This window comes from Macaca thibetana, chromosome 3 (assembly GCF_024542745.1).
Source record: "Macaca thibetana thibetana isolate TM-01 chromosome 3, ASM2454274v1, whole genome shotgun sequence".
Classification (NCBI taxonomy): Eukaryota; Metazoa; Chordata; class Mammalia; order Primates; family Cercopithecidae; genus Macaca; species Macaca thibetana.
The window spans coordinates 143,978,657-144,118,269 of NC_065580.1; the positions used below are offsets into that span (position 1 = coordinate 143,978,657).

Genomic DNA, 139,613 nt, shown 5'->3' on the forward strand with positions numbered 1-139,613 from the left:
CAGAGATGGGGTATCGCCATGTTGGCCAGGCTGGTCTCAAATTTCTGACCTCAGGTGATCCACCCCACTAAGCCTCCCACAGTGCTGGGATTACAGGTGTGAGCCATCATGCCTGGCCGTTTTTTCCTCTCTTTATACAGGCAGGGTCCCTCTATGTTGCCCAGGCTGGTTTTGAACTCCCGAGTTCAAGTAATCCTCCTGCTTTGGCTTCCCAAAGTGCTAGGATTGGCCAGGAGCAGTGGCTCATGCCTGTAATCCCAGCACTTTGGGAAGCCGAGGTGGGCGGATCACGAGGTCAGGAGATCGAGACCATCCTGGTTAACACGGTGAAACTCCATCTCTACTAAAAATACAAAAAAATTAGCCAGGCGTGGTGGCAGGTGCATGTAGTCCCAGCTACTGGGGAGGCTGAGGCAGGAGAATGGCGTGAACCTGGGAGGCAGAGCTTGCAGTGAGCCGAGATCGTACCACTGCACTCCAGTCTGGGCGACAGAGCGAGACCCTGTCTCAAGAAAAAAAAAAAAGCCGGGCACAGTGGCTCACGCCTGTAATCCCAGCACTTTGGGAGGCTGAGGCGGGTGGATCACGAGGTCAGGAGATCGAGATCATCCTGGCTAACACAGTGAAACCCCGTCTCTACTAAAGAATACAAAAAATTAGCCGGGCATAGTGGCGAGTGCCTATAGTCCCAGCTGCTCGGGAGGCTGAGGCAGGAGAATGGCGTGAACCCGGGAGGCGGAGCTTGCAGTGAGCGGAGATTGAGTCACTGCACTCCAGCCTGGGGGACAGAGCAAGACTCCGTCTCAAAAAAAAAAAAAAAAAAAAGAGTGCTGGGATTACAAGTGGGAAGTTTTAATTTGCCTTTTCCTAATGTCAAATGATGTTTAGTGTCTTTTCATATCCTTATTTGCTACCTGTATTTCTCCTTTGATAATGTACCAATTCACATATTTTGTCCTTTAGAAAAAATTGTTTTGGCCAGACACAGTGGCTAACACCTGTAATCCCAGCATTTTGGGAGGCCGAGGCTAGCAGATTGCTTGAGCCCAGGAATTCGAAACCTGTCTGGCTAGCATGGTGAAACTCCATCTCTACAATAAATTAAGCGGGTATGGTGGTGCACACCTGTAATCCCTGCTACTCAAGAGGCTGAGATGGGAGAATCACTTGCACCCAGGAGGTCGAGACTGCAGTGAGCCGCGATCTTGCCACTATATTCCAGCCTAGGTCAAGAGTAAAACCCTGTCTCAAAAAATAAAAATAAAATAAAATAAAATAATTTTAAAAAATGTTTTAGGCCGGGCGCGGTGGCTCAAGCCTATAATCCCAGCACTTTGGGAGGCTGAGACAGGCAGATCACGAGGTCAGGAGATCAAGACCATCCTGGCTTACACGGTGAAACCCCGTCTCTACTAAAAAATACAAAAAACTAGCCGGGCGAGGTGGCGCGCGCCTGTAGTCCCAGCTACTCCAGAGGCTGAGGCAGGAGAATGGCGTAAACCTGGGAGGCGGAGCTTGCAGTAAGCTGAGATCCAGCCACTGCACGCCAGCCTGGGCGACAGAGCAAGACCCCGTCTCAAAAAAACAAAACAAAAAAAAGTTTTAATTGTTGAGCTTAAAGAGTTTCTGTGTGTGCATTTTGGAAACAGCTTCAAATTCTTTTCTGTTTGTTTTTAGATACAGAGTCTCACTCTGTTGCCCAGGCTGGAGTGCGCCTGGCCTAGAAATAGGACTTTTAAACAGGTAATTAAGTTAAAATAGGGTCATTAGTGTGGATCCTAATCCAAACTCACTGGTGTCCTTATAAGAAGAGGAAATTTTGAGGGGGGCCAAAGCAGGAGGATCGCTTGAGCCCAGACTGGTCAACATAGCGAGACCCCATCTCTACAAAAAATTTTAAAATTAGCCAGACGTATTGGTGCATGCCTGTAGTCCCAGCTACTCAGGAAGCTGAGGTGGGAGAATTGCTTGAACCCAGGAAGTGGAGGCTGCAGTGAGCCATGATCATGCCACTGCACTCCAGCCTGGGCGACAGAGAGAGGCTCTGTCTCTAAAAAAATAAATACATAAAAATAAGAAGAGGACATTTGGACATGAACACGCACAGAAGGTAGACCATGTGAAGACTCAGCACGAAGGCAGTCATCCACAAGCCAAGGAGTGAGGCCTCAGGAGGAACCAGCCCTGCCAACGCCTTGATTTCAGACTTCCGGTCTCCAGAACCGCAAGAAAATAAATGCCTATTGTTAAAGCCACCCAGGCTGTAGTATTTTGTTAAGGTAGCCCCTGCAAATGAATGCATGGCCACAGTGAAATTTTATCAGAATATGGCTAAAGGGCTCTTCATTCTGGATGTGTTGAGAGCCTGGGTAGGCTTTGGCCAAGGACAGCAAAGGAGGTCAGACAGGGAATGATTGGGAAAACCCAGACACCCGTTTAAAATTGGCTGGCAATCTCGGTCTCTTCCTGCCAAGTTTACCCTGACGCATCCAGCCTCTCTGGACTGAGGAGACAGGGTTCAAACAAAGGATTTTTTTTTTTTTTTGAGTCACAATCTTGCTCTGTCACCCAGGCTGGAGTGCAGTGGTGTGATGATCATGGCTCACTTCAGCCTCGACCACCCGGGCTCAGGCCATCCTCCTGCCTTAGCCTCCCAAGCAGCTGGGACCACAGGTACGTACCACCATGCCTGCCTGATTTTTTATTACTTCTAAAGAAGGGGTGTTGGTATGTTGCTCAGGTTGGTCTCAAACTCCTGGGCTCAAATGATCCTCCCACCTCAGCCTCTCAAAGTACTGGGATTACAGACGTGAGCCACCGCACCTGTTCCCGAAGGATTTTTTTTATTACTTGTAGAGAAGGTTTTGCTATGTTGCTCAGGCTGGTCTCAAACTCCTGGGATCAAGCAATCCTCCCACCTCAGCCTCCCAAAGTTCTGGGATTACAGGTGCCTGCCACCATGCTCAGCTAATTTTCATATTTTTAGTAGAGATGAGGTTTTGCCACATTGGCCAGGCTGGTCTCAAACTCCTGACCTCAGGTGATCCATCCGCATCGGCCTCCCAAAGTGCTGGGATTACAGGCATGAGCCACTGAGCCCAGCCAATGTAACAGCATTTCGAAGGCCGGCTTGATGGTTAGCACTGGGCTATGCTGTAGCTTTCACCAACAACTAGCATAGTGTATTAGTGCCGTTAATACCAGCTACTGTAACAAACAACCTCCAGTCTCAGTGGCTTTACATAATGAAGTTTCATCAATGACCACATCGAAGTCCAGTGTGCTGGCCCATGAGCCCTGGTGTCCGGGGGAGCCTCTCTGAGCCCCGTCACTTCCACCTCGAAGTAAGAACAGCCCATGGGTATGCCTGGCTTCACCTTGTCTTATGTTTACATTCTCTTCTTGTTTCCCCTTCTAATCTCTTTTTTTTTTCAGAGTCTTGCTGTGTTGCCCAGGCTGGAGTGCAGTGGCGCGATCCTGGATCACTGCAACCTCCGCCTCCCAGGTTCCAGAATTCTCCTGCCTCAGCCTCCCAGGTAGGTGAGATTATAGGCGTGCACCACCATGCCCAGCTAATTTTTGTATTTTTAGTAGAGACGGGTTTCACCATGTTGGTCAGGCTGGTCTTGAACTCTCAACCTCAAGTGATCCACCCGCCTCGGCCTCCCAAAGTACTGGGATTACAGGTGTGAGCCACTGCGCCTGGCCCCCCTTCTAATCTCTTTAAAGTTATGTATGTATGTATTTATTTGAGTCAGGGTCTAGCTCTGTTGCCCAGGCTGGAGTGCAGTGACATGATCATGGCTCACTGCAGCTTCAAATTCCTGGGCTCAAGTGATCCTCCCACCTTGGCCTCCTGAGTAGCTGGGACTCAGGAGTGCACCATCAAGGCTGGCTAGTTTTCGTATTTTCTTGTTACCCAGGGTGGACTCGAACTTCTGGCCTCAAGTGATCCTCCCACCTTGGCCTCCCAAAGTGCTAGGATTATAGCCATGAGCCACTGTGCTTTGCCTCTTTAAAGTTATTTTACCTTCTTTTTGTGAGCCTATGTAAGCCATCTGCAGTCCTGCCTAGAATAAGGCAGGCTGATAGAAATCAATGTAGTGGGCCAGGCATAGTGGCGCCTGTAATCCCAGCATTTTGGGATGCTGAGGCAGGAGGATCACTTGAGGCCATGAGTTGGAGACTCGTCTGGGCAACAGAACAAGATCCTGTCTCTAAAATTTAAAATTTAAATTTATATTTAAATTTAAGATTTAAATGTAAATTGATAAATTGACCAGGCATGGTCAGGTATGGTGGCTCACGCTTCTAATCCCAGCACTTTGGGGAGCTGAGGTGGGTGAATCACTTGAGGTCAGGAGTTTGAGACCAGCCTGGCCAACATGGTGAAACCCCGTCTCTACTAAAAGTACAAAAATGAGTCAGGCGTGGTTGCCTGCTCCTGTAGTCCCAACTACTCCAGAGGCTGAGGCAGGAGAATCGATTGAACCCAGGAGACGGAGGTTGCAGTGAGCCAAGATCGCACCACTTTACTCCAGCCAGGGTGACAGAGACTCTGTCTCAAAAAATAAAAATAGAAATAAAATAAATATAAAAAAAAATAGCGGGCGTGGTGACTCACACCTGTAATCCCAGCACTTTGGGAGGCTGAGGTGGGTGGATCTCTTGAGGTCAGGAGTTCAAGACCAGCCTGGCCAACATGGTAAAACCCCATCTCTACTTAAAATACAAAAATTCAGCTGGGCGCGGTGGCTCACGCCTGTAATCCCAGCACTTTGGGAAGCCGAGGCAGGTGGATCACGAGGTCAGGAGATCGAGACCATCCTGGCTAACACAGTGAAACCCCATCTCTACTAAAAATACAAAAAATTAGCCAGGCGTGATGGCGGGCGCCTGTAGTCCCAGCTACTCGGGAGGCTGAGGCAGGAGAATGGCGTGAACCCAGGAGGCGGAGCTTGCAGTGAGCCAAGATCGCACCACTGCACTCCAGCCTGGGCGACAGAGCAAGACTCCGTCTCAAAAAAACAAAAACAAAAACAAAAATTAGCCAGGCGTGGTGGCATGTGCCTGGTATCCCAGCTCCTGGAGAGGCTGAGGCAGGAGAATTGCTTGAACTCAAGAGGCAGAGGTTACAGTGAGCTGAAATCGGGCCATTGCACTCCAGCCTGGGAGAAGAAGCAAGACTCCATCTAAAAAAAAAAAAGAATATAAAAATAAATAAATAAATTTTAAAAAACGTAGTGGACCACGCTTTGAAGTTGCCCTTCCTGTTCCTTCTACCTGCTGCTCTTCCCCTCAACAGTCGTGCTAGCATTAGCTGGGTACGTGAGTGTGTGGGGGTAAGGTGGCCGGAGATTCAGCTTAAAAAGAGCTACCTTTTTGTCCTTTTACCTCCTACACAAACTTAAAAAAAATTATTTTCAGTGTCAAAGTTGGGGATTTTGGAAGGGAAAAAAATGTTGCAAAAGCTTCTGTTTTACACCATAAACCATAGAGTGGAACTGCTTGCACCAGAACTAATTTTTTCATACAGAAGAGCAGTAAAAGTCTGAGCCATGGGCAAAGAGGGGAGACTCAAGAAGGAGGGTAGGCCAGGCACAGTGGCTCCTGCCTGGAATCCCAGCACTTTGGGAGGCCAAGGCAGGTGGATCACCTGAGGTCTGGGGTTTGAGACCAGCCTGGCCAACATGGTGAGACCCTGTCTCTAGTAAAAACAAAAAAATTAGCTGGACGTGGTGGTGTGTGCCTGTAGTCTCAGCTACTTGGGAGGTTGAGGCATGAGAATCGTTTGAACCCAGGAAGCAGAGATCCCGCCATTGCACTCCAGTCTGGGCGACAGAGTGAGACTGTGTCTCAAAAAAAAAAAAAAAAAAAAAGTGGTTAGCAGAGACAGGTTTGCTGTCCCACTGGAACCTCGGTCACAGCAGCCACACTAAGGCCAGTTATGGATATGTAACCACCCAAGGGGTTCACCTCGCCCGCTGCCTAGACAGAGCCGACTTATCAAGATGGGAATTGCAATGGAGAAAGGGTAATTTATGCAGAGCCGGCTGTGCGGAAGACCAGAGTTTTATTATTACTCAAATCAGTCTCCCCGAGCATTCGGGGATCAGAGTTGGTTTTTTCTTTCTTTTCTTTTCTTTTTTTCTTTTTTTTTTTGAGATGGAATCTTGCCCAGGCTGGAGTGCAATGGCACAATCTCGGCTACTGCAACCTCCGCCTCCTAGGTTCAAGTGATTCTCCTGCCTCAGCCTCCCAAGTAGCTGAGATTACATGCACGCACCACCATGCCCAGCTAATTTTTGTATTTTTAGTAGACACAGGGCTTCACCATGTTGGTCAGGCTGGTCTCGAACTCCTGACCTCATGATCCGCCTGCCTCAGCCTCCCAAAGTGCTGAGATTACAGTGTTTGTTTTTGTTTTTGTTTTTGTTTGTTTGTTTTTGTCTGAGACAGAGTCTCGCTTTGTCGCCCAGGCTGGAGAGCAACGGTTGAATCTCAGCTCACTGCAAGCTCCGCTTTCCGGGTTCACGCCATTCTCCTGTTTCAGCCTCCCGAGTAGCTGGGATTACAGGCGCCCGCCACCACGCCCAGCTAATTTTTTGTATTTTTAGTAGAGACAGGGTTTCACGGTGTTAGCCAGGATGGTCTCCATCTCCTGACCTTGTGATTCGCCCACCTTGGCCTCCCAAAGTGCTGGGATCCCAGGTGTGAGCCACAGAGGTTTTACAGATAATTTGGTGGGTAGGGGCTTGTGGGCAGCGCTGATTAGTTAGGTTGGAGATGGAATCATAGGGGGTCGAAGTGAGGTTTTCTTGCTGTCTTCTGTTCCTGGGTGGGATGGCAGAACTGGTGGAGCCGGATTACTCGTCTGGGTGGTGTCAGCTGATCCACCCAGTACAGGGCCTGCGAAATATCTCAGGCACTAAACTTGGGTTTTATAAAAGTGATGTTACCCCCAGGAGCAATCTGGGGAAGTTCAGACTGTTGGAGACAGAGGCTGCACAGCCCCTAAACTGTCATTTCTAATCTTGTAGCTAATTTGTTAGTCCTGCAAAGTCAGACTGGTCCCCAGGAAACAAAGGGATCTTTTCGGGAAAGGGCTGTTTTGTTTAGGGCTGTTTTATCAGTTTTGTTTCAGAGTCAAACCATGAACTGAATTATTTCCCAAAGTTAGTTCAGTCTATGCCCAGGATGAACAAGGACAGCGTGAAGTCAGTTAGGTCTGATTTCTTTCACTGTCATAATTTTCTCAGTTATAATTTTGCAATGATGGTTTCAGAGACACAAAGGAGGATGCATTTGACAACATAACTTTGGGGTCAGCTGTAAGTGCTCCCCCTTGATGGTATAATCTCCTGACAGGCTCTTCTTTCAGCTACACAGATAACAGCCAATTTACTGAGACAACGGTATTGCAGTAAAAAAAGCTAATTTCCGCAAGCCACGTGGAAGGACTGGAGTTTATCACTCAAAGCAGTCTCCTTGAAAATTCAGAGACTAGGGTTTTGGCGAGCAGGGGGCTAGGGAATGGGGAATCCCCATTGTTTGCACTGGGGATGAAATCCTAGGGGGCTGGAGCTATCTTCTTGCACCTCGTCAGTCCCTGGGTGGGATCATGTGACCAGCTGAGCCCTTTTACCAGTCACAGTGGCACCAGCTGGTCCATTACAATACAGGATCTGAAAGATACCTTGAACACCAATCTTAGGTTTTCCAATAGTGATGTTATCTATAGGAGAAATTGGGGAGGTTATAAATCTTATGACCTCTGGAACAATGGCTGGTTATCATTGAAGTAAGCCTACGTTTTAGCAGAGTTCATATTCGTCACATAAGCCTAATCTTTGGTTGTTTATTAGTTTTACAAAGGTGGTTTAGTCCATGAACAAGGAAGGGTTAGTTGTTGGGAAAGGGCTTTTATCATTTTTTTAAAGTTAAACTTAGGGTCGGGCGAGGTGGCTCACACCTGTGATCCCAGCACTTTGGGAGGCTGAGGCGGGCAGATCATGAGGTCAGGAATTCAAGGCCAGCCTGGCCAATATGGTGAAACCCCATCTTTACTAAAAATCCAAAAAAAAAAATTAGCCGGGTGGATGGTGCACACCTGTAGTCCCAGCTACTTGGGAGGCTGAGGCCGGAGAATCACTTGAACCCGGGAGGCAGAGATTGCAGTGAGCTGAGATCACGCCACTGACTCCAGCCTGGGTGACAAAGTGAGACTCCATTTCAAAAAAAAAAAAAGTTAAACTAATGCTGGGTACAGTGGCTCACACCTATAATCCCAGCGCTTTGAGAGGCCGAGGCAGGAGGATCGCTAGAGCCCAGGAGTTCGAGACCAGCCCGAGCAACGTAGAGGTACCCCATCTCTACAAAAATTAAAAAATACCCATGCATGAGGGCACTTCCTACAGTCCCAGCTACTCAGGAGCCTGAGGCTGGAGGATTGCTTGAGGCCAAGAGTTGGAGGCTGCAGTAAGCCATGATCTGGCCACTGCAATCCAGCTTGGGTAACGAAGTGAGACCCAGTCTCAAAAAAAAAAAAAAAAAAAAAAAAAATTAAATGAAATTCCTTCCATAGTTAACTTGGCCAATATCCAGGAATGAACAAGGGCAGCTTGGAGGTTAGAAGTAGGATGGAGTCAGTTAGGTCAGATTTCGCTCACTGTTGTATTTGCAAAGGCAGTTTCAGTCTCCACCCACTCTTGGGAGTATCATCAGAGAGTGACAGTCAGGGTGAGGCATGCCAGCTACTGCAATGAGCAACTCACTGTGTCTGTGTGTGCAGCAACCGCCCAACACTGTGTATTCCAGATGCCTCTCCCTCTGGTCCTCTTGCTTCCAGCTTGTGTTCAGAAACCCTTCTGACACTGCAGTCTCAGAGGGATCCCCCTCCTCCAGACAGCACGGCTTCCAAGGCCTTCCTACCTCATTCTGGAGGCCTCCATCCAATGACATAGCATCTCTAGCCAGCTCTGCAGAGGAGCTGCCCTGGTGGCTTGCTGGGCCAGAGGAGTTATCAGAACCTGGTGGGGGGGCTACAGTGATTACTAGAGCCATTCCCTGGGGACATTTCACAGTCTGTGGGAGGCTCATTCCAGGTTCCTTCCATCGGCCTCACCCTTAGAGCCTCCCTGGGGGATTGCGGTGCATGTCTTCTTTGGCTTTCACGATACCCTCTCTTCCCTGGCTCTCCTCCCACTTCTTTTGCTTTTTTTATTTAAAAAATGTTTTTTTTAAAAGATGCAAAGTCTTGTCCTGTTGCCCAGGCTACAGTGCAGAGGTGCAATAATAGCTCACCGCAGGCTTGACCTCCCAGGCTCAAGTCATCCTCCCACCTCGGTCTCCTGAGTAGCTGGGACTACAGCTATGCACCACCATGCCAGGGTAATTTTAAAATTTTTTTTAGAGATAGGGTCTCGTGCTGGGCCCAGTGGCTCACGCCTGTAATCCCAGCACTTTGGGAGGCCGAGGTGGGCAGATCATGAGGTCAGGAGATTGAGACCATCCTGGCTAACATGGTGAAACCCCGTCTCTACTAAAAATGCAAAAAATTAGCCGGGCGTGGTGGTGGGTGCCTGTAGTCCCGGCTACTCGGGAGGCTGAGGCAGGAGAATGGCGTGAATCCGGGAGGCGGAGCTTGCAGTGAGCCGAGATGGCGCCACTGCACTCCAGCCTGGGCGATAGAGCGAGACTCTGTCTCAAAAAAAAAAAAAAAGAAAGAGAGATAGGGTCTTGCTATGTTGTTCAGGCTGTTCTCAAACTTCTGGCCCCAAGTGATCCTCCAGCCTCAGCCTCCTAAAGTGCTGGGATTACAGGCATGACCCGAAGTACCCAGCCTCGCTCCTACTCCTGTGGACATCCTCCCTTGGCTTTCTTTGTCATCTCCTCTTCTTCTGCTGGTCCCAGGAAGTTGGAGAGCCTCAGCCTCTTCTCTCGTCATATACTATTGCTCTTCCTAAGGAATTGCATCCATTCTGAGTGACCTTGCACAACTGTAACTGCAGCTTTGTGACTAAAATTTCCTTCTCCTTCCTTTGCATACACATTCCCTTGAATCTGCACCCGGAGATGGCTGCCAGGGAGGAATTCTATTAATAGATTTGTCTTTGAGTCTGGGAAATGAAGGACACGCATCAAAAGTTCCTGCCATGCCCCAAGCATCTCATGTTCTCACTCTTGCACCTTCATTCATCCTGGGTTGAATTTTTCTTTCTTTTTTTTTTTTTTTTTTTTGAGATGGAGTCTCACTCTGTCGCCCAGGCTGGAGTGCAGTGGCGTGATCTCTGCTCACTGCAACCTCTGCCTCCCGGGTTCAAGCGATGCTCCTGCCTCACCCTCTCGAGTAGCTGGGACCACAAGCACCCACCACCACACCCGGATAATGTTTTATGTTTTTAGTAGAGACGGGTTTCTCCATGTTGGCCAGGGTGGTCTCGAACTCCGGACCTCAGGTGATCCACCCGCCTTGGCCTCCCAAAGTGCTGAGATTACAGGCATGAGCCACCGTGCCCGGCCCTGGGTTGAATCTTAATTTGAAGAGGTATTTTTGACACATTCCTTGCATCATTCCAGATATCACTTATTAGTGTGTCCACTGATTGATTGCTCACCTGGCCAGCATCCATGTACCTTCCTAGTAGTGCCCACACATCCTTCCAGAATCCAGCCCCTCCCTTGAGCAACTCATGTGCTTTGGGGAAAACTGATCCTCTGCAGCTTCAGCAGGAAGCCTTGTTTTACCCAAGACAAAGGGCACATTCCATTTTCCTGGTGACATCATGGTTCACGGGTGAGTCTATGACCCAAGCCAGCTTAATCACACTGAATGTCAGTACTCCTACTTGGACCTGGAGGGAGACCTCCCCACTGTCCCTTCACTGGATGTGGGTGTGGAAGCACAAAGCCCCAGCTATGGGTGGTGCCCATCCCATCATCAGGAGGAAAGCTGGTCTTCAGACGAAGCCGATCTTCCAGGCAGAATGAGGGACAAAAAGAACATTGGTTCTTGATGATGCCATTGGGCTGCTGGTTCAAGTCATTCCTGAAGCAGCATCATTTCTGGACATTCCAATGGCAGGGACCAAAATGTCTCTTTGGTTGTTTAATCTACTTTGAAGGCTGGGCGTAGTGGCTCACACCTGCAATACCAGCACTTTGGGAGGCTGAGGCAGGTGGATCACCTGAGGTCAGGGGTTCAAGACTAGCCTGGCCAATGTGCCGAAACCCTGACTTTACTAAAAATACAAAAATTAGCTGAGTGTGGTGGCAAGTGCCTGCAGTCTCAGGTACTTGGGAGGTTGAGGCAGGAGAATCACTTGAACCCAGGAGGCAGAGGTTGCAGTGAGCCGAGATCCCACCACAGCACTCCAGCCTTGGCAACAGAGCAAGACTCTGTCTCAAAAAAAAGAAAAGAAAAAAAAAAAAAAAAGAAGGTGCGGGGCAGCAATTACAGTAGCGAAGGCAAAGTGGAAATTTGGGTGTAAATTGTGCACCCATACATTATGCTCCAAGCCAGCTAATAATGACAACTGTGTCCCCACCTACTGGCCACAGGAATTTTTTTGGAGGTGATATCAAGGATGTAGATTTCCTTCTGCTATAAGTTATCGTTTTCTTTTCATTCATTCAGTTGATACATTTTTATTGGGCATCTACATGAGCTAGGTGCTAAAATAGTTGCTACTGATATAACAGTAAGCCAACACAGACCCAGTCCTTTTTTTTTTTTTTTTTTTTTTTTTTGAGACAGGGTCTTGCTCTGTTGCCCAGAAATGCAGTGGCACAATCATGGTTCACTGCAGTCTCAAATTCCTGGGCTCAAGCAATCCTCCTGCCTCTGCCTCCCCAAGTAGCTGAGACTACAGGTGTACACCACACCTAATTTAATACTTTTTTTGTAGTGGTGAGGTCTCATTAGGTTGCTCAGCCTTGTGTTAAACTCCTGGCCTCAAAGGATCCGCCCTCCTCAGCCTCCCAAAGTGTTGGGATTACTGGTATGAGCCACCATGCACAGCTCAAAAATACTTTTATGTTCCTTTCCTTCTTCTTCTTCTTTTTTTTTTTTTTTTTGAGATGGAGTCTCGCTCTGTCTCCCAGGCTGGAGTGCAGTGGCGCGATCTCCGGCTCACTGCAAGCTCCGCCTCCTGGGTTCACACCTTTCTCCTGCCTCAGCCTCACGATTAGCTAGGACTACAGGCGCCCGCCACCCCGCCCGGCTGATTTTTTTTTTTTTTTTTTTTTAGTAGAGTTGGGGTTTCACCATGTTAGCCAGGATGGTCTCCATCTCCTGACCTCGTGATCCGCCCACCTCGGGCTCCCAAAGTGCTGGGATTACAGGCGTGAGCCACCACGCCCGGCCATTCCTTTCTTTCTTCTTAATGTCTCCATGGCAAAATTCCTCATGGCCAATAAATCACTGATTGTAAACAAGCATCATGTGTGATGTGCCTTTTGCAAGCGTAGGTACGAAGTCCTGTATCCCATTTCCAAGGTATAGCATCCATCATTCCCTTGGGAGCAAGAGATCGTGGTGTAAAGCTGGTTGATCCTGTCAACTGATCTCGCAGCAGGTAAAAAACTGATACTGCAGGTCCAGTTTCAGCGGCTGACAGGAGGGTTTAGCAACACTCCAAAGAGGAATTCTTTGCTCCATGCATCACAAGCAATGCAATCCTTTTGATCACACTTGAATTAAATTTTTGGTTTTAAGCTTAAATAGTCTGTTTTCTCCTATGCTATTTATAAAACGCAGGTGCCAAGGTTTGTGCTTGGAGATTTTAAAGAAAAGGCAAAAAAATCAAACACGCCTAGGTTTCAGGAACTGACCAAGTACTGGGAGGTTAATCTTTTTTTTCTTTTTTTGAAACAGGCTGAAGTGCAGTGGTGTGATCCTAACTCACTGCAGCCTTGACCTCCTGGGCTTAAACAATCCTCCCACCTCAGCCTCTCAAGTAGCATGTGCATGCCGGCACACCCGGCTAATTTTTAAATGTTTTGTAGAGACAAGGTCTCCATATGTTGCCTAGACTGTTCCCTAACTCCTGGGCTCAAGCGATCCTCCCACAAGGCCTCCTAAAGTGCTGGAATTATAGGCATGAGCCTTAGTTTTTCAATTCTGGGTCCATAAATTTATGAAGACCTTGGATACAATGTACGCAGGAGAAGGCATCCTGTTGGTAAGGAGTTTCATAAAAAAAGGAAAAGAAAAAGCGTCAAGAAGCTGACATAGGTAGCAACGAGACAGGAAAAGAGAAGAGCTTTAAGGCTAGTGTTTGGAGATCAGACATTTCCCCTCAACGGAGGACAGGCCTGGCTCAGGTCTTCAGAGGCATCAAGAATAGACCCTGGCCTCAGCTGATTCAGAGACGGTCAGAGCAAAGGACACCCCACAGGGCCTTCTCAGGGCTATGTTTGGAAGCAGCTCTTGTTACCCCAAGGCTGCCTAGCATCAAACAGCGTTCCCTTTTATCCTCAAGGTCTGTGGTCAAGTACTTGTCACTGCCCCAGGGGGAAGATATTTAGGGCTGTACAGAGCAAGATGTCCTTGTCATCAGGAGCAAGGACACACGTGGAGCGGAATCTGACTGATGGGTACACATTGCACTTTCTGCCTCTTCTGCAACGGAAGATGCTGAAATTGTTCAGCTAGATCCCAACAGTGTGGGTGGCTGAAAGCAAACTCTGTCCACCACGCAGACACAGTCTGAGAGCACCCTAAGTGTGACTGCCCTGGGCCACCCGGATCCCCCTGCTGGGCTCTGAGCAGGGACATGACCGGGCTCTGTTCAGGCCGCAGGGCAGCGTAGTCCCTGTCACAGCCCCAGTGTTATCGCCCCCACCAGTCCCAGGTCGGTCCTCCTGTAAGTCTGCTGGCAATATTGCTCTAAAATCCCACTTCCACCCCAGTTCAGGGACTCACACCTGTAATCTCAACACTTTGGGAGGCCGAGGTGGGAAGATCACTTGAGCCCAGGAGTTCGAGATCAGCTTGGGCAACATAGTGAAACACCTGTCTCTATTTAAAAAAAAAAAAAAATTAGACGGGTATGGTGGCATGCACCTGTGGTTCCAGCGACTTAGGAAGCGAGGCAGGAGACATTGCTTGAGCCCAGGAGTTGGAGGCTGTAGTGAGCTATGATAAGGCCATTGCACTCCAGCTTGGGCGACAGGGTGAGGCTGTTTCTGAATGAATGAATACATAAGCAAATAAGAAAAAATACAATACAATACAATACAATACAATACAATACAATACAATACAATACAATACAATACAATACAATACAATACAATCGCACTTCCCAGCGGTTACACCTGGCCACAGAGGTCCCCAGGCTGCCTGCGAGGGCGCCGGGGAGGTCACTGTTAGTCCAGCCCTGCAACCGGCAGAGGCCCTCGCACACTTCCGCCGGAAGTCAGCCCCGCAGGGGCGTCGCGCTGATGTCGCTAGCCTGCAGGAAGTCTTGTGTCGCGCCCGGGAGGCGCCGGAGCCCAGCGGCGGGCGGTAAGGCCGCCTCCGCGGGGCTGTGGGAAGCTTGGGCTGTCCCTGGACCGTCAGTCTCCTCCTCTGACCCTCCCTTACCCCTTGTGTGTGGGGCCGCCGTCCCACCGCCACCTCGCCCAAGTCCGGGGCCGCCCCGGTGTCCCCTCAGAGCCTGCTGCACTCCACGTCCCCCTACCAGGGCTCCAGCCCCCAGGGAAAGCTCCGGCCAGGTGTCCTGGATGCGGGTAGCTTCGGGAGGCCCTAATGGGGAGGGGCAGGGAGAGACCTGAGGCTACCGACTTGGCTTATTTCTTCTCAACTAGCTGTTTCTCTCAAAGTCTTTATTATTGTTATATTTTGAGACAGCTTTTCGCTCTTGTTTCCCAGGCTGGACACTGCAATCTCCGCCTCCCAGATTCAAGCAATTCTGCCTCAGCCTCCCGGGTAGCTGGGATTATAGGCATGCGCCATCATGCCTGGCTAATTATTTTGGTATTTAGTAGAGATGGATTTCACCATGTTGGTCAGACTGGTCTCAAACTCCTGACCTCAGGTGTTCCACCCGCCTCGGCCTCCCAAAGTGCTGGGATTACAGGCGTGAGCTACAGCGCCTAGCCTGTTTTATTATTTTTAGAGATGGGGTCCAGCTTTGTGGTGGCCTAGGCTGGAGGGTAGTGGTACCATAACAGCTCACTGCAGCCTTGACCTCCTGGGCTCAAGCGATCCTTCCACCTCAGCCTCCCAAGTAGCTGGGACCACAGGTGCGTGCCACCACGTCCCGCTGATTTTTAAATTTTTATGTAGAGACAGTGGTCTCACTATGTTGCCCAGGCTGGTCTCGAACTCTTAGCCTCAAGCGATCCTCCTGCCTTGGCCTCCCAAAGATTTGGGAGCCGGCCTGAGCAACTTAGTCTGGACCATTTCTCCCAAAGTCTTACCCATTTGTGCTGGGGGTGCTGAAAATCCCCTGCTTCCAAATCCTTTTCCACAACGTATTCTGCCTTTGACTGCTACTCTTGTTTTATTATGTGGGTGTCAAATTGATCTGTCTCTGCAGTCAGATCCAGGCTCCTGGAAGGACAATGTCCGGTAGCTACCAGTCGTGCCAGGCACACACTGCGCCCAAGAGGAGCTGCTGTTTGAATTATCTGTGAATGTTGGTAGGAGGAATGCCAGAGCTGCCAACTGAAAATTATCCAACCAAAAGAAATGTAGGCTGGGCACCCTGAATCACCCGGTGAGAACTGTTGCTGTTTGTTTGCTCTCGCCTATCATGTCATGAATAGTTTCTTGTTTATCTCACTTGGAATTCCAGCCCAGAATCATATCTGCTAAGGTCAAAAGTAACCAGTTCCGGTATCTTTTTGTGAGTGTTTTTTTTTTTGTTTTTGTTTTTGTTTTTGTTTTGTTTTGTTTTGTTTTGAGATGGAGTCTCACTCTGTCGCCCAGACTAGGGGGCAGTGGCCGGATCTCAGCCCACTGCAAGCTCCGCCTCCCGGGTTTACGCCATTCTCCTGCCTCAGCCTCCTGAGTAGCTGGGACTACAGGCGCCGCCACCTCGCCCAGCTAGTTTTTTGTATTTTTTAGTAGAGACGGGGTTTCACCATGTTAGCCAGGATGGTGTCGATCTCCTGACCTCGTGATCCGCCCGTCTCGGCCTCCCAAAGTGCTGGGATTACAGGCTTGAGCCACTGCGCCCGGCTGGTGAGTGTTTTTGAGACAGGGCCTCATGCTGTCGCCCAAGCTTGAAGTCCTGTCCTCAAGCAATCCTCCCACCTCAGTCTCCTGAATATTGGGGACCACAGGCATGCGCAACCACACCTGGCTAATTTTTGTATTTTTTGTAGAGATGGGGGTCTCGCTTTGTTGCCCAGGCTGGTCTTGAACTCCTGGGTTCAAGTGATCCTCCCGCCTCAGCCTTCCAAAGTGCTGGGATTACAGGCATGAGCCACTATGGCCGGCCAATTCCAGTACCTTTTTTTTTCTTTTCTATTTTTTGTTTTTAAACCACTACACTATGGAAAAGAATTCCAGTATCCCTGGGCGCAGTGGCTCACGCCTGTAATCCCAGCACTTTGGGAGGCCGAGGCAGGAGGATCATAAGGTCAGGAGATTGAGACCATCCTGGCCAAATTGGTGAAACCCTGTCTCTACTAAAAATACAAAAATTAGCCGGGTGTGGTGGCATGCACCTGTAATCCCAGCTACTCGGGAGGCTGAGCCAGGAGAATTGCTTGAACCCTGGAGTCGGAGGTTGCAGTGAGCCAGGATCACCACTGCACCCCAGCCTGGTGACAGAACGAGACCCCATCTCAAAAAAAAAAAAAAAAAAAAGAATTCTAGTGTCCAGTGTCTTAGTGTCTTTCTTTCTTTTTTCTTTTTTTTTTTTTTTTGAGACAGAGTCTCACTCTGTCACCCAGGTTAGAGTGCAGTGGCATGATCTCAGCTCACTGCAACCTCTGCCTCCCGGGTTCAAGCGTTCAAGCGATTCTCCTGCCTCAGGCCCCTGAGTAGCTGGGATTACAGACACGTGCCACATGCCCGGTTAATTTTTGTGTTTTTAGTATAGATGGGGGTTTCACCATGTTGGTGGCTGAAACCACCAGGCTGGTCTCAAACTCCTGACCTCATGATCCACCTGCCTTGGCCTCCCAAAGTGTTGGGATTATAGGTGTGAGCCACCATGCTCGGCCACAGTATCCAGTATTTTAACACAGGCCTGTGTGTTGACTCTGGTTCCAGAGGGTGATTCCTGATAGTTGTGGCCAGTGTCTTGGAGGGATGCTTCTTAGGACAGGATGCCTGATTCTGGGTGCAGGGCTCCTGACTGCCTCTAGGAGATGCTTGTTCTCCAGGCATTGTCAGCAGATTCTTTGGGGGGAAATCTTGTATCTTTGTGAATATTTCAGGAAGTAAAAGAATGATTCGTGCCTGGGGGCAAGGAAGGTGGATGCATTTTCTTTCTTAGTTTATTTTGCATTTGCAGGTTGGAGATGCTTCAAAGGCAGGCCACAGTGTTAGAGTGTTAGATTCAAAATTTTTATCTTGGGCCGGTGCAGTGGCTCACGCCTGTACTCCCAGCGCTGTGGGAGTCTGAGGCAGGCGGATCACCTGAGGTCAGGAGTTCGAGACCAGCCTGGCCAACTTGGTGAAACCTCGTCTCTACTGAAAATACAAAAATTAGCCAGGTATGGGGCACATGCCTGTAATCCCACCCTCTAGGGAGGCTGAGGCAGGAGAATTGCTTGAACCCGGGAGGCGGAGGTTGCAGTGAGCCAAGATTGCGCCACTGCACTCCAACCTGGGTAACAAGAGCCAAACTCCGTCTTGAGAAAAAAAAATTTTTTTTTTTTTAATTGAGACAGGGTCTCACTGTGTTGCCCAGGCTGGTCTCAAACTCTTGAGCTCAAGCGATCCGCCCACCTCTGCCTCCCAAAGTGCTGGGATTACAGGCATGGGCCACCACACCTGGCCCAGAATTTTCATCCTGATGGAGGGAGCTCAGGACCATTTGGGAGGCCCCAGTGAGAGGCAGCAGGCCTCTGTTGTGTGTGCCTGAGGAATTCTGTTTTGTTTGTTGGTTTTTCTGGTTTTTGCTTTGAGACATCATTAAAGTCTAGGTGAATTCTGTTTTGGTGGCCATTTGGGAGTTGATTTCTGAGAATGTGTGTCATGGAAGAAATCTCAGTAGCAGATAGTCACACTCTTCCTATTCCTTTGTAGCCCCAGGATGGACTTCCTGATCCTCTTCTTGTTCTACCTGGCTTTTGTGGTAATGGGTCTTGTTCTTATCTGCATCTGCTCGAAAACCCATAGCTTGAAAGGCCTGGCCAGGGGAGGAGCACAGGTAAGGATGATCCTTGGATAGCACTGGAATTTGAATACTGTGCTAGTCTAAGAGACTCACCAGTTTTGCTACAGGACAAAAAGGAGATGCCAGGCTGGGTGCAGTGGCTCACACCTGTAATCCCAGCTACTCAGGAGGCTGAGGCAGGAGGATCCCTTGAGCCAGGAGTTTGAAGTTGCAGTGAGCTATGATCACACCACTGCACTCCAGCCTGGACTACAGAGTGAAACCCTGTCTCAACAACCACAAAAAAGATGCCACTCAACGTCATTGATGGATTTATTTCACTGATGGCAGTTGTGGGACATTCCATAGCCTCTGTCTGTGTGTGTTTTTTGTTCCTGCTGAAAGTCCTCTTGCGGTGGTGCTTTGAGAGAAGAGGTTGCTGTTTTCCTCTGGATTAGATGCCTGTAGATTGGGCATGGATATGAGCAGGGTCCGCCTGGGGTACTTGATGGGTGACTCTGGGGGATGTATGAGCAGAAAGCTCAGCATTGACTGGCCCCCCTCCTTCAGGGATCAAAGTCAGCAAAACGGGACAAGCAGCCTATGGGAAGGCATTGACTTGGGAGGGACCTGGGCCAAGCCCAGTGATCTGGGTGTGGACGCTGGAACCTGGGATTGAACCCAGGCCGGGGAAGTAGCGGCCTTCACATTAACATTCCGCGACCCATTCCCTCTGCTCACCTCACTTTCCCTGAAGACCCTGACAGGTGCCTTCTTCAGAGTCAGACTAGAAATGGAACTGGTGTGAAAGGAAGACCAGTAGAAAGAATTCCCCTCTTTATTCTCTTCTAAATCACTTCTTTACCTGTATACAGAAACCAAACTTCCTCTCACGCAGATTGCCAGCTGTGTGTGGAGTGTCTGATTTGTTTGGGAGTGGAGAAGTGAGAAGTGAAATGGAATCTTTCCCTTTCCTTTTGTTTCAGATATTTTCCTGTGTAATTCCAGAATGTCTTCAGAGAGCCATGCACAGATCGCTTCACTACCTTTTCCATACGAGGTATTTCTATTTCAGAGTTTAAATATTCTCCTCTTTTCTGCTTTGATTATTAATTGTTGAGATCCTCCAGCTTCAGGAAGCTCCTCATGGTTTCCAGCATGGTGAGGGAAAGAAGGCCAGAAAGAATCAAGAGTCCTGAGTTGGGAGCCTCTACTCATAGTTAATCTACCTTTTGAGACGGAGGTTTTAACTTGTCTACTTTTAAATAGTGATATTTAAAGATTGGGAAAATACTGACATGTATTTCTGTTAAATACATGCAGAATGTTTCACAGAGTTTTCTATGTAATTCTTACTACTATCTCAAGCCCAAAGGAAGTGGTTGACCCTTGGTTACTTTCTTTAGTATCATACAATTTCTTCAAGGAGAAGCCCCCACAAACAAGCCGTGTGCCTGTTTTCTTTCAGAAACCACACCTTCATTGTCCTGCACCTGGTCTTGCAAGGGATGGTTTATACTGAGTACACCTGGGAAGTATTTGGCTACTGTCAGGAGCTGGAGTTCTCCTTGTATTACCTTCTTCTGCCCTATCTGCTGCTAGTTGTAAACCTGTTTTCTTTCACCCTGACTTGTGTAACCAATCCTGGTAAGTTGAGGCTCTTAGCATACAGCATGGTGACAGCTCCACTGTCTTACTAATAGTGCTGCAAACAAGGAGAGGCTCCCCCACCCCGAGGACTTTGTAAAAGATTTGATGTGTAGCATTTTCCTTATCTTTCAGTTTGGAGTGTTTTCTAATTTTTTTTCTTCTTCGACCCACGGGTTATTTAGAACCGCTTAAAATTTTTAGTTTATCTTTTTAATACTTTCACTTCATTTTGTCATATATAGAGCACGTGATTGGTATGGTGCTGTTCCTTTTTTTGTTTTTTAAGATGGAGTCATGCTTTGTCGCCCAGGCTGGAGTGCAGTGGTGCAATCTCGGCTTGCTGCAACCTCCGCCTCCCAGGTTCAAGCAATTCTCCTGCCTCAGACTCCCAAGTAGCTGGGACTACAGGTGTGCGCCACCTCGCCTGGCCAATTTTTGTATTTTTAGTACAGATAGGGCTTCACCATGTTGTCCAGGCTGGTCTCAAACTCCTGACCTCGTGATCCACCCACCTCAGCCTCCCAAAGTGCTGGGATTATAGGCCTAAGCCACCGCACTGGCGGAATTGTACACTTTAAATGGGTGAATTAGGTTTGTGAGTTATATCTGAATAAAGCTGTTATTAAAAATGAATTGCACGGCTGGGCGTGGTGGCTCATGCCTGTAATCCCAGCCTCTTTGGGAGGCCTAGGTGGGAGGATCACCTGAGGTCGGGAGTTCCAGACCAGCCTGGCGAAAATGGTGAAACCCCATCTGTATTAACAAAGAAAAAAACAAAAAATTAGCCAGGCGTGCGTTAGCACATCTGTAATCCCAGCTACTACTTGGGAGGCTTATGTGGGAGAATCACCTGAACCCGGGAGTCAGAGGTTGCAGTGAGCCAAGATCCCGCCACTGCACTCCATCCTGGACGACAAACTAAGACTGTCTCAAAAAAAAAAAAAAAAAAAAAAAAGAATTGCTTGATATTAAAGATAGCAGTTTCAGTTGTGTTTTATCAGGACGGGTTTTGTGACCATCCAGTCCACCATATTGCACGAAACTGACATATGTCCTTACTTTTCCCAGGCATTATAACAAAAGCAAATGAATTATTATTTCTTCATGTTTATGAATTTGATGAAGTGATGTTTCCAAAGAACGTGAGGTGCTCTACTTGTGCTTTAAGGAAACCAGCTCGATCCAAGCACTGCAGTGAGTGTGGTTCTCATGACTCCAGCGGCACCCCCAACAGCACATGTGCGGGCTTTGTCTGTGAGGGACTGTTTCCTGAATCTAAAAGAAGAGCCAGTTCACCCCCAGACGTGGTGTGGCCATTACTTGTAGAGTTGAGATAATGGTTTCTTTCAGATGAGTGAGGGTCAGGTCTTGTGTTCCTATGTAGTAGACAGTCCTCATCCCCGGGCATAACAGCCCTTCCCTCACCACATGGGAGGACATGCTCCCCAGAAGGTGTTTCTGTGGATGTTGTGTTTGTGGATTTCAGTCCTACAAAGCCTAGTCTTCTGGGGAGGGCCCAAGATTCTAGACCAGTGCTGTCTAACAAAAATAGAATGTGGCTAGGCGCAGCGGCTCATGCCAGGAATTCCAGTACTTTGGGAGGCAGGCAGATCTCTTGAACCTAGGAGTTCAAGACCAGCCTGGGTACCATGGGGAAACCCCACCTCTACAAAAAATACAAAAGTTGTAGTCCTGGCTTACTCAGGAGGCTGAGGCGGGAGGATCACTTGAGCCCAGGAGATCGAGGCCGCAGTAAGCTATGGTTAAACCACCACACTCCAGCCTCAGCAACACAGCAAGACCCTGTCTCAAAAAAAAAAAAAAAAAAAAAGCCATAAATAGAAACAGTTTTTAAAAATGTTTTTCAAAATGTAACTGTGCTTGGAGACAGTTTTAATCAGTATGTTATTTAACCTAATATATGTAAAATATCATTTTAACATGTAATCAATGTAAAAAATTCTTCATGAGGTAGTTTATATTCTCTTTTTCCTACTAAGCCTTTGAAATCTGGTGTGTATTTTACATTTACAGCACGTCTTGATTTGGACACTAAATTTTCATGTGGAAATACTTGTGTATTTAGATTTAATAAAATGTACAGTTGAAAAAGTAGACTCACAGGTGCAAGTTATATCCATATATTCTTAAAAGTTTTCCAATATCTGAATTTGGTACCAAAAAAATCATTTTCCTTTACCATCCATGTCTACGTTGACATAATGATTCATCTTAATCAGAAGAATTGACTTGACTTTAAAGCAGGAACATCAGTTTTAAAACATGTCTATCCAAGTCAAGTAAATTAACTAACTCTTCTGTTGCCTCCATATTTACACTGAATTCAAAGGAATATTGTAGTAAAAAACAAATGTAAATTTGTCAATATTGACAAAATGTCCTTTCCATTTTTTGGTTTGGTTTTTGAGATAGCGTCTCACTCTGTTAACCCAGGCTGGAGTGCTGTGGTGCGATCATAGCTCACTGTAGCCTTGACCTCCTGTGCTCAAATGATCCTCCCGCCTAGCCTCTGAGTAGCCGGGACCCCAGGTCCATGCCACCACCTCAGATTTTTCTAGTAGCCAGATTGCAAGTGCTCAATACCCACATTTGGCTGGCAGCTCCTGTACTGGACACTGCACTTCCAAAAGCTTAGTTTGGAACTAAGCAGTGCCATTTCCCTCTGATTATACATCCAGTGGTCAGACTGTGAAAATCTCAGCAGGTGTGCGGCGTCCTTGTCTCATCAAGCACCATCCCAGCACATGCCCCCTCGTTTCTGTGCAGGTGTGTGTAACTGGTGTGTGCACCGTTTCGACCATCACTGTGTTTGGGTGAACAACTGCATCGGGGCCTGGAACATCAGGTACTTCCTCATCTACCTCTTGACCTTGACGGCCTCGGCTGCCACCGTCGCCATTGTGAGCACCACTTTTCTGATCCACTTGGTGGTGATGTCGGATCTATACCAGGAGACTTATGTCGATGACCTTGGACACCTCCATGTTATGGACACGGTCTTCCTTATTCAGGTAATTATGCTGTAGGTTTCTGACTTCAAGTTTCAGAATTGCAAAAAGGACATTTATTTTCCCAGTAAAAGCATGAAGTTAGGTGGGGCGCGGTGGCTCACGCCTGTAATCCCAGCACTTTTGGAGGCCGAGGTGGGAGGATCTCATGAGGCCAGGAGTTCAGGACCAGCCTGGGCAACATCCAAATGTCCATCAGCAGATGATTGAATAACTGGTCTCCTGTAGAGACCTTGTCTGTACAAAAAATACAAAAATGAGCCAGGGCCGGTGCAGTGACTCATGCCTGTAATCCTAGCACTTTGAGAGGCCAAGGCAAGCAGATTGCCTGAGCTCAGGAGTTTGAGACCAGCCTGGATAACATGATGAAACCCCATCTCTACTAAAATACAAACAATTAGCTGGGTGTGGTGGCACATGCCCATAGTTCCAGCTACTCGGGAGGCTAAGGCACAAGAATCACTTGAATCTGGGAGGGAGAGGTTGCAGTGAGCCGAGATTGCACCATTGCACCCCAGCCTGGGTGACAGAGCAAGACCTTGTCTCAGAAACTAACAAATGTGAAGTTTTTCCTTTTTCTAAACTGATATAAAATTCACATATTGGGCCAGGCATGGTGGCTCACAGCTGTAATCCCAGCACTTTGAGAGGCCAAGGTGGGCGGATCACCTGAGGTCAGGAGTTCAAGACCAGCCTGGCCAGCGTGGTGAAACCTCGTCTCTACTAAAAATGCAAAAAAGTTAGCTGGGCGTGGTGGCCAGTACCTGTAATCCCAGCTACTCGGGAGGCTGAGGCAGGAGAATCACTTGAACCTGGGAGGCGGAGGTTGCAGTGAGCCGAGATTGCACCACTGTACTCCAGCCTGGCCAACAAGAGTGAAAGAGCGAAACACCATCTCAAAAAAAAAAAAATTCACATATCATAAAATTCACCCTTTAAAGTATACCACAGTGGTATGAGTGTATTCACAGACTTGTGCAACCCTCACCACTGTCTAATTTCAGAACATTTCATCATCTCCATTCCCTCCTGCCCTAGACCCAGGTAATCACTAATCTACTTTCTGTCTTTTGGGTTAGGCCTTTTCTGGACACTTCATGTGAATGGAATTGTGCAATATATGGTCTTTTCCCCTGGCTTCTTTCTTGTGGCACAAGGTTTTCAGGGTTAATTCATGTAGCACGAATCTACTTTATTCCTTTTGTTTGTTTGGGATGGAGTCTCACTCTTATTGCCCAGACTAGAGTGCAATGGTGCGATCTCGGCTCACTGCAACCTCTGCCTCTCGGGTTCAAGCAATTCTCCTGCCTCAGTCTCCTGAATAGCTGGAATTACAGGCACAAGCCACCACACCTGTCTAATTTTTGTATTTTTAGCAGAGAAGAGGTTTTACCATGTTGGCCAGGCTGGTCTTGAACTCCTGACCTTAAGTGATCCACCAACCTCAGCCTCCCAAAATGCTGGGATTATAGGCGTGAGCCTCCACGCCCGGCCATATTTCATTCTTTTTTATGGCTGAATAGTATTCCATTGTATGGATAGACTGAATTTTAATTATTTGTTTATCAGTTGATGGACATTTCGGTGTTTTCACTTTTTGGCTATTTTTAAATAATACTGCTGTGAACATTCATGTACAAGTTTTTTGTGTGGACATGTTTTTGTTTATAAAACATGTTTTATGTTTATGTTTTTATGTTTTATGTTTAAAAACATATGTTTTATGTTTATATTTCTCTTGGGTAAATTCCACCTAGAAGTGGAACTGCTGGGTCATATAGTAACTTTTTTTTTTTTTTTTTTTTGAGACAGAGTCTCACTCTGTCACCTAGGCTGGAGTGCAATGGTACCAGCACAGCTCACTATGACCTGGAACTCCTGGGCTCAAGTGCTGCCACCTTGGCCTCCCAAAGTGCTGGGATTACAGGTGTGAGCCACTGTGACTGGCCCAGAATAACTCTTGATTTGAGGCCTTTATATGATAATGACAGTTAATCTTTTGTTATACTGGTTTTTTGTGGATCTTTTGGATCTTGGGAATGGGGTTTTGGGTTTTTTTGGGTTTTTTGGTATAGAAAAGTTCAGACATTCTTTCTCATCAAATCTCTTTTCTTTGTAACTTCAACTAGAAAGTCTCCTCCATCAGGAGTTTTGTTAAATGTTCTCTTTGCTTGTGACTTTCAAAAATATTAAACTTTCTAAATTCTTCATTTTGCTTATTACAAAAACAAAACTTGAAGCAGCGCAGTTCCTATGGTCATACACCATTTACGGAGTCAGTTTTGTTTTTACCCAAACAAGATCACAGTGTAATCCTTGCATCTTGTCTTTCTCATTAGTCAATATGTTAAATCTTTTCACAATCAGTACATAGAAATTGACATCATTTTTTTTTTTTTTTTTTTTTTTTTTTTTTTTTTTTTTTTTTTTTTTTTTTGAGACGGAGTCTTGCTCTGTAGCCCGGGCTGGAGTGCAGTGGCCGGATCTCAGCTCACTGCAAGCTCCGCCTCCCGGGTTCGCGCCATTCTCCTGCCTCAGCCTCCTGAGACTACAGGCGCCTGCCACCTCGCCCGGCTAAGTTTTTGTATTTTTAGTGGACGGGGTTTCACTGTGTTTGGTCTCGATCTTGACCTGTGATCCGCCCATCGGCCTCCCAAAGTGCTGGGATTACAGGCTTGAGCCACCGCGCCCGGCCAGAAATTGACATCATTTTTAATGGCTCCTTGTTTTCCCATTGTGTGACCATCCCAGAGTTTACCCTTCCTGATGGATGGACAGTTAACTTGTTTCTTGGCTGGGTGCAGTGGCTCACACCTGTAGTCCCAACAATTTGGAAGGCCAAGGCAGGAGGATCACTCAAGGCCAGGGGTTTGAAAGCAGCCTGGGCAACATAGCAAGACCCTGTTTCTATTGATTTTTTTTTTTTTTTTTTTTTTTTTTTTTTTTTTGAGACGGAGTCTCACTCTGTTGCCCAGGCTGGAGTACAGTGGCACTACCTTGGCTCACTGCAAGCTCCACTTCCCGGGTTCATGCCATTCTCCTGCCTCAGCCTCCTGAGTAGCTGGGACTATAGGTGCCCACCACCACCCCCGGCTATTTTTTTGTATTTTTAGTAGAGACGGGGTTTCACCATGTTGGCCAGGGTGGTCTCCATCTCTTGACCTTGTGATCCACCTGCCTCGGCCTCCCAGAGTGCTGGGATTACAGACGTGAGCCACCATACCCAGCCTTTTTATTTTTATTTTTTGAGACGGAGTCTTGCTCTGTTGCCTAGGCTGCAGTGCAGTAGCAAAATCTCAGCTCATTGCAACCTTCACTGCCTGGGTTCAAGCAATTCTTCTGCCTCAGCCTCCTGAGTAGTTGGGATTACAGGCATGTGCCACTACACCCAGCTAATTTTTGTATTTTTAGTAGAGAAGGGTTTCACAATGTTGGCCAGACTGGTCTCGAACTCCTGACCTCAAGTGATCTGCCCACCTCGGCCTCACAAAATGCTGGGATTGTAGGTGTGAGCCACTGTGCCCGGCCCCTGTTTCTATTTATTAAGGAAAAGAAAAAAACTTCGGAAGAGGGGTTGATAAAATCAATGATACAATGAATATCCTTGCACATCTATTTTTGGGGTTGTATTGTTTTAAGAAAGACATTGATCTCTTTTGTCCATCCGGATTTTATTTTGATGAATGAAGTCTGCATTTATTTTATAAATAGCTAACTGGAATAGCACATTTTCCTGAGTAAACTTCCCCTTTTCCTTCAGTGTGAACACTTCCTTCATCCCACAGGAAACTTGTATGTACTGGGATAATTCCTGGGCTGCTTCTCAGTGCTGTTTATGTTCAGTTTGTCACATTTGGACACAGGTAGGTGGGCTGAGGAAGCAGCGCTGGTGGCTGTGGCAGGCCCAGGGTTGGCCGGTTTTCACTCTCTCGGATGTCACAGTCCAGCTGCCTAAATCACTGCCTTTTCTCTGCCCCCAGTACCTCTTCCTGACTTTTCCACGGATTGTCTTCATGCTGGGCTTTGTCGTGGTCCTGAGCTTCCTCCTGGGTGGCTACCTGTGCTTTGCCCTGTACCTGGCGGCCACCAATCAGACTACTAATGAGTGGTACAGAGGTGACTGGGCCTGGTGCCAGCGTTGTCCCCTTGTGGCCTGGCCTCCATCAGCAGAGCCCCAAGTCCACCGGAACATTCACTCCCACGGGCTTCGGAGCAACCTTCAAGAGATCTTTCTACCTGCCTTTCCATGTCATGGGAGGAAGAAACAAGAATGACAAGTGTGTGACTGCCTTTGAGCTGTAGTTCCCATTTATTTACACATGTGGATCCTCGTTTTCCAAGCATGGCTTGTTTGTTTTGATTTCTACTGTGCTTATAAATCACTACCAGTGGGCAAGGGAGAGAGGGGAAAATGGGTGTTGACTGAGGAATCCCCTTGCTTATCTTCTTTTGAAACCGGGCACCTCTGAAGTCTTGGTGTCAAGGGAATCAAGAGAGGACTTCTCAGAGATTCCAGGTGATGCTGAGACCTTGGTGTCTCTAAACTCTGGGCATGTGGACAGGAGGGGCTTGCAGCCGTGTCTCTGACCTGCCGGATATGCAGGAGGGTCTCGACTTGGCGCCTGCACGTTGTGCCTGGCTGTGCTTTCTTTTATGCCCCCCTCTATTCTCCTCTCTCCCCCAGGGGATTTTCATCTCAACAACAGTGTCCTCACCCAGGCCTGCCTTCTGGCCAGTACGGGCTTGTACACCAGGCACATTCCTGCATGCGAGGCCTCCGGCCTGCCCTCCTCTGTCCACATTCAAGCCCTTTCTGACTAGTTTAAATATTGTGAAAGTGAACTGCCACCTATTTCAGAGGAGAGATGACTGCCAGAAATGAGGTCTTGGTGCGGAAGGTCTTTGGAGTGGGAGGGCTCTCAAGTGCAGGTGGCAGGTGTTCTGCACCCTGCTAGGCCAAGGAGCCCGCAGCCAGAGAGGCGGGGAAATGGGAATCGGGCAGGGGTCCTTCCAGCCATCTACCCCCGTAGCTCCCCAGCTGAGAACAGATGGAAACATGAAGACGGGTAGCTGGGGCGGCCAGGGAACCCAAGTCCGCTGGCCCAAGCCAAAGCCCGGCACCACCCCGCATCCTTGCTGGTGGAAAGCATGGTGAAATCAACCAGCGGCGGCTCTGAACGCAACGCAGAGTCCGCGCGGGAGCCTGGGCAAGGACAGAGCGGGCCCGCACTGGCGGTTGGGCGGGCTCTGGGGGCGGGGCCTGGGGCGGGGTCCACCTGGGACCGCGGCACTCCCCTCACCGCGCGCGCCGCCAGGGGGCGCCCTCCCGAGAGCGCCCCTGGGCCGAGGCCTGCGCTTGGCCCCTGCGGGCCGCCGTCTCCGTGCCCGGCATTCGGCCGCCGTTCGGCTGCGCGGCGGCGGCTACCGCGGCTCCTGGCGGCGCCGCAGTCGGACCTTTGGGCGCCCGCTGGCCGGCGGCAGCGGCGATGGCACCCTGAGCAGGCAGGGAGCAGGCAGCGGCAGGCGGGCAAGCGGGCGGGTGCCGCAGCCCAGGCCCGTGTCGCGCCTCTTTGTCTCCACGGGCAGCGGCTCAGCCCCGGGCCCCGGGCGGAAGTGAGACGCGCTCGGCGCGGGGGCCGCGGCGGCCGCACCATGAGCGACATCCGCCACTCGCTGCTGCGCCGCGACGCGCTGAGCGCCGCCAAGGAGGTGTTGTACCACCTGGACATCTACTTCAGCAGCCAGCTGCAGAGCGCGCCGCTGCCCATCGTGGATAAAGGCCCCGTGGAGCTGCTGGAGGAGTTCGTGTTCCAAGTGCCCAAGGAGCGCAGCGCGCAGCCCAAGGTGCGGCCTGAGACGGTCGGGTGCCCGGGCGCCGCAGGCAGGCGGGCGGGCCTTTTCCCCAGCGATGCAGGGCTGTGTCAAGCCGCGGGCGCCCCACGTCCAGGAGCCCCGCGCTCGCGCTTGGCCTCGCTCCTGCAGCAGCCCGCAAACCCCTCTCCGGGTCCTGCAGTGTTGCTCAGCTGCCTGTCCAGTCTGCGGGGCGTGTGACAGCCGAGTCTTGGTGTTAAAGGGACAAACTGGGGACTGCCCGCTCTCTAGAAGTCTGTTGGGCTGTTACCGAGAGGCTCGTCCAGGAAGATGTATAATGATCTGTATAGCTTTCCTCTTACATCTTTTTCTTTTTTCTCTCTCTCTTTTTTTTTTTTTTTTTTTTTTTTTGTGGTGAGACAAGGTCTCACTGTGTTGCCCAGGCTGGAGTGTAGTGGTGCAATCACAGCTCACTACAACCTTGAACTCCTGGGCTCAAGTAATCCTCCCGCCTTATCCTTCTCAGTGGCTGGGACTACAGGCATGCACCACCGCCATGCCCAGCTAATTTTTGGATGTTTTGTAGAGCTGGAGCCTCCCTGTGTTACCTAGGCTGATCTCAAACTCCTGGGCTCAAGATTCTCTCTCCTTGGCCTCTAAAGTGTTGGAATTACAGGTGTGAGCCACAACGCCTGGCCTATATGACTTTTTTCTAAGAGTAACAGCAAAGATCTCCCTGACACCCGAGCTTTACAAAGGGCGAAAAGTTCTACGGGGAAAAAAACTTTTTTCCTGTTTTCCTTTTTTTTTTTTTGGAGACGGAATTTCTTTCTGTCACCCGGCTGGAGTGCAGTGGTACGATCTCGGCTCACTGCAACCTCCACCTCCCGGGTTCAAGCGAGTCTCCTCCCTAAGCCTCCTGAGTAGCTGGGATTATAGGCGCACACCCACGATGCCCGACCAAGTTTTGTATTTTTAGTAGAGACGGGGTTTCACCACGTTGGCCAGGCTGGTGTCGAACTCTTGACGTTGTGATTCGTCCGCCTCGGCCTCCCAAAGTGCTGGGATTACAGGCGTGAGCCACCGCGCCCAGTCTGTTTCCTGTTTTTTTTTTAACGTACGAGTTAATAAGTACGTTACAGCCACATTTCTTAACACTTTTCCTGGATTTCTTTTGCAGAGACTGAATTCACTTCAGGAACTTCAACTTCTTGAAATCATGTGCAATTATTTCCAGGAGCAAACCAAGGACTCTGTTCGGCAGATTATTTTTTCATCCCTTTTCAGCCCTCAAGGGAACAAAGCCGATGACAGCCGGATGAGCTTGTTGGGAAAACTGGTCTCCATGGCGGTGGCTGTGTGTCGAATCCCGGTGTTGGAGTGTGCCGCCTCCTGGCTTCAGGTACTGCTCAAGAGAGACCCTCGGCCAGGTGCAGTGGCTCATGCCTGTAATCCCAGCACTTTGGGAAGCTGAGGTGGGCGAATCACTTGAGGTCAGGGGTTCGAGACCAGCCTGACCAACATGGTGAAATTGTGTCTCTACTAAAAATGAAAAATTAGCCTGGCATGATGGTACATTCCTGTAACCCCAGCTACTCAGGAGGCTGAGGCACGAGAATCGCATGAACTCAGGAGGCAGAGGTTGCAGTGAGCTGAGATGGTGCCATTGCACTCCAGCCTGGGTGACAGAGCAAGACTCTGTCTCAAAAAAAAAAAAAAAAAAAAAAAAAGAGTCTGACCCTGAGAGTCTCTGAAGAGGAATTGAGGAGTTTGCTGTTTGGAATTCTCATTGTATTGGATTTCTGGAATTTTTGTTTGTTTGTTTGTTTGTTTAAATTATTCTTTTAGGCCATGCTTAGTGGTTCACACCTGTAATCCCAGCACTTTGGGAGGCTGAGGAGGGGGCAGATCACTTGAGGTCAGGAGTTTGAGACTAGCCTGGCCACCATGGTGAAACCCTGTCTCTACTGAAAAAACAGAAATTAGCCAGGCGTGGTGGCTCCCGCCTGTGGTCCCAGCTACTTGGGAGGCTGAGGCAGGAGAATCATGAACATGGGAGGCGGAGGTTGCCGTGAGCTGAGATCATGTCACTGCACTCCAGCCTGGGTGACAGAGTGAGACTCAGTCTCAAAAAAAAAATTTTTTTTTAATTAGGTCGTGTTTTTTTTTCTTTTTCTTTCTCGTTTCTTTTTTTTTTTTTGCGAGAAGGTTTCAGTCTGTCCCCCAGGGTGGAGTGCAGTGGTGCAATCTTAGCTCACTACAACCTCTGCCTCCTGGGCTCAAGTGATCCTCCTACCTCAGCCCACCAAGTAGCTGGGACCACAGGCAAACATCACTATGCCTGGCTAGTTTTTGTATTTTTTGTAGAAACGGTTTCACCGTGTTGCCCAGACTGGTCATGAACTCCTGAGGTCAAGCGATCCTCCTGCCTCAGCCTCCCAAAGTGCCGGGATTATAGGCATGAGCCACTATGCCCGGCCTAAGAACAGGATTTTGAGAGAAATTCAGCAAGTACTGCTGTAAACAAACCTTTTCATCATGTGACAGTTCACAGACTTTCCTGAATCTCTTCAATATGATAGCAGCTGTTAATTTTTACCTGTGGCGTCTCACCTGGGATCCTGTAGGGTTACAAAAGTTGTCATTTCCTCACCTGAAGGCAGAAATGATGTTTCCTAAGTAAACTGTAAAACAAGAGCCGGCAGATGTTGTATGTAAAGGGCGAGATAGTGAACTGTCTTAGGCTTTGCAGGTCCTGTAGTCTCTTTCACAGCTACTCTGTCCTTCTAGTGCAAGAACAGCTTTAGACAGTAGGCAAACAAATAAGCATGGTCACGTCTCAGTGAAATATTGTTTACAGAAACGGGTGGTGGGACAAATTTGGTCTGTGGGATGGTTTTTTTGTTTTGTTTTGTTTTTTGAGAGAGTGTTGCTCTGTCGCCCAGACTGGAGTGCAGTGGCATGATCTCGGCTCACCGCAGGCTCCGCCTCCCAGGTTCACGCTATTCTGCCTCAGCCTCCCAAGTAGCTGGGACTACAGGCGCCCACCATCAGTGGTGCCTGGCTAATTTTTTTGCATTTTTAGTAGAGATGGAGTTTCACCGTGTTAGCCAGGATGGTCTCGATCTCCTGACCTCATGATCCGCCTGCCTCGTCCTCCCAAAATGCTGGGATTACAGGTGTGAGCCACCATACCCAGTCAGGTGTTGGGTTTTTTTTGTTTTTTTTTTTTGAGACGATCTTGCTCTGTTGCTTATGCTGGAGTGCAGTGGTGTGACCACAGGGCTCACCGCAGCCTCAACCTTACCAGGCTCAAGCCATTCTCCTGCCTTGGCCTCCCGAGTAGCTGGGACTACAGGTGTGTGCCACCACACCCGCCTAATTTTTTCAATTTTTTTTTTTTTTAGCTGGAGTCTCGCTCTGTCACCCAGGCTGGAGTGCAGTGGCGCCATCTCTGCTCACTGCAAGCTCTGTCCCCCGGGTTCACGCCATTCTCCTGCCCCAGCCTCCCGAGTAGCTGGGACTACAGGCGTCTGCCACCACGCCTGGCTAATTTTTGTGTGTGTGTGTTATTTTTAGTAGAGACGGGGTTTCACTGTGTTCACCAGGATGGTCTCGATCTCCTGACCTCATGATCTGCCCACCTTGGCTTCCCAAAGTGCTGGGATTACAGGCGTGAGCCACCGCACCTGGCCCATTTTTTCTATTTTTTATAGAGATGGGTTCTTGCTGTTACCCAGGCTCGTCTGGAACTCCTGGGCTCAAGTGATTCTCCCACCTCGGCCTCCCAAAGTGTTGGGATGACAGGCATGAGCCACCATGCCCAGCCTGGTCAGGGGGCTTTAGATTGCCCACCACTGCTTCAGTGTAAGCCTTTAACTTTTTTTTTTTTTTGAGACGAAGTTTTGCTGTTGTTGCCCAAGCTGGAGTGCAGTGGCACGATCTTGGCTCACCGCAACCTCTGCCTCCCAGGTTCAAGTGATTCTCCTGCCTCAGCCTCCCGAGTAGCTGGGATTACAGGCGTGCCCCACCACGCCTGGCTAATTTTCGTATTCTTAGTAGAGACGGGGTTTCACCATGTTGGTCGGGCTGGTCTTGAACTCCTGACCTCAGATGATCCACCTGCCTCGGCCTCTCAAAGTGCTGGGATTACAGACGCGAGCCACCGCACCCTGCCCCATCAACATCTTTTTTTCATCTTGGAAGTGGTTCTGCCAGTTCTGATGGTATTCACCGTGTGTGCATAGTTGCTGGTCTACTCACGACATCTGTAGTTACGTGGACTGTGTGGCTTCTTTCCAGCGGACGCCCGTGGTCTACTGTGTGAGGTTAGCCAAGGCCCTCGTGGATGACTACTGCTGTTTGGTGCCGGGATCCATTCAGACGCTGAAGCAGATATTCAGTGCCAGCCCGAGATTCTGCTGCCAGTTCATCACCTCCGTTACCGCACTCTATGACCTGTCATCAGGTAAACTTGAAACAGGTTATTTCTATGAAAGAAGCTTCCATCAATGGCTAGTTTTATTTTCCGCTGAATACCCAGGTGAAGTGTCCAGTGAATGCTTTGGCCATTTTGTCTCTTAAATGTATATTTTTATTTTTATTATTTTTTGAGATGGAGCCAGTTGCCCAGGCTGGAGTACAGTGGCGTGATCTGTGCTCACTGCACCCTCCCCCTCCAGGGTTCAAGCAGTTCTCCTGCCTCAGCCTCCCGAGTAGCTGGGACTACAGCCAGCATGCGCCACCACTCACAGCTAATTTTTTTGTGTGTTTTTAGTAGAGATGGGGTTTTACTGTGTTCCAGGCTGATCTCAAACCCCTGACCTCAAGTGATCTACCCACCTTGGCCTCCCAAACTGCTGGAATTACAGGCATGTGCCACCATGCCCAGCTGAGTTTTTATTTTTTTATTTTTTGAGACGGTTTCACTCTGTCACTCTGGTTGGAGTGCAGAGGTGTGATCCCAGCTCACTGCAGTCTCTGCCCCCAAGCCTCAAGTGTTCTCCCCCCGCACTCAGCCTCCCGAGTAGTTGGGACTACAGGTGCATGCCACCGCGCCCAGCCAGTTTTTGTATTTTTTGTAGAGACGGAGTTTCGCCATATTGTCCAGGCTGGTCTTGAACCCCGAGCTCAAGCAATTCTTCTCCCTCAGCCTCCTGAGTAGTCGGGACCATAGGTTTGCACCACCATTTCTGGCTAATTTTTTATATTTTTTTGTAGAGATGGAGTTTCACCGTGCTGCCCAGGGTGGTTTCGAACTCCTGGACTCAAGCAATCCTCCCACCTCGGCCTCCTAAAGTGTTGGCATTACAGGTGTGAGCCATTGCACCCGGCCTGAAATGTGTGTTTTTAATTTAGGCTAAAAGCTAAAGGTGTGGGCCACCTGGATGTGTGCAATTTGCTAAGGGGGAGCTATTCTTAGTGATCCCCATTTGCCTGAGGTGCAGTGGTCCAAGTGGCAGGCAGCCCAGAAAGCGAGGGTCTGCTGTCTGGTGAGATGTGACCCACTGCCCGGACATATGACTTGACTTTTTATCTTCCCCCTACTTTCTTTATTTTACTTTTTTGGATAGAGAATCTTGCTCTGTTGCGCAGGCTGCTGTAATACGGTGGTGCAGTCATAGCTCATTGTAGCCTCAAAACTCCTGGGCTCAAGTGATCCTCCCACCACAGCCTCCCGGGTCGCTGGGACTGTAGACACACACCACCAGGCCTGGCTGACAAAACCTGCTTTTCTGCTATTGTTTTCGGTTCATCCTTCTCTGCCCTTGGCTGTTGCTGCTCACAAGGCTGACAAATAGTCTCTCTCTCTTCCTGGGTTGATAGCCAAACCAGCAGTTTGAAAGCCTTCAACGGCATCTGTCATTTTTATTCAGTCCAGTATTGGTCTGCCACCAGCCTGCTGACTTTTTTTTTTCTTTTTTGTTTTTTTTTTTTGAGACAGAGCTTCACTCTTGTTGCCCAGGCTGGAGTGCAATGGGGTGATCTCAGCTCACGCGACCTCCACCTCCCGGGTCCTGATTCAAGCAGTTCTCCTGCCTCAGCCTCCTAAGTAGCTGGGATGACAGGCATGCGCCACCACGCCCAGCTAATTTTTGTATTTTTAGTAGAGACGGGGTTTCACCCTGTTGGCCAGGCTGGTCTTGAACTCCTGACCTCGTGATCCACCCGCCTCAGCCTCCCAGAGTGCTGGGATTACAGGCGTGAGCCACAGCACCCGACCTTCCTGACTATTTTTGAGACTTCTTTTTTTTTTTTTTTTTTGAGATGGAGTCTCCCTCTGTCGCCCAGGCTAGAGTGCAGTGGCGTGATCTCAGCTCACTGCAACCTCCGCCACCTGGGTTCAAGCGATTCTCCTGCCTCAGTCTCCTGAGTAGCTGGGACTATAGGCGTACGCCACCACGCCCAGCTAATTTTTGTAATTTTAGTAGAGATGAAGTTTCACCATATTGGCCAGGCTGGTCTCGAACTCCTGACCTCGTGACCCACCTGCCTCAGCCTCCCAAAGTGCTGGGATTACAGGTGTGAGCCACCACGCCCAGCCGAGCCTTCTTTTATCTGTCCTTTTTTTTTTTTTTTTTTTTTTTTTGAGACAGAATCTCACTCTGTTGCTCAGGCTGGAGTGTAGTGGCATGATCTTGGCTCACTGCAACCTCTGCCTTCTGGGTTCTAGTGATTCTCTTGCCTCAGCCTTCTGAGTAGCTGGGATTATAGGTGTGTGCCACTACACTTGCCTACTTTTTGTATTTTTAGTAGAGACGGTGTTTCACCATGTTGGCGAGGTTGGTCTTGAACTCCTGACCTCAGGTGATTCACCCGGCTCGGCCTCCCAAAGTAATGAGATTACAGGTGTGAGCCACTGTGCCCGGCCACCTTTTTCTTGTTGTTAGACTTTTTAGCTCTCTTGAGAAAGTTTGTGTGGCAATATTGTGAACATGTAAGCGCATGCCATATTTATATGCTAATTTCTTTTTTTGTTGTTTGTTTTTTTGTTTTTGTTTTTTGAGATGGAGTCTTGCTCTGTCGCCCAGGCTGGAGTGCAGTGGTGCCATCTTGACACACTGCAAGCTCCACCTCCCGGGTTCAAGCGATTCTCCTGCCTCAGCCTCTCACCCGGCTACTTTTTTGTATTTTTGGTGGAGACAGGGTTTCAGTGTTAGCCAGGATGGTCTCAATCTCCCGACCTCGTGATCCGCCCGCCTCGGCCTCGCAAAGTGCTGGGATTACAGACGTGAGCCACCGTGCACAGCCACAGATGCTAATTTCATACTCTCCTTTTCCTAGCAGTTTGCCTGTGGAATGGGAGGCAGGTCGTGGGGAGCAGGGCCATGCCGCTGCAGTGGGATTTCCCCTAGCTCTCTCCTCCAAAGGCTTCCTAAGAGCTGTTAACATCTGGGAGCGGTATTCAGGCCTTTCATCTTCCAGTAAGAAAGATTTCACTGAACCCAGCTATGGTATCATAGTTGCCTTTTTTTTTTTTTTTTTTTTTTTTGAGATGGAGTCTCACTGTGTCACCTAGGCTGGAGTACAGTGGTGTGATCTCCCCTCACTGCAACCTCCACTTCCCAGGTTTAAGCGAGTCTCCTGCCTCAGCCTCCTGAGTAGCTTGGGCTATAGGTGTGTACCACCATGCCTGGCTAATTTTTGTATTTTTAGTGGAGTCAGGGTTTCACCCTGTTGGCCAGGCTGGTCTCGAACTCCTGACCTCAAGTGATCTCCCTGCCTCAGCCTCCCAAAGTGCTGGGATTACAGGCATTAGCCACCGCACCCGACCTATCTTTTATGTCATTGGTTATTCCAGGCCAATGAGTACGGAAATTGGCCTTGCCATTGGGAAGGGATGAGTTAGCATATGGAACAGGAAAGAATATTCAGAGAATGCCATTGACACAGCAGAGCAGATCTGAAACACAGTGTTTTTCTCTTAAGCCAGGAAGTCCATTGAGGAGTTGATGATTTCTCAAGTCACTGCCACACAGCGGTGGCCCTGGAAGTCACCATCTGAATGGTGATTGAAGCTGATCTTGGGCACTTCTGGTAACAGGAGAGCATTCTTGGGGGAGGCTGTGTCTTCAAAGCACAAAAAGGAAGATACCCACATAATAATATCCCCCCTTTCGGGAATGGTGCTGAAAACGCGGGACTCTAGAGACCCTAACTGGGATCCTAAAGACTGAGGACTCACGAAGTGCACACGCCAACGTGTATGCTGAGGGCACACCTGCACAAGTGTGTGTGCACACACACGCATTACCTACAGGCTGTTGGAGATGCCTCAGCTCAGATCTCAGGGGGCAGGGATACACTGGAGAGGTGGATATGACCCTGGCGTTGCCCAGACAGAAACATCTCTGTGGAATCAAGAGGCTGCACACATGGCCAGTCGCAGTGGCTCACTCCTGTAATCCCAGCACTTTGGGAGGCCTAGGTGGGTGGATCATTGCAGTCAGGAGTTCGAGACCAGCCTGGCCAACATGGCGAAACCCCAACTCTACCAAAAATACAAAATTAGCCAGGTGTGGTGGCAGGCGCCTATAGTCCCAGCTACTCAGGATGCTGAGGCAGGAGAATTGCTTGAACCTGGGAGGCGGAGGTTACAGTGAGCCAAGATCACTGCAGCCTGGGCGACAAGAGTGAGACTCTGTCTCAAAAAAAAAAAAAAGGTGGCGCACAGGACAGCAGCTGCTCCCCGCTGTAGCCATTGTCTCACCACAGTAGGTAGGCCGGGCTGTTCATACTCCCAACAGTTGGCAGGAATCATCTCAGATGGTGGGCACAGCCCCAGAGAGAGGGGGCTGAGGACCCACTCCTGTGAACACAGCCAGCCTAAGGGCATTGCACACCAAGCCCCACATGTGCAGTACAGCCTCCCGATTAAAAGCCAGGCTGCTGAGGTCAGATCTGGGCCATACGCTTTTGTGTGTGTGTGTGTGTGTGTTTGTTTTCCTGAGACAGGATCTCACTCTGTTGCTCAGGCTGTTGTACAGTGGGATAACAACAGCTGACTGCAACCTTGACCTCCCAGGCTCAATGATCCTCCTACCTTAGCCTCCTGAATAGCTGGGAATATAGGTGTGCACCACCACTTCCTGCTATATATATATATATATATATATATATATATATATATATATATATTTTTAAGACGGAGTCTAGGCCGGGCGCGGTGGCTCAAGTGTAATCCCAGCACTTTGGGAGGCCGAGACGGGCGGATCATGAGGTCAGGAGATCGAGACCATCCTGGCTAATACAATGAAACCCCGTCTCCACTAAAAATACAAAAAAATTAGCCGGGCGTGGTGGTGGCGCCTGTAATCCCAGCTACTCGGGAGGCTGAGGCAGGAGAATGGCGGGAATCCGGGAGGCGGAGCTTGCAGTGAGCCGAGATCGCGCCACTGCACTCCAGCCTGGGCGACAGAGCGAGACTCCGCCTCAAAAAAAAAAAAGACGGAGTCTAGCTTTATCGCCCAGGCTGGAGTGCAGTGGCGTGATCTCGGCTCACTGCAAGCTCCACCTCCCGAGTTCACACCATTCTCCTGCCTCAGCCTCCTGAGTAGCTGGGACTACAGGCACCTGCCACCACGCCCGGCTAATTTTTTTGTATTTTTAGTAGAGACAGGGTTTCACCGTGTTAGCCACGATGGCCTCGACCTCCTGACCTCATGATCCACCCGCCCCTTCCTCCCAAAGTGCTGGGATTACAGGCCTGAGCCACTGTACCCGGCCACTCCTGGCTAATTTTTAAGAATTTTTGTAGAGATTGGGTCTCATTGTGTTTCCAGGGCTGGTTTTGAACTCTTGAACTCAAGTGATGGTCCCACTTTGGCCTCCCAAAGTGCTAGGATTGCAGGTGTGAGCCTGGGCCACATACTTTCAATGAATCCTGTGGAAATCACTTGACATGACTGTGCCTCAGTTTCCTTGTCCTTTGCATGAGACTAACCGCTGGGGTAGAGGGAGGATTAAATGCATTCGTCTGTGTAAAGCATTGAGACCTGTGCCGAGTGAGGCGCGTTCATGTGTGTAGAGTGTTGAGACCTGTGCTGGTTAGACGCGTTCGTCTGTGTAGAGCGTTGAGACCTGTGCCGGGTTAGACATGTTTGTGTAGACCGTTGAGATCTGTGCTGGGTTAGACGTGTTCGTCTGTGTAGAGTGTTGAGACCTGTGCCGGGTTAGACGCGTTCGTCTGTGTAGAGCGTTGAGACCTGTGTCGGGTTAGACGCGTTCGTCTGTGTAGAGCGTTGAGACCTGTGCTGGGCTCATAGGAAGCCCAGACTAAGTGTCACCATCTGTTTTTCTCTGTCTAGGCCACAGAGCCTGCCAGGTCTCAGGGATCATATCTCCTAGGGTTGCTTAGATGAGGGTTCCAGGTTTGGGGTTGGGGCAGCCCTTGGCAGCTGCCAGATGACTGATGGGATTCTGAGCTGGTCCCTGAAGGCCACCATTGCTGTCACTGCCCCATACAGGAGACACTGAGCACAGGGAGGACACATACTTAGGAGGGAAGGGGTGACGTGTGGCAGTGTGGGATAGAAAAAGCGTGGAATTTTATCTAAATTAACATGCAGGAGGACATTTCTCCAAAGCATGGTGGAGTTCCAGGGAATTGTAGACTTAGGTATTTCTGCAGCCTCTCCCTTGCTCCACTGATGTGACTGGGCACTGGGATGTGACAGTGACTGAGATGAGAGTCCCAGTCCCCCTGGAGTGGACGTCCTAGGAAAGGAGACAGAAGGTAGCTAAGCCAGGAGGCGTGATCCGGACCATCAGGCGGGCAGTTCCGTGGGCCCTGGGGTCATGCTCCCTCTCTCCCTGTCCTTGAGGCCAAGAGCACTCCTGACCTAATGGTCTTTATTCGCAGATGACCTCATCCCACCTATGGACTTGCTTGAAATGATTGTCACCTGGATTTTTGAGGACCCACGGTTGATTCTCATCACTTTTTTAAATACTCCGATTGCGGCCAATCTGCCAATAGGATTCTTAGAGCTCACCCCGCTCGTTGGATTGATCCGCTGGTGCGTGAAGGCCCCCCTGGCTTACAAAAGGAGAAAGAAGCCCCCCTTATCCAATGGCCATGTCAGCAACAAGGTCACGAAGGACCCGGGCGTGGGGATGGACAGAGACTCCCACCTGTTGTACTCGAAACTCCACCTCAGCGTCCTGCAGGTCCTCATGACGCTGCAGCTGCACCTGACCGAGAAGAATCTGTACGGGCGCCTGGGGCTGGTCCTCTTCGACCACATGGTCCCGCTGGTGGAGGAGATCAACAGGTTGGCGGATGAACTGAACCCCCTCAACGCCTCCCAGGAGATCGAGCTCTCGCTGGACCGGCTGGCGCAGGCTCTGCAGGTGGCCATGGCCTCAGGAGCTCTGCTGTGCACGAGAGGTGGGTGCCTCCCTGGCCCAGGCCTCCTGGTGCGGGGACACCACCGCCCTGCAGAAGGAAGAGGGGATCCTGGACGGACACTGTTTTTGCTTCATTTAGGACTTCTTTTCCTCCTAGTGAACACAGGGGAGGAAGGTACCCCAGCGGCGCCCCCTGCACTCCACCCTCCCTGCTTACCCCGTCAGGGTCCTAACATCCCACAGATGGGAGGTCTTAGTGTCGCCCAGGACTGGGGACTCCTCGAGAGCCTAGATAACTTTCCTTTCGAGGAACCCGTTTTCTTTTTTATCTTTTTTTTTTTTTTTTTTTTTTTGAGACAGAGTCTCGCTCTGTCACCCAGGCTGGAGTACAGTGGCCGGATCTCGGCTCACTACAAGCTCTGCCTCCCGGGTTTATGCCATTCTCCTGCCTCAGCCTCCCGAGTAGCTGGGACTACAGGCGCCTACCACCACGCCCGGCTAATTTTTTGTGTTTTTTTTTTTTTTAATAGAGACGGGGTTTCACCGTGTTAGCCAGGATGGTCTCGATCTCCTGACCTTGTGATCCACCCATCTCGGCCTCCCAAAGTGCTGGGATTACAGGCTTAAGCCACTGCACCCGGCCTATTTTATCTTATTTTAATTTATTTATTTATTGCGATGGAGTCCCCCACTATTGTCCAGGCTGGAGTGCAGTGGTGCCATCTCGGCTCATTGCAACCTCCATCTCCTGGGTTTAAGCAATTATCCTGCCTCAGCCTCCTGAATAGCTGGGACTACAGGCATGCGCCACCACAGCTGACTAATGTTTGTATTTTTAATACAGACAGTTGCACTATGTTGGCCAGGATGGTCTTGAACTCTTGGCCTTGTGATCTACCCACCTTGGCCATCCAAAGTGCTGGGATTACAGGCATGAGCCACCGTGCCCGGCCCCCTTTTTCTTTTTCTGTGTCCTTTTTTATTTCCATTTCTCTTTATTTTTATGAGATGGGGACACTCGCTCTGTTGCCCAAGCTGGAGTGCAGTGGCACGATCATAGCTCACCACAGTCTGCAACTCCTGGGCTCAAGCAATCCTCCTGCCTCAGCCACAGAGTAGCTGGGACTACAAGTGTGTACCACCACACCTAGCTAATTTTTTAAAAAAAATTTTGGGCTGGGTGCGGTGGGTCACACCTATAATCCCAACACTTTGGGAGGCCGAGGTGGGCGGATCACGAGGTCAGGAGATCAAGACCATCCTGGCTAACACAGTGAAACCCCATCTCTACTGAAAATACAAAAAAAAAATTAGCTAGGCGTGGTGGCGGGTGCCTGTAGTCCCACCTACTTGGGAGTCTGAGGCAGGAGAATGGCATGAACCCAGGAGGTGGAGCTTGCAGTGAGCCGAGATCGCGCCACTGCACTCCAGCCTGGGCTACAGAGCGAGACTGCATCTCAAAAAAAAAAAAAAAAAATGTGTAGAGTCAAGGTCTCACCATCTTTCTTGTCCAGGCTGGTTTCAAACTCGGGCTCAAGTGATCCTCCCGCCTCAGCCTCCCAAAGTGCTAGGATTACAGGCATGAGCCTCTGCACCTTTCCTTGTCCTTTTTTATTGAGGCATATATATTTTTTTTTTTTTTGAGATGGAGTCTCGCTGCTTTGCCCAGGCTGGAGTGCAGTGGCCCGATCTCGGCTCACTACAACCTCTGCCTCCCGGGTTCTAGTGATTCTACTGCCTCAGCCTCCCAAGTAGCTGGGATTAGAGGTATGTGCCAGCACGTCTGGCTAATTTTTGTATTTTTAGTAGAGACAGGGTTTTTTTTTTTTTTTTTTTTTTTTTTTTTTTTTTGAGACGGAGTCTCGCTCTGTCCCCCAGGCTGGAGTGCAGTGGCCGGATCTCAGCTCACTGCAAGCTCCGCCTCCCGGGTTCACGCCATTCTCCTGCCTCAGCCTCCCGAGTAGCTGGGACTACAGGCGCCCGCCACCTCGCCCGGCTAGTTTTTTGTATTTTTTAGTAGAGACGGGGTTTCACCGTGTTAGCCAGGATGGTCTCGATCTCCCGACCTCGTGATCCGCCCGTCTCGGCCTCCCAAAGTGCTGGGATTACAGGCTTGAGCCACCGCGCCCGGCCGAGACAGGGTTTTACCATGTTGGCCAGGATGGTCTCAAACTCCTGACCTCAAGTATCCTCCCACCTCAGCCTCCCAAAGTGCTGGGATTACAGGCGTGAGCCACTGCATCTGGCCTTGAGGCATAATTTATACACAATACAATGACGTGGGTTAAGGGCAGGATCTGATGAGTTTTGACTAATGGTTACACTCATGTGACCACTTCCCCGTTGATAACAGACAACATTCCCACTGCCTGTGGGTTTTTTGGTCTTTGTTTGTTTTGAAGACGAGCTCTTACTCTGTCACCCAGGCTAGAGGGCAGTGGCACGATCATAGCTCACTGCAGCCTCAACCTCCTGGGCTCAAGTGATCCTCCCACCTCAGCCTCCTGAGTAGCTAAGACTACAGGTGCGTATCACCACACCGGCTAATTTTTAAATTTTTTGTAAAAATGAAGTCTCGCTGTGTTGCTCAGGCTGGTCTCAAACACCTGGGCTCAAGCGATCCTCCTGCCTAGGCCTCCCAAAGGGCTGACATTACAGGCAGGAGCCACTGTGCCAGCCTCATGGCCTGTTCTGAGGTTCCTTCATTATCCTGCATTTCAGTCCTTGGACTCTCCCTGGAGAATGATATGGTGCTAATGATATGCTTGGGTTTGCGTTTTAGCAACTGCCTCACTCAAAAGGTTGCCTATGGTGCCAGGGGATGGCCGTGGGTTTCCCGTCTTACTGCTGCTCTTAGATTGCCTTGGGTGCCTGATTGCCCAGGGAGAGCCCAGCCTCTGGGCTTTTTCCAGCCATCTGACAAATTGCCAGCAGGGCTGCCTCCTTTCCTAAGTGCCATCTTTTGTTTGGGGATGGGTTTTTTAAAGCAAAAATTGGAGACAAGGAGAACTCAGATTCTATTTTTTTTTTTTTTTTTTTTTCTGAGATGGGGTCTCACTCTGTCACCCAGGCTATAGTGCGGTGCCACGATCTCGCCTCACTGCAACCTCCCCCTCCCGAGTTCCAGCAATTCTCCTGCCTCAGCCTCCCAGGTTGCTGGGATTACAGGCATGCACCACCACACCCGGCTAATTTTGTATTTTTAGTAGAGACGGGGTTCCTCCATGTTGGTCAGGCTGGTCTCAAACTTCCAACCTCAGGTGATCCGCCCGCCTCGGCCTCCCAAAGTGCTGGGATTACAGACATCAGCCACTGTGACCGGCCAGGGGATGGATTTTTTAAAGCAAAAATTGAATACAAGGAGAACTCAGATTCTTCTTTTTTTTCTTTTTTTTTTTTTTTTTTGAGACGGGGTCTCACTCTGTCATCCAGTCTGGAGTGTAGTGGTGTGATCTCGGCTCACTGCAATCTCCCTCTCCCAGGTTCAAGCAATTCTCCTGCCTCAGCCTCCTGAGTAGCTGGGATTACAGGTGCCCACCACCACTCCTGGCTAATTTTTATTTTTTAGTAGAGATGGGATTTCACCATGTTGGTCAGGCTGTTCTCAAACTCCTGACCTCGGGTGATCCACCTGCCTCGGCCTCCCAAAGTGCTGGGAATACAGGCATGACAGGCATGAGCCATGGTGCCCGGCTAGAACTCAGTTTCTTTTTTTTTTTTTTTTTTTTTTGAGACGGAGTCTCGCTCTGTCCCCCAGGCTGGAGTGCAGTGGCCGGATCTCAGCTCACTGCAAGCTCCGCCTCCCGGGTTCACGCCATTCTCCTGCCTCAGCCTCCCGAGTAGCTGGGACTACAGGCGCCCGCCACCTCGCCCGGCTAGTTTTTTGTATTTTTTTAGTAGAGACGTGGTTTCACCGTGTTAGCCAGGATGGTCTCGATCTCCTGACCTCGTGATCCGCCTGTCTCGGCCTCCCAAAGTGCTGGGATTACAGGCTTGAGCCACCGCGCCCGGCCGGACTCAGTTTCTAAATGACACTAGGGAAATGTAGTATGAGGCACTCTTGCTGTCTTGCTAGCATCCTTACAAAGAATACCAGTGTGTATTTCCCCATGTTATCTCCAGTATGTTTGTTAATCTTATATGTCCTTAATTGCAGATGACCTGAGAACCTTGTGCTCCAGGCTACCCCATAATAAGTAAGTATCCTCAAGACTCCTAGCTGGGCCAGCTTGCTGGGGCAGGGTGGAGGGAGGCAAGACAGGGTGAACCCCTTTGTCCTGGGTTCTTTGGGGAGAGCCCGGTAAGGACATGATGAGAAGTGGGGCGTGGATACGATCAGATAACGCCCGTGAACAGAACTCAAGTAGAAAGTAAACCCGAAAAACGGTCATCATGCTGGAAGTCCCTGAAAGAGGCCAGTCCCTAGTGAGCGTGCACCTGTCGAGTTGTTGAGTGGTGGGTGTGGCGCAGGGGGCCCTCTGTTGGTGACACTGTGAACTGCACAACCATTTGGGAAGTCTGGCTGAGCCACAGCCCTAGAGCACTCTGCCAGCGCTTGGCCATCAGGTGGCACGGACCTGGGTTCTGAGCGTGGCCCTGTCTGGGATTGGCTGTGATGCTCGGGAAGTCTCTTGACCTGTCTCTGTGCCTCAGCTTACCCCCTTGTAAAATGGGGGTGATACTGTTCCCTGACTCACAGGGTGGTAGTGAGGATGAGACGCAGTGGTGTTTGTGAATTTGTCATCCCACTCCTTGCCACGTGGAGACCTCCGCAAATGCAGTCGTCAGGTGAAAAGTGGGAACTGTGGTCAGATTCTGGAGAGAATCCGGGCCTTGCCACTTCCAAAAGTCCACATGTCCTTGGGCAGCTTCCCTGCCTTCTGCCTGAAGTCCTCATCTGTAACATCAAGAAAACCATGGGACCTGCCTCATGTTCCTCTTGCCTCCGCCAGCTTCTCACTGTAAGATTTTTGTGAGGAGTAAATGAGTAAAAACAGGCTAGGGCTTGGGCGTGGTGGCTCATGCCTGTAATCCCAGCACTTTGGGAAGCTGAGGAGGGTGGATCACCTGAGGTCAGGAGTTCGAGACCAGCCTGGCCAATGTGGTGAAACCCCGTCTCTACTTAAAATACAAAAATTAGCCGGGCATGGTGGTGCACATCTGTAATCCCAGCTACTCGGGAGGCTGAGGCGGGAGAATCGCTTGAACCCGGGAGGTAGAGGTTGCAGTGAGCTAAGAGTGCGACACTGCACTCCAGCTTGGGCAATAGAGTGAAACTCTGTCTAAAAAATAAAAATAAAAAGGCCAGATGTGGTGGCTCATACCTGTAATCCCAGCACTTCGGGAGAACAAGGCAGGTGGATCACTTGTGGTCAGGAGTTTGAGACCAGCCTGGCCAACATGGTGAAACCCCATCTCTACTAAAAATACAAAATTAGCCAGGCGTGGTGGTATACACCTGTAATCCCAGCTACTTGGGAGGCTGAGGCTGGAGAGTCACTTGAACCTAGGAGGCGGAGATAGCAGTGAGCTGAGATGGTGCTACTGCACTCCAATCTGGGTGACAGAGCCAGACTCAAAAAAAACAAAAAGGCTGGGCACAGTGGCTCACAACTGTAATCACAGCACTTTGGGAGGCCAAGGTGGGCAGATCACCTGAGGTCAGGAATTTGAGACCAGCTTGGCCAACATGGTGAAACCCCATCTCTACTAAAAACACAAAAGTTAGCCAAGTGGCAGGCGCCTGTAATTCCAGCTACTTGGGAGGCTGAGGCAGGACAATTGCTTGAACCCAGGAAGCAGAGGTTGCAGTAAGTCAAGACTGCACCATTGCACTCCAGCCTGGGCAATAAGAGCAAACCTCTATCTCAAAAAAAAAAAAAAAATTGGCCAAATATGGTGGCATGCATTTGTTATCCCAGCTATTCGAGTGGCGGAGACAAGGATTGTTTGAGCCCAGGAGTTTGAGGTTGCACTGAGCTGTGATCACCACCATACTACCTGGGCAACAGAGCAAGACCCTGTCTCTTAAAAGAAAAAAAAGTGAAAACACAGAATGCACTTAAACTAGTACATGGCCTGTAGTGAATATCTAGTAAGTGTCAGCTGCTTTTTTTTTCTTTTTGAGACAGAGTCTTGCTTTGTTGCAGAGGCTGGAGTGCAGTGGCATGATCTTGGCTCACTGCAAGCCTCTGCATCCTGGGCTCAAGCCATCCTCCCACCTCAGGCTTCCAAGTAGCTGGGACTACAGGTGTGTACCACCACAGCAGACTGATTCTTGTATGCACAAAAAATGTTTAGTACAGATGCAGTTACTAACTAGCAAAGAACTGGAAACAACTTGTCCTACAGCGTGGTGATACTTAAGTAAATGAGTTGTGATACATCAGGAGGATGGAACAATGCATCTGCTAAAAATGGCAACTGACTGCTGGGGAGGCAGTGTGAATGGTGGAAAGCAGAACTCCTGTGCACATGGACAGAGTTAATAGAAATGACAAAGTGAGCTTGGTGGGGTTAGTAATGTTCTTCCTTCGGAGCCCTCACACTGGTCTTTAGCGAGGAGAAGCAGGCTTCCAGGGGTAGGTGTTGGCGAGCAGTGTGGACAAAGGGGCAGCACGCGGCTCGGCAACCCTGGGGGTGCACGTAGCGTTGGCCTGGCCCACTGGCTGTGTCAGGTCCAGCGGCAGAGCGCTGGGTAGCGCTCGCAGGCTGAGACAGACATGTATAACTCGAGTCCGGGGTTCAGCCGGATGCTGGTCCACAGCCTGCAGAGGAACTGCATCTTGTATGAGGGTTGGGGACTCCCATCCGTGCCACACTTACTCTGCCAGGTTCTGCGAGGGAGGAGCTGGGGCAGCTGTCTGGGTGGGTACAAAGCCTGAGGGGGCAGAAGGCAACAGTCTCTGGGATGAGACTGTCCTGCCTGAGGTGTCATAACAGCAGCACAGAGAGATCACAGGGCCACCTCTCCCAGGGGCCCACACTCTTCCTCTCCTCTTTTTCCTTTTCTTTCTTTCTTTTTTCTTTTTTTTTTTTTTTTGAGGCAGAGTCTCATTGTGTCGCCCAGGCTAGAGTGCAGTGGTGTGATCTTGGCTCACTGCAACCTCTGTGTCCTGGATTCAAGTGATTCTCCTGCCTCAACCTCCTGAGTAGCTGGGACTACAGGTGCCCGTCACCATGCCTCATTTTTGTATTTTTAGTAGAGACGGGGTTTCGCCATGTTGGCCAGGCTGGTCTGGAACTCCTGACCTCAAGTGATCTCCCTGTCTCAGCCTCCCAAAGTGCTGGGATTACAGGCGTGAGCCACTGTACCTGGCCTCTTTTTCCTTTTTTTGGTCTGGGTTCTAGAAGTTTCCACAGCATCGGAGGACATTGCTGGTATCAGCTGGCACCTTTCCCCTCCTGCAGGAATCCCTTTGTGATAGTTCCCTTCTTTGTCCACCACTTTTATTTAACATTTTAGTGTTTTCTTCAGGGAATTTAAAAGACAGCAGGATACAAATCCTTTGTATTATCCAAGTCTTTTAACTCGGGGTCAACATTAGAGCCCCCCTGGAACTTCTCAGCAGTCCCCTGCTGGTCCTGCTCTGGAGCCTCTGACTCCATTCCTTCCGAGGAGCTGGTGGCTGCCTCTTCTGACACAGATCTGGGGAGCCCTGACCTCCCAGGGGCAGGCCGGGCATGGCTGTTGGGGAAGGACAGGGGGTTGCCTGGAATACCTCTTAGATTTCTTTCCTTTTTTTTTTTTTTTTTTTTCCCGAGACAGAGCCTTGCTCTGTCACCCAGGGGCTGGAGTGCAGTGGCACGATCTCGGCTCACTGCAACCTCCACCTCCTGGGTTCAAGGGATTCTCCTGCCTCAGCCTCCCGGATAGCTGGGATTACAGACACCCACCACCACACCCAGCTAATTTTTGTATTTTTAGTAGAGACGGGTTTTCGCCATGTTGGCCAGGCTGTTCTCGAACTCCTGACCTTAGGTGATCTGCCTGCCTCGGCATCCCAAAGTGCTGGGATTACAGGTGTGAGCCACCATGCCTGGCCTACCTCTTAGATTTCTGACAGTCTCTGTGTTCATCGTCTTTCCAAATAGACTGGAAACTTCTTGAAGTGCTTTCTATCTCTGGCAGGGTGTGTACATGTTCAAATCATCACATGACCACAATTTGGCCTCTGCAGTACCTCCTCCTTGGGTTCGTTAATCTCTTGCTAAATTACTTACCCAGAGTTATTTAGTAGTAGTAACAGAAAGAAAAGGGGCTCAGAAGCGCTTTGGGCACTAAATGCACCAGCCCTCCACATACTTTCTGTTTACTGCCTGAACCCCTCCTGGGGGCCCTGGGTCCAAGCCTTTGTACTGTGGAGCTTGGGGGTTCAGTCTGTGACAGACCAGCCCCTTGACAGAGCACGGGGGAGTAGAAGGAGAGCAGGCAGTGCTGTCAGAAGGGTGAAACGGCTGGGAAAACGGGCTGCTGTGGGACCCAGTTAGGACAACGTGCAGGGACGGAGCCTTGGCTGAGGGACGGGATGTGAGTAGAACCCGGCAGGCAGGCCTTGGTGTTAGGAGAGACCAGCGCAGGTGCTGCAGACACGGGACCCAGCCAGAGCGAGATCCTGGGGCAGACGGGTGAGCAGAGCCCGTCTGTCTGCAGCAGAAGCTTCCAACGGGGGAAGCAAGGGTAGGGAGGAGGCCTGGGACCTGAAGCTGGGAGGGCCCCAGAGGGCCTTTTTTTTTTTTTTTTTTTTTTCCTTTGAGTCAGGTCTCGCTCTGTCTCCCAGGCTGGAGTGCAGTGGCACAATCATGGCTTACGGCTCACTGCAGCCTTGAACTCCTGAACTCAAGCAATCCTCCTGCCTCCAGCCTCCTGAGTGGCTGGGACTAAAGGTGTGCGCCACCACGCCCAGCTAATTTTTAGTTTATTTTCTGTAGCGATGGGGTCTCACTGTATTCTGTCTGGTCTTGAACTCCTGGCCTCAAGCAGTCAGCCTCCAAAAGCGCTGGGACTATAGGCGTGAGCCACCAGACCCGGCCAAGAGAGGTTCTGATTGGGGAGAACCTATGGGGAGTTGGTCCTTTCCGGCTGACACAGGACGGGGCAGGCCTCGCCTCGGCTGGGGGAGCTGGGGGTGATGAGCCAAGCCAGGGAGTTCTGGGGGGTTGGGGGATAATCCTGGGGAGAGTGTGGTTAGAAGGCAAGGGCGTGAGAAACTCGGGAGTCTGGGAAGGGCCCCGGTGTTGGAAAGTCAGGTTGAATTTGCGGGGAGGAGGATTCCAGGAAGTGGGGGCCGTGGTGTGCTGTACCACCAGCATGGGAGGTCCAGGCCTCTGGGGCTCAGGGGCCTTGGTGGGAGCGCGGTGGCGGATGGGGAGAGCGTGCGTGCAGCTATTCTCAGAGCCCCGGTGCTGGGTGCTGGGCAGGGTGGGGGGATCTGAAGCTGCGCGGGGCAGGGCGGGAGGTGGGCGAGTCCCGGAGGTCCTGGATCCAGGCCTGGGGCGTCCCCAAGGGGGCCGCACCGGACTCATTCTGGATTTCAGGACTCCGAATTTCGGAGTCATTTGCAAGGCCAGCTTCCTGGGGCTTCTACTTGGAATTCAGGTAGGGCGTGGTCATTCGCGGCTCTGAGGAGACTGTGGCCAGCTGTCCTGTGTGTCCCAGCGCAGCAGAGGGCTGCAGAGGCTGACATGGAGGCCGCCTGTGTGGGCTGTGCGCCCGGGAGTGCTGTGGCCGGAGCTCCGTGGGCCGTAGGCCCGGTGCAGAGCCCGCTCCCACGCATCCTCGCCTGTGGGGTCCTGGCTTTGCCACTGCTGCTCCGCGTCCACAGCCTGAACCTCCGGGTGGTCCGTGCCTGTGTCGGTGCCTCTCCCCGGTGGGGTGCGGGGTTCGGGGTCAGCCAGCCGTGCGCACCTGCGGAGTCCCCGGCGTCCGCCCGCCCTGACGCTTCTCCTTGTGTTCGCAGCCTCCTCCAGCTGGTGATCTCGGGTCCCGTGCAGCAGTCGCCTCACGCCGCGCTCCCCCCAGGGTTCTACCCCCACATCCACACGCCCCCGCTGGGCTACGGGGCCGTCCCGGCCCACCCTGCTGCCCACCCCGCCCTGCCCACGCACCCCGGGCACACCTTCATCTCGGGCGTGACGTTTCCCTTCAGGCCCATCCGCTAGGCCGGCCTGCGTGTGCCTTCTGTGCCCTCGCTGGACGAAGCCTTCCGAGAAGGAAGGGGTGGCCGGTCCCCCAGAAGAGAACCTCGGGGAAGTGGCCGGGTGGCCCCTCCCCGCCGGCAGAACCGTCTCGGTGTCACGGAGTCCAGTCGGTCGCATTCTTCGACATCCAGATTGGATGGTGAAGGGAAGAGTCCAGCCTCTGCTGAGAGCCTGCTGCGGGCGTTTTTAAAACATGCCGGACCTGGGAGCCTCTGTTCTCTGCGCATTTCAGATACACAGCCTGTGTGGCGAGGAGTGTGACGGGAGGAACCACAGGTGCAGGCCCATGTGTCTGGCCTCTTTCCTTGTGAAGACGATGTGTCCCCACCAGAAAAAGTGGGCTCTTTCCGCAGCCCCGTGAGCTGAGCCCAGGCTGCGTAGTGACCACAAGCTTGTGTGCAGCGCTGCTCAGGGAAGCTGTCAGGAATTCCCCTCACCTCGGAAAGGAACTTCTCAGTTTTATTGGGGGTGTCTAAATTTTCCTTTCATATGTTCAAATAAATTTTTCTAAACAGTCATGTAGACTTTATGGAATGTATTTTTAACAGCTTCATAAATTCATAAATGTTGCTTCCAACTGCAGGCATTTCCTTCCCAATTTTTTTTTTTTTTTTTTTTTTTTTTTTGAGACGGAGTCTCCCTCTGTCGCCCAGGCTGGAGTACAGTGGCGCAATTTTGGCTCACTGCAAGCTCCGCCTCCCGGGTTCAATCGATTCTGGCGCCTCAGCCTCCCGAGTAGCTGGGACTACAAGTGTGCACCACAACGCCCTGCTAATTTTTTGGTTTTTTTTTTTACAGAGAGGGTCTTGCTAGGTTGCCCAGGCTGACTTTGAATACTTGACCTCAAGCTATCTGCCCACCGTGGCCTCCCAAAGTGCTGGGGTTACAGGCCTAACCCACTGCACCTGGCCTGCTTCCCAATCTCATGGTCATGGTAGTTTTTAGTCATTTCTTTTTATGGAAACAGCTTGGACACCCATGTCCCCAGCTAAGCCAGGCAGCTGAGGTCAGCGGGCATAGAGCACTCCCGATCTTTTTTTTTTTTTTTTTGAGGCGGAGTCTCACTCTGTCAGTCAGGCTGGAGTGCAGTGGCGCAATCTCAGCTCGCTGCAAGCTCTACCTCGAGGGGTCACGCCATTCTCCTGCCTCAGCCTCCTGAGTAGCTGGGACTACAGGCGCCCACCACCACGCCTGGCTAATTTTTTTTGTATTTTTAGTAGAGACGGGGTTTCACAGTGGTGTCGATCTCCTGACCTTGTGATCCGCCCACCTCGTCTTCCCAAAGTGCTGGGATTACAGGCGTGAGCCACCGTGCCCCACCTTTTTTTTTTTTTTTTTTAGACAGGGTTGCACTGGAGTGCAGTGGTGTGATCTCAGTTCACTGCAACCTCTGCCTCCCAGGTTCAAGTGATTCTCCTGCCTCAGCCTCCCAAGTAGCTAGGATTACAGGCGCCCACCATCACGCCCGGCTAATTTTTGTATTTTTAGTAGAGACAGGGTTTCGCCATGTTGGCCAGGCTGGTCTCAAACTCCCGACCTCAGGTGATCCACCCGCCTCGGCCTCCCAAAGTGTTGGGATTACAGGCGTGAGCCACTGCACCCAGCCTGCTTCTGGTCTATTTGCTTTGGGTCACATTTCTTCCCTCAGGTACAAAACAGCCCTCAGGGATCTTTTTCCTACTGAAAAGGGAAGGTGTCTGCTTGGAGTCCTCCCTTAACGGACTGCAGGAGGAAGCAAAGATCAGGAACTATGTCACTGGCTCTCCTAGCCTGAAGTGAGAGATGGAAACTGCAAACATGGAGCATTAAAAGATGGAGCTTACCTTGCAGGGATGAAATTTAACCTGGGGCTGGGCACAGTGGCTCACACTTGTAATCCCGGCACTTTGGGAGGCCAAGGTGGGCGGATCACTTGCAGCTAGTAGTTCGAGACCAGCCTGAGCAACATGATGAAATTCTGTCTCTGCTAAAAATACAAAAATTAGCTGGACGTGATGGTGGGCGCCTGCAAAATCCCAGCTACTCAGGAGACTGGGGCAGGAGAATCGCTTGAACCCAGGAGGTGGAGGCTGCAGTGAGCCAAGGTTGTGTCACTGCATGGTAGCCTGGGTGACAGTGAAATTCTGTCTCAGAAAACAAAAACAGAAAAATGGCTGGGCGCGGTGGCTCACGCCTGTAATCCCAGCACTGTGGGAGGCCAAGGTGGGCAGATCACCTGAGGTCAGGAGTTCAAGACCAGCCTGGCCAACGTGGTGAAACCCTGTCTCTACTGAAAGTACAAAAATTAGCCAGGTGTGGTGGTGTGCACCTGTAATCCCAGCTACTTAGGAGGCTGAGGCAGGAGAAATGCTTGAACCCCAATTGCTTCTTGTTGTTCTGACACAGAGTCTCACTCTATCACCAGGCTGGAGTGCAGTGGTGTGATCTTGGCCCACTGCAACCTCCACCTTCCAGGTTCAAGTGATCCTCCTGCCTCAGCCTACCAAGTAGCTGGGACTACAGGTGCCTGCCACCACGTCAAGCTAATTTTTGTATTTTTAGTAGAGACGGGGTTTCACCATGTTGGCCAGGATGGTCTCCATCTCTTGACCTCGGACTGAGATGATCCGCCCACCTCGGCCTCCCAAACTGCTGGGATTACAGGCGTGAGCCACCAGGCCTGGCTGATTATTTTCGTGCAATGTACTTCCCTGTCCTGGAACATTTTATGGCATTTATTAGGTGTTTGACCTGAAGAGTAATACCTGACATTTGCACACTAGGTCACTGCCAATGCATGCTTCTGTTTTTTAAAATTTTATTATTTTTATTTTCCTGTTTGTTCTATTCAGAGAATGCAAGTATTTCTAGGGAAGGACACTTGAGAAGGTGCTCCATCAAAATGAAGGGCAGCATCATCGATGCTCACTGGAGCATTAATCTCGGTGTGTCTCCCTAGTCTGCTGCTCCTCCCCAGAACAGAATCCAAACCTTTTCCATCATCTCCAGGAGACAAACTTCCTGCCACCCCACAGCTGCCGTCTGGGAGCAGCTCAGTCTGTCTTACTCCACTCCTTTTCAAGGCACCTGCTCCTGGCCCACCAGCTTTTCCTCTCAGGCTCAAAGAATCAAGAATCAAAATGGTACTGGACTTCTCCACTAGCAGCTCTGGAAGCTAAAAGACAAACTGTTTGTTAATGGCACCATGGCACTCCAGCCTAGGAGATAGAGTGAGACTCTGTCTCAGAAAAAAAAAAACGCAAAAAAATTGTCTTTAACATTCTGAGGGGAAACAATTACCAATCTATAATCCATAGCCAATCTAATGTGAGAATAAAGACTTTGGCCAAGCGCCATGGCTCACACCTGTAATTCCAGCACTTTGAAAAGCTGAGGCCGGGCGTGGTGGCTCACGCCTGTAATCCCAGCACTTTGGGAGGCCGAGGTGGGCGGATCACAAGGTCAGGAGATCGAGACCATGGTGAAACCCCGTCTCTACTAAAAATAGAAAAAATTAGCCGGGCGCAGGGGCGGGCGCCTGTAGTCCCAGCTACTCGGGAGGCTGAGGCAGGAGAATGGCGTGAACCCGGGAGGCGGAGCTTGCAGTGAGCCGAGATTGCGCCACTGCACTCCAGCCTGGGCGACAGAGCGAGACTCCGTCTCAAAAAAAAAAAAAAAAAAAAAAAAGAAAAGCTGAGACAGGGCTGGGCGCAATGGCTCACACCCGTAATCCCAGCACTTTGGGAGGCCAAGGCGGGCGGATCACAGGTTCAGGAGTTCAAGACCAGCCTGATCAATGTGGCAAAATCCCATCTCTACTAAAAATACAAAAATTAGCTGGGTGTGGTGGCAGGCACCTGTAATCCCAGCTATGCAGGAAGGTGAGGCAGGAGAATCACTTAAACCTGGGAGGTGGAGGGTGCAGTGAGCTGAGATTGTGCCACTGCACTCCAGCCTGGGCAATAGGGCAAGACTGTCTCAAAAAAAGAAAAGAAAAGCTGAGACAGGAAGATCACTTGAGCCCAGGAGTTCGAGGCTGCAATGAGCCATGGTGGCACCACTGCATTCCAGCCTGGGTAACAGAGCAAGACCCTGACTCAAAAAATAAAATATAAGAGACAGACATGGTGTGAGAACAGGGATTAGTGTGAGGCTAACAAAGGCAAATCCCGGAAAGATGGTGATGGGGGGTCCCAGGTTGACAGCCAGCAGCAGCCTGGACAGCATCCTGCCCAGTGTGGATCTGCGGAGAGGAAACCCCTGAAGAAATGCCCTAAGGAAACAGTAAAGCAAATACTTTCCTGACCAGATTGACTAGGTGGAAAGTTGAGTTGGAAGGTATTTATAGCTCCAAAGGAAGATGTGGGAAGGCTTACTAAAAGATTCTAGGCCGGGCGCTAATCCCAGCACTTTGGGAGGCTGAGACGGGCGGATCATGAGGTCAGAAGATCGAGACCATCCTGGCTAACATGGTGAAACCCCATCTCTACTAAAAAATACAAAAAAAAAAAACTAGCCTGGCGAGGTGGCGGGCGCCTGTAGTCCCAGCTACTCGGGAGGCTGAGGCAGGAGAATGGTGTAAATCTGGGAGGCAGAGCTTGCAGTGAGCCGAGATCTGGCCACTGCACTCCAGCCTGGGTGACAGAGCGAGACTCCGTCTCAAAAAAAAAAAAAAAAAAAAAAAAAAAAGATTCTAGCTGGGGCCAGGCATGCTGGCTCGTGCCTATAATTCCTGCTCTTTGGAAGGCTGAGGAGGGTGGATCACTTGAGGTCAGGAGTTTGAGATCAGCCTGGCCAACATGGTGAAACCCCGTCTACTAAAAATACAAAAGTTAGCCAGGTGTGATGGCACATGCCTGTAGTCCCAGCTACCGGGGAGGCTAAGGGAGGAGAATCACTTGAACCTGGGAGGCAGAGGTTACAGTGAGCTGAGATTGTCCCACTGCACTCCAGCCTGGGTGACAGAGCAAAACTCCATCTCTAAATCAATCAGTCAATCAATAAAATAGCCGGGTGCAGTAGCTCATGTCTGTTAATCCTGGCACTTTGGGAGGCTGAGGTGGGAGGATTGCTTGAGGCCAGGAGTTCAAGACGAAGCTGGGCAACATAGGGAGACCTCATCTCAACAAAAGAATAAATTAGCCAGGTGTGGTGGTGCATCCCTGTAGTCCTAGGTACTTGGGAGGCTGAGGTGGGAGGATCACCTGAGCCTGGGAAGTTGAGGCTGCAGTGAGCTGTGATTGTGCCACTGCACTCCAGCCTGGGCAATGGGAGTGAGACCCTGTCTCAAAAACAAACAGCAACAAAAAGCTCAGTGGGAGGAACTGTTTGTGGACATGGTGGGATACCTCTCTGGTGCACAGGTGAGCAACGAGCCGGAGGGAGGGGAGCAGAGCCTGCAAGGTGTCAGAGAAGGAGCCAAGAGGAAGGGGAACCAAGGTGTTTCTCCCTGGACAGCATGGCTGAAGTGTCCAACGCTGCCCAGAGGCCAAACATGATGAGGGTTTAGTGACATGGACGTTGCTGGTGATATCATGGGAAGTTGCCTGGCTGCGGTGAGGCCAGGTCAGAGAGGAGAAGGAGGGATGGGCAGATGGGGATATGGCAAAGGAAGGTTGACTGTCAAGGGCAGGAAGGAGAAGTGGGTAGCTCTTTTATATTTTACATAGTTTTTTTTTTTTTTTTTTTTTTTTGAGATGGAGTCTCACAGTGTCACCAGGCTGGAGTGCGGTGGTGTGATCTTGGCTCACTGCAACCTCTGCCTTCTGGGCTCAAGCGATTCTACTGCCTCAGCCTCCCGAGTAGCTGGGACTACAGGCATGCGCCACCACACCCAACTGTGTGTGTATATATATATATGTGTGTGTGTGTGTGTGTGTGTATATATGTATATATATAGTATTTTTATTAGAAACAGGGTTTCACCATGTTGACCAGGATGGTCTCTATCTCTGGACCTCATGATTCGCCCACGTTGGCCTCCCAAAATGCTGGGATTACAGGCGTGAGCCACCGCGCCTGGCCGGTAGAGTCTTGCTCTGTCGCCCAGGCTGGAGTGCAGTGGCTTGATCATGCCTCACTGCAGCCTCCAAAGCCAGGGCTCACATGATCCTCCTGCCTTGGCTTCCCGAAGTGCCACTGCGTAAGCATAAGCCACTGCACTTGGCCAGGGTAGGATGTTTTTAAGATGGGAGAGCCCTGAGGATGTGTAAATCCTATCAGAAAGAAGCCAGCTTAAAGACCTGAGAGGGGAGGGGCCCCTCAGGGCATGAGGCCTTGCAGGAGGCTAGAGGAGGCAGGTACACACCTGCTCTGATCTTATACTCCTGGCCATATCCTCCTCACCCTATCTGCTCATCCTTATCCTGCCTAGCAGGCTGCCATCTCAACTTCACAGATGCAAGGCAGTCATTTACCTGCAGTTACCTGGCTGCAAAAAGGTCCCATGACCCTAGATGACTCTGTCTCCAAAGCCAGGTTCTTACTGCACTTTTTCTAGCCTGGGGCGGAAGCCACCAGAGTGCAGCCTTTTCAAGCAAGGGCCAGAGGGGAAGCCTCAAACTCCAGTGCCTGCGGGGGCCAGAGAGATTCCAAAAACAGGACAAGGTGGCCACCTGTGCCACAGCAGTGTGAGCCCAGGAACAGGAGGAAGGGAGGGGGCGGTGCACCCTGAGGGCTCTTGTCCCCCCGCCAGGGGGGCATTCCTGCTGCACCCCAGGAGCAATCTTTGTCACCAGATCTTTCGTTTTTCTGTTTTTGTTTGCTTGTTTTTGGTTTTTGAGATGGAGTTGCACTCTTGTTGCCCAGGCTGGAGTGCAATGGCATGATCTAGGCTCACCGCAACCTCCACCTCCCAGACTCAAGCAATTCTCCTGCCTCAGTCTCCCGAGTAGCTGGGGTTACAGGCATGTGCCACCACACCCGGCTAATTTTGTATCTTTAGTACAGATGGAGTTTCTCCATGTTGGTCAGGCTGGTCTCCAACTCCCGACCTCAGGTGATCCACCTGCCTCGGCCTCCCAAAGTGCTGGGATTACAGGCGTGAGCCAGCGCGCCCAGCATGTTTGCTTGTTTTTAGATGGAGACAGGGTCTCACTCTGTCACCCAGGCTAGGGTGCAGTGGAGCGATCATAGCTCACTGCAGCCTCGACCTCCTCCTGGGCTCAAGTGATCCACCCACCTTGGCCTCCCAAGTAGTTGGGATTACAGGCTACTTTTTAGTAGCCGAGCTAATTTTAAAAAAACAAAAACAAAACATTTTATGTAGAGATGGGGTCTTGCTGTGTTGATCAGCCTGGTCTCAAACTACCAGCCTAAGTGATACTTCCGAAGTGCTGGGTTTACAGGCATGAACTACCATGCCCTGCCCCCAGATCTCTGGGTTTTTCTAAAGAATTTGAGCATCCCAATGTGAATGTGAATTCTCCAGGTTAGAGAGGTTTGTGCCCCGAGGACAGGAAAGTTAGGTGGTGGAACATTAAGACAGGGTCAGGGAAGGCCTCCCTTGGAGAAGACCCCTGACCCAGGCAGGAATCCGCTTGCCAAGTCAGGAAGGAGGAGAGGAGAGGGTGGGGGAGGTGGGAGGCCTGACCACCAACCAGCCTTGTGGTCAGCGAAAGACCGCAGGGGCGCTGGGAGGGAGGATTCCAGCTCTGCCAGTTCTCCACGGTGGCCTCATTTGATCTATGCGGGTCACAGTCCCCGAACAGGGGGAGGAAGGCACACACTCCCTGCTGGCCTGCCCTCCCCAGCCCAGGGGTCCAGGAGGAGGGCTCCACGGTGCGCACCCGGGTGGCCTCTCCAGGGCCTGCTCAGGCCGGGCCCGGATGGCGCCTACTCCCTCTTCGAGTGCCATCGAATTGAGTGCTCATTAGCCACAATTTGCACCCCGGCAGGGGCTCCCCGAGGCCACGCCTGCCCTCTAGGGGGTGGCAGGGATCAGGCTGGGTACCCCCCACCCAGACACCCAAGCAGTGACAGTCGCCAACCGTGGCGCGCGGACACGCGCAGCAGGGATGCGGCACAGCGCGCGCTGCGCTGGGCACAGGCCGGCCCGGGACGCCCCAGGGGCCGCCGCATCGTGTCCCCTGGGCCGGGTGAGTGGCCGGGCCGGGAAGGGTTAAGCCCACCGAGCTGCGGCTGCCTAGAGCGGCGGCGGCGGCGGCGGCGGCGGCGGCGGGGGCCGGGGCGCGGGGGCGCGGCGGGCGGGCAGGGGCGGGGGACAGGATGCGGATGCCGGGGGGACTTCCTGTGCCAACCCCCGCGCCCCCGCCCCCGGCCCGGCCAGCGGCCCGAACGGACGCACTCCCGGGCGGGCGGGCGAGCCCAGGGGGACCCGGCCTGGCCGCGGCGCCCGCCCCGCCCCCGCCCCGGCCACCGCGCGGCCCGGCAAAGGCCGCCCGCAGGCTCCGGGCACCTGTAGCCCCCGCGGACCCGCGTCGCCTGGCCGCCGCCGACCCCAGGCGTAGCCACCCCGTGGTGCCGACCCCGGGCGCCGGCCTGGATCCCGCTGCCTGCGATGGTCCCAAGGGGTCGGCCCTGAGCCCCGCGCGGGATTCGGGGCGCTGCCTCCCGCCCCGACCCCTGCCGGAGAGTCTCCACCAACTTCTGCTCGGCCGCTCCTCTCGGCCCCTTCCCTTGGCCCAGGGCGACCTAGGCAGCCCAGACGGCGTGGACGCTCCGGAGTGCCCAGAAAGTCCCCGGGGTGGCCCTGCGCGTCCCGGCTCTTTCTGGATGGAGGTGCCTCCGGAATGAGCCGGCTGCACGCCGTGGCCTTCACCTCGCAGCCTCTGCTGACCACACCTCCCTAGCGCAGAGGCTGCCCCGGGAGCAGGAAATGCTCCACCAGGTGAGGCCCAGGGGGTCGTTGGCGCTGGACCACCGGGGACGCGTCCCTTGAGAGAGTTTGGACTGGATGGCGCAAGTCGGCCTGTTTAGGGGAGAGGGGCCCGTTCTGCACGGGCCAGGGTGGACCCTCAGGGGCGCCTGGGCACAGGGCCAGGCCATGGGTGACAGTGCTCTGGACACCTGCCTTGCCTGGGAGCTGGGGTAGCAGCTGACACACGTGGCCTGCTGGTGGCCTTCTCAGAGCAGGCCAGGAAGGCAATAGAATGGAAGGGGCCAGGCGCGGTGGCTCACTCAACCAACACTTTGGGAGGCCAAGACAGGAGGATCACCTGAGGCCAGGAGTTCGAGACCAGCCTTGGGCAACATCGTCCACAATATAAAAAAAACCATAAAAATTAGCTGGGTGTGATGGCGCACACCTGTAGCCCCAGCTACTCGGTAGGCTGAGGCAGGAGAATCGCTTCAACCAGGGAGACGGAGGTTGCAGTGAGCCAAGATCGCTGCAGTGAGCCAAGATCGCTGTACTCCAGCCTGGGCGACAGAATGAGACTCCGTCTCAAAAAAACAAACTATTAAAAAGAAGGCAGGAAGGATGTTGATGGACAGTCACTCTTAGGCCCCAGAGCTCCCCACCCTAAATGTCCCTTTGGTGACTCTAGCTTTCCTCCCTTGTGAAGGGCTGACACCCACAGTTGTGTCTCAGTGGGGCTACCCCACTCTCTATCCCCCTGTGAAAAGTCAGGAGAGGCAGCTCTGCCTCTGTGCAGGTGACAGCCTCTGTTGCTGGCTGCCACCTCCCCAGCCCTGAACCTCCGGGCCGCCGGCACTCCCAGTTCCCCACTGCGGCCTGGAAAGTCCTGTAGTTGCAGCAGGGGTGGAACTGACCACTCTAGGTGGCCTGAGGCAGAGGTGGAGGGCCTTTGGGGGCCTGTGGCACCTGGCAGGAGCTCAAAGCACTCCCGCCCATCTAAACCGCTTCCTTCCTTTCAGCACAGCCGACTCCCGGGAATCCGGGTCTGACCGCCAGGATGGAGGTGGGGCCAGCCACCGAGACCTTCGTGCTGGAACTTCGATGTCTTGAAGATGGGGGCCCAGGGCCTGACACCCTCTCAGGTGAGGGCCTGGGGGAATCCCTTGACAGAGCCCCATACCTGCCTGCCGTGGCAGAAAGAGGCCCAAGAGTGGTGGGCAGCCTGCACAGACTCACACTAGCCAACCTCAGCTGCATTGAGTAACACCAGCAGCTCTGCCTTGAGATTTTCCAAGGTGGCTGTGTCAGGCAGGCTGAGGCCAGGCTGGTGAGGGGCTCCCCAGTCCCCACATGAGTGCTGACTGGACTCACACTCACAGGTGCATGCTGGCTGGAACTCATTGCTGTGTTTCCTGGCAGCCAGGGGGCCTCCACCATCCTCACCACACCTGGCTCCAGCTCCTGAGTCAATTTCCACTCAATTTCCCAGATCCCATTCAAGTACTGATAGGCACTCTTCCTCTGCCCCTCCTGCCCCCGATGTTGGCTCTGTGGCTTCCTTCCAAGACCTCTTCCTCTGGGACCCACTCTCGGCAAAACTTCTCTGGTGGCCACACTCATGAGAGCCAGTTTCCATTCTGTGCTTTAAGGGTGCTGAGTGAGGGCCTGGGGCAGGGCGGGACAGAGCTTGAAAAGGACCAAAGGAATTGAAGGGGTGGGATGGGGACGTGTGGAGTCAAAAAGGACCCTTCTGACCAGGCGTGGTGGTTCATTCCTGTAATCTCAGCACTTTGGGAGGCCAAGGCGGGCAGATCACTTGAAGCCAGGAATTTGAGACCAGCCTGGCCAACATGGTGAAACACCGTCTCTACTACAAATACAAAAATTAGCTGAGTGTGGTGGGTGCCTGTAATCCCAGCTACTCAGGAGGCTGAGGCAGAAGAATCACTTGAACCCAGGAGGCAGAGGTTGCAGTGAGCCAGGATCGTGCCACTGCACTCCAGCCTGGGCGACAGAGCAAGACTCTGTCTCAAAAAAAAGAAGAAGAACGGAAGACCCTTCTGACTTGTACATTTAGCTGATGAAACTTTGAGAAGGTATAACATGTCAGACAACATTGAACTAGATGGTCACTAAAATGCCTTTGTTAAAAATGCGCCGGGCGCGGTGGCTCAAGCCTGTAATCCCAGCACTTTGGGAGGCCGAGGCGGGTGGATCACAAGGTCAGGAGATCGAGACTATCCTGGCTAACATGGTGAAACCCCGTCTCTACTAAAAATACAAAAAACTAGCCGGGCGTGGTGGCGGGCGCCTGTAGTCTCAGCTACTTGGGAGGCTGAGGCGGGAGAATGGCGTGAACCCGGGAGGCGGAGCTTGCAGTGAGCCGAGATCACGCCACTGCACTCCAGCCTGGGAGACACAGCGAGACTCCGTCTCAAAAAAAAAAAAAAAAAAAAAAAAATGCTGAGGTCAGGCACAATGGCTCATGCCTGTAATCCCAGCACTTTGGGAGGCCGAGGCAGGTGGATCGCTTGAGCTCAGGAGTTCGAGACCAGCCTGTGCAACATGGCAAAACCCCATCTCTACAAAAAATTTAAAAAATTAGCTAGGAGGCCAGGCGCGGTGGCTCAAGCCTGTAATCCCAGCACTTTGGGAGGCCGAGACGGGCGGATCACGAGGTCAGGAGATCGAGACCATCCTGGGTAACACAGTGAAACCCCGTCTCTACTAAAAATACAAAAACTTAGCCGGGCGAGGTGGCAGGCGCCTGTAGTCCCAGCTACTCGGGAGGCTGAGGCAGGAGAATGGCGTGAACCTGGGAGGCGGAGCTTGCAGTGAGCTGAGATCCGGCCACTGCACTCCAGCCTGGGTGACAGAGCGAGACTCCGTCTCAAAAAAAAAAAAAAAAAAAAAAAATTAGCTAGGCATGGTGGTGTATGCCTATAGTCCCAGCCACTTGGGAGGCTGAGATGGGAGGATCGCTTGAGCTTGGGAGATTGAGGCTACAGTGAGCTGAGATTGCACCACTGCACTCCAGCCTGGGCGACAAGAGTGAGACCCTGTCTCCAAAAAAAAAAAAAACCTGAAATTGCTGCCCCAGGGAGTCAGAGTGGCCTGTGGTCAAGACTGTGCCAGCAAAGAGGAGATTCACACAGGTACAATCTGTCTTGTTGCTCCCAGAAGGGGTGGGAGAAGGGAGTACCCCTTCTCCCACCAGTGGACTTGCTGGGGGGACAGTTTTCACCCTGTCTTCTCCCACCATGTGCTTCCCCCCAGCTGATGTGAGTGTCTATGAAAAGCACACTCACGGATCCATTAGCCAAACCAAAGGTTATTAGGAATATTTTACTAGAGGAAATTATATGCATGTAGATCTCCCTTGGTGGAATTTTTTTTTTTTTTTTTTTTGAGACAGAGTCTTGCTCTGTCGCCCAGGCTGGAGTGTGGTGGCTGGATCTCGACTCACTGCAACCTCCACCTCCTGGGTTCAAGCAGTTCTCCAGTTCTCCTGCTGCAGCCTCCCGAGTAGCTGGGACTATAGGTGCATGCCACCATGCCCGGCTAATTTTTGTATTTTTAGTAGAGACAGGGTTTCACCATGTCCCTTGGTTCTTTTTTTGTTTGTTTTTGTTTTTTGTTTATTTGTTTTTGAGACGGAGTCTCGCTCTGTCACTGGGCTGGAGTGCAGTGGCATTATCTCAGCTCACTGCAACCTTCACCTTTCAGGTTCAAGTGATTCCCCGGCCTCAGCCTCCCAAGTAGCTGGGACTACAGCGCACGCCACCACACCCGGATTTTTTGCATTTTATTAAAGATGGGGTTTCACCATGTTGGCCAGGATGGTCTCGATCTCCTGACCTCGTGATCCACTTGCCTCAACCTCCCAAAGTGCTAGGATTACACACACGAGCCAACGCGCCCAGCCATCCTTTGATTTTATTAAATTAACATATTCCTGGAAAAGTGGCCAGAAAGCATTGCCTTCCATTACAAAATGGAAAACATATGATGTTATAGGGAGAAGAGATATTGAAATCAGATTTGGGAATAGAGAATGCCTCCTCAGGTCACATATAGGAAGAAGAATTGAGATTTTCCAATAGCACAATAGTAATACTCAAAATGAGAAACTCATGGTGGACATGGTGTGGAAAGAGAAGCGTAGTAACGGAGTGGTGCTGTTTGCGCAGGGCCTCCCAGGTTTATGCCTCCCAAAGTGTTGGGATTACAGGCATGAGCCATCACGCCCAGCTTAGTTAGTCCTTTGTATTCAGGAATGACAATCTCAAACACTCCCAGTCTCCTTGGTATTTTTTGTTACTTTGCAAACCAATCCTAACCTGCAGAGAGAGGGAATTTTCAGGCACCTACCAGGTTCCAGGGACTATGCCAGGGCTCTCGTTGTTGTACTGTTTAAGCAGATGGTGTGGGTATCACTGATCTATTTTATAGACAGGGCTGTGAGCCTGCAGGAGGTTGTACACCTGCCGACTGGTAGAGTTAGGTTCTGAACTGAGGACTTCCCACCTGAAACTTAGTGGTCTCTTTGACACTTTGGTGATGTTGGGAAACTATTTGCGGTGACAATTCCAGGCAGCTTTATATAAATTATTTATTATTTACAGAGAAGGAGAGTTTTATTTATTTAAGGTGTGGCTGTAACTGAGGTCGGAGTTCAGCATGGGGTTGGTGGCTTGGCCATTGGAACCAACCCCATGCTGAACTGGTTCAGTGGTTTCTACTGGAGGGTGATTAAGCACAAGAGACTTCTCAGGATGGTCAGGGAGCCCCCGGCACCCCTGCTGGTGTCAGTGCCGAGATCAGAGCATGGGGCCTGCGTAAAGGGAAGCTCCAAGGAGGGATCAGGGAGCTGGGGTCCAGAGGGAGGTCACCAGCAGTCCCTGGGCCTCCTTCCTTCCTTCCTTCCCCCCCTCCTTCCTTCCTTGTTTCCTTCGCTCTTTCTCTGTCTTTCTTTCGACATGGCCCAGGCTGGAGCACAGTGGTATGATCTCGGCTCACTGCAACCTCCACCTCCTGAGTTCAAGTGATTCTCCTGCCTCAGCCTCCTGAGTAGCTGGGATTACAGGCACCGGGCACCACACCTGGCTAATTTTTTGTATTTTTAGTAGAGACAGGCTTTCGCCATGTTGCCCAGGCTGGTTTCGAACTCTGAGCGCAGGCAATCTGCCCACCTCGGCCTCTCAAAGTGCTGGGATTATAGGCATGAGCCACCATGCCCGGCCACCTGGGCACATTTCCAAGCCACCCCCAGCCCCTGCAGCATTTCAGTTTCTGCTGGGCTGCTATTGTTACTTGATCCAGCACTTTTGGGCTCCTGCTAAGAGTGTGTTAGTGTATCTTTGAGGGCAGGTAAGGGGCAGGTCCTGGGGTCTGGACCAGAGAGCTTCCTGTAGATCTTTCTCTCTTGGCTTCCTGCCATTTCTTCCACAGGTGGCAGTGGTGGGAGTGAGAGTCAGGAGGAGGAAGAGCCTCAGGAGGGGAGCAGCAGTCCACAGCGGCCAGCAGTCTTGGGCCCAGTGGGGGCCAGTGAAATCGCTGAGGAAACCCAGCCAGGACAACAGGAGTTGCAACTGCAGCAGTTAGAACAGCAGCCCAAACCGCAGCAACAGCCACAGCAGGAGCAACTGCAACAGCCGCAACCACACCTAGAACTGCAACAACAGCCGCAGCAGGACGGGCAACAACAGCTATCTCAACTACAGCAGGAAAAACACCAATCCATGCACCATCAGGAACTGAAACCTGAACTGCAGCTAACGCACCAGCAGCAACAGGTGCAGCCACAGCAAGTGCAAGAGCAACAGCTGTTACAGCAGCAGCAGGAGCAGTTGCAACCACAGCAGGAGCCGTTACAGCCACAGCAGGAGCCATCACAGCCACAGCAAGCACAAGAGCAACAGCTGTTGCAGCAGCAGGAACGGCTACAGCAGCAAGTGCAAGAGCAACAGCTGTTACAGCAACATCAGGAACAGTTACAACAGCAGCAGCTGCTACAACAGCAGGAACAATTACAGCAGCAACAGTTTCAACAGCAGCAGGAACAGCTACAGCAGCAGCAGCAGCTACTGTTGCTGCAGCAGCAGGAACAGTTACAGCAGCAACTGTTGCAGCAGCAGCAGGCACAGTTACAGCAGCAACTGCTGGAACAGCAGCAGGCACAGTTACAGCAGCAGCTACTGCTGCAGCAGCAGGAACAATTAAAGCAACAGCAGCAACAGCAGCTGTTGCAACAGCAGCAGGAACAATTGCAACAGCAACAACTGCAACCTCCTCCCCTGGAGCCTGAGGAGGAGGAAGAGGTGGAGCTGGAGCTCATGCCGGTGGACCTGGGGTCGGAGCAGGAGCTGGAGCAGCAGCGGCAGGAGTTGGAGCGGCAGCAGGAGCTGGAACGGCAGCAGGAGCAGCGGCAGCTGCAGCTCAAACTGCAGGAGCAGCTGCAGCAGCTGGAGCAACAGCTGGAGCAGCAGCAGCAGCTAGAGCAGCAGCAGCTGGAGCAGCAGGAGGTGCAGCTGGAGCTGACCCCGGTGGAGCTGGGCGCCCAGCAGCAGGAGGTGCAGCTGGAGCTGACCCCGGTGCAACCGGAGCTGCAGCTAGAACTGGTGCCAGCCGCAGGGGGTGGCGGAGCGGCAGTCCCCGGGGCTCCAGCCGCGGTCGTGGTGGCTCCCCCGGGCTACGTGGTGCTGCAGGAGCTCATGGTGCTGCCAGCCGTGGCAGCGCCGGCCGTGGTGGCCATCCCGGGCCCGGCAGGCAGCGCGGCGTTGACTCCCGCACGGCAGCGGCGGCGACGGCGCGCCCGGGACCGGCCGACTATCTGCGGGGAATGCGGCAAGGGCTTCAGCCGCAGCACGGACCTGGTGCGCCACCAGGCCACGCACACGGGTGAGAGGCCACACCGCTGCGGCGAGTGCGGCAAGGGCTTCTCGCAGCACTCGAACCTGGTAACGCACCAGCGCATCCACACGGGTGAGAAACCCTACGCCTGCTCGTACTGCGCCAAGCGCTTCAGTGAGAGCTCGGCGCTCGTGCAGCACCAGCGCACGCACACCGGGGAGCGACCCTACGCCTGCGGGGACTGCGGCAAGCGCTTCAGTGTCTCCTCCAACCTGCTGCGCCACCGGCGCACGCACTCGGGCGAGCGGCCCTACGTGTGCGAGGACTGCGGCGAGCGCTTCCGACACAAGGTGCAGATCCGACGCCACGAGCGCCAGCTGCACGGCGCGGGCCGCTCCAGGGGCCTCGGCCTGTTGCGCTCCTCGCGGCCCGCAGCCCTTGGTGGCCCAGCCCGGGCAGAGCAGGCCGCCACGGCCACTGCGCCCGCAGACAAGGCGCTGTGAGAGCCACGATCGGGGCTGCCTGGCCAGGAGGGGACCCCCTATCCGCCTCCACCTGAAAAGCTCCTTGACCCGGGTTCATGGGCGCTGGAGGCATCCTGGAATATCCCTGGAATAAAAAGCTTCCACCATCATCATCATCATCATCTCCCAGATTCCCTGAGAAAATACCAGGTTCACAGATTCACCGCCAGAAAAAAACCATCCGCCAAAACAGAAGTGGACTGGGACTGAAACAGCACGCGGGACACGTTTGTCTGCCCTTGGAGGGGCCTGCCAAAAATTTTCGCTCCGGGAAAACTGGACTTACTACGAACGAGGAAAAACTCCCAGTGGCGAGACGATTAATGACACTGGCCGAGGACTGGATACCCACCAGGGGATCAAAGACGTGGTGAGACACACATGGAAAAGCTTCGATCCTGGCGAAAATGATCCCAAGGAAAAATTCGGGGAAGAAGCAAACTTGTTTGCACTATGTAGAAACTGAGCAAGGCATTGAATCGTCCTCAGTGGCATTTGCCTTGAAAATACTTTCCAAGATGGAAATTCATCAGGGTGGGTATAATTCTGATGAAAACGCCTGTGTTCATCAACACAGGGTCAGAGCGCTCACGGGATCAATGTGCAAATCCAAGCCAGGAAGTCCTGCTCCGGGTGGAAGGTCAAACCTTCCCTCCAGGGAACCAGGGGGCTCCGGCGGGCATCGGAGGCAAGTTCTTGGCCTCTGCTGCCAGGTCCCCCAGTCCCCCCAGGCTGCATTAATGTCCTCTGGAATAAGAGCCTGTGGCTGAAGCAGAGGGCCTTCTGCTAGAGTTTTCCAGGGTCTGGAAGGAGGGTCCTCCAGAAGGAGCTCCGAGGTAGCCCCACTGTGGCCCCCTGGACTCCACCAGCTTCATGCTTCTCAGATACTACCCAGGGGCCGGCACTGGGAGTCCGGGGCAGATTTCTCCTGCACTAGGCTATGGGGGTTTGGAGGGCTGCCTGAGCAGACCCTGCGCCATGGCTGGGGCTGGGGGAAGAATGTCTGAGACAAGGTTTGGGAGCAATGCTCTTTACTACGTTTACCAAATCGTCTGGGGCAGGGGCTGTGAGCTGCAGCAGTTGCTGGTGCCTTGTGGGAAGGTGGGGCAGGGAGGACGCTGCCCGTCACCTCTGTCCCCAGTCACTTCCTGCTTGACCTGACTCTTCACATGTGGCTGCTTAATTCCTGCCCCTCTCTCCCCAGCTGCTTCTCCTTTACTAACACACCTGCTACATTTTACACATGTGTTGGTAAGTGAGAAACAGAAACGAAAAATAAATTAAAATGCAGAAATACAATGTCCTTGTCTTGGTGTTTTCACCTCTGGGTTTTGTGTCTTCCATAGGGCTTGCTTTCTTTTCTTTCTTTCTTTCTTTTTTCCTTCTCTTCCCTTCCCTTCCTTTCCCTTGTCCCCCTTTTCTCCTTTCTTTCCTCTTTCCCCTTCCCTTCCTTTCCTTTTTTCTTTCTTTTCTTCTTCTTCTTTTTTTTTTTTTTTTTTTTTTTTTTTTTTTTTTTTGAGACGGAGTCTCGCTCTGTTGCCCGGCCTGGAGTTCAGTGGCCGGATCTCAGCTCACTGCAAGCTCCGCCTGCCGGGTTTACACCATTCTCCCGCCTCAGCCTCCGGAGTAACTGGGACTACAGGCGCCTGCCACCTCGCCCGGCTAGTTTTTTGTATTTTTTAGTAGAGACGGGGTTTCACCGTGTTAGCCAGGATGGTCTCCATCTCCTGACCTCGTGATCCGCCCGTCTCGGCCTCCCAAAGTGCTGGGATTACAGGCTTGAGCCACTGCGCCTGGCCTTGTTTTTTTTTTTTTAATGTTGTTTGGGCTGTTCTCAAACTCCTGAGCTCAACTGATCCTCCCAACTCAGCCTCCCAAAGCACTGGGATTACAGGCATGAGCCACCACACCTGGGTAATTTTTAATTTTTTTTCTTTTTTCCTGTAGGGACAAGGTCTCACCCTTCCCCAGGCTGGTCTCAAACTCCCAGTCTCAAGCAGTCCTTCCACCTCAGCCTCCCAAACTGCAGGGAGTACAGGTGTGAGCCACTGTGCCTGGCCAAAGGATCATTTCTTTCTTTCTTTTTCTGAGAGAGGGTCTTGCTCTGTTGCCCAGGCTGGAGTGCAGTGGTTTGATCACTGCAGCCTCAAACTCCTGGGCTCAAGCAATTCTCCTACCTTAGCCTCCTGAGTAGCTGGGACTACAGGTACATGCCACAATGTCTGGCTACTTTTTTTTTTTTTTGAGATGGAGTCTCGCACCGTTGCCCAGGCTAGAATGCAATGGCACGATCTCTGCTCACTGCAATCTCTGCCACCCGGGTTCAAGTGATTCTCCTGCCTCAGCCTCCTGAGTAGCTGAGATTACAGGCACCCACCACCACGTCTGGCTAATTTTTTTTATTTTTAGTAGAGATGGGGTTTCACTATGTTGGCCAGGCTGGTCTTGAACTCCTGACCTTGTGATCTGCCCGTCTTGGCCTCCCAAAGTTCTGGGATTACAGGCGTGAGCCCCTGCGCCCAGCCATGTCTGGCTAAGTTTTAATTTTGTTTTTAGAGATGGGGTCTCACTGTGTCACCCAGGCTGTTGGGGTTCATTTCAAGGAAAATGTTCCTGGTTGCTCTCCAGCAAGGAACTTACTATTCAGGCCCATTACCCAATCCTGCTCACCCCAGACCAGACTTCCAGCCTGAGGCCCTTGGCTGGGTAATGGACTTATTCAGTGAGACCCTTATGGGAGGGCCAAGGACCCGAGGGTGGATGCTTGAGAAGGTCAGCTTTGGGATCCCAGCTTAGTAGTGGCTCACGCCTATAATTCCAGCACTTTGGGAGTCTGAGGTGGGGGGATCACTAGAGGCCAGGAGGTTGAGACCAGCCTGGACAACATAGCAAGACTCCATCTCTACTAAAAACGGTACCACTTCACTTCGGTCTGGGAAACAGCAAGACCCTTTCCTTCTCCCCCACAAAATTCAGCCCAGCTGCAGTCTGGAGTGATGGTGCTGAGCTCGCCCTGCTGCACAGCCACTTGAAGGAGCGTCGTGAGGCCTGGAGTCTCCTCCCAGCCCTGAGAGTCCTTGATTCTTTTCTGTCTTTATTTATTTAGAGACTCTAATCTCTCTGTGTTGACCAGGCCGGAGTGCAGTGGCACGATCTCAGCTCACTGTGACCTCCGCCTCCCGGGTTCAAGCGATTCTCCTGCCTCAGCCTCCCCAGTAGCTGGGAATACAGGCACGCACCACCACTCCCGGCTAATTTTTGTATTATTTTTAGTAGAGACGGGGCTTTTGCCATGTTGGCCAGGATGGTGTCGAACTCCTGACCTTAACTAATGCACCCACCTCGGCCTCCGAAAGTGGTGGGATTACAGGCATGAGCCACCTTGCCCAGCCTTGCTGCATGGAGCCCCTTGATGCACCTGTGCAGAGAGCTGGATGCACCTGAGAATTACCTTCCCCAGGATGGCCCTGGACCCATTAAGACAGGCACAGGAGGAGAATGCAGTCTGAGCTTTCCTGTTTTTGTTCAGGGCGGCTCTGAGTTGTGACTCACACTCGAGTTTGCCTGTGGGATCCAATCAAAACATCCCTTGCACACACACACACATATATATGTATATATTATATATATATTTATATATTTTTTAAGACAGGATCTCGCTCTGTTGCCCAGGCTAGAGTACAATGGCATGATCACGGCTCACTGCAGCCTCGATCTCCTAGGCTCTAGCAATCCTGCCTCAGCTTCCTGAGTAGCTGGGACTATAGGTGTGCCACTACACCTGGCTAATTTTTTTCTTTTCTTTTCTTTTTTTTTTTTTTTGAGATGGAGTCTCACTCTGTCACCCAGGCTGGAGTGCAATGGCGCAATCTTGGCTCACTGCAACCTCTGCCTCCCAGGTTCGCGATTCTCCTGCCTCAGCCTCCTGAGTAGCTGGGATTACAGGCAGGTGCCACTGCGCCCAGCTAATTTTTGTATTTTTAGTAGAGACGGGGTTTCACCATGTTGCCCAGGCTGGTCTTGAACTCCTGACCTCAGGTGATTCACTCGCCTTGGCCTCCCAAAGAACTGGGATTAGAGGTGTGAACCACCATGCCCGGCCTCACAGGATTTTGCTGGAGGCTACATCTTTACTTGGCTTCCTCTCCTTCCTTGACCTGCTTCTCTTACTCCAGCACCCTCCGGGATGATGGCCTTAATGCATCACTCACTCAGAAATTCGTGTGTCGAGGTCTGCTGCCCAGCAGCCTGCCCTGAGACCCATGGTGTAATTCTGGCAAGTGGAGGCTGGGCTGGGGCCACTCCCCCATCAGGTAGCAACAGGGACCTGTTTGTAGGGGGTGAGTGGTGGTTACCTTTGGCTGCCTTTTTTTTCTTTCTTTTTTTTTTCTTGAGACAGGGTCTCACTCTGTTGCCCAGGTTGGAGTGCAGGTACAATCATAGCTCAGTGCAGCCTCCAACTCCTGGGCTCGAGGGATCCTCCCATCTCAACCTCCCGAGCAGCTCAGACTACAGGCACACACCACCATGCCTGGCTTATTTTTATTATTTTTTTGTAGAGATGGGGTCTTGTCATGTTGTCCAGGCTGATGTCGAACTCCTGGGCTCAAGCGATTCTCCCACCTCAGCCTCCCAGAGTGCTGGGATTACAGGTGCCAGCCACCGCCCCTGGGCTGATGCCCCTTTTTGACACAATGGGTGGGGTTCGAGATACAATAAGTTCTGCCAATCGCCTGCCTCCCCACGGGGCACCCGGTGGGCTGGAAACACAAGGAACATCAGACAAAGGAACCCAACCCCACTTCATCAAAAACTCAAAACAGGCCGGGTACAGTGGCTCATGCCTGTAATCCCAACACTTTGGGAGGGTGAGATGGGTGGATCACTTGAGGTCAGGAGTTGGAGACCAGCCTGGCCAACATGGCAAAACCCCATCTCTACTACAAATTAAAAAATTAGCTGGGTGTGGTGGCGGGCACCTGTAATCCCAGCTACTTGGGAGGCTGAGGCAAGAGAATTGCTTGAACCCAGGAGGCAGAGGTTACAGTGAGCCAAGATTGCCCCACTGCACTCCGGCCTGGACGACAGAGCAAGATTCTATCTCAAAAACAAACAGAAACAATAGGGAAAAGAGACCTCAGTATAGAACTGGGTCCAATTCTGGCCGGGCGCGGTGGCTCACGCCTGTAACCCCAGCACTTTGTGAGGCCGAGGCAGGCAGATCACGAGGTCAGGAGATCGAGACCATCCTGGCCAACATGGTGAAACTCCGTCTCTACTAAAATACAAAAATAATTAGCCAGGTGTGGTGGCGGGCGCCTGTAGTCCCAGCTGCTTGGGAGGCTGAGGCAGAGGAATCACTTGAACCCAAGAGGTGGAGGTTGCAGTGAGCTGAGATCGCGCCACTGCACTCCAGCCTGGCGACAGAGCAAGACTCTGTCTCAAAACAAACAAACGGGGAGGCCGAGGCGGATGGATCACAAGGTCAGGAGATCGAGACCATGGTGAAACCCCGTCTCTACTAAAAATAGAAAAAATTAGCCGGGCGCGGTGGCGGGCGCCTGTAGTCCCAGCTACTCGGGAGGCTGAGGCAGGAGAATGGGGTGAACCCGGGAGGCGGAGCTTGCAGTGAGCCGAGATTGCGCCACTGCACTCCAGCCTGGGCGACAGACCGAGACTCTGTCTCAAAAAAAAAAAAAAATAATAATAATAATAAAAAACAAACAAACGAAACAAAACCCTGAAAACAGAGGATGCCCCCAACACCTCCCCCATGAAGGGCTCCCAGCCTGCCAACAGAAGGTGGCCTAGGGAAAGAGGGAGGACAAGCAGGCCTATGTCAGCGGCTGGTCCACCTGCCACCCTGCTGCTTATGTGAGCAGGAGGAAAGAGGAGGGAGGTGATTGGCAGCCTGCCCCAGGGACATGGCCTGCCTGGGCCTGTGCACGCCGAGAGAGCAGGAAACGGCAAGAATAAGAAAAACAGATACCCACATGGACGTTGCTGCTCGGCCCAGCCAGCGACTGGCCTGGTAGTGGGCAGCTTTCCCTCCCTGGAGGGCACTGGAGGGTGGCTAACAGAGGTGGGCGGGAGCACCAGGAAGGCAATCTCTCACTTTAGCCTCAGCTTGAGCTCCTGCACCGTGCCACTGGCTATCATGGCAGCCAGGGCCTTCAGCTCATGGCATCAGGCCTGGAGTACGGCAAGGCCCCCCTGCCAAGTCCCAACCGTGAGGTGCAGCCTGAGAGTCACCGACTGGGAATTGAGGGATGACAGAAAGAGGAGTTCCCTGGCCTGCATGGGGACAGGTCGTATTTCAGCCCAGCCTGAAAGGTGGCCAGAGAGGGGGATGCAGTGGTGGTAGGGGACGTCTGTCTTGAGCAAGAGCCTGAAGTGGGAGCTGGGGGCAAATCCAGGGGTCTCAGTGGTCCTGTGGCTGGAACTTCTTGCCCCTGTGGGGAGTCCGTGGTGGCTATGAAAGGCGTCAGGCGGTGGGGAAGGTTGTGACTTGCCAAAGTGGATGGGGGTGTGTCACGCGGTCCCGATGGACAGCAGGAAGCCATCCATGTTTAAGGAAACTAGGTGAGAGATGACAAGACTTCAAGGTGACAGAGTTAAGCTCTGGTCACTGGAATTTTTTTTTTTTTTTTTTTTTTTTTTGAGACAGGGTCTTACTCTCTGTTGCCCAGGCTGGAATGCAGTGGTGCAATCATAGCTCACTGCAGCCTTGAACTTGGGCTCAAAATCAAGTGATCTTCCTGTCTCTGCCTCCTGAGTAGCTGGGACTACAGGTGTGCACCACCGTGCCCAGCTACTTTATTTTTATTTTTATTTTTAAATTTTATTTTTTGAGACACAATTTCGCTCTTGTCACCCAGGCTGGAGTGCAATGGCACGATCTCAACTCACTGCAACCTCCGCCTCCCAGGTTTAAGCAATTCTCCTGCCTCAGCCTCCCGAATAGCTGAGATTACAGGCAGGCGCCACCACACCCGGCTCATTTTGCTTCTTTAGTAGAGATGGGGTTTCTCCACGTTGGTCAGGCTGGTCTTGAACTCCCAAACTCAGGTGATCCGCCTGCCTCAGCCTCCCAAAGTGCTGGGATTACAGGCGTGAGCCACTGCGCCCGGCCTCTAATTTTAAAATTTTTTGTAGAGGCAATGTTTTGTCTTGCTATGTTGCCCAGGCTGGTCTCAAACTCCTGGGCTCAATCAATCCTCTTGTCTCAGTCCCCCACAAAGTGCTGGGATTATAGGCATGAGGAATTCCCAATAAATGGGAATTATTGTTCAGCAGAAAACTGATCTCTTGCCGGGCGCGGTGGCTCACGCCTGTAATCCCAGCACTTTGGGAGGCCGAGGCGGGCGGATCACGAGGTCAGGAGATCGAGACCATCCTGGCTAACACGGTGAAACCCCGTCTCTACTAAAAATGCAAAAAATTAGCCGGGCGAGGAGGCGGGCGCCTGTAGTCCCAGCTACTCGGGAGGCTGAGGCAGGAGAATGGCGTGAACCCGGGAGGCGGAGCTTGCAGTGAGCCGAGATCGCGCCATTGCACTCCAGCCTGGGCGACTAAGCGAGACTCTGTCTCAAAAAAAAAAACAAAAAAAAAACTGATCTCTTTGGGAAAGTTAATGTGGGGAGAATATGGCCTGGCTCTGTGGTCCTTGACACCACCGTGAAAGACCAGGTCACCCTCTGCCCATTGCCCTTCCAGAAGCAGCTTGTCCTCCCTGCCCCAGCTCCGAGTCCACCACAATCTCCCACCCAGGCAGCTGCAAGGCATGCTGGGAGTGAGTGGCCCCTGGGGCTGGGGGCTGTCGGGGGCCGAAAGGAGGAGCAGATTCCTCCCTCCTGGCACCCACAAAAGTGTGTCCAGGGCTAGATCAAGTCCAGGTCCCCGCAATGGAATGGGAAGGAGCAGGCAGCAGTGGGGTCTCAACTGCCGACGAGGAGGCACACAGGGCTGGAAACAGTCTTTCTCTTTCCTTGACCGGACTTCAGCCTCCCTGGAGCCTCTTCTCCACTCAGCCTTGACCTTTGAGTGTCTGTGCCCGTCTCTGCATTGCCCAGCTGTAGCAAAAATCCTGTCAAGTCAGTTTAGCCAGAATCTCCACCCTTGATATCTGATCAAATCCCTCCTCGCCCACCACCCGCCGGGTGCTGTCTGATCACTCTTGCCTACCTTCAGCCAGGATCCTGGGAGTCAGTTCAACCAGAACCTCCCACCCCTTCGTATTTTTCCACCCACCCACTCCCCTCCAACCTGCTCCTAGGGTGGAAGTCTCCACTTGTCCCTGCTGTATTCGGAACTGAGCCCAGTTCTATACTGAGGTCTCTTTTCCCTATTGCAATAGTTCCTGAATAAAATCTGTTTTTACCATTTTAACTACTGTCTAGCTCTGTTTTTTTCTCTTTTTGTTTTCTTTCTTTTCTTTCTTTTTTTTTTTGAGACAGGGTCTCATTCTGTCGCTCAGGCTAGAGTGCAGTGGCACCATCATAGCTCACTGCAGCCTCAGCCTCCCATGCTCAAGTGATCTTCCTGCCTCAGACTCCCGAGTAGCTGGGACTACAGGCTCGCACCACCACACCTGGCTAAGTTTTTCTACTTTTTGTAGAGACGAGGTCTCACTATGTTGCTCAGGCTGTTCTCAACTCCTGGGTTCAAGTGATCCTCCCACTTTGGCTTCCCAAAGTGCTGCGATTATAGGAGTAATATGGTTTGGATCCATGTCCCCACCCAAATCTCATGTTCAGTTGTTATTTATTTATTTTTGGAGATGGAGTCTCAGTCTGTCACCCAGGCTGGAGTGCAATGGCGCTATCTCAGCTCACTGCAACCTCCACTTCCTGGGTTCAAGAGATTCTCCTGCCTCAGCCTCCTGAGTAGCTAGGATTATAGGCACTTGCCACCACTCCTGGCTAATTTTTGTGGTTTTAGTAGACACAGGGTTTCACCAGGTTGGCCAGGCTGGACTCAAACTCCTGACCTCAGGTGATCCACCCGCTTTGGCCTCCCAAAGTGCTGGGATTACAGGCCTGAGCCACCACGCCCAGCCTCTCAAGTTCAATTGTAATCCCCAGTGTTGGAGGTGGGACCTGGTGGGAGGTGATTGGATCATGGGGGCAATTTCTCATGGTTTGACACCATTCCCCTTGGAGCCGTCGTCATGTGAGTTGTTGTGAGATCTAGTTGTTTACAAGTGTGTGGCACCCCTCCCCTCTCTCTCATTCCTCCTGCTGCCGCCATTTGAAGTGCTGGCTCCCCCTTCACCTTTTGCCATGATTGTACGTTTCCTGAGGCCTCCCCAGCCATGCTTCCTGTACAGCCTGCAGAGACATGAGCCAATGAAACCTCTTTTCTTTGTAAATTACCTAGTCTATGGCAGTTCTTTATAGCAATAGGATAACTGACTAACACAAAGCATGAGCCACCGCTCCCAGCCTCAGCTGTGGTTTTAATAGCAGCACTACTGCCTTCAGCCCACTCCAGGCACGTAGAGGCTCAGTGGGAGCATCCATCAGCACCCTTCTGTACCAGGCTCCCTGCCAGCCCCTGGCGTGAGAGCTCAGGAGGAGCCCAGGAGGGCTTCCTGTGGGAAGAGACGGCTGAGGAAGTCCTAAGAGCCGAGTGGAGGGGAGCTCTGCCCAGTCATGGTTCAGTCCCTGCAGGTGGGTCTGTGCAGATATGGGGCAGGCCCAAAGCCCATGTACTTGAATGGAGATGCTCTCGGCCTCACAGAATTCCAAATGCTCCTGATGCCTGGTAACTCTTCACATACCCTGTGTCCCTGCCAGTGAGACACACGAAGGCTGAAACCCAGAACAAGCTTCACGCCAATCACTGGGTGGGCCAGCACCCTCCTCACTGCCAGCACCCACTGTGGAGGATGGGCAGGAGCCAGGCAGACGATACCCCAGGAACTGTTTCATGAGTATGCTTGGGTATTCCCCCAGCCCCAATCCCACCAACTGCTCATAGATACATGACTGACATGGAAATTGTACTAGTACAAAAAGGGTATGATTTAACTTTTTTTTTGAGACAGAGTCTCGCTCTGTTGCCCATACTGGAGTGCAGGGGCGCGATCTCGGCTCACTGCAACCTCCACCTCCCGGGTTCAAGCGATTCTCCCACCCCAGCCTCCTGAGTAGCTGGGATTACACCTGGCTAATTTTATATTTTTAGTAGAGACGGAGTTTCTCCATGTTGGTCAGGCTGGTCTTGAACTCCCGACCTCAGGTGATCCGCCCACCTCAGCCTCCCAAAGTGATGGGATTACAGGTGTGAGCCACTGCACCTGGCCCCTAATTTTTGTATTTTTAGTAGAGACAGAGTTTCCCCACGTTAGCTAGGCTAGACTTGAACTCCTGACCTTAGGTGATCCACCCGCCTCAGCCTCCCAAAGTGCTAGGATTACAGGTGTCAGCCACCGTGACCAGCTATTTTATTTATTTTATTATTATTACTTTTTGAGACAGAGTCTCGCTTCTCGCTCTGTTGCCCAGGCTGGAGTGCAATGGCGCAATCTCAGCTCACTGCAAGCTCCGCCTCCCAGGTTCATGCCATTCACCTGCCTCAGCCTCCCGAGCAGCTGTGACTGCGGGCCCAGCTAAATTTTTTTGTATTTTTAGTAGAGACGGGGTTTCACCGTGTTAGCCAGAATGGTCTCAATCTCCTGACCTCGTGATCTGTCCGCCTTGGCCTTCCAAAGTGCTGGGATTACAAGTGTGAGCCACTGCGCCTGGCCTATTTTATTTTTGAGACGGAGTCTTCCTCTGTCACCCAGGCTGGAGTGCAGTGGTGTGATCACAGCTCATTGCAGCCTCAACCTCTTGGGTTCAAGCAATCCTCTCACCACAGCCTCCCGAGTAGCTGGGACTACAGGCATGCACCACCACACCTAACTAATTTTTAAATTTTTAGTAGAGTCAGGGTTTCACTATGTTGCCCAGGCTGGTCTTGAACTCCTGGGTTCAAGCCATCTTCCTGCTTCGGCCTCCCAAAGTGCTGGGATTCCAGGTGAGAGCCATTGCACCCAGCTACTTTTTAAAAATGTTGTGTAGAGACAGGGTCTTGCTATGTTGTCCAGGCTGCTCTCAAACTCCTGGCCTTAAGCTATCCTCCTGCCTCAGCCTTCCAAAGTGCTGGGACTACAGGCATGAGCCAATCCTGGCCTGCTTTTTCATTACTTCCTTCTTCAAATGAGTCTGGGGAAATCTATCAAGACTGAGTTCAGTAGTGAGTGACAAGAAGGTCCAACTGAACTACAATTTATGAAAACCAATTGTCCTCAGGTCAGAGGCATCCTCAGGTGGCCCAGGCCTGGTCTAGCATTTCCCCAAAGCCAAGGACACCTAAGCCCCACCAGCTTCCTTCCTCTCCTCTCTGTCTCCTCAGCCCCTCAGCAGCGCTGTTGGAGCAAGAAGCAAAAATCACTGGTAGGGCCTGGCGAGATGGCTCACGCCTGTAATCCCAGCACTTTGGGAGGCTGAGGTGGGAGGATCACTTGAGCCTGGGAGTTTGAGACCAGCCTCGGCAACATAGGGACACACCATCTCTACAAACACTAATAATTTAAAAAATTAGCCAGGCATGGTGGCACGTGCCTATGGTCCTAGCTACTCAGGAGGATCACCTGAGCCTAGGAGGTCAAGGCTGCAATGAAGCTATGATCACATCACTGTACTGCAGTCTGGGTGACAGAGTGAGGGAAGGGAAAGGAAGGGAAGGGGAGGGGAGGGGAGGGGAGGGAAGGGAAAGGGAAGGGAAGGGAAGGGGAGGGGAGGGGAGGGGAGGGAAGAGAAAGGAAGGGAAGGGGAGGGGAGGGGAGGGAAGGGAAAAGAAGGGGAGGGGAGGGGAGGGGAGGGGAGGGGAGGGAAGGAAAGGAAAGGAAGGGGAGGGGAGGGGAGGGGAGGGAAGGGAAAGGAAGGAAAGGGGAGGGGAGGGGAGGGAAGGGAAGGGAAAGGAAGGGGAGGGGAGGGGAGGGGAGGGAAGGGAAAGGAAGGAAAGGGGAGGGGAGGGGAGGGAAGAGAAAGGAAGGGGAGGGGAGGGGAGGGAAGGGAAAAGAAGGGGAGGGGAGGGGAGGGAAGGACAGACCAAGAGGAGATCTGAGGAGATGCGGGGGTGATTCGGGGTCCCTGCCTGACAGGGTAGAGGGATCTAAGGCTGGGATGGAGCTGCTGACTCTCTCTTACACACCCTCCTCCCCTGGGGTCCCTTGCCATCCACATTACAGGTGGTTTTGGGCAATGGGCAGCACTGGGAAGTGACAGGGTGCAGGAGGGCAGGGTTGGGGTACTCTCTCCCCGCCACACTGTCCCTCCATAATCACAGTGCCCACAGTGTCCCCATCTTTATATCTCCACCTCCCTCCAGGTTTGACAACATCCTGCCCTTTCCTGCTGGAAGGCCTGGTGCCTTCACATTCCAGCTGCTTCCCTTTACCTGGTGTATTAGTCCATTTTAATGCTGCTAGAAAGAACTACCCAAGACTGGAAAACTTATAAAGGAAAGAGGTTTAACTAACTCACAGAGCCAGGCACAGTGGCTCATGCCTGTAATCCCAGCACTTTGGGAGGCCAAGGTGGGCGGATCATGAGGTCAGGAGTTTGAGAACAGCCTGACCAACATGGTGAAACCCCATCTCAACTAAAAATACAAAAATTAGCCAGGCGTGGTGGTAGGTGCTTGTAATCCCAGCTACTTGGGAGGCTGAGGCAGGAGAATCACTTGAACCCAGGAGGTGGACGTTGCAGTGAGCAGAGATCGTGCCACTGCACCCCAGCCTGGGTGACAGAGCGAGACTCCGTCTCAAAAAAAAAAAAAAAAAAAAAAAAAAAAACCAAAAAAATCCCACCACCACCACCAAAAACTGACTCACAGTTCCGCTTGACTGGGGAGGCCTCAGGAAACTTACAATCATGGTGGAAGGGGAAGCAAACACTTCCTTCTTCACATGATGGCAGGAAGAAGTGTGGCGCAAAAGGGAAAAGCCTCTTACAAAACCATCAGATATCATGAGAACTCACTAACATGAGAACAGCATGAGGCGAACTGCCCCCATGATTTAATTACCTCCCACCGGGTCCCTTCCACAACATGTGGGGATCATGGGAACGACAATTCAAGATGAGATTTCAGTGGGGACACAGCGAAACCATATCACCTGGCAACACTGCTTTTGGTTGTTAATTGTCCTATAGTCAGAGCCCTTCCTGGGAACCGCCTGGGGGCAATTGCACCTTCCTACTGAACCTGACAGATCAGGTAGGGTGGAGAAGGGTCTAATCTAGGGATCAGGGTTCTAAAAGATACCCACAGGGGAGTCAGGCAGTGTCATTCAGATATGGGCCGGGAGGAAGGGGACAGGGAGTGATGGGCACTGAGGACCATGGCCAAGCTCAGTCCCACCCACAGAAGCTGGTTACTTCTCAGGCCCTACTGGCTGGTGCCCTACAAACCAGGGGCCTTGTGTTGCCAGAACTTCTGATTTTTCAAATTTTATTTATTATTAGAGATGGGGTTTCAATCTGTTGCCCAGGCTGGAGTGCACCGGTGCTTCGACCAGTGCTCATTGCAGCTTCGACCTCCTGGGTTCAACGATCCTCCCACCTCATTTTCTCAAAGTGCTGGGATTACAGGTGTGACCCACCTCGGCCCCCTAGAGTGCTTAATTTATAGGTGTGAGATCCTGCATTAGAACCTGATTTTTAAATTTTATTTTTTAAACAAGAGTGGGACTCCTTATTTTAAAATGTTATTCTATTAAGACATTTTAAAACACCAAGAGCCAGGCAACATCACTGTGAGGGGTCTGATTCAAGGGGCTGGGGCTGCACCCCACTGTAGGACTAAGGTTTGAGTCCTCCTCTATCTTATTACTATTTTTTTTTTTTTTTTGAGATAGAGTCTCACCCTGTCACCCAGGCAGGAGTGCAGTGGCAATCTTGGCTTACTGCAACCTTCGCCTCCCGGCTTCAAACGATTCTCCTGTCTCAGCCTCCCAAGTAGCTGGGACTACAGGTGTGCGCTACCATAGCCGGCTAATTTTTGTATTTTTAGTAGAGGTGGGGTTTCACCCACCATGTTGGCCAGGCTAGTCTCGAACTCCTGACCTCGTGATCCGCCCGCCAAGGCCTCCCAAAGTGCTAGGATTACAGACACCGCGCCTGGCTGAGTCCCACAGTAAAGCACCAAGAACAATGGAGCAAGCGGGCGGGGAGCTGGGGAAGGGGCCTGGGCCACACCATTCCTGGTGGAAGACAGACCCTGGACTCCACCGATGCCAGAGCTCATCCTGACACCCCAGCTGCACCTCTTGGGAGTAGGTGCAGACAGGCTTGGGGGTGAGGGCCTGGGGGTGGCCGCTGAGGGCACCGATCCCTCCCTGGGCTCCTGGGGTCGCCTGTCACTTCTGCCCCTACAATGGCCATTCCCTCTGCCTGGACATCGCTTCTCTGCCGGTGACCCCATGTCCCTCCGAGTGCGGGCTCCACAACCCGTCTCCTCCCGCACTCAACCGCCACAGCCCACACATAAGACGTTCACCCTGCCTGTCCCTCCTCCCTCCCCGCCCACAAGACGTTCACCCAGCGAGGGCCCGGGGGTCTGGCGGAGTCGTGGACACCTGGCCTCCTCCCCACCACAGAGGTCGCCGCTTCCCTCCACCGTCCTGGGGTCCGGGGCAGGCCCCGTGGACAGGCGAAGGGGCCCCAGCGCGAGGCCTGGTCCTCAGCGGGCGCCCCCTGATGAACGAGGCCGGGCTGGGGTTCGGGGAAGGGTTAGGCGGCGTGACCTCGGGGTCACCTCCCAGACCTGGCCGGGGTGTCCAGGAGCGGGGCGAGGTCGTGGGCGCCCCACAAGTGTCGAGGGCGCTCCCGTCCCCTCCCTGCACGCCCGGTCCGAGGCCCAGCTGGGCAAACCTCCACGACCCGCGCTTCCCAGCTCCGCGCCGCGGCCCCCGCGTGACCGGAAGTTCCTCCCCCCGCGGGCGCGGGCGAGGCGGGGCCGGCCGGCGGCACTTCCGGTGCCCACGCGCCGCCGTCGCGCAGCTCCCGGGCCGTCACTTTGTGTAGCGCGGGGCCCGCCGCCGGCCCGCAGGCCCCGGCTCCGGTGTCCGGCCCGCGGCTCGGCCAGCCCGGCCCGCGTGGTGAGTGGGTCTCGTGGGGCCGGTGGGCGGCGGCGCAGGCGGCAGGTGCGGGCGGGCCGGGCTTGCGCTCGGGGGCGGCGGCGGCGGCGGGGCCGGGCTGGCCCTCGACGCCCGGCGCGGGGAGGCCGCGGGGAGGCGTCGGGGCCGAGTCCTGCGGGGTCGGAGCGGAGCGCGGGTCGGGCCTTCAGCGGCAGCGCCCCCGCCTCCCGGACCCCCGTCCGGGCCTGCGCGTTGCGGACCCCCGGGGCCGGTTCAGGTAGGAGGCGGAGGGGTCAGGCCCGGGAGGCCACGCATGACACCTCGGGGTGCTCGCCCACGCCTTCTCGGCCGTAGCGGCAGGGGCTGGGCCGCGGCCGCCCCCAGGACACACCCATCCAGGAGGGGCTGTCACCGTCTGGGTCTCTGCAGGAGGAGGCGGCTCCGGACGCCCCCTTGGGGGCGGGAGGCGCCCGGTCCGTCGCCCCAGGAGCCCGCTTTGTGACCTTGGGGGCCTTGTCTGGGCTTTCCCTCATCTGCAGAAGGAGCCCCGGTGGCCTGCTCGTCTGTCTTCTGCTGCCGGCAGGTGGGTAGGGACACCCATCCCTGAGATTGGATGGGGTTTGGGCTGTCCCGCGTGGCAGCAGAGGTAGGAAAGGGGCTGGGCTTTGGTCGAGGACCTGATGGGCAAGAGGAAGTGCAGATACCAGGAGGATGAGGCCCCCAGCTCTGCTTGTGTGGGGAGACCTTGGTGCTTGGTATGGTTCAACAAGTGTGGGCAGGTCTGGGGAGCCAGGTGGGGTGGTGAGGGGGTTACCCTGGGGGACCTGGGATGGCCCCCATGGAAATAACCTGCACCAGGAGCAAACCCAGGAGAGTAGGGGGATCCAGAATCCGAGGACAGACAGTGAGGACTGTGGTGGTCGGGGAAGGAAGTCTTCCAGGAGGGCATGAAGACCCGAAAGGCGCTGAGGGCAGTGGGGGCCACCCAGAGGGAATGAAGGGGGCTAGACACAAGCACAGCCCCACATCTCCCACTCTCCGAGTTGAGTTTCCCTGGCTTTGGAGCTTTTGTGGAGAGTTTCTATCCACTTTCAAGCTTTTTCTCTTCTTCCTGTCCTTGTCTCCCTCCCTTTTTCTCTTGGAAGATATCTTGTCACCTCCCATTCTAAATGTTGGCTGCAGCACCGTATCCTAGAGTGCAGTAGCCTGGTAGAAATGAGGGTTTGGGGCCGGGTGAGGTGGCTTACGCCTGTGATCCCAGCACTTTGGGAGGCCGTGGCGGGTGGATCACCTGAGGTCGGGAGTTTGAGAATTGAGGGTTTGGGATGAAGTTGGTGAGGCCCCCTGTGGCCTCTGGTTTGGGATTGATGCTGAGGAGGCCCCCTGTGGCCTCTGACCCAAAGTTGGATGCCGAGGGAGAGGTGAGCAGTGTTTACAGTGGACTGGCAGGCTGGCAAGAGGAGGGAAAGAGTGCGGGTCTGGGGGAGGCAGAGATAACCCAGGGAGAGTTGCTGGAATCTAAACTGCCCGGCCCGCTGTGGTCTGGTTTGCAAACCATTCTGTTCTGAATCTTGGGTTGGGGACGATGTCTGGCTGTGTTTCTGACGTCTGTAGGAGCTGGTCCTCCACCTTCTCTGGTCATCCGTGGGTGGACTTCTTGGGAGAAAGAACTCGGTGTCCTCTTTGGAGGCAGAGACTCCCCACCGCTTCTGGGTGGGGATTTGTAAGGGTCTCACTAACCAGCAGTGGTCAGCCTGTTCTGGAACAGGACAGTAGGGCCAAAATGCTGAGTTTTAAAAATCCTGTGTCCATCACACTGGCTGGCGACTTTAGACATTCTTTTAGTAAGTGAATGCTTCTTAAGTGTTGGTGTCGGGGGAGTCAGACATGAGCAAAGGGAGCTTCTGCCGCCCTGGAGCTGACCATACGCAGGGAGAGAGATGGTAAGACAGTCCCATAAGTGTAGTTTTAAGATGTGGTAGGTGCTGCGAGGGAAGAAATACAGGGAACTGTATCACCACTGGGACCCAGGGGGCTGCCTCAGAAGATCACTCAGGAAGAGGGGGAGAGAGTTCCGGGGATGGGGAATAGCACACATAGGGCCTGAGATGAGATGAACATGCAGCCACTTTATTCTAGAGCCATGAAGTGTTCTTCTGTTGTGTCCTCATATTGGTGGCCTGGCTCTGGGAGTTGAAAGTTGCTGCTTCAGGTGGTGGCCAGGCAGGAGACAGCTCTGCCGGGCTTGGCATGGCACCTAGGCCCAGCCTGAATCTGCGGCCTGAGGCTTGAAAGAGAAAAGCCCTCCTCTGGGCCTCAAGTGGGTGGCGGTTGGGAAACCGTTGCTGAGTGTACCCAGCGCCCTGAGTGCTGGGCAAGGCCGTGTCCTCCTGGAGGTGGCTAGCATAACACGCAGAGCATGCGTTTCCACACTTCAGGCGTCTTCACGCGCCAAAGAGCTGTGGACACTGAGAAGGCCAGCTTCTGGGAGAGGCTGGAGATTGGGGTGGCGCTCCCAGGCATAGTTCTGTGACTTGAGTCTTTGGGGGTCAGTGATTCTGAAACTAGAAAGGGGGCTGGCCAGGCGCGGTGGCTCAAGCCTGTAATCCCAGCACTTTGGGAGGCCGAGATGGGCAGATCACGAGGTCAGGAGATCGAGACCATCCTGGCTAACACGGTGAAACCCCGTCTCTACTAAAAATACAAAAAAAACTTAGCAGGGCGAGGTGGCAGGCGCCTGTAGTCCCAGCTACTCGGGAGGCTGAGGCAGGAGAATGGCGTAAACCCGGGAGGCGGAGCTTGCGGTGAGCTGAGATCCGGCCACTGCACTCCAGCCTGGGTGACAGAGCGAGACTCCGTCTCAAAAAAAAAAAAAAAAAAAAAAAAAAAAAAAAAAAAAAAGAAAGGGGGCTGGAGCCACTGAGGGGGCACAAGTGACCTTTGGGACAGAGGTGGCTTCTGGATGCCTGTGTGTCCCAGCCCTTGACTTGGGTGGGCCTGTGTGAATGCTCAGAGCTTCCTGGCTTTTAAAGCAGTGTGGATTTTAAAGCAGCTGCTCAAAGCAGTTCAGGAAACAAGTATGCGCCGCTGCTATGGTTTGGGTGTTTGTCCAGGTGTCAGGCTGTTCTTGCGTTGCTGTGAAGAACTACCTGAGACTGGCTAATTTATAAAGAAGAGGTGAAATTGGCGTATGGTTCTGCAGCCTGTACAGGAAGCATGGTGCTGGCATCTGCCTGGCATCTAGGGGGCCTCAGGAAGCCTTTAATCATGGTGGATGGTGAGGGGGAATAGGCATGTCACATGGCAAAAACAGGAACAAGCAAGAGAGAGTGAGTGGGGAGGCGCCACACACTTAAAGACGACCAGATGTCCTGTGAACTCAGAGCGAGCACTCATTACTCACTGTCTCCAAGGGGATGGCCTGTCCCCATGATCCAGTCACCTCCCACCAGGCCCCACCTCCAGCATTGGGGATTACGGTTCAGCATGAGATCTGGGCCGGGGCAAACATCTAGGCTCCATCAGTCCCCTTCCAGTCTCACGCTGAAGCGTGATTTCCAGTGTTGGAGGTGGGCCTGGTGGGAGGGGATTGGCTCATGGGGGCGGATCCCTCATGAATGGTTTAGCACCATCCCGTTGGTGATAAGGGAGTTCTCAGTTCATGAGAGATCTGGTTGTTTTAAAAGAGTGTGGAGCTTCCTCCCTCTCTCTTGCTGCCCCTTTGTCTCCTTCCATGAGTGGAAGCTTCCTGAGGCCCTCCCCAGAAACAGATGCTGGTGCCCTGTCGGTGCAGGCTGTTGAACTGTGAGTGAATGAAACCTCTTTTCTTTATAACTTACTCAGCCTCAGGTATTCCTTCACAGCAATGCAGAAATGGCCTAACACAGCTGCCTAATTGATAGAGAAGTGATGGGTTACGGAGGGAGAGGTAATCACGGAGCAGCTTTCTCCTGTGTCTGTAAGAACACCAGGTGTGGTGGTCTGGACTGTTCTCATGAAGGCCACTCAGTCTTGTTTTAGGAGTTCTGTGGCAGACAGTGTCCACTGCTCGAGCTGGATGAACTAGGGGGGGCCCAGTGCTCTGTGTGGCCAAGTGGCCTGACATTCCAGGATGCTTCTGGGGCTCATGGCCTCAGCCCCTGGATTCTGGGCTTGGCTCGCTGTGGAAATGGCCCTGTTCAGGCCGGAGACACTGATGGTGTGTATCCTGGGTGACGGGCCGGGTCTCAGGTTTATACCCAGAAAGGAGCCACCGAAATGGACTCATCAACTCTGTGACTCTGCCCTGCCCTCGGGACCCCACAGGGGCTGGTGAAGGACACGCAGTGGGGAGAGGCCAGGGGTCCCAGGGCCAGCAGATCCCGTCCTGCCGTGTCCATGGCCCTGGACCCTGGACCCTGTGTCAGTGTGGCTGCCTCTCCCCTGAGCTTCTGGGCTGAGCTGTCCCTGATGTCAGTAAGAGAGTAGGACCCTGTAGCCTCTGGGACTTTGATAAGTCAGCCCTTAAGAGTCTCTGATCCCCAAACTTGAAATGTCACAGGCATTTCCTGTCCTCCTGATGGTCTGGCAATGAGCTGTGTGTCTACCATGCACTGCACTTTTCACAGAGCGAGGGCTGAGGGCACATGAAGGTGACGCTGGCTCGCAGCCCCCACTCTCCCATGTCCTGCAGGAGGGAGCCTGACCTGCTGGCTTCTCGGCACCTGTCTCTCCTCCCAGCCCCATCGTGCCTTGCAAGTGCCTGCAGCCTGTCTGTGCTGAGACCTCTTGGCGTTCCCTGCTGGCCTGGTTCATGTGTGTTGAGGACCAGGTAAGCGTCTCTTTGTTCTCGGTATCCTTCTGGCTAAACACGGGCCATCCTCGGGCTGTGTGATGCTTCCTTGTGGATAAAGACTGGGAGAAATGGCTGATTTACTCCAGGAAAGAGCAGCAGTTCACACCAGGCATGTAGTTCTTGGTGAAAAGGAGTTGAGACTGGCATCCTAGGGCTCACGCGGAGGGGCTCCTGGGGCAGCCTTTCTGGGTACGGAATGTCTTGGTGGTGCAGGGGAAGACTGTGGGAAGGCCTGGTCCTCCCTCATCTCCATTGCCTTCAACTACATAACAGGAGGAGTCAGTCCTGCTCCCTGCGCCCCTGCCAGGCTGTGGGCGACCCTGTGAGGGGACCTGTATGGTGTGCTGGGAGCGGCGCATCACTGGCGTCCATCTGCGTTTCAGGCCACGCGGAGGCTCACTCCCAGGGAGGATGGCGGCACTCCACACGACTCCCGACTCCCCAGCTGCCCAGCTGGAGCGGGCAGAGGACGGGGCAGAGTGCGACCCTGACCAGGAGGAAGAGGAGGAGGAGGAGGAAAAGGGGGAAGAGGCGCAGGAGGTGGCAGAAGAGGAGGAGGAGATAGTGGTGGAAGAGGAGGAGGAGGGTGTGGCAGAGGTAGTGGAGGACACGCAGGTGGAGGAGGTGGCCGAGGTGGAGGTGGAGGCGGACGTGGAGGAGGAGGACGTGAAGGAGGTACTGGCAGAGGAGCAGCATCTGGCATTGGGGACCCAGGAGCGACTTAGCCATGGTGGTGATGCCAAGTCCCCAGTTCTTCAGGAAAAGGGTAAGAAAAGCAGCCAGCCTTGCGGAGGAGGTGAATGGGGCTGAGGTGGACCAGGCCAGGGACCTGGTCAAGTCAGGAGGGCTCTTGGGCCGATAGGGTGGAGCTGAAGCCCGGCTTTGCAGTGAGGGTGTTTCCGGGGCTCCTGGCCCTGCAGGCTGGGGGCTCAGGGCAGCTGGCCCTAAGAGATCTCTCCCCGCAGGCCTGCAGCCCTCCCGGGCTCCAGCCACTCCTAGGGATGAGGACCTGGAGGAGGACGAGGAGGAGGAGGAGGAGGAGGATGAGGACGAGGATGATTTGCTGATGGCTGGGTCTCAGGTGAGCTGCCCTCTCTGTTTGAGGCTTGGGTAACCTAGGCAGGGTTCCCCCTGGGGCCTCGGCACCTGCTGTCTGGAGACATATGTTGGCAGCGGCCACGGCACTGGGGTCCCCAGGCTGGGCCCTGGCCCTGAGTTGGGAGGGGGCCACAGGAAGTGGCTGGGTGTCCAGCCCCAAGCCCAGGGGTGTGGTCCTGCTCTCCTGAGCGTTGGGTTGTCCTGATCCCTTTGGCTGCCACCCACTCAACGGCACTGCACAGCGACTTCAGAGGCCTGGCTGTCCCCCAAGGCTGGCCGCTCCCGCACCTGGAGTGCCTGTCACATGTCCAGGGTCTGGGTTCCTGCTGCCCAGACAGGTCAGGCGCCAGTGCCCACGCTCAGTTTAGCTGCTCCTGCTTGTCCACACAGGAGTGGGCCCTCCATGGCTGACGTGGCCGTTGCACCGGCTTGAGCCACACTGCATGAAGAGGGGAACTGGGGGCAGGGCTCATTGTCTCCTGACCTCTGCATGAGCCACAGCTCTGCCCTAGGAGCTGGGTCATTCAGCCTCTTTGAGCTTGAGTCCCCATTCTCTGGCTGGGATCTGGCCCCTGCTTTCCAGGGCTGCGGCAAGACCTGAAAGCCCTCAGTGCCATCTGGGCATCTATGTCCCCCTGACACCCACGCTGGAGGGCCTCAGTGGCCTCAATCATCCGTGGCTCTTTGTAAAGGGCTCCCTCAGCTTCTCACCTGGGGCTGTTTCCCAGGGGCTGGTGACATTTGAAGACGTGGCTGTGTACTTCTCCCTGGAGGAGTGGGAAAGGCTGGAAGCAGACCAGCGGGGCCTCTATCAGGAAGTCATGCAGGAGAACTATGGGATTCTGGTGTCCTTGGGTAAGGACGGGACCTTTAGTCCCCAAGAGGCAGCCTGGTGTGATGGCTGCCAGGGGCTTAGCTGTCTGACAGGGGGGGCTTTCGAATCCCAGGGTCTTTGCAAAGGTGGATGCTGGGCCCAGTCCACCTCCCAGGGAAGCCCTAGGACCTCATGGCCTCTGGGGTGGGGTGGGGGATGTCACTGGCCAGGCAGCGCCCTGAGCCAGGTGATACGTCTGTGGAGGCAGTCTGACTCTGGTCTCTGTGGCATGGCCCCTGAAGCCTCTGGGGGTGAGGAGGGAGAGGGAGGAGGAAGAATGTGGGCATCTTGCAGGTGAAGGTGTTGGGGGGGCTTGGTGGGAGGAGAGCAGGGGAAGACAGGGAAAGGTTCAGAGGGAAGGGAATGCCTGGACCCTTCGGAGCAGGGAGGGGTGGGAAGGGCTGATGCTGGGAAGGTGGAGGTGGAGGGGCACTGAGCGGTGGCGCAGCACGGGCCATAGGGCAGCAGAGGGCCCACGGGAGCTGCCTATAGCCGTTGTCTGTTCTCCTGGCAGGATACCCAATCCCCAAGCCTGATCTGATCTTCCGACTGGAACAAGGGGAAGAACCTTGGGTCCCAGATAGCCCCCGACCTGAGGAAGGAGACATCGTCACTGGTGTCTACACAGGTGAGCGCGGATGGAATTTCGTGGTTTGTGCCGACAGCTTCTCGGAGCTGTTGTCAAACTTTGGCCTTCACCGAGCTCTCTGCAGACCTGGTACCTGGTGCCTCTGACTGTGCCTCTGACCATCTGTGCTGAGGAGTGAGGTATGGAGGGGGCTCCGTGGATATGGGGGTGGCCGGCCTGTGCCAACCTGTGCCTTTGCTGCCTGGCTTCTGGTGGTTCAAGTTCCAGAGAGGTCCGAAGGCTATAAGGTCCTTAGAGAACCTAGAGGCTCCTCCTAGGAACCTTTAAAAATGATTCCCTGTCCCACGTTGGAGCCCGTGAATTTCTTTGCATGTGAGGGGCCAGCTGTCAGGTGGTCGGCTGAGCCAGGGCAGGCGCAGGAGCCCAGCACGCCGTCGCGGAGGCCCTTCTGATGACAGCGCTAGCTGGTCCTCCTGCTTCTCCGCCCACTTGGCCGCGTGTCTGGGAAAAGGCTCCCCGCAGTCTCCCTTGCTCTCCCTGGAGCACCGTGGGAAGGACTCTGACCGGGGTGGGCAGCTTGGGGCATTCTGGAGAGGAGGTTTTGGAGTGATGGGTGCAGAAAGCGTTCAGGGTGGTGAATTTTCCTGGAAGCCTCAGGCCCAGCTCTGGCTCTGCTCCTTCAACTCTAAGGCTCCCTTTACTCATCTGAAGAAATTGAACTCAACTCAGGTTCCCACTGGAGGATGCCACACTGTCAGTTGCGTGGAGGTTCTTAGTGGTGTCTGAGGGGCTCCTAGCGTTAGAGAGCTCTGCAGAGGCCCCTGCCCCACAGGTGTCTGGTTTGGGGCTGGGTGATGCCAGTCAGGAGGGGCAATGGGTAGACTCAGAGCACTGCATAGATGTGTTTTCAAATGAAAATACTGGTGTGTGGTGGCTCACGCCTGTAATCCCAGCACTTTGGGAGGCCGAGGCAGGCAGATCACGAGGTCAGGAGTTCAAGACCAGTCTGGGCAATATGGTGAAACCCCATCTCTACTAAAAATATAAAAATTAGCTGGGTGTGGTGGTGTGCACCTGTAGTCCCAGCTACTTGGGAGGCTGAGACAGAAGAATCGCTTGAACCGGGGAGGTGGAGGTTGCAGTGGGCCAAGATTGCACCACTACACTCCAGCCTGGTGACAGAGTAAGACACCATCTCAAAAAAAAAAAAACAAAAAAACAAAAAACAACAAAAAACCATCAGATCTCGTGAGAACTCCCTCATCATCACAAGAACAGCATGAAGGAAATGGCCCCCATGATCTGATCACCTCCCACCAGGTCCCTCCCTTGACATGACACTTGGGGATTACAATTGGAGATAAGGTTTGGGTGGGGACACAGAGCTGAACTATCATGGAAGCCTCCTCTCTGTGTCATTGTAGGAGGCCTTTCCTGCCGCCATTCTCCAGACACTTGGGGACCCTCTTGGAACATTTCCTAGGCTTCAGTCAGGAGTGTTCTGGTTGGCAAGAAAGATCACTGCTGCCCCGGGATGAGTGTGGGATGTGGGTGACGCTCTCAGGAGGTGAAGGGGACATAGGCCTGTGGGGCCCATCCCTCAGCATGTGGTCTACTTGTGCTCCTGTTCTCTGTGCCTCTTGGAGGGTTAGGGGTAGAGCCTTGTGCAGGCTTGAGCCTGAGTGGTTCCCTTTCAGTCCAGGCGACAGGACCCTTGTGGCCTGTGCACCTGGCTGGGGTTTGCAAGCTCCCTGGGGCTGGCTGTGCCAGTGCCCCCTGCGCCCCCTGTGGCTGCTCATCGTGCTGGGACTGGTAGGCCTGGGATGCCCCTGGCCCTGAGTGGGTGTGTAAGGGCGGCCTCTGAAATGTGACCCATAGCCTGTGTACTGAGTGGCTACCCTCCCCTGCTGCTCCCCACTCCCCCAGTGCTCCCTGCCTCCCCTGCATTCATTTCTGGTGGGCTGAGCTGGCTGAGATCGCTGGGGCAGGACAGAGGCTGACTGTGCCCAGGCTGACAGAGTTTGTTCCTAGACTGGAGTCTTGCAAGAGCCAAATGTGTCCCTCTCTTGGGCTCCTTAATGAGTTGGGCCACAATGACATCTGGGCTCTGGTACTGTGCTCATCAGGACCCACCCCTCCTGAGGGCTGCTGAAGCCCCCACCTGCCCTTCAGCCATGCTCCAGCCCCACGCTTCCCCTCCTGCCCCTCCCCTGCCCTGCCTTTCTCCTTACCTGGCTTAGATCCCCACCCTGGTTGAACCCTGTTTTCTGCCGGCTCTGGTCTGCACTGGAGCAAGAATGTGCCTGGAGAAAATTGTGGCTGTGGGTGCCTGCAGGCCTTACGTGGCTGCCAGTGGCCTTGGCCTGGCAGGCCAACCTTGTACTTGTGGGGCTGCCTCTCCACCCTCTGAGATGGACCCCCTCAGCCACTGCAGACTGACCCTTCTGAGGTCACCTGCCCCAGTGAGGGGCAGGACCAGTGCCTGTCCTCAGAGGAGGCCCCCTCCTTACAGACCTGGCAGCCTGGCCAGGGCCATGCAGCTGGTTCAGATCCCAGTGCAGCAGCTGTGCCCGAGAGCCCTACCTCCCCCAAGCACCAATGTGTGGGGCCAGTGCCACCCTCGTCTCCCTGACATTTTGCAGAAAGGCGGGCTGCTAATGCCTATGAACTTGGGCGTGTCACCCTTGTCCACCTCCTCCCTTTGCTGCCCCTCATGAGGGAGGGTCTCTCTGAGGCCATCTGGAGTTTGTGTCTGGATAGAGAAAGTTGCACCAGCCGGGGGAGAGGAGGGAGCAGGTGTTGGCCTCACTCGGAACTGACTTCCACAGCCTGCACTCCAGGCCAGGCCTTAGCGGATGGGTTGTCAGAGGGAGAGAAGCGGGGCTGTTCAGTCAGCTCACTCTGCAGACTCACCGTGGGGCCCAGGTCAGGTTGGGCCTGGAGGGCAGGTTCCAAACTCCAAGATGGGCAGAGGTTGCCCAGGGGTGGGAGTTGTAGATGGTGGCGCCTGCTGCCATGGGTGATGTGTGTGGGCTACACTGAGCAGCATCCCTGAGTAATGTGAGATGTGTGTGGCGTCCCATGCCAGGTTGGGACCGTGTCTTCTGGGTCAGGCATGTGGCTGTGTGGCCACTGTCTTCCCCACAGCCCCTGTGATTAGTGTCCTACATAGGACCCCCACCCTGTGCCCAGGGCAAGGCACTTACCGGACGTGTTCCGGGGGCTCTGCTGCTGGGGACATTGGCTGGCCCCTGGGATTACCACTGCCTCCTGCACAGTTAAACCAGGGCCTGGGGATAGAAGCTGGAGAGGCTGCAGTTGTGTTGGTGGGATTCTGGGTCAATGCTCGGCTTTGGTGATGCTGATGACCACCCTCCCTAGGGATCTTTGTGCATCCAGGGCCTCCCTGAGGGCCTTGGCACTGCACCAGCCGCTGGTGAGCAGGAAGGCCCTAGTGTGGGCTGGAGGGTGCCCCGCCCCTCCTGTGCAGTCCAGGAGGCAGCCTGCCCCCGGGGCACAGGGCTGGCCAGGGGCCTGTCTAGGGTTAGGGACTGTGGCCCAGCCTCAAGAGGAAAGGCCTTGGTGGGGATCTGTGGCCACCAGGGCCTGATGGCAGGAAAGGAGCATCACCTGACATTTGGGGGACAACTTGAGCGATGACCAACAGAAAGCATGGGATGGACAGCAGGGGCCTCGGCATTTGCAGGGACCCATGGTGGCAGCAGCACCACCTGACCCTGGGAGGTGCTTCTGCAGCTGCGTAGCAGGTGTTTATGGATGTGCATTTCATCCTTGCAGTAGTCCCACCAAGTGGATTTATCCACTGGTGCTGTTATCGACCCATTTTACAGATGGGGAAACTCAGATTTAAGGCCTTGCCCAAGGTCCCATGGCCAGTGTGTCATAGGAGTAGAATTCACACCCAGGCAGAGCCCAGGCCCTCCAGCTGCCTTTTGAGGTGAAGCCAAGGAAGAGATGGTGTAGCATCCCGGCCTGGCCCCTGCTGTCCTGATGGAACTGAGCAGATGTGGGGCTTCAGCCTGCAGGAGGGTTACTGTGGTGGGTGCAGTGGAGTAGTGAGCCCTTGAGGAACATCTCAGCATTAAGATTTGAAGGGAAGCCTCTAAAGACACCAGTCATGCTAGGGAGTAGCTGTGCCCGGTGCTGGTGCCTGTGGAGGGAGGTGGGGGAGATAGTTCCTGTGACAGCCCCAACCCCAGCCCTGAGGCCTTTCATTCATTCCCTTGGCACCCAACCTGCTGGGGTGGTCTCCCCTCCATCAGCTCTTATCACCTGCCACTGGATGGGAGGGGGATCTTAGTGTTCCCAGTTCAGGACACAGGCTGTGAAGGTCCTTGTGGCTACACTCTGGAAGCTTCTCCCTCCCTAGACAGCTAACTTTGACCCTCTGGTCGGCCTCTGTTTTTGATCGCTGAGCCTTGTGGTCCCTCGGGATCTTCCTGGAAGCCTAGCTGAATGTTGCTAGGCCAGAGTCTTCAGGCCTAAAGGTGAGGTGCAGGGGAGAGGGACCGCCAGCCCCAGGGTTTCCTCTCCTCCGCTGTCCCCTGCGTTCTGGAGGAAGCAGGTGTGTTGGGCACCCTGGGCTGCTGTCACATGGTTCGTGCCCCAGTGCCCTCCAGCTGTTGAGAAACATGTGCCAACCGCTCCTAGTCAGCCTCCAGTCTTGGGTCTGATGAGTTGAGCTGTGAGGAGGCCTCACTTAGATCTGAAAAAGGGCTTTGGATCTGAGAGCCAGCAAACACCCTTGGGGCCATGTCCCTGGAGTCCTGTTGGCTGAACACCCTCAGTCAAGGATGTTCCCATCCACTTCGACAGAGCCTGGCCTGGGGCAGGCTGGTCTCCCTCTGGGACCCTTCCCAGGGGCCCTGCTACTTCCTGGGAGCTCCCCTCAGAGTGCAGCCAGCTCAGACTTCCCAGGGACTTGGATGCCCTTCCTGTCCCACACTCGGTGTCAGTGGTGGCCTATCACCATGCCATATGCTGGAGTGTGGCCCACCCTTGTCCCAGTTGTTGGACAGGCGGCATGCCAGCTCCAGAGCTGGTGGGAGGTGCCCTCTCTACAGAGCCTACTGGGAGGAGGGCTCCCTGCCTACCTCCCCAAGTGAGAGGGTTCCTTGCTGCACTGAGGATCAAGGGAGAGGTACTGGGAGGAGCCTCCCAGCTGTGGGCAGCTGAGACTTCTGTGGGCAAGGCCGCACTTGGCCTGGGAGTCCAGTTCTTTGAGGCTTATTGTACAGTAAATGCTCGTTGAGTCTTGGCTGGTTGCTGATGCATCTCGCTACAAAATCGTAGTTGTTCCTAGGCTTGAACCTTCCCCGTTTGGAGGCATCTCTAAACCCAAGACCTGCATCAGAGCCTGAGGGTCAGATCCTTTCCAGCTCTCTGCCAGCCTCCCTACCCTGTAGGGTTGGGGCTTAGGGCTAGGGTGCAGCAGCCTTCCCGGACCTGCGGAGCGTTGCTGCCAAACGGGAAAGGGTGACCACTGATGGGGACTGGGCTTTTCTTTGCTGCTCTGTGCACAGAGTGGCTGTGGGTGGCAGTTCGAGGTGGACTCAACTTAGTGACAAGAAACCTTTTTATTTCAAGCTTACGTTTACTATAATAGTAAACCGAGAAAGTATCATGAAATGGGAAAGATGAAGTAACCCATTTTCTGACCCTTTTCTATGATGCCTGTTTTTTCACAGTGAAGCCAGGCCTGTGTGGGTCTGTGTTTTCCCGAGGCTCTAGGTCCCCATGTGGAATGCATGTGGGACAAGGCAGTGCCAAGGCCATGCAGCCTGGTAGGGGCCGGCGTGCAACATGAGGGGCCACCCGAGGCGCACTGGGACCTCCTGGGCTCCGACTTCCCCCCTAGGGCAGGACTCAGTGGTCTAAGTTTATCCAGCTAGGTGATGGCTGAAATGGGCCAGTGCATTGGCAGGGGACCCAGGTGGGGTGAGGACAAGATTCTCACACCAGCTGTGGGAGCTGGAACCTTCCAGATGCTGAGACTGTGGGGTGGACACTGGGCAGGGTCCATGAAGGTGCATATGGGGCCACAGGCCAGGTGTCATCCCTGTGTTCCCTGTGACTTAGTGCCTGCTCCACAGACATTAGTTCCCTCCTGGGTGTGTCATGGTGTCTTAGGTGTATCAGCCATCAATAGGCGCCCCACCAAGCCAGCTCCATCTACATGCTCTTTGCTGCCCACACAGGTGCCTCGGAGGACCAAAGGGAGAGGGCAGGGGTGCAGCTTGGTGGGAAAGGGTCTGAATGGGGGAGGCTGAGCAAACCTTAGAGCTGACAGGCCAGGCGTGGTGGCTCACACCCGTAATCCCAGCACTTTGGAAGGCCAAGGCAGGTGGATCACCTAAGGTCAGGAGTTCGAGACCAGCCTGGTCAACATGGTGAAACCCGTTTCTATTAAAAATACAAAAAAAAAGTGGCCGGGTGCGGTGGCTCACGCCTGTAATCCCAGCACTTTGGGAGGCTGAGGCGGGCAGATCACAAGGTCAGAAGTTCGAGACCAGCCTGGCCAATATGGTGAATCCCTGTCTCTACCAAAAAATATAAAAATTAGCCGGGCGTGGTGGCAGGCGCCTGTAGTCCCAGCTACTCGGGAGGCTGAGGCAGAAGAATCACTTGAACCTGGGAGGTGGAGGTTGCAGTGAGCCGAGATCACGCCACTGCATTCCAGCCTGGGCGACACAGCAAGACTCCGTCTCAAAAATAAAACAAACAGCCGGGCACGATGGCTCACCCCTGTAATTCCAGAACTTTTGGGAGGCCGAGGCAGGCGGATCACCCGAGGTCAGGAGTTTGAGACCAGCCTGATCAACATGGAGAAACCCTGTCTCTACTTTAAAAAAAAAAAAAAAAGCTGGGCGTGGTGGCATACGCCTGTAATCCAACTACTGAGGAGACCGAGGCAGGAGAATTGCTTGAACCTGGGAGGTGGAGGTTGCGTTGGGCCAAGATTCCGCCATTGCACTCCAGCCTGGGCAACAAAAGCGCAATTCCGTCTCAAAAAACAAAACAAAACAAAATTTAAAAAAGACTAGGCGTGGTGGGTCACACCTGTAATCCCAGCACTTTGGGACGCTGAGGCGGGCAGATCACCTGGGGTCAGGAGTTCGAGACCAGCCTGGCCAACATGGTGAAATACAAAAAATACCCAGCTGTGGTGGTGTGCGCCTGTAATCCCAGCTACTAGGGAGACTGAGGCTGGAGAACTGCTTGAACCTGGGAGGTGGAGGATGCAGTGAGCTTTAAAAAACAAACAAAAAGCCAGGCGTGGTGGCATGAGCCCATAATCCCAGCTACTCGGGAGGCTGATATGGGAGAATTGCTTGAACCCAGGAGTCGGAGGTTGCAGTGAGCCAAGATCGAGCCACTGCACTCCAGCCTGGGTGACAGAGTGAGACTCCCGTCTTTTAAAAAAAAAAAAAAAAAAAAAAAAAAAAAAAAAAAAAAGCTTAGCGCTGACAAAGGCAGGTTCTCTGTGGAGGGGGCCGCAGGCTGCGCTGTCTTCCAGGAAAGCCAGGGAGGGGGAGCTCTCGGGAAAACGGCCCCAGCGTCTCCACCTGGTTTTCTCAGCACAGGATCCCTGCTTGGGTCTCACCCCGTGCTAGAGTTTGCCCCATTCCTCAGCAGGTGGCAAGCCCTGGAGGGAGCCTGCGGTCTGGAAGAGATGTTGGACGGGAGCCCTGGCTTTCCTGGGAGGGACAGTTTCGTGTGCTGCGTGTCCCCAGGTTCCTAGCTGGGGGCGGCGGCTTTCCTGCCCTGTGCCTGTTCAGGACTGGCAGTGGGGCATGGGCAACCACTCACTTGGCGAAAGGAAGTGCCCTGTCCGACTGAAGGAAGGTCCTGCTGGTGGTGTCTCAGAAGCCCTGATTTCTCGGGGCAGGAACCTTCCAAAGGCTCCTGTCAAGTTCACTTACCTCTCTCTTCTGGCCTGCCTTTGTCGTCTTCAGGAGCCTGGTTCTGGACGGACGACATAGAGGACCACGATGAGGAAGACGACGAGGACTTCCTGGCGGAGGTGGCTGAGGAGGAGAACGAGCCCCCAGGGCTCTGGTCGGCGGCCTACGGCGTGGGGGACGTGCCTGGGACGTGGGGCCCCGACGACTCGGATTCGGCGCAGACTCCAGAGGGGTGGGGCCCCGACCAAGGCGGCCTTGGGGTACTGGCCGACGGCTCTGAAGCGAAGCCTTTCCTGCACGGCCGGGGGCCGGCTGCGAACCTGCTGTCGCCCTGGGCGTTCCCCGCCGCAGTGGCTCCGCTGGCCGGGCGGCCCGAGACCACGTGCGACGTGTGCGGCAAGGTCTTTCCGCACCGCTCGCGGCTAGCCAAGCACCAGCGCTACCACGCGGCCGTCAAGCCCTTCGGCTGTGAGGAGTGCGGCAAGGGCTTCGTGTACCGCTCGCACCTGGCCATCCACCAGCGCACGCACACCGGCGAGAAGCCCTTCCCGTGCCCGGACTGCGGCAAGCGCTTCGTCTACAAGTCGCACCTGGTTACGCACCGACGCATCCATACGGGCGAGCGGCCCTACCGCTGCGCCTTCTGCGGCGCGGGGTTCGGGCGCCGCTCCTACCTGGTCACGCACCAGCGCACGCACACGGGCGAGCGGCCCTACCCGTGTCCGCACTGCGGCCGCAGCTTCAGCCAGAGCTCGGCGCTGGCGCGGCACCAGGCGGTGCACACGGCCGACCGCCCGCACTGCTGCCCCGACTGCGGGCAGGCCTTCCGCCTGCGCGCCGACTTCCAGCGCCACCGACGCGGCGGGGGCTGTGCGGAGCCGGGTAGTGACGGCCCCCGGCGGGAGCCCGGCGAGACGGCGGCCGCCGCGGGGCCGGAGGACACCGACCCTGGGCCAGAGGGGCCGGGGGGACCTGAAGCTGGCGAAGCGGATGGAGAGGCGGAGGCCGCGGCCGAAGAGAGAGAAGAGGCGGCGGTGGCGGCGCCCACCCCCAGCGGCAAGGCGGACCCCGCGCCGGACCGGCGCTTCCTGGAGCTGGGCAACGGCCTGGGAGAGGGCGAAGGCCCTTCCTCCCACCCGCTGGGCTTCCACTTCCCCGTGCACCCCAAGTCCTGGCTGCACCCGGACAGCTTCCCGCTCCTGGGCCTACCCGACTTCCGAGAGCGGCTGCCGGTCGACGGGCGCCCGCTCCCGGCGCCCCTGGGGGGCCCGCTCTCCCTAGTGGAGGGGACCGGGCTGGCCTGCGACCCTTTCGGCGGCGGCGGGGCCGGGGGCGGCGGAGGCGGCCTGCGCGCGTTCGGGCCTGCCGTCGGGAGTCTGCTCGCGGAGCCTGCGCCGGCCGCGCTGGCGGAGGAGGAGAGCCCGTGGATCTGCTCGGACTGCGGCAAGACGTTCGGGCGCCGGGCCGCGCTGGCCAAGCACCAGCGCTACCACGCGGGCGAGAGGCCACACCGCTGTGCCGATTGCGGCAAGAGCTTCGTGTACGGCTCTCACCTGGCGCGCCACCGGCGCACGCACACAGGCGAGCGGCCCTTCCCGTGCCCCGAGTGCGGCGCGCGCTTCGCCCGCGGCTCGCACTTGGCGGCGCACGTGCGCGGGCACACCGGCGAGAAGCCGTTCGTGTGCGGCGTGTGCGGCGCGGGCTTCAGCCGTCGCGCGCACTTGACAGCGCACGGGCGCGCGCACACCGGGGAGCGGCCCTACGCGTGCGGAGAGTGCGGCCGGCGCTTTGGTCAGAGCGCGGCGCTGACGCGGCATCAGTGGGCTCACGCCGAGGAGAAGCCGCACCGCTGCCCCGACTGCGGCAAGGGCTTCGGCCACAGCTCGGACTTCAAGCGGCACCGGCGCACGCACACGGGCGAGAAGCCCTTCCGCTGCGCCGACTGCGGCCGCGGCTTCGCACAGCGCTCCAATCTGGCCAAGCACCGGCGCGGCCACACGGGCGAACGTCCCTTCCCGTGCCCAGAGTGTGGCAAGCGCTTTTCGCAGCGTTCGGTGCTGGTCACGCACCAGCGCACACACACGGGCGAGCGGCCCTATGCCTGCGCCAACTGTGGCCGCCGCTTTTCGCAGAGTTCGCACCTGCTCACCCACATGAAGACGCACCGCGGCGCCGCCGCAGCGCCGGGCTCGGGTTCGGCCCCAGCTCCCGCGCCCAAGCCCGAGGCGGCCGCCAAGGGGCCGTCCAGCGTCGGCCCGGGGGAGCGCGGCAGCGCCCTGCTGGAGTTCGCGGGCGGCACAAGCTTCGGCTCGGAGCACCAGGCCGCGTTTGCCGGGCCCTCTGGCGCCTACAGGGAGGGCGTCCTGTGAGGGGCCCGGGGCCGACGGCAGCGCAGCCTGCAGGGCCACTGGCCCCTCGCTCCTCGGGCCCCGGGAGGCTGAGGGTCCCAGTCCTGGGTGCGGTGCCTTCCCTCAGCCCCCGCCCTGCGGCCCCGGGTCTCTTGCCCGCCGGGTCCGTGAGCTCAGCCGGAGACGTGGAGAGCTCTGGAGAGAAGAGCAGCGCGGAGGCAGCGAGGCCTGGGCGCCACCCCCACGGAGACTGCGATATCCCCTGGGTGGGCCCGGGCTGTGAAGCAGGGCGGTAGTTGGCGGGCGATGCTATTTATTTCACCCGGATTCCGACTTCGGTGGCCCAGGGAGCAAGGGACTTGTGCGTTTGCAATTGGCTGTGGCGGCGAGGGAGGGGAAAGCCCTTGCTCCACGGGAGGGTGGGGTCCAGTCACCCAGGTGGGCCAGCGAGATGCCTGGGAGGCCGGTGGGTTTGGCTGACCACTTCCTCCCATTCCTCAGTGGGAGATTTAGGGCCTCCCGGTCATCCGAAGGTTTAATTGCGCGAGGTGAGGGGAGGCCTTGTAGGTTTCCAAAGGGCGGAGCTCCAATGGGAAAACTTGAAACTTGTAGTCTGCAGATATTTATTTCCACCTCTCGTATGGCCTAAAGAATCTAGGAGAAGAATAAAGCCAGATACCAAACTTACGGCCAGGCAGACGGGTCGCGGGTGTTGACAGGGTCCTGAGGGAGTTTGAAGCCTTATTCTCGAGCCGCCTGCTGTCCTCTCCACACGGACACAGAGGGCACCCGGGCGCCCGCTGCACCGGTTCGATTTTGGTCTCTGCTTCTCTCAGTCCTTTGGTACTTTCACCTCCTTCAGCCGGAGGTGGCAAACTCAGACATCTTTGGGCGCCCGAGGCCCTCGCAGCCCTGAGCCCCAGCTTTCACTTCCCTGGGCTGCCCGTCTCCCGGAATAGGCAGACGGAGCTCCGTCCTCGGAGCCCAGCGCTCACTTAGAGTGACTGAGGTTGGTTGAAGGATCTTCCCCCACATCCCATAATTAGGGCCCTAGGACACCCGCAGGTCCCTTTAACTCTGCTTCTGTCATTACACTAGAACAAGTAGTGTTTCTGTTTAGAGTCCCATTTCACAAATTGGTTAGTGGAGGCACCCGTGTCCTGGCAGCTTGCACAGTGGCTGTCCACCTCTGGGGGGTGTGGACCTGAGCCGTGGCTCAGTGACAAACCAGGCACCCAACTATGCAAGGCCCCTGCCTGGTGGGCGCCCCACCCTCCGCACTGGGCCCATGGAAGCCACTGGGCAGGCAGCTGGGGTGTAGTTCATGTGAAGCCCCCCCCCTACCCTCATGCTTTTGGGGCCACTGTGAGTGGGGCCAGGAAACGGATTTTTGGTGCAGCTGCATTTCCTTATAGACCTAGTTCCTTCCACGTTAGTGTAGACATGGCCTTGGGGGCTGAGCGCAGCAGCCAGGCTGCCTGGGCTGGGGGCGGGTAGGAGGCACGGTAGTTGGTGGGTGGGAAGAGGGCCTGGGTGGTGGCGGTCAGTTAGCCTGGCTGGGTGAGGTTGCAGGGCGGGGTGGTGAGGAGAGCAGGGGTCCCAGGGAGGCATCGGGGTGCTGGGTAATGGCCTCAGCCCTGGGTTTCTCCTCTCCCTTTGGGACAGGAGTCTCAGAAAGGGCTAATGGCAAGGTGGGCTGGGGGGCTCTGGGATCTCAGCTCTAGCCCTATATGGCCAGGATCTGCTGTCCCTGCCCCTCCTGGGCCCCAGCAGCTGTCCTGCAGCCGTTGGCAGGAGGGCCTGGCTTTAATAAAGAGTGGACAAACTGAGCTTCTGACTGGACTCCATGCTGTTGCCACTTCTTGGAACCCGTCGGGGAGGCTTTGCGCGGCCTCAGGTCCAACTTGCTTCTGCAAATATTTTTAAAAGATTTTCTCTTTTAAGAAATTAGAATCGGTCCTAGGATGGCCCATGAGGAGTCAGCCCCAGGCCAGTGTGGCCCTGTGCTGCCCATGCTCACCGTCTTCCTTGGTGGCCCTCACCCTCTTCACACTTGATGTAGTGCAAACACCTGTCTTGGGCCATTACTGTTTGTGAAGGTGTTGGCCAGGCTTCTGGAGGCCAGAGTGAGGGGCCAGGTGCCCTTCCTGGTGATCCAAACACATTCCCAGTCCTTTTCTCAGAGGCCCCCGCACCATGTGGCTCATCCAGGGCTCACCTGCTCCAGTACCAGGGCAAGGTGCACATCTCTAGGGCCCCAAAATGCCTTCCTTAAAGCTGATTTGTTGATTTCTTTATTCTTATCACATGGTAACCCACGATCAGATCTGACCCTCCTGTCCTTTCTCTATGGGTCTGAAAAATAAGAACTGCTGTAATCAAATGTGATCTGGAGGCATCAGAACAGAGCAACCTAATACTTCTTTTCTCACCCAGGCTGGAGTGCAGTGGCGAGATCTTGGCTCCGCCTCCCAGGTTCAAGCAATTCTCCTGCCTCAGACTGCCGAGTAGCTGGGATTACAGGCATGTGCCACCATGCCTGGCTAGTTTTTTGGTATTTTTAGTAGAGATGGGGTTTCACCATATTGGCCAGGCTGGTCTCGAGCTCCTGATCTTGTGATCTGCCTTCCTTGGCCTCCCAAAGTGCTGGGATTACAGGTGTGAACCCCCGTGCCTGACCAGAGCAACCTAACATTTCAATAGAAAAAAAATAAAGCTGGTCATGGTGGTATGCATCTGTATTCCCATCTACTTGGGAGGATCTCCTGAGACCAGAAATTCAAGGCCAGCCTGGGCAACGTATTGAGACCCCATGTCTGAAACAGACTTTTGAGTGGCAGACAAATACAAAGACCTAGTTTAAAAATGCAACCCCTTGAGGATCTTATAGTCTATTCAGAAAAGTTAAATGAGGCTGGGTGTAGTGGCTCATGCCTGTAATCCCAGCACTATGGGAGGCCAAGGTGGGTCCCTTGAGCTCAGGTGGATTCCTTGAGCTCAGGAGTTCGAGGCCAGCTGGGACAACATGGCAAAACTCTGTCTCTATAAAAAATACAAAAATTAGCTGGGTGTGGTGGTGCATGCCTGTAGTCCCAGCTACTCTGGAGGCTGAAGTGGGAAGACTGCTTGAGCCTGGGAGGCAGAGGCTGCAGTGAGCTATGATCTCTCCATTGCACTCCAGCCTGGGTGACGGAACAAGACCCTATCTCACCAAAAAAAAAAAAAAAAAAAAAAAAAGATTTCCCGATACAACTTAAAATTGACTGTCCAGCCAAATACTTACCAAAAAAAAAAAAGTTTATAGGGGGAAAAATACCTACTACCCCCCCATCCAATGGTCATAGAAAAAATAAGTAGACACCCTTTATTGCCAAGGAGGAGTTAAACCCTAGTGACCTGTGAAATGTGAGTCACGAAAGGTGGCACTTAGAGGGGTCCCTCAACCCTGAGCATCATTTTTCCCTCCACCTACCTTTGTTACGTCCTTTCTCCCTTGCCTGTTTCCCCAACCTTCTTTTCTGATTCCTTTTGTCCTGATCTTTTCACTTAACTCATCCAACATTTCCTTCTATCTCCTTTTTTTCTTTCTCTAATTGGCTACATATGGAATAAAGTATTTTGAATTACTGGGTTATATCTATTAAATAAAGCTTTATGATCTTTGCTCTCTTTTTTTTTTTTTTTCCTGATTATAAAAATACATACTAGGACCAGGCACGGTAGTTCACTCCTGTAATCCCGGCACTATGGGAGGCTGAGGCGGGTGGATCCCTTGAGCCCTGGAGTTCGAGACCAGCCTGGACAACATGGTGAAATTGCTACCAAAACATTAAAAAATGTTAGCTGAGTGTGGTGGCATGCACCTGTGGTCCCAGCTACATGGAAGGCCGAGGCTGCAGTGAGTCAAGATCCCAGCACTACACTCCAGCCGGGGCAACAGAGTGAGATCCTGTCTCAAAAACAAAAGCAAATTCTCTAACTCAGTGAATTTGAACACTTCTGACTCGTGATCCACAGTGAGAAACCCATTTTCCATCATGGAACCTGAGTGTGCGTATGTGATACACACACTTAGTGCACCAAAACTTACCTTTACTGCGTTTTAAAATTCCACCTCTTTCCATCTATTTCATTTTCTTTAAAGCCAATCTCAATTCATGATGAGTCAGGATCTGCAGTGTGAAAGCCATGGTTTGAATCCCTCTAAGCTGTAGCTCATCACACCCCCTTCTGAGCAGGACCTGCACCCAGCTCCAGGAAGGGGGATTGCCCAGTGTTCAGCAAAGACAGGCCAGGGTGGGACGCATATCAGGAAACACTTTGGTGCAGAAGCACCTCTGTCTGAGCTACCTGCATTTAAGGAGGTGCTAGCCATGAAGAGACGTGGGGCAGCCCTTGGTAAACTGGGGGAGTGAGGCAGCCAGGACAGTGCACCTTCCTGCAGGCCCAGAGCTCCTTTTCTCTCCAGGGACTGGGCATTGAGGTCGCTGCTGCTTCTGGGGACCCAGGAACTCGGGGCTCTTTCCTTTTCCCCTTTGTCCTCCTCCCTGCCCTGTCCCCTCTCAGGGAGAGATTCCAGGACAGATAATAATGGCCGCTAACACGTGTGTCCCAGACTCTGTCCTGAGGGCTTTATATGAGTTAATTCCATTTAGTTCTCACAATATTATTGTCGTTCCCGTTTTGCAGATAAAGAAACCGAGGCATAGAGAGGTTCAGTCATCTGCCCCAGGTTTGAATGACATGTGACCCCAGCATGCTTAAGGGCATTTCCGAATTTGCTCTAGAGGTAGCCGTGCAAAGACCAGGCTACTGCAAGCATGATGGTCGCATACAAGAGCCTGTTCAACCAGGCTCTGTTGCTGCAGGCATGTAGTGGGATGGAAGCTGTCTGTTTCAGTTCTGCCTGCTGTTACAAATGACACCTCCCCCAAAGCACACACACACACTTGGTGGGTTACTATCACAGCCGTTTGACAATGTGCAAAGATTCCAGGGATCAGGAATGCAGGTGGCCACAGCAGGGCTGGCTTTCTTTCCCTGTTTCTTCACTTCTAGGACCTCAGCAGGGAAGGGACTTAGCAGTTGGCATCATGCACCTGTAATTGGGGCTGCAGTAACTTGGCAACTAGGACTGTCCGCTGGCATGCACACAGGTGTCTTCCTGTGTGGCGTGGCTTCCTCAGCGTACTTGGATTTCTTCTATGGTGGCCCTGAGATCTGAGCATGTCCCACATACGAGGCAGAAGCTATATGGCCTCGGGCCGTGCACAGTGGCTCACGCCTGTCATCCCAGCACTTTGGGAGGCTGAGATGGGCAGATCACTTAAGGTTCAAGAGCAGCCTGGCCAAAATGGTGAAACCCTGTCTCTACTAAAAATACAAAAATTAGCCAGGAATGGTGGTGCATGCCTGTAGTCTCAGCTACTCAGGAGGCTGAGAGAGGAGAATTGCCTGAACCCAGGAGATGGAGTTTGCAGTGAGCCAAGATCACACCACTGCACTCCTGCCTGGGCTGCAGAGTGAGACTCTCTCAAAAAATAAAAAATAAAATAAAAGAAGCTGTATGGCCTCATCTTAGAAGTTGTGCACCACCATATCCACCATACTCTACTGACTGGAGCTGATTCAAAGGGTGGGATACAGACCCCAATTCTCAACGGTAAGAATGTCACAAAATTTCATGGTCATTATTATTTTTTTAAAGCACAAATACTTTTATATTCAGCCCCTGGAGAGCCATCACATGTTTGAAAAGTTAAAACATGAACCAAAGGATCTAGTTTTAAAGACACAGCAATGAGGCCAGGTGTGAGGTTTTGTCATCCCAGCACTTTGGGAGCCAGAGGTGAGAGGATTCCTTGAGCCCAGGAGTTCAAGACCAGCCTGAGCAATAAAGCAAGACCCTGTCTCTACAAAAAAGTAAACAACAGCCGGGTGTGGTGGCATGCGTCTGTGGTCCCAGCTACTTGGGAGGCTGAGGTGGGAGGCTCACTTGAGCCTAGAAGAGGGAGGTTGTAGTGAGCTGAGATCGCGCTGCTGCGTTCAAGCCTGGGTGACAGAGCAGGATCCCATCTCAAAACAGAACAAAAAACCCCGCTATGATTGGGTGAAATCCTACCCATGTAATAGAATTATCCATATTAGTAACAAAGTATAAAATGAAAGGAGAGTCTCTTAGAAGTGTGAAATTCTTCTGTAGACAGATTTTTTTTTTTTTTTTTTTTCCCTCACTCTGTTGTCCAGGCTGGAGTGCAGTGGTGCGATCTTGGCTCACTGCAAGCTCTGCCTCCCAGGTTCACGCCATTCTCCTGTCTCAGCCTCCTGATTAGCTGGGACTACAGGCGCCCGCCACCACGCCTGGCTAATTTTTTTTTTCGTATTTTTGGTAGAGACGGGGTTTCACTGTGTTAGCCAAGATGTTCTCAATCTCCTGACCTCGTGATCCGCCTGCCTCGGCCTCCCAAAGTGCTGGGATTACAGGCGTGAGCCACCGCGCCCAGCCCAGTTCTGTCTTCTTTATTCAAGAGGTTTGTAGTCATTTTCAGAATACACTCCAGAGCCAACTTTTTAATTTTAGATTTTAGTATCAGCAAACAAGGCTGGTTGTGGTGGCTCATGCCTGTAATCCCAACCCTTTGGGAGGTTAAGGTGGGCGGATCGTTTGAGCCCAGGGGTTTGAGACCAGCCTTGGGCAACATAGCAAGACTCTGTCTCTACTAAAGATACCAAAATTAGCCAGGCGTGGTGGCACACCCCAGTAATCCCAGCTACTTGGGAGGCTGAGGCACGAGAATCACTTGAACCTGGGAGGTGGGGTTGCAATGAGTCAAGATCACGCCACTGCACTCCAGCCTGGGTGACAGAGCGAGACTGTGTCTTCAAAAAAAAGAAAATTAGTATCTTCCTTCTTTCCAGTGTAGACTAAAAAAATTTAGCATCTTCCGGCTCTGCTGTGATTATTTCACATTGCATACCTATATCAAAATATCTCATGTACCCCATAAATATATACACTGCCTATGTACCCACAAAAACTAAAAATTAAAAAACAGTATCGGCTGGGTGTGGAGGCTCACGCCTGTAATCCCAGCACTTTGGGAGGCTGAGGCGGGTGGATCACCTGAGGTCGGGAGTTCAAGACCAGCCTGACCAACATGGAGAAACCCCGTCTCTACTAAAATACAAAATTAGCCAGGCATGGTGGCGCATGCCTGTAATCCCAGCTACTCAGGAGGCTGAGGCAGGAGAATTGCTTGAACCCAGGAGGCGGAGGTTGCAGTGAACCAAGATCGCGCCATTGTGCTCCAGCCTGGGCAAAAAGAGCGAAACTCCGTCTCAAAAAAAATGACAACCAAAAAAACACAACAACAAAACAAAGCAAAACAAAACAAAAAAAACAGTATCTTCCAAGATTCATGAAGATATTGCCTGTGTAAAATCAGAACAGGATGGTGGGAAAAAGAGAAATGAAGAGAACAAGAAAAAACTTGGAAATTAAACATAATGGCCCGAAAGAAAAAGAAAGAACAGCAGATAAAGTTTCTCTCTTAAAATACAGAGCAAAAAAGAGGAAGAGGCAGAAATAATGATACGGAGGATTGACACAAGAATCTCCACACTCAGGTAATAGGAATTCAATAAGGAGGGAGGAACAGAACACGTCTGTCGCCCAGGCTGGAGTGCGGTGGCACAGTCATAGCTCAACGCAGCCTCGACTTCCTGGGCTCAAGCGATCCTCCTGCCTCAGCCTCCTGAGTAGCTAGGGCTATGGGAATGCGCCACCAAGCCTGGCTAATTTTTGTATCTTTTATAGAGATGGGGTTTCATTCACTATGTTGCCCAGGCTGGTCTCGAACTCCTGGGCTCAAGCAATCCTCCCACCTCAGCCTCCCAAAGTGCTGGGATTACAGGCATGAGCCACCGTGCCTGGCCAGATCCACCCTACTCTTAACTAATTACATCTCTAATGACTCTATTCCCAAATAAGGCCACATTCTGATACACTGAAATGGGAGTTAGGACTTTGACAAATCTTTTGTTTTTGTTTGCGGGGGTGGGGGGGCTGGGGGGTGGGGGGCGGGCTGCTGGGGGGCACAATCAACCGGTAACACAAGGGAAAGAAGCAAACCAGCCAAGAGACAGAACTAAATGCCATCCTGATGTTGCTGTTTGGGCCCCTAGATCTGGCTGTGTCTGAAGCTAGCAAGAGCCATCCCGGACTTTTAACGTTACTTAAAGACAATAGTTTTACTTTTTTGGCGTAAGCTCATTTCAGTTGGGTTTCTACATTTGCAGCAGAAAAGGCCCTTGATGGCAAAGCATCCTTCAGAGTGTAGCCTAAGTATCTGTTTCTCAGGTCTTCTCTGTTCCCTTAATCTAATTTAGATTTCTCTGTTCTATTTTTTTTTTTTTTTTTTTTTTTTTGAGATGGTGTCTTGCTCTGTTGCCCAGGCTGGAGTCCAGTGACATGATTTTGGGTCACTGCAAACTCCACCTCCCAGATTCAAGCGATTCTCCTGCCTCAGCCTCCGGAGTAGCTGGGATTACAGGCACCCACCACCACACCCAGCTAATTTTTTTTTTTTTTTTTTTTTTTTTTTGAGACGGAGTCTCGCTCTGTCGCCCAGGTTGGAGTGCAGTGGCACGATCTCGGCTCACTGCAAGCTCCGCCTCCCGGGTTCACGCCATTCTCCTGCCTCAGCCTCCTGAGTAGCTGGGACTACAGGCGCCCGCCACCGTGCCCGGCTAATTTTTTGTATTTTTAGTAGAGACGGGGTTTCACCGTGGTCTCGATCTCCTGACCTTGTGATCCGCCCGCCTCGGCCTCCCAAAGTGCTGGGATTACAGGCGTGAGCCACTGCGCCCGGCCTAATTTTTTGTATTTTTAGTGGAGTTAGTAGAAATGAGATTTCACCATGTTGGCCAGGGTGATGTTGAACTCCTGACCTCAAGTGATCCACCTGTCTCTGCCTCTCAAAGTACTGGGATTACAGGCATAGCCACTGTGCCCAGCTCCCCACCACTGTCCCCCAGGCTGGAGTATAGTGGTGCGAACTCAGGTCACTACAGCCTTCACCTCCTGGGATAAGGTGATTCTCCTATCTCAGTCTCCTGAGTAGCTGGGACTACAGGTGTGCACTACCACACCAGCTAATTTTTGTATTTTTTGTAGAGACAGGGTTTCACCATGTTGCCCAGGCTGGTTTCGAACTCCTGGGCTCGAGCTATCCGCCTGCCTCGGCCTCCCAATTCCTGTTCTGTTCTTTCATAGTCCCCTGTGGGCTCTGACTTTCATAGTTCTTAGCTTCGGTTATTACATTATTATGTGTGTTACTGATTGAATGACTGTTTCCTCCAAGAGACAGTGTGATCCAACAAGGAAGGTTCTTTTTTTGTTGTTCTTTCTCCCCATGGACCAGCACAGTGCCTAGTAAAAAAAATAATAATTATCTGCATAATAAACATGTTTGAATGAATGGGTCATTGACTGGAGAAAGGTGACATGTAGACCTAGAGACATTAGATTTGGGGCGGTCCCCAGCTAATGACAATTCCTTGCTGAACTGCAGAGCCTCAACCCGCTCCAACCTTTTTTTTGAGATGGAGTCCTGCTCTGTCGCCCAGGCTGGAATGCAATGGTGCGATCTCAGCTCACTGCAACCTCTGCCTCCTGGATTCAAGGGATTCTCCTGCTTCAGCCTCCCCAGTAGCTGGGATTACAGGCGTGCACCACCACACTCAGGCTAATTTTTGTATTTTTAGTAGAGACGAGGCTTCACCATGTTGGCCAGGCTGGTCTCAAACTCCTGACCTCGGGTGATCCGCCAGCCTCAGCCTCCCAAAGTGCTGGGATTACAGGTGTGAGCCACTGCCTGTATGGGAGGGGATGTGGAGGTGGGGGGTGAAGGGGCGGGGGCGGGGATGTGAAAGTGGGGATGATGGGGGAGAGAGTGACGATGTAGAGGTGGGGTGTGAAGGGGATGGGGAGAGGGTGTGAAGGTGGAGGGTGAAGGGATGGGGCCCGCACAGTCCCCGCCCCCATATGGGCGGAGCTTCCTGGCCAGGCTTGTGTCGCGGCAGAGCCTGGCGGGCTTTGCGCAGGCGCTTGTGCCCTCGCGGGGCTTCCGTGCACTTCGCCTGCGGGGTCGTGCTAGGGCCGCGGGTGAGCCTGGGGACTGCGGAGCGGGCGCAGGGCGCGTCCGGACAGTCGCAGCCCTGGCCCCTGGGACCGCCTTCCCCGCATGGGATTGGGCTCCGCGCCTAGGTGGGGCGGGGGCGGGGGCGGGGGCGGGGGCAGGGTGCTCCGCCCGCAGCAGGGGGCCGCCGGGGCCGCATTCCGGTTTCCTCGACTGGCGGCGGCGGCGGCGGTGCGCTGTCGGCCCAGCAGGTGCGGCGGGGGCAGGGTCACGGCTGTCGCGCGCCGCCGTGGGCCCTCCTCCGCGGTGCCTCGCGTGAGGCCCGTGCCAGGGCCCGCTGAGTCTGGGCAGCTCGTGGGCCGCCTGGCTCCCGCCTGGGGCCTCCGGGCGCTGCATCCCGCAGCTTCTGGGAACCGTGCGCGCCCACAGGCGGACTTGGGCCTCGAACAAGGTTCTTGCTAAATTGAGTTGTCCCCTAGGCTTTGCTGGACAGAGCGGCTCCACTGCGTTGACAAGGAGGGGGCTCAGGGACAGGAATCTCAGCGGGAAGACAACCCCTCCTCCGAAGGGAGGCCCATCAGGGCTTCAGAAAAGGGGCCGAGAGACGCATAAGAGGAGCGTGTGGTGCGGAGGGGCCTGGGCTTAGGAAGGAAGCCCTGAAAGACCCAACAGAGGAAGGGAGCTGGGCAGAGGGTGATAGCAGGGGCCAGACTGAGCGAACAGTGCCCAGGCTGGTGTCAAACTCCAGGCCTCAAGTGATCCTCCCGCCTTGGCCTCCGAGGGTGCTGGGGTTATGGGCATGAGCCACTTTGCCTGGCCTACTCAATTCTGTTTTAAATGTTTGTGTTTGTGAAGTGAGACAAAAATTGTTAAAGCAATGGGAAACACTGCAGGTTTAAGCTCCACTGAGTCATATTGGAGTCAAAAAGGGATGCGGGGATGTGGTTCCCTCCTTTCCTTCTGCAGGGTCAAGGTTACCCAGCGGACGGGGGTGCTTTTAGGAGAATTAGGCGGGTGCAGAGCTGCCAGATCGCTCATTCTGTTTCTTCCCCCCTTTTTCAGGTATACTATTTGAAGAACAGGTTTCCATGCTCTTAGAGGAGCATCAGAGAATGAACAAACCCCAGGTGAGTTTCTTTTTGTAGATTCTTTTTCGTTTTCCAGGGGATTTGCTGGCTTTTATAAAATTCGTTGATTCAGATGGACATTCAGAAAGCTACTTCAGGGTAAATGGGGAGTGAGGCAGCTGAGCAGCAGGCAGAGGCAGCTGCGGATCCCTGTGGTCATGTGATCCTACAGTCGTCAAAGGGGAGTGGCAGATTGGTCTTTTTCTTTTGAGACAGTCTTGTTCTGTTGCCCAGGCTGGAATGCAGTGACATGATCTTGGCTCACTGCAACCTTCACATCTGGGGTTCAACCAAATCTCATGCCTCGGTCTCCCGAGTAGCTGGGACTACAGGTGCTCACCACCACACCCGGCTAATTTTTGTATTTTTTATAGAGACGGTTTTGCCATGTTGGCCAGTCTGGTCTCGAGCCCCTGACCTCAAGCAGCCCTCCTGCCTGGGCCTCCCAGAGTGCTGGGATTATAGGCATGAGCCACTGCACCCGGCCCTGATTTGTCTTTTATCTTCCTAATCTGCACTTCATTTTCACTGGCCGCCAAAAGAAATGAACTAGTTACTCTTGGGACAGAAAGATTTCCTGGAGTCTGAAAAAATGTCTGAACATCTTTATGGAGCAAAGAACCTTGCAATCAACCTCCCTGTTGCCTGCAGTTGTTCTTTGTTGGAAGTGGAGGGTAGAACTCAGGTTTTATTCATTGTCTGGATCGACCACATTTTCTTTACCTCTTCATTTGCAGATGGACATTTAGGCTGTTTCCACCTTTTCCTTGTTGTAAATAATGCTGCTATGAGCATTGGGGTACAGGTATCTGTTCATTCATTCGCATGTTAGTCTGCTTTGTGTAATCTTGCCACTTCCCTGCCACCTGCCCGGGACGTCCTGGTAAAGCCTAACCGCAGTGCATGTTTTCCCAACCTGGCCTTCCTAGAATATTCTGCTGCATTGGCATTGAACTGCTTTCACCTTCTAGAAAGGCCCCTCTCCCTGGTGTCTTGTGACATGCTTCTTGTGGCTTTATTCCTGCTGCTCAGATTTCTTGGTGCCCCTCATTGTGTCTTCCTCCTGCTCATTCTCATGGCTTATGTCTAGATGTCCATCCTTGACTCCCTCATCTTTTTACTCCGCCAGTCTTTCCCGAGTATTTTATGCCCTCTGTAGTGGTAGGGACAGGAGGCAGGGAAATTCTGGGCAGAAGAGGGCATGTCCCTGGCGAAGGCCCCACCCTCAAACCGAAAAGCCTGACACCGTGGTCCAAAGTGAGAATTTACATCCCTGTTTTCCTGCTCGAATGTTGCCTTTTCCCAGACCACCCATGGCCCACCCCCCCCCCCATCCTGTGCCCATAAAAACCCCGGGTTTTGTCTGTAGAAGCCCTTTGTATTTCCATATCAGTTTTAGGGCCAGGCGTAATGGCTCACGCCTATAATCCCACCACTTTGGGAGGCCGAGGCGGGCGGATCACCTGAGGTTTTAGCCTGGCCAACATGGTGAAACCCCATCTCTACTAAAAGTACAAAAATTAGCCAGGCATAGTTACATGCACCTGTAATCCCAGCTACTAGGGAGGCTGAGGCAGTAGAGTCGCTTGAATCCAGGAGGTGGAGGTTGCAGTGAGATGAGATTGTGCCACTGTACTCCATCCTGGGCAACAAGAGTGAAACTCTATCAAAAAAACAGAAAAAAATTAGAACCAGCTTGTATATATCTACAAAGAAACATTTAGGATTAAGGTTGGAATTGAACTTGTAGATAAGTTGGGGGAGAATGGACCTCTTTATTTCTACGTGTATTGAAGTCTTTAACTTACTGCAGGATTGTTTTGTAGTTTACAAGGCACAGGTCTGGCACATCTGTCAAATGTATCCCTAAGTGTTTCATTTTTTTTGATACTCTTGTAAATGGTATTGAGTTTCAATTTATGATTGTTCATTGCTAGTATGTAGAAATACCAGATTTTGTATGTTTATACTGTATCCTGCAACCTTATTAAACTTACTAGTTCTGGTAGCTTTCTTATAGGTTCTGCAAGATTTTCTACATGGACAATTCTATCATGTCATTTATAAATAGTTTTACTTCTCTAATGTGTATGACTTTTTGTTGTTTTATTGCATTGACGAAAACCGCCCATATAATGTTGAACAGAAATGAGATGGGACATCTTTGCCTTTCTTATTTTAATTTTAGGAGGACAGCACTAAGTCTTTCACCATTACTGTGATGGCAGCTGTTGGTTTTTCATGGGTGCTTTTTATTAGGTTGAGAAAATTTCCTTTTATTCTTTTTTTTTTTTCTTTTTTTGAGACGGAGGCTCGCTCTGTTGCCCAGGCTGGAGTGCAGTGGCGTGATCTCAGCTCACTGCAAGCTCCGCCTCCCAGGTTCACGCCATTCTCCTGCCTCAGCCTCCTGAATAGCTGGGACTACAGGCGCCCACCACCACACCCGGCTAATTTTTGTATTTTTAGTAGAGATGGGGTTTCACTGTGTTAGCCAGGATGGTCTTAATCTCCTGACCTTGTGATCCACCCCCCTCGGCCTCCCAAAGTGCTGGGATTACAGGCGTGAGCCACCGCGCCTGGCCTCCTTTTATTCTTAAACTGTTGAAAGTTCTTTTTTTTCAAATCAGGAATCAGTGTTTTGTCAAATCCTTTTCTGCATCTATTGATAAAATTATATGGTTTTCCTTATCTGTTTGTTAGTATCATAAATTATGTTTGATTTTTAAATATTAGTGTTCACCTGGTACAAACTTGTTCTAATATTCTTACCCTGTCTTGTATCTGTGGAATTTCTAGTGCTGTTATCACTAGATGTGATAACATCCTTGATGGTGATAATTTGTGGGTGCTGCCTGCTCCTCTTCTCTGTCTCTCATCAGTGTAGCTAGAGGTTTGAAACATTTATTGATTTATTTAAAAATATATATATATTATTGATTTTTGATTTTCTGTTCTCCATTTTATTGTTTTCTGTTCTTTTATTACTTTTTTCTGACTACTTCGGTATAATTTGCTCTTTTTCTGGTTTCTAAAAAGGTAGAAGATGAGGTCATTGATTTTATTATTATTATTTTTTTGAAGTGGAGTCTCACTCTGTCACACAGGCTGGAGTGCAGTGGTGTGATCTTGGCTCACTGCAACATCCACCTCCCAGGATCAAGTGATTCTCCTGTCTTAGCCTCCCGAGTAGCTGAGATTATAGGTGCCCACCACCACGCCTGGATAATTTTTCTATCTTTAGTATAGATGGGGTTTTGCCATGTTGGCCAGGCTGGTCTCGAACTCCTGACTTCAGGTGATCCACCCACCTTGGTCTCCCAAAGTGTTGGAATTAACAGGAGTGAGCCACCATGCCCGGCCTGCTTTCAAGTTTTTAAGAAAATGTAGTTTAAGGGGCATGATTTGAAAAAGTGGTGTGTGTAGGGGGGTACATTTTCTGGAGGATAACTGAGTTTTTTGCAGAGCCAAAGCTGAAAAGCAAGCTAGTTGAATGTAAGAATCTCTGTTAGACTTGTGACTTGTCTTTGGAAATGAATATTTTAGAAGATATTTATTGTGGATTTTTGTAAAGATACTTTAAACTAATATAAACCTTATTTTATCTGTTGGCACATAGATAGTGGCACGTAGATAGTGGGCTTTATCTATACAGGTTTTGTTTTTTGTTTTTTTTTAGATGGAGTCTCGCTCTGTCACTCAGGCTGGAGTGCAGTGGTGTGTTCTTGGCTCACTGCAAGCTCCGCCTCCCGGGTTCACGCCATTCTCCCACCTCAGCCTCCCAAGTAGCTGGGACTACACGCACCCACCACCACACCTGGCTAATTTTGTTTTTGTATTTTTAGTAGACGTGGTTTCACCGTGTTAGCCAGGATGGTCTTGATCTCCTGACCTCATGATCCGCCCACCTTGGCCTCCCAAAGTGCTGGGATTACAGGTGTGAGCCACCGTGCCCGGCCTATCTGTATAGGCCTTAGTCATCTGTTTTCTCTCACATCTCAGCCATCCTGTGGTATTTCTCCTTAACAGCCATGTCTCCAAACACTCCTTTTCACTCCATTTCCTGCTCATGATTTCCGTTGGTCTGACCTCATTTTTCTGTCATGCTTTTCCCTCAGTTAATTCTTCCCTATGTTTAATAATTTCACCTTTTCAGTTTTGAGGGTCATGTTTTTAAAAATAGCAAATATATGTGTGTTCCTCGCTAGTTTTTCCCTCCCTTTTCCACTATTGCAGGCAGTTTTCATTTTTATTTTTTGGAACCAAGGTGAAATACATATTTGGGATTTCATTCCAGGTGCCTGGGCCTGAAAATAGAGAATCCATGATATAAATCACATGTACATAGGAAATGTGTTAACATTTTTTTTTTTGAGACGGATTCTTGCTCTGTCGCCCCAAACTGGAGTGCAGTGGCGAGATGTCGGCTCACTGCAAGCTCCGCCTCCTGGGTTGACATCATTCTGCTGCCTCAGCCTCCCGAGTAGCTGGGACTACAGGCGCCTGCAACTACGCCCAGCTAATTTTTTTTATTTTTTAGTAGAGACAGGGTTTCAGTGTGTTAGCCAGGATGGCCTCAATCTCCTGACCTCTTGATCCGCCCGTCTCAGCCTCCCAGAGTGCTGGGATTACAGGTGTCAGCCACTGCGCCCGGCCAATATTTTTAATGTATACTTAATTTTTCTCATTTCTAGAAGTCCAGAAATTAAAGAGACCTGATAAAGGAAAGCCAGGAAAATCGAGATAAATATTTGTGGTACACTTCAGTCCTCAGTAACAGCACACTGACTAAGAAAAGGGAATACGTTTTTGGGAAAACTCTTAATCTGGGTGCAAACCAGGTTTCTTCAAGAAAAATAGCCTGTCAGTTTGACTCATGTGGAATGAGTTTGAGTATGTTTCAGAATCAAGTATTGGTGACAAAAATTATTCCAGTAATAATGCTGATGAAATTAATATAAGTGAGAAGTTGCCTTTTGGTAGTAATCAGGAAAACACTCATACTGGAAAGAAATCTGTTGAATATAACCAAAGTGGGAAGTCACCAAGTCATAGTGAGGACCTTATTGAGGATCAGGAAATTCAAGCTTTGAGACCACCTTTGGAAGATAACGAACATGGAAATGTCTTCCTTGAGAAGGTAGCCATCATCACACAAGAGACAGCTCAAACAGGAGAGAAACCCGATGATTATAAGGAGCATGGAGAAAATGTCAGTGCCACGTCAACTCCCAAAGTTCATCCAGAAACTCACATAAGGAAGAATCACTCTGAAGTTAATGAGTGTGAGAAGTCAACCTTCTTCAGACATCAGAAAGTTACTACAGGGGTGAAAACCCATGGAGCTAATGAAAATGAGAATTTCAGTCACACGCCACATCTTACTGTGCCTCATAGAACTCACACGGTAGAGAAAACTTTTGAATGTAGTCACTGCAAGAAATCTTTTTGCCAGGAGTCCCACCTCACTGAGCATCAGAGGACATGCACAAGAGAGACACCATGTGAAAGGAATAAATATGGGAAAACCTTTCAGAAATTACAACTCATCAACTCTCAGATAGTACATCGAGAAGAGAAACCCCATGAATGTGGTAAAACCCTAGTGAAGTCAGCCCTCACTAATCACCAGATAATTCAGTCAGAAAAGAAGCTTTATGTATGTAGTGACTGTAAGAAACCTTTTTCTCATAGCTCAGTCCTAAGAGTCCATCAGAGAATTCACACAGGGGAGAAGCCCTATCAGTGTAATGGGAAATCCTAAGCAAAATGAAACTTCAGTCACCAACAGATAACTCTTACACATGGGAGAAACCATATGACTATAAGGAATGTAGGAAATCCTTCCATGTGAGACCAAACCTCACTAAACATCAGAAAACACATACGGGGAGAAACCTTTCAAATGTACTGAATGAAGGAGAACTTCCTTCCAGAAGTCACAATTGGCTGATTATTAGAGAAAACACACAGGAGAGAAACCCTGCAAATGTAATGAATTTGTTGGCCAGGCGTGGTGGCTCACGCCTGTAATCCCACTACTTTGGGAGGTTGAGGTGGGTGAATCACGAGGTCAGGAGATCGAGACCATCCTGGCTAACACGGTGAAACCCTCTCTGTACTAAAAATAGAAAAAATTAGCCAGACGTGGTGGTGGGCGCCTGTAGTCCCAGCTACTCAGGAGGCTGAGGCAGGAGAATAGCGTGAACCCAGGAGGTGGAGCTTGCAGTGAGCCAGGATCACACCACTGCACTCGAGCTTAGGCAACAGAGCGAGACTCCATGTCAAAAAAAACCTTTTTTTAAATGAATATGGAAAATCAGTCCTACTATAAGTCAACCCTAAATGTACATCAGGGAAAGCACACAGAAGAGAAACCCTATAAATGTATTGAGTGTGAGAAATGCTTCTCCTATAAATCACCGCTAATTATACATGAGGAGACACAGGTAAGAAACCCTATGAGTGTAATGAATGTGTGAAACCCTTTTGTGTGAAGTCAAGTCTCAGTAAACATCAGAAAATTCACACCAGGGAGAAGCCGTATGAATGTAGTGAATGTGGAAAATATGAATTCAGCCCTCATTGTGCATCAGAGAACTCACACTGGGGAGAAACCCTATGGATGCAATAAATGTGAGAAGTCCTTCTACAACAAGGATGCCCTCACTAAACATAAGAGAACTCACACAGGGGAGAGGCTACATAAATGTAATGAATGTAGGAAGTCCTTACAACCCTAGTTATACACCAGAGAACTCATACTGGAGAGAAACCTTACAAATGTAATGAATGTGAAAAATCTTTGTATCTGAAGTCACGTATTTTTTTTTTTTAATTTTTTGAGATGGAGTCTCACTCTGTAACCCAGGCTGGAGTGCAGTGGCGTGATCTTGGCTCGCTGCAACCTCCACCTCCTGAGTTCAAGCGATTGTCATGCCTTAGCCTCCCAACTAGCTGGGATTACAGGTGCCCGCCACCACACCCAGCTAATTTTTGTATTTTTAGTAGAGACAGGGTTTCACCATGTTGGCCAGGCTGGTCTCGAACTCCTGACCTCAAGTGATCAGCCTGCCTCAGCCTCCCAAAGTGCTGGGATTACAGGCATGAGCTACTGTACTTGGCCTGAAGTCACATCTTAATATTCATCAGAGAATTCACACAGGAAGGAGACCTCATGTACGTAATGAATGTGGGAAGGCCTTTTCTGTGAAGTCAAACCTCACTGATCATCAGAGAACACACTGAGAAGAGAAACCCTATGAATGTACCAAATGTTAGAAAACTTTTCGCCATAAATCTACCTTGACGGTACATCAGAGAACTCATATGGGGAGAAGCCTTAAAAATGCAATGAATGTGGAAAATCTTTCTATATGAAGTCAGCCCTCAGTCAGCATCAGAGAATAAATACATGGGAGAAACCCTGTGAATGTAAAGAATGTGGGAACGCCTACCAGAGGTCACACTTCACTAAATATCATCAAACATACACCACGCAAGAAACCCCATGAATGTAAGGAATGTGGAAAAACCTTCCAGAAGTCACACTTCATTGAACATCAGAGGACACACCCAGGGGAGAAACCCCATGAATGTAATAAACGTGGGAAATCCTGCTGCTATAAGTCACCCTTAACCATTCAGCAGAGAACTCACATGGAAGAGAAGCCCTATCAATGTAGCAAATGTGATACGTATTTCTGTATGAAATCACACCTTGTGCATCAGAGACCTCATACCAGGAAGAACCCTTTTGAGTGTAATGAATGTGGGAAAATGTTTTATGTGAAGTCAAACCTCATCAGTCATCAGAGAACTCACACAGGGGAGAAGCTATATGAATGCAATACATGCGGGAAATCCTGTGTGAAGTCATCGCCCACACAAGAGTGATACCCTGAATTGTAACAAATGTGGGAAATCCTCATGTGTAAAGTCCATTTGTTTTTCAAACCAAAATTCATGGTAGAAACCTTATGAATGTAAATAATGTAGGGGTCTCCTTCTGTGTAAATTAAATCATTAGTTGGCATCAGAAAACACAAGATATAGGGGCTGGAGGCTTCTCCACAAATGAAATGGATATGGGAACATTTTGTGTTATCTTAGAAAATACTGGCCAGGCAAGGTGGCTCACGCCTGTAATCCCAGCACTTTGGGAGGCTGAGGCAGGTGGATCACCTGAGGTCAGGAGTTCAAGACTAGCCTGGCCAACATGGGAAATCCCATCTCTACTAAAAATACAAAAATTAGCCGGGCATGGTGGTGGTTGTGTGTAATCCTAGCTACTTGGGAGTTTGGGGCAGGAGAATCACTTGAACCCAGGAGGCGGAGGTTGTGGTGAGCCAAGATCATGCCATTGCACTCCAGCCTGGGTGACAAGAACGAAAACTCTGTCTCAAAAAAAAAAAAAAATTACAGAAAACTCAAATGGGAAGAAACCCCTGAGAACAGCTTGTATATTAGTATATACCAATAAATCAAATATGGTATGTTTCACATAAATCACAGGGAAAGACCAACATAACAGAAATATAAAAGCATTTACAAAGTTCCAGCACATTTACACGTCAGATGATTGATACTGGTGTAAAACTATGTTTGCTGTGCATGAAAGCTTTCAGGAAAAATTCAGATATAAGCAGAGAATTAATACTGAGGGGACATCTATTAATTTAGGAGATAGAGATACTTTTTTTTTTTTTTTTTTTTTTTGAGAAGGAGTCTTGCTCTGTCACCCAGGCTGGAGTGCTGTGGCGCAATCTCGGCTCACTGCAAGCTCCACCTCCCGGGTTCACGCCATTCTCCTGCCTCAGGCTCCTTCGTAGCTGGGAGCTACCATGCCTGGCTAGTTTTTGTATTTTTAGTAGAGACAGTTGCACTATGTTGGCCAGGATGGTCTTGAACTCCTGGCCTCATGATCCACCCACCTCGGCCATCCAAAGTGCTGGGATTACAGGCATGAGCCACTGTGCCTGGCCCCCTTTTTCTTTTTCTGTGTCCTTTTTTATTTTTATTTCTCTTTCTTTCTTTTTTTTTTTTAAATTAATTTATTTTTTTTGAGACAGAGTCTCGCTCTGTCGCCCAGGCTGGAGTGCAGTGGCCGGATCACAGCTCACTGCAAGCTCCGCCTCCCCGGGTTCACACCATTCTCCTGCCTCAGCCTCCCGAGTAGCTGGGACTACCGGCGCCCGCCACCTCGCCTGGCTAGTTTTTTGTATTTTTTTTTTTTTTTTTTTTGAGACGGAGTCTCGCTCTGCCGCCCAGGCTGGAGTGCAGTGGCCGGATCTCAGCTCACTGCAAGCTCCGCCTCCCGGGTTTACGCCATTCTCCTGCCTCAGCCTCCCGAGTTTTTTGTATTTTTTAGTAGAGACGGGGTTTCACCAGGTTAGCCAGGATGGTCTCGATCTCCTGACCTCATGATCCACCCGTCTTGGCCTCCCAAAGTGCTGGGATTACAGGCTTGAGCCACCGCGCCCAGCCTCTCTTTCTTTATTTTTATGAGACAGGGTCTCTCGCTCTGTTGCCCAAGCTGGAGTGCAGTGGCACGATCATAGCTCACCACAGTATGCAACTCCTGGGCTCAAGAGATCCTCCTGCCTCAGCCTCCCAGAGTAGCTGGGACTACAAGTGTGTACTACCACACCCAGCTACTTTTTAAAAAAAATTTTGTAGAGTCAGGGTCTCACCATCTTGTCCAGGCTGGTTTAAAACTTTTGGGCTCAAGTGATCCTCCTGCCTCAACCTCCCAAAGTGCTAGGATTACAGGCGTGAGCCACTGTGCCTGTCCTTGTCCTTTTTTATTGAGGCATATATTTCTTTCTTTTTTTTTTCCTTTTGAGATGGAGTCTTGCTTCTTTGATCATGCTGGAGTACAGTGGTGCGATCTCAGCTTATTGCAACCTCTGCCTCCTGAGTTCTAGTGATTCTACTGCCTCAGTCTCCCAACTAGCTGGGATTACAGGTATGTGCCAGCACGTCTGGCTGATTATTGTATTTTTAGTAGAGATGGGGTTTCACCATGTTGGCCAGGATGGTCTGAAACTCCTGACCCCAAGTGATCTGCCTGCCTCAGGCTCCCAAAGTGCCGAGATTACAGGTGTGAGCCACTGCACCTGTCCTTGAGGCATGATTTATACACAGTAAAATAACGTGAGTTAAGGGCAGGATCTGATGAGTTTTGACTAATGGTTACACTCATGTGACCACTTCCCCATTGATAACACAGAACGTTCCCACTGCCTTTGGTTTTTTTGGTCTTTGTTTTGAAGACGTCTTACTCTGTCACCCAGGCTAGAGAGCAGTGGCACGATCATAGTTCACTGCAGCCTCGACCTCCTGGGCTCAAGTGATCCTCCCACCTCAACCTCCTGAGTAGCTAAGACTACACGTGCGTATCACCACACCTGGCTAATTTTTTTTTTTTTTTTTTTTTAGATGGAGTCTTACTCTGTCACCCGGGCTGGAGTGCAGTGGTGTGATCTCGGCTCACTGCCAGCTCTGCCTCCAGGGTTCACACCATTCTCCTGCCTCAGCCTCCCAAGTAGCTGGGACTACAGGTGCCCATCACCACGCCTGGCTAATTTTTTTGTGTTTTTAGTAGAGACGGGGTTTCACCATGTTAGCCAGGATGGTCTCAATCTCCTGACCTTGTGATCTACCCGCCTTGGCCTCCCAAAGTGCTGGGATTACAGGTGTGAGCCACCGCGCCTGGCTGAGATACTTTTTTTTTTTTTCTCTACAAATACTGTAATACTAGAAGTCACATTTCAGGTACCAAATTTAGAAAATGTAATATGTGATACATCTAATGCTAATGACCATTGTTGGAATATAAAAGCTTTTGAAAAACAAGTTGCTGCCGCAGGCTGACAGTATTAGACATTTGAGTACTTGAGGAAAGATGGGTACATTTGTTAGTGAGAAACATACAACATACGTACATGGCCTGTGTCTGATTTACACAGTGGAACTCCAGAGTGGTCAGCAGGAAATCTCTCTCCATAGCTTAAGAACTGTTGTAACAGATCTACCACACGAAATGCCTCCAGTGTTTCTTTGTATCTTTTTGTTTGTTTGTTTGTTTTTGAGTCAGAGTCTCGCTCTGTTGCCCAAGCTGGAGTGCAATGGCACAATCTCGCTTCACTGCCACCTCTGCCTCCTGGTGTCTAGTGATTCTTCCTGCTTCAGCCTTAGGAGTAGCTGGGATTACAGGTGCCTGGCACCGTGCCTGACTAATTTTTGTATTTTTAGTAGAGACAGGGTTTCTCCATGTTGGGCAGGCTGGTCTCAAACTCCTAACCTCAAGTGATCTGCCCGCCTTGGCCTCCCAAAGTGCTGGGATTACAGGCATGAGCCACTGTGCCCGGCCTCTTTGTATCTTAATAGTACAGTATACTTGATACGTGACATGTATGACAAATTTGAAGTACACAATATGTTATTGAGAAATGCAGAGTACAGAAAACTATGTGGCTTGCTGTCTTTTGTGTGAGAATTGAGGGGAAGAAATAATATGTATTTACATAGCTATTTTGTATATATATTTCTCTATTACATATGTTTATTTTTTTTTAATTTTAAATTTTTTGTAGAGATGGGGCTCGCTATGTTGCCCAGGCTGGTCTTGAACTCCTGGGCTCAAGCGGTCTTCCTGCCTCAGTCTCCCAAAGTGCTGAGATTACAGGCATGAGCTACTGTGCCTGGCCAATATATTTTATGTAATACATATATTTTGCAAATAAGTATAAACTACAAACTACAAACCTGAAGAGTAAGTTACAAACTAAAAAATGAATACGTATGGAGATAAGCGTGAACAGGGTGGCGGGGCTGAAGATAGAGACGAGGCTTCTTCAAGTATACCTTTTTGTGAAGTTTTGACTTTTGGATAAATATAAGTAATTTACATACTCAAAAGCACATTTTGAAATTGAAAGCGAAGAAGAAATCAACTGAAGTTTATAGCAAATGGGTAACTTCACTAAGCAGAAGAGCTCATTCTTTCAATAGACCTTTAAATGCAGTATTATGAGCACTTCCTTAGGGGGATTTTTTTCTGTTTTGAGACAAAAAGAACTTAAAAAAATGACAGGTGTCACTCATTAATTTCCACGTTAGTAATATTGGTGTTATTTCCAACCTATTTTGTGGGAATAGATTCAAATAGTTCTAGGATAAAGCAACAATAAACTGTGAAAGTTACTGGGGGGGGACCAAAATGTCCACTTTAAGAGATGACTATAACAACTCGAAGTAGTTATGTAAAACTCCCCATAATGATGAATACATATTGAAAATATCACTCATGATTTTTAAAAAACATTTGTTTCCTAGGTCTGTTCATGGGAGGGCCCAGAACCAATGGTTCCCCTGTAGTGATGAGCAAATTCAGCCCTCAACATGGCCATTCAGGGAACCAGGACTCCTTGGAGCAACAGCTGGTCTAGGTCTGGGTCCTGAAGTGCCCAAGGTAAGCCTGGAATGTCCTGGGTCAGAAACCAGGGAAGCACTCAAAGATTCACAGTAATGTGAAAACGCGAACAGAAGCTATAACTAGAAGGGGCTCCCCTGGTCAAACGTGAAGCGCTTTGGTGAACAAAAACAATGACAGTAACTGACAATAACATTCTGAATAAAGAAAATTCTGGCCAGGCGCGGTGGCTCACGCCTGTAATCCCAGCACTTTGGGAGGCTGAGGCGGGCGGATCACGAGGTCAGGAGATCGAGACCATCCTGGCTAACATGGTGAAACCCCATCTTTCCTAAAAATACAAAAAAAATTAGCTCGGCGTGGTGGTGGGCCAGTCCCACCTACTCGGGAGGCTGAGGCAGGAGAATGGTGTGAACCTGGGAGGCGGAGCTTTCAGTGAGCCGAGATCACGCCACCGCACTCCAGCCTGGGTGACAGAGCGAGACTCCATCTCAAAAAAAAAAAAAAAAAAAAAAAAAAAAGGCCAGGCGGGGTGGCTCACGCCTGTAATCCCAGTGCTTTGGGAGGCTGAGGCGGGTGGATCACCTGAGGTCAGGAGTTTGAGACCAGCCTGACTAACATGGAGAAACCCCGTCTCTACTAAAAATACAAAATTAGCCGGGCACAGTGGCGCATTCCTGTAATTCCAGCTACTCAGGAGGCTGAGGCAGAAGGATCGCTTGAACCTGGGAGACAGAGGTTACGGTGAGCCGAGATTGTGCCATCGCACTCCAGCCTGGGCAACAAGAGCAAAACTCCACCTCAAAAAAAAAAAAAAAAAAAAATTTGAAGTCCGTAGTGATGCAAAAAAGAGACTAAAGGCATTTCCATGATTGGTGGTGGATCTCACACAAACTCCTTACTTTTTAATTAGAGGGAAGGAATTAGATTTTCACCCTGTCCTTTTAGTAGGATCAATCGTTTATCTCGTCATGGAAAGCTACTTGTTATAGAATAATGTCAGCTAATAAATGCAGATGGAATGACAGATTTTGAAAAGCCACTAATTTGCAACCCTTAGTGCATTTAGGCACTGATCAATGGATGCTACAATCATTAGATGTGAGGGAAACAGGATGCTTGTGTAGTGCCAGAGTATCACCTGCAGATACGTCACTGAATGTGGAAAGAAAGGTGCCTTTACAATCAACGATTGTCCCACTTTGACCAGTTGAGCAAAAGATTATTAATGTTAGTGACATTATGTGCCTCTTGATGAAATACAATACAAAGTAGTTGCATTTTCTGGTAGTACTTTGGCCAGAATATTTCACCTGAATTGAATCAAGTGTTTCAACCTAACTTTTAGTTTTCAGGAAATACAGGAGATAGAGGAACAACTCTATCTTTTTGAAGATAGAGTTTGAGAATACAAATCAGAATATGGGACATTTAGAAGACACCTGGCTAGGTCTCTTCAAAGAGCTGAAATCTTTTTTTTTTTTTTTTTTTTTGAGATAGAGTCTGGCTCTGTCATCCAGGTTGGAGTGCAGTGGCGCGATCTCAGCTCACTGCAAGCTCCACCTCCCGGGTTCATGCCATTCTCCTGCCTCCGCCTCCTGAGTAGCTGTAACTACAGGCACCCACCACCGCACCTGGCTAATTTTTTGTATTTTAGTAGAGATGGGGTTTCACCGTGTTAGCCAGGATGGTCTCAATCTCCTGACCTCGTGATCTGCCTGCCTTGGCCTCCCAAAGTGTTGGGATTACAGGTGTGAGCCACCACGCCCGGCCGCTGACATCATTTTTAAAAAGAGAGAAAAGGTGGAGGCACTGTTTTTCAAGGGCAAACGTGCTGAATATGGAAAGATGAACTGGCTTGATGTCTGCAGCCTTGAAGTGGTTCAGGAAAAAGATACATGCATAGATAAAGCGAAAATGGCAAAATTGAAGCAACTGTCGATCTGGCAGGCACATGGCTGTTTTTCTTAAAAGAGCTGTGTTTGACAAATTTTATAATAAAAAGTTTTGGAGAAGAACTGCACCACTTAGCAATTCTGTTACTGTTCCTTGGCATATATAAATAGCTCTACTCGTGGTTATTGATCTGCTTGTCAATAAAGAAGCCAAAGAGTACCTTTTAAAGTGTTCAACTGTTTTGGGTTTTAGTCACTTCAATAAAAACAGAACGTAACCAAAGGCTGGTCATGGTGGCTTATGCCTGTAATCCCAGCACTTTGGGAAATTGAGACAGAAGGATTATTTGAGCCCAAGAGTTCAAGAACAGCCTGGGCAACACGGCGAGACCACCCTGTCTCTATAAAAAGTTGAAAAATTAGCCAGACATGGTGGTGTCCACCTGTGGTCCCAGGTACTTGGGAGGCTGAGGCAGGAGGATCTTTGAGCCTCGGAGTTTGGGTTTGCAGTGAGCTGTGGTCATGCCACTGCACTCCAGTCTGGGCAACAGAGCAAGACCCTATCACAAAAAAAGAAATAATGCAAAGGCAGGGTATACCATTAACAACTCAAGCTTGGGTTAAGAACTAGGTGCAAACAGTAGTGCTCATTACACTGATAGTGAAAATAGTATTGTATAAAGAAAACGCACTTCTCTTTCTACTGACACATTTCTAAGTGGTGCCTCCAGAGGTACATGGCATAGCCCAAGCGGTAGGAGCCCAGGAACCATTTGCCAACAGGGTGGCAGCTGTCGTGCTCTCATTCGTTCTCCCTCCTCTACCTGGATTTCCTTGCAGCAGGGGGCAGACTGCTCTCTGCCGCTTTGTTACATGAAAGCCTTGATGGGGCCTGTTTTCGCCTCCGCAACAGGGATTGTTTGGGTTGGGCATACGACCAAGCCTTGAACTCTAGGATGTGTAGGGAAGTGTTCTGTATGATTTTTGGGAAAGGATTTATCATTGATAAAGAGACATGAGCTGAATCACATCGCCCTTCTGAATACATCCATTGGTTGCGTCTTGTGGCCCAGGGCTGTAGTTGGAGGCTGATGAGCAGAGATAGAAGAGCTTGGCCACTGATGGTATGAAACACTGATTTAACCCACACTGAGGTGGCTCTGGATTAGGCATTTGAGGTAATTAATTTTTCTGATTGTGTAAGCCTGTTGGAGTTGAGATTTTTCTGTGACTTGGAGCTACAAGGCATCCTGACTTTGAAGAAGGACAGTTTTTGTTTGTAGACATGGGGTCTCTATGTTGCCCAGGCTGGTCTTGATTTCCTGGGCTTAAGTGATCCTCTCGTCTTGGCCTCCTAAAGTGCTGTGATGACAGGATACATTTTTAAAAAGAAGTTGTATAATTCAGAAGTCTTAGTTAGCCACAGTGATTTGGGGGCAAGAATGATTTTGAGAAAATGATTCAGCAGCTGCTTTCTGCTCTGTAAATTTCTGTGTAATAAGGAAATACAGGTACCCTTGAACAACACAGGTCTGGACTGAGCAGGTCCACTTGTAAGTAGTTTTTTTTTTTTTTTTTTCCCCCAGTAGGTGGCCCTCCTTATCTGCAGGTTCCACATCTGCAACCCTATACAGCTCAAAACTATAGTATTCACAGAATGCAAACCTGAGGATACAGAGGGCCAACTTTGTATACAGGTTCCAAAGAGTCAACTTCGAAACTTTTGTGTGCACAGAGTTTGGTATCCACAGTGGGTGCTGGAAACAATCCCCCCATGGATACTAAGGGATGACTGTAATGTCATTTCTTATTGGTAAGAATCCAGAGCAGAGGGCTGGGCGCGGTGGCTCACACCTGTAATCCCAGCACTTTGGGAGGCCGAGACGGGCGGCTCACGAGGTCAGGAGATCGAGACCATCCTGACTAACACGGTGAAACCCCGTCTCTACTAAAAAATACAAAAAACTAGCCGGGCGAGGTGGCGGGCACCTGTAGTCCCAGCTACTCAGGAGGCTGAGGCAGGAGAATGGCGTGAACTCGGGAGGCGGAGCTTGCAGTGAGCTGAGATCCGGCCACTGCACTCCAGCCTGGGTGACAGAGCGAGACTCCGTCTCAAAAAAAAAAAAAAAAAAAAAAAAAAGAATCCAGAGCAGAAAATGTTCTTGTGGAAATTAGTTGTATATTAAGTATTCTTTCTCTTCATATCAAATGTCATTTTTAATTGATCAGATTATGCATTGCCTTTTTTTCTTGACAAGGTCTGGATTCACGTATGGATGTCATCTTTACTTTTGCAATGAATTACTAGTTGTTCTTACACCATTTAAGAAATCCATCTCTTTGTCCCTGGTTTGAAGTCCTTTATATTTTTTTTTTTTGTGAGATGAAGTCTTGCTCTTGTCCTGCAGGCTGGAATGCAATGGCATGATCTCAGCTCACTGCAACCTCCGCCTCCTGGGTTCAAATGATTCTCCTGCCTCAGCCTCCCGAGTAGCTGGAATTGCAGGCACCTGCCACCACGCCTGGCTAATTTTTATATATTTTCTTTTAGTAGAGATGGGGTTTCACCATGTTGGCCAGGCTGGTCTCGAACTCATGACCTCAGATAATCCACTCGCCTCAGCCTCCCAAAGTGCTGGAATTACAGGCGTGAGCCACCGCTCCCATCCGAAATAGTATTTTTATCATGGGGTAGGTCATTGTTAGTAGTGTCTTTGCTTTTTGTGTGCTCAGCACTCTTTCTCACATCTTTGTAGAAGGAGAAGCTGCAAACCCTGAGAGCTGGAAGTTCTCTGGGTGCCCATTCATTCATTCATTCATTCATTCCGCCATCCTTTTGGCCCATCTTGATTTTACCGGGGAAGGACATTCAATCTAAGAAAGGCTAATGACAGTTGTCGGGAGTTCGTAATGGGTCATTGTAGAGCCTTTTTTTTGTTTGGTTTCACTCGGGAGTTGTCAGCAGCTCGGTTTTATTGGTTTGTGTCTAATTTACAGTTTTAGTCCTGCTTAGACATAGCTTGGGAGTCCCGTTACACTTTGCTTAACAGGGCTATATTCTGAGAAATGTGAATGTCAGCGTGCTTACACAAACCTACATGGTAAAGCCTACCATCTGGGCTATATGGTATGGCCTTCCATGGAGGCTGGCACAGGGCAAAGCTGCTAAAAAAGGCTACAAACCTCAACAGCATGTGACTGTACTGAATATGCTAGGCAGCGGTAACACAGTCGCATTTGTGTATCTAAACACAGAAAAGGCACAGTAAAATGTATTATAATCTTATGAGACCACTGTTGTATATCTGGTCCATTACTGATCAAAATGTTATGTGGTGTGTGACCATACTCTTAATTCTGAGTTTTATTCTATTTTACTGAACCATGAATACTTTTAATTATGCGAAAGAAGATCATGTTCCAATTCCTCTTGCTTTATCATCTTTTCAATACATCGAAGGACAATCCTGTTTTTCAAACTTTTTGGCTTTTCCTGCAATTCATTCTCAGAGATGACCTTTAGAATAGACTCACCAGGTTCTTCTTTCCAAAGCCTGTAGGGATTGTGATTAAATGTGCATTTACATTTAACCTCAATGAACTGCCCACTGAGGGGGGCCACTCAATCCAGCTGGCTTGAACAATCCCTTGATGACCAGAGACTGGGGGGGTCACTCCAGCTGCTCTCCACGACCCCAGGGACATCACCATGCCCCACTGAGCATTCCTGGGGCCCCAGGCCTGCCTCATCTTCCTTCTCATCTTCCTTCCAATTGTCACCCTTCTAGCTTTCTTTGGGGAAGGTGGCACCTAATTTGAATGCCCTAGAGGTTGATTTTTTTACCTACCTGCTTTACCCAGAGACTTGCAGCTTCCAGATGGGGGAGGAGGAATTTTTTGTTGAAGTTAGAGGCATTTGCTGGATGCCTTCTCCATTGTTTGAGTGTTATTTCCTCTTAACAAATGCAAACGTTAACAGCTCACACAACAGAACTTCAGTTTTCAATCACACCAAGTCCAAAATCAGCACTCTTGTTCAGAGAGTGGCTTCCAGGGACTTCAGTTTTTCTGTCAGTGGCTTCTCAGTTCTCCTTCATAAGGTTTCCAAGGTCAGTCTCCTCATTAGCAGAAAGGGAGAGAGGATGGAGAAGGCACACTGGCTTTTTGGCCACCTCACCTGTGGCAAGTGATGCAACAATTCCACCCAACCCCACTGGTGACAGTGTCATGAGGGCCCCATTTGTGCAAATGGCTGGCAGGTATCATATCTGCCCGGACAGTTGTCTCTGTCATCTTCCCCCCACTCTGGTCCTGACAGGCATCTAGGCAACTCTGTCACATCCTAAGGCTTTGCTCTCCCATCTTACCTGTCCATTTGTCCAGCTGTCTCCTCATGTCCTGAGGGCCAAAACCGAGTCACCTGGCCACAGCTAGCTAAGAGGAAAGTGGAGAAATGAACTCCCCAGCTAAAGCCTGAACAACATAGTAAGACTCTTTCTCTACCAAAAACAAAACAAAAACTGGGCGTGGTGGCACACACCTGAAGTCCCAGCTATCTGGAAGGCTGAGTGGGGAGGATCACCTGAGCCCAGTAATTTGAGGCTTCAGTGAACTATGATCACACCACTGTGCTCCAGTGGTGGGAAATAGAGTAAGTCTGCCTCTAAAATAATAAAAATAAAAGAAATCTCATTAGTGCCCAGCTGAAAGTTGAAGAAGGGGGAATCCTACAAAAGAGGGGGAACACTGTCATGCAATTAGCAGTCTGTTACAGAGTTCTGTCATGCGATACAGATACTCATAGATGGGAGTATTTGTTCAACAAAGCGAGGATATGTCCAGCAGTTTGAGCAGCCCAACCATTTTCCATGAAGGCTGGCCCAGGGCAAAGCTGCTAAAAAAGGCACAGACTTCACTTAGGCACCTGAGCCATGAAAATCTGGCTAGAACTGAACAGAGTATTTATTACCAACATTGGTTACTTTTTTTTTTTTTTAAAGATGGAGTCTCACTCTGTCACCCAGGCTGGAGTGCAGTGGCACAATCTCAGCTCACTGTAACCTCTGCCTCTGGGTTCAAGCGACGCGATTCTCCTGCTTCACGCTGCCAAGTAGCGGGGACTATAGGCGTGCACCACCATGCCTGGCTAATTTTTGTGTTTTTAGTAGAGACGGGATTTCACCATGTTGGCCAGGCTGGTCTTGAACTCCTGACCTCAAGTGATTCACAGAGCTCGGCTTCCCAGAGTGCTGGGATTCCAGGCGTGATCAACGTTGGCTTCTGTGAGGACCTGGCTATGATTTGAATGGTTGTCCCCTACAGAACTAAAGGTGGCATTTTTGAGAGAGATTGGGTCCTCATGACCCAGTGAGCCCTCATGGCTCTGCCCTATGAAGAAGTTAATGCATTAATGGGTTAATGGATTAATGGGTTATCAGGAGTGAGTGAGTGATCACTAGAAAAAGTCAGGTGGGCTCTCATGAGCCCCCTCACAGTGTGAGGCCCTTTGCCCCTCAGGACTCCGCAGTCACCACCAGCATGAAGGCTGCTAACAGACGCAGCCCCTAGACCTCAGACTTGCCAGTCTTCAGAACGGTTAAATCAATGTCTTTCCTTTATAAATTACCCAGTCTTAGATACTCAGTTACAGCAACAGTAGATTCAGACCAACCCCTCTATTTTACCTGATTTTCTTTCCTCTTCATACCAGACCCCACCTCATTCCCTCCCCCATAGGCAATACATGAAATTGACGATGTTAAGTAGTGTTGTAAACCTATGTAATAGATGTGTGTGTATGTATGAGAAATTCTGACATTTTGTTTAGTTACACTAAATCTTCTATCAATTTTCCCACTCGTATCTAAGAGATTTTTATCAAATGTGCTACATGCCCGTCTAGCATTTTACTTCTGACTGCTCACAGCTTTCTACTGCTTGTATCACATTTTACTTATCTCTGTTAAGGATGTTCACCTAGGATGTCTCACAAATCTTGTTATGAAGAAATTCCAGTCTATAAGGAAAAATTTGCAGCCAGGCATGGTGGCTCATGCCTGTAATCCCGGCATTTCGGGAGGCCTAGGCCACGAGGTGGGGAAATCAAGACCATCCTGTCTAACACGGTGAAACCCCGTCTCTACTAAAAATACAAAAAGTTAGCTGGGCGTGGTGGCAGGTGCCTGTAGTCCCAGCTACTCGGGAGGCTGAGGCAGGAGAATGGCGTGAACCTGGGAGGCAGAGCTTGCAGTGAGCTGAGATCGAACCACTACATTCCAGCCTGGGCGACAGAGTGAGACTGTCTCAGAAAAGGAAGGAAAAAAAAAAGGAAAAGAAAAATTTGCTTAATCTAAAGTAAAACCAACAAGTAGAATATATGAGGATATTCAGCAAATAATTAATAAAAGGGTAGTATACAAAAAAAAAAAAGGATATAATCTATACCTGAAAATAGTGGTTAGAAAATGCAAGTTGAAACAACAAAATACCCCATTCACATCCTTCAGAACAGCAAAAATTACAGGTACATATAGTAAATACTGGTGAAGATGTGAATGGTAATTGAAAAGATTTTGTGCTATAAAATGACACCCACTCTAAGGAAGTGACTAGGCAGTACCTTTTAAAATTAATGTCGGCCGGGCGCGGTGGCTCATGCCTGTAATCCCAGCACTTTTGGAGGCCGAGGCGGGCAGATCACAAGGTGAGATTGAGACCATCCTGGCCAACATGGTGAAACCTCATCTCTACTAAAATACAAAAAATTAGCTGGGTGTGGTGGTGTGCGCCTGTCATCCCAGCTACTTGGGAGGCTGAGGCAGGGGAATCACTTGAACCCGGGAGGCAGAGCTTGCAGTGAGCTGAGATCGTGCCACTGCACTCCAGCCTGGTGACAGAGCGAGACTGTGCCTCAAAAACAAAACAAAAAAAATTAATATCTATGCCTTATGCAATGTATACCATCAGTTTATATGTGCCAGGGAAGTTCATTCACATAAGGATGTACATATAAGGAATTTCATCATAATGACGGGGCAGCAGTTAGAAGTGCTGGTTTTGCAGGTAGAACATTTGATAAAATCATTTAGGTTATGAATGAAAAAAAGGATGGAACAAGATTTTATTTTTCCATTTGGCACCACATCATTCTCTTCCAATTTGAGGTCTTTCATTCTTTTTTAATTACAAGAAAATTTTAATTCATATGTTTTCCTTGCATGTTGTCTCTTTTTCTTATGGGAATCCTAGTATATGGTTATTTCTACTATCTGCTACATCTCAGTTTTTGATTTTTCACTTTCCGTTTATTTATTTCTTCTGGTGCCCTGGAAGAAATATTTGCCATTAAAACAGAACCTACTAACTTGTTCTTTGAGTGTATCGCTTCTATCAGTCTCATCTATTATTTCCTTCATGTCGATTATGCATGCTCAACAATATACCTTTCTTTTGGTAACTATATTTTTACACACACCCCATTCATCTTTATATTTTTCTTCAAAGATACGTATTAAGGCTGGGCGCAGTGGCTCAAGCCTGTAATTACAACACACTGGGAGGCCAAGATGGGTGGATCACTTGAGGTCAGGAGTTCAAGACCAGCCTGGCCAATATGGTGAAACCCCATCTCTACTGAAAATACAAACATTAGCCAGGCGTGGCGGCACGTGCCTGTAATCCTACTCAGGAGGCTGGGGCAGGAGAATCGCTGGAACCTGGGAGGTGGAGGCTGTAATGAGCTGAGATCACACCACTGCACTCCAGCCTGGGTGACACAGTGAGATTCCATCTCCAAAAAAAAAAAAAAAAAAAAAAAAAGATATGTATTAAGAACATTTTGAAATTTGTCTGGATGCCTGTATTTCATTACGTTAGGCCTTTTCATGTAGAGGGTATTGTGTACTGTCTCTTAGTCCCAATTCCTCATGTGTCTGACTACTTTCCTGAATTTTTACTTAGATACTGCAAATCCTGGCTGAGAATGAGTAGCAGGGAGAAGGCCTAATCCTCCTGTTTCTTCCTCTTGGGTGGGTTTAAGTGGAGGAGTGTGTTACAGAAAAAAATCCCCTATTGCCACTGCCTGGAATGAGACCGCCCTCCTTGACTGACCCTCAGGATGCCACTTGACATGATCACAGTAAGCACTGCCTCCTTCAGATGTCTCCAGTCCGCTGGGCGTGGTCGCTCATGCCTGTAATCCCAGCACTTTGGGAAGGCGAGGTGGGCAGATCATGAGGTCAAGAGATCGAGACCATCCCAACCAACGAGGTGAAACCCCATCTCTACTAAAAATACAAAAATTAGCTGGGCGTGGTGTTAAGAGCCTGTAATCTCAGCTATTTGGGAGGCTGAGGCAGGAGAATCGCTTGAACCTGGGAGGCAGAATTTGCAGTGAGCTGAGATCATGCCAGAGCAAGGCTCAGTCTGTCTTTAAAAAAAAAAAAAAAAAGTCTCCAGTCGCAGCAATGACTGGCTTTTTTTTTTTGAGACGGAGTCTCACTCTGTTGCCCAGGCTGGAGTGCAGTGGTAGACCTCGGCTCACTGCAAGCTCCGCCTCTCGGGTTCACGCCATTCTCTTGCCTCAGCCTCCCGAGTAGCTGGGACCACAGGCGCCCACCACCACGCCCGGCTAATTTTTTTTTTTGTATTTTTAGTAGAGATGGGGTTTCACCATGTTAGCCAGGATAGTCTCAATCTCCTGACCTCGTGATCCACCTGCCTTGGCCTCCCAAAGTGCTGGGATTACAGGCGTGAGTCACCGCGCCTGGCCATGACTGGCTTTGGAAGTGAGCAGAGGATGCTCTAATGGAACCTACGTGCTCCCATAGCACCAAGCTGCTCTCCTAGCTTATGAAGGCACTGTGGTGGGCTATAATTTGCTGGGCATACTACAGAGGACCGTGAATGTATAGGGGAAAAGATAACAATTCAACTGCTCTTTAAGATTTGTTCTGTCTGCCATGACCTTTCCCACAGAAGGGCCCCATTCACGTCCTTAGTTCTCTGGACCCGAACACTGCCCTTATTTCCACAGCACCTCTAGGCTTGTGGTATCACAAGCCAGCAGCCCGTGCTAGTGCATCAATTTGGCAGGAAACATACACTTTATAGTCAATGAAGGGAAAAGCAATTTATTTTTGATGTAGTTATCTCTGTGATAGGAAGAAAAAGGCAACATAATTTTAAGAATGTATTTCCTGGTGGGCTTCATTTTAAGATGGGCCAAAAATCCCTCTTAATTTATGAAAACATTGGCATCTTTTGAACTATAAACATGTTACTATGAACACTGACTATGTTACTGAAGAGGCAGTTCAGGACCACTTATATATGTACCAGAACCTTTAATGTGCAGGCAATCCATAGGAGAAGAAAATGCCAAGCCATTTAAAGTTTTCAAATATTTTACTGAAAATGCATATTGTACAATTAAGGTGTAACGACACGCCAGTGTGGGAAACCTCTGTAGGTATCATTTCTACAAATATGCTATGAATATAGAGTTCCTACATAAAACTATACAACTTACCAGATGTAATTCCTGTTATGTACCATACTCACAATCATCTTGAAGAATATGGACAAAAAGTGCTGGGTAACAAAAACAGGAGCCATGTGTGTTTTTAATAAATGAAAAACATGGCATTTCAGCTCAGTGGTAAAGCAGTAAATAAATCAGATGATCAGCTATCAAGTCATCATGTGAGAGAAAACAAAATTAGATCCTTACCTCATACTATATGTTGTCAGCTAACACTGTAGCAGTGATAGATGAATCACATAAATTAAATTCTCTCAAACAAAATTTATCCCATGTATTAGAAAAAAGGAGGTATGCCTAACATTGTGTCACGTTCCAAAGGTGAATTTTGCAAGTCAACGATATGACAGTTCAAGGAAGCATACATTTAATTGTTTCAACTTGATTTCTAATGCTCAAACTATTTACGTCAAAATTTACAGAAAATAAATCTCTATATCAACAGCTTAAAATAAATGACTTACCGAAAGTCCACTTCTGAACTGTGTAACTCCTATAAAGGTTTAAGTCTGTACCAATTAGAATGTCTTCAGTTATTAGTAACAGAGCATCCTAAATCAACTGGCTTAAAAATAAGTTTAGTCTCTCACAAAAGAAACAGTCCAAAGGAGGAGTGGCTACAAGGCTGGTTGGTTTAGTGGCTCAAAGACATCATCCAGGTCTCAGGGTCTTTCGGTCTTTCCGCTCAGGCCATGATGAAACTATAATCCATTGTTGAAAGACGGTTACCAGGCACCACATCCAGACAAGTTACTGTTCACCAAAATATTCCACTTCCCTTTGCTTGAATTCTTGGGCGTTTGAGAAAACCTTTTCTGGAAATGGTCTGTCAGGTATATCGTTTGTTTTATGTCTAGAATTGGGCCCTGTGACCACTGTAAACCAACTGCTGGCAACGAGAAGGGGAGTGTCATTGGTGAAAACTAATCAGGATTTATCTTACGTCCTTTTGAGGATAAATGGATAACCAGACTCAGCCAGTGGAGTGAGAAGGGAGTGACTAAGAAAGTCACTCGGCAATGTCTGCCACAAACCCTTATTAGAATGTGTTCTTATTTCATTCAGTAACAGGAAGGAGTAGAGCACAAGGTTTAAAAGCACTATGATATCAAACGAAAACACAGTTAATTCCTATGTTACACAGCATCGTGCTGTGCACTGTTATGTAAGTGTCCAAATAAAAAAAAGTAGGAAAGAAACAATAGATACAAATGGGAATATTTTACGTATGTCTTAAAACGGTATAGAGTGCAATGATTGATTTTCTCACTCCTGGAGAACTGTGCATTAACAATTTTAAATTACCTAAACAAAGTTTTCTATCTATTTTTATACATGGATATTTATCTCTCTGGCTGACTCAGGTACTGTTGAAAACATGATAAAAGCATTGGTCCTTTAGGGCTGATATTATTCATTAAGAATGATCAAATGCATTACATACTAGAGAAGAGTGCAAGAAAAAGTATACTTTATACCTATGAAATGATATTAACCTAGTGTTGTTTAGAATACTCTGACCATATGAATTACAAAATTAATAAGGATACAGTTTTTTTTTTTCAAACATGATTCAAAGTGAACATACAATTCCTGTAAGGTAATGTGATAAAAACAACCAACCCTCTACCCCAAACATAAATCCTATGTTCTTTGGGAACTGCTTACATGAGTTTAAGGTTACTGACATAACTAGCTATCCTGATGACGTTACAGCTTCTATTTACACAAGGAGTATGTTTATTCACAGCAGGAATCTTCTTTTTTTTTTCTTTTCAAATTTGCTGTTGTATCAGAAATACATCTTTTAGTATTAACAGTTTCCAAAGGTTTCTGTCTTCCACATTCCTTATATTGATAGATTTCCCCTTGGCTATGAATTCCCTGATATGCGAAACGGTTCCAATCCATGGCGACGTGTATATACATTCTTAATATTTATAAATTTTCACTTGTCTGTAGTCTAGTATTGTTATACCATGTGGTCTTGTTACAATCATGGTTTCCATTCTGTGAGTCTTCAGATTATGAGTCCAACACACAAGGGGATGTCCACAGTAACCTGTGTGAGCTCTCTGATGTACAAAGTGTTTGACTTCAGGCAGGAGTTTCTGATTCACTATTTTGAAAGGGTTCTCTGTTATAAAGTGAGGTCTGACTTCAGAGAAGCCTTCCCACATCTATTACGTTCATATTCCCTCTCCTGTGAATTCTCTGATGGCTGTTGAATGCTGATTTGTGGTAGAATTTTTTCCCACATTCAGTACACTCATAGGGTTTCTCTCCTGAATGAGTTCTGTAGTGTACAGTGAGGTATGACATCCGAGAGAAGGCTTTTCCACACTCATTACATTCAAAGGGTTTCTCTCCTGAATGAATTCGATGATGTATAGTGAGATAGGACATCTGAGAGAAGCACTTCCCACATTCATAACATTCATAGGCTTTCTCTCCTGTGTGTGTTCTCTGATGTCGATTAAGGGCTGAATTCTGGCAGAAGGTTTTCCCACATTCACTACATTCATAGGGCTTCTCTCCTGAATGAATTCTATGATGTATAGTGAGGTATGACATCTGAGAGAAGAATTTTCCACATATATAACATTCATAGGGCTTCTCTCCTTTGTGTATTCTCCGATGTCTACAAAGGGCTGAGTTCTGGTAGAAGGTTTTCCCACATTCACTACATTCATAGGGTTTGACTCCTGAATGAGTTCTATGATGTATAGTGAGGTATGACAACTGGGAGAATAACTTTCCACATTCGTTACATTCGTAAGGTTTCTCTCCTGTGTGCACTCTCTGATGTCTCATGAGGGCTGAATTCAGGTAGAAGGTTTTTCCACATTCATTACATTCATAGGGTTTCTCTCCTGAATGAGTTCTATAATGTACAGTGAGATATGACAACCGAGAGAAGAATTTTCCACACTCATTACATTCATAGGGTTTCTCTCCTGTGTGGGTCCTCAGGTGGGTCGTGAGAGTAGACTTGCGGCAGAAGCATTTCCCACATTCACTACACTTGTAGAGTTTCACACCTGTGTGAATTTTCTGATGGTCATTAAGTGCTGACTTCTGTGAGAAGGTTTTCCCACAGTCATGACAAACATAAGGTCTCTCTCCTGAATGTGTTCTCTGATGTTGTGTGAGGTGTGTCTTCTGGCAAAAGGATTTTCCACAGTAACTACATTCATAGGGCTTCTCTCCTGAGTGAGTTCTCTGATGCTGAATGAGGTGTAACTTCTGGTAAAAGTTTTTCCCGCATTCATTACATTCATAGGGCTTCTCCCCTGTGTGTGTTCTCTGATGCACAGTAAGGGTTCCCTTCTGGCAGAAGGATTTCCCACACTGATTACATTCGTAAGGTTTCTCTCCTGTGTGAGTCCTCTGATGTATAATAAATTTTGACTTTTTACAGAAGGATTTCCCACATTCACTGCATTCATAGGGCTTCATTTCCATATGAGATGCCTGATGTACAGTGAGGTCCGACATCTGAAGAAAGGCTATTTCAGATCCATTCCACTTATAGGGCTTTTCTTCCATGTGATTAACAAAAACAGTGTCCTTTTGGAAGGCTTTCTGGCATTCAATATATTCAAAAGGCTTCTCCAAAATATGAATTTTCTGATAAAGACTTTCTTCGTTTAGAGTATAAGGTTTCCCATTTTGATTAAATTCATAAGCTTTATCTCCTGGATGAGTTTTCTCAAGCTTAATATGGAGGAGCGATTTCCCACATCCACTACATTCATCAGCTTTCATTCTTGCATAGCTTCCATCGCTACTAATATATTCTGAAACAGACGCTAAACACTTTTCACAGGAGTCACAGAGGCTATTTCTATAGGCTGTTTTTCCTGAAGGAACAGCATTCGTTTCTACATCAAAAGTTTTACCAGGAACATTACCTCTCTCTTCAATTAGGGTCTCAGTGAACACAGTTTGTCTTGAAGGTTTATTTTCGCCTTCCTGGATTCTCTCTATTAGGTCATCAGCTTGCCAGACTTCATCTAAAGAGAGACAAAATTAACCAACTTTTGTACATCTTCCTATATATGAGATATGGAATGAGACTCATATGACTTGTGCACAAGCATCTCATTGTGAGTAGATGCTAGCTTCATGAACAGATGAAAATAATTCCAAGTGTACTTTTCTCCTTTATTCTTTTGCTTAAAATTACACACACACACACACACACACACACACACACACACACCCCTCTAGGAATGGAGAAAGAGGGAAGTAAACTGACAAAAACACATGCGCTTTTGATCTACTTTATATTTTGTTCAAAACTGGGTATAGAAGATAAAATATAGCACAGAACAATGATTGGTAGGCGAAGAATGCTGGATGAATGGCTGACGGGGTAGATACCGACAGAGCGATGAGGAGTGCTATTGGACAAGGAGGGTCAAAAGATGTATTCAATCAGGGATTTCTTTAGGGGGCGGGAAAGCTGTACTTTATACCATATCACTTGATACCAAGTTGAGAGAGATTACAACTGAAGGCGTTAGCACTGTATACTAAGATTTTTGTGGTAGCATTTTCACTAGACTACATCCTTCCAAACTATTTTGGCTTCTTTCCTCATTCCACGTAGTAGAATAAACTAAATCTCCTCATGTTTAACGGAAGAGCCCTATAACCAGGGCATTCGCCCTGTAATTCTGTTTCACTTGGATGAAGAATCTCAGGAATATATATATATCCTACAGGAAATATAAAAGAGTCCGCAGTGCTATAGACTTCTCTTGTGAGGATAGCGATGAGATCAACTGGAAACTTTACTATTCTAATGATGCTATGATTGAATGCTAAACTCATTCTGACCATGACATTCTACTTGTTCCTATTTGAACAGTATATTTAATATCATGAACTCTGGTGAGGTGGCCTAGAGCAAGCTACTTAGCAATTCCCTGTAGTCAGTATCCTTCACCTGCCAAATGGAAATAATGGCACCTACCTCAGAAGGTGGTTGTAAGATTGCAGCAGTTAATGAAGTGCTCAGAGCAGCATCTGGCACAAAACACATGCTTGATAAGCTTAGCAATTATTCTTCCCATCTTTCAATCTCCTGACCATTTCCTTAAGCCAGTCCCACCCTGACATACTACCATCACTTAATTCTCAATGTGAGTGCTTTCCCACTCCTGAGTAGCATTTAGTGTA

At 51.1% G+C, this 139,613-nt stretch overlaps 5 protein-coding genes across 13 annotated transcripts in view; 4 read left to right on the plus strand and 1 right to left on the minus strand.

Annotated features, from left to right (window-relative positions):
* The first annotated feature begins 14,422 nt into the window (after positions 1–14,422).
* ZDHHC4 (zinc finger DHHC-type palmitoyltransferase 4) lies at positions 14,423–27,300 on the plus strand. Of its 2 annotated transcripts, none has more exons than XM_050784144.1 (8): positions 14,423–14,509; positions 15,546–15,725; positions 18,212–18,335; positions 19,268–19,341; positions 19,750–19,928; positions 21,000–21,170; positions 22,719–22,963; positions 26,941–27,300. In XM_050784144.1, exons 3-8 carry the CDS (start codon positions 18,219–18,221, stop codon positions 27,232–27,234), a joined length of 1,080 nt encoding a protein of 359 aa, XP_050640101.1. In that variant the 5' UTR covers positions 14,423–14,509; positions 15,546–15,725; positions 18,212–18,218; the 3' UTR covers positions 27,235–27,300. The 2 variants fall into 2 exon arrangements, with proteins under 2 accessions (XP_050640101.1, XP_050640100.1); XM_050784143.1 differs by having other exon boundaries at positions 21,000–21,125.
* A 1,050-nt stretch (positions 27,301–28,350) lies between these two features.
* On the plus strand, positions 28,351–50,838 carry INTS15 (integrator complex subunit 15). 2 transcript variants are annotated; one of them, XM_050784066.1, is made up of 6 exons: positions 28,351–28,804; positions 29,952–30,173; positions 33,074–33,239; positions 39,633–40,160; positions 44,277–44,316; positions 50,080–50,838. In XM_050784066.1, exons 1-6 carry the CDS (start codon positions 28,613–28,615, stop codon positions 50,279–50,281), a joined length of 1,350 nt encoding a protein of 449 aa, XP_050640023.1. In that variant the 5' UTR covers positions 28,351–28,612; the 3' UTR covers positions 50,282–50,838. The 2 variants fall into 2 exon arrangements, with proteins under 2 accessions (XP_050640023.1, XP_050640024.1); XM_050784067.1 differs by lacking the exon at positions 29,952–30,173 and having other exon boundaries at positions 28,576–28,804.
* Positions 50,839–58,576: 7,738 nt separating this feature from the next.
* On the plus strand, positions 58,577–67,792 carry ZNF853 (zinc finger protein 853). 4 transcript variants are annotated; one of them, XM_050783977.1, is made up of 4 exons: positions 58,789–59,147; positions 60,142–60,259; positions 64,569–65,641; positions 65,690–67,792. In XM_050783977.1, the coding sequence occupies exons 1-4, from the start codon at positions 59,136–59,138 to the stop codon at positions 66,470–66,472; spliced, it is 1,986 nt and encodes a 661-aa protein (XP_050639934.1). In that variant the 5' UTR covers positions 58,789–59,135; the 3' UTR covers positions 66,473–67,792. The 4 variants fall into 4 exon arrangements, with proteins under 4 accessions (XP_050639931.1, XP_050639933.1, XP_050639934.1 ...); XM_050783975.1 differs by having other exon boundaries at positions 64,569–65,257; positions 65,294–67,792; XM_050783974.1 differs by having other exon boundaries at positions 58,577–59,147; positions 64,569–67,792.
* Positions 67,793–81,496: 13,704 nt separating this feature from the next.
* On the plus strand, positions 81,497–101,120 carry ZNF316 (zinc finger protein 316). 4 transcript variants are annotated; one of them, XM_050783944.1, is made up of 7 exons: positions 81,497–81,644; positions 86,343–86,433; positions 86,841–87,223; positions 87,423–87,538; positions 88,284–88,410; positions 88,944–89,057; positions 96,995–101,120. In XM_050783944.1, the coding sequence occupies exons 3-7, from the start codon at positions 86,869–86,871 to the stop codon at positions 99,310–99,312; spliced, it is 3,030 nt and encodes a 1,009-aa protein (XP_050639901.1). In that variant the 5' UTR covers positions 81,497–81,644; positions 86,343–86,433; positions 86,841–86,868; the 3' UTR covers positions 99,313–101,120. The 4 variants fall into 4 exon arrangements, with proteins under 4 accessions (XP_050639901.1, XP_050639902.1, XP_050639904.1 ...); XM_050783945.1 differs by lacking the exon at positions 81,497–81,644 and adding an exon at positions 81,949–82,206; XM_050783947.1 differs by lacking the exon at positions 81,497–81,644 and adding an exon at positions 81,979–82,206 and having other exon boundaries at positions 86,296–86,433.
* Positions 101,121–134,276: 33,156 nt separating this feature from the next.
* The window catches only part of ZNF12 (zinc finger protein 12), an 18,490-nt gene continuing 13,153 nt past the window's right edge, over positions 134,277–139,613 (minus strand). The window contains exon 5 of the mRNA XM_050783972.1: positions 134,277–138,442. Coding sequence (XP_050639929.1) covers positions 136,587–138,442 — 1,856 coding nt within the window. The 3' untranslated portion in view covers positions 134,277–136,586. The remainder of the gene's footprint in view (positions 138,443–139,613) is intronic.

Excerpts from the sequence above, each read along its gene's own strand:
- ZDHHC4 (XM_050784144.1), top strand. The coding sequence starts at position 18,219 with ATGGACTTCCTGATCCTCTTCTTGTTCTACCTGGCTTTTGTGGTAATG. Across the intron at positions 21,171-22,718 it reads CGGCACCCCCAACAGCACAT|GTGTGTGTAACTGGTGTGTG; the intron begins GTGCGGGCTTTG and ends GTTTCTGTGCAG. Across the intron at positions 22,964-26,940 it reads ACACGGTCTTCCTTATTCAG|TACCTCTTCCTGACTTTTCC; the intron begins GTAATTATGCTG and ends CTCTGCCCCCAG.
- INTS15 (XM_050784066.1), top strand. The coding sequence starts at position 28,613 with ATGAGCGACATCCGCCACTCGCTGCTGCGCCGCGACGCGCTGAGCGCC. Across the intron at positions 28,805-29,951 it reads AGCGCAGCGCGCAGCCCAAG|AGACTGAATTCACTTCAGGA; the intron begins GTGCGGCCTGAG and ends TTTCTTTTGCAG. Across the intron at positions 40,161-44,276 it reads AGCTCTGCTGTGCACGAGAG|ATGACCTGAGAACCTTGTGC; the intron begins GTGGGTGCCTCC and ends CCTTAATTGCAG.
- ZNF853 (XM_050783974.1), top strand. Across the intron at positions 60,260-64,568 it reads AGGGCCTGACACCCTCTCAG|GTGGCAGTGGTGGGAGTGAG; the intron begins GTGAGGGCCTGG and ends TTTCTTCCACAG.
- ZNF316 (XM_050783943.1), top strand. The coding sequence starts at position 86,249 with ATGAAGGTGACGCTGGCTCGCAGCCCCCACTCTCCCATGTCCTGCAGG. Across the intron at positions 86,434-86,840 it reads TCATGTGTGTTGAGGACCAG|GCCACGCGGAGGCTCACTCC; the intron begins GTAAGCGTCTCT and ends TCTGCGTTTCAG. Across the intron at positions 87,224-87,422 it reads CCCAGTTCTTCAGGAAAAGG|GCCTGCAGCCCTCCCGGGCT; the intron begins GTAAGAAAAGCA and ends CTCTCCCCGCAG.